The sequence below is a fragment of the Lampris incognitus genome, chromosome 8 (assembly GCF_029633865.1).
Source record: "Lampris incognitus isolate fLamInc1 chromosome 8, fLamInc1.hap2, whole genome shotgun sequence".
Taxonomy (NCBI): Eukaryota; Metazoa; Chordata; class Actinopteri; order Lampriformes; family Lampridae; genus Lampris; species Lampris incognitus.
In genome coordinates, this window is record NC_079218.1 from 10,064,342 (window position 1) to 10,174,206 (window position 109,865).

Sequence of the window (109,865 nt, forward strand, 5' to 3'; positions counted from 1 at the left end):
TTCGGGGGCAAAGCTAAAGCCAGCTTCAGGTTTTTTGAGAAAAAAAATATGGATAAAATTCTGGGTCAAAGACTTTTGGTTATGGCCCTCAACTCCCCAATCAACAGCTCAGGTAGTATGTTATTATCTAGTAGTACGTTAACTCATCTGTGATGGCCTGGCGTTCTGTCCAGGGTGTCGCCCTGCCCGCCGCCCAATGACTGCTGGGATAGGCTCCAGCATCCCCGTGACCCCCATTGGGATAAGCGGCTTGGATAATGGATGGATGGATGGATGTTATCTTGTTGCGCCTACTTCTTCTGCACCTGACTGGGGAATTAGCGCCACCTACTTCTTATCTTGATAAACCAACTCCTAATATTCGCATAACAGTATTAGATGGAAATCTGCATAAATTCCCATTTTCTTTTGCCTATTTTATGAAAATTTGGTTAAAATTTGTGATACATTTGGATGGAAACCTGACTAGAGACAGAGAGAGAGAGAGAGATAGTTAAAGGATATGAATGCTTGTTTCTAACAGGGGTTTAAACGAGCATCTGAGTTACAGTGATTGGCTGGAACTCTGCGAGTGGGTGTGGCTGGTCCCGGGGAAAGATTTTGATTGGCGGTGGCTCTGTGTGAGGGGGAGGAGTAATGAGCTGGGGTGCCAGGCTGGGGGCAGCTATAGCAGTGAGTGGGGGAGTCGCAGCCTGCCAAAGGTGAGGAGGAGAAGAGGGGGGAGGAAGGGACGGGGGAGGTGGAGAAGGAGCGGTGCAGCGGGGAGGAGCAGGGGGACATCAGAGGGCTGGTCTGCAGACGCCACAGCAGCTCGTCGTTGTTGCGGCTCAGACGTTTCTTTTCGGTGTTCTCCTTCTCCACGGACTCCTGGAGGTTGGCATTTTCCTCTGAGAGTTGCCTGCAAAGACACCCAGACCCACAAATAAAGAAACTGCAGAGCAAGAGAAAGATTTTTCTGGTGTAAACGAAAAGAAAAAACATGACAAACACAAAAAAAACTGTGAAAATATTCCCCCAGGTAGCTCTTTGACTGAAAAACATCATGGGGAGAAATCCTGCCATGCTGGTGATGATACTGTCTTAAATGTTGTGTAATATTTAAAGGTTGCAAAGAGCAATGACAAATCCCTGGCAATTAGGGTGACCGGATGCAAACAGTCCAAATGCAGGTAAAATTTAAAGATTTTGAAAGACAATGCAGGACTGACTTATTTATAATGTCCACTCTTTATTGGTTGGCAAAACTAAAAGTTGTAGAAATTTCCTGTAACGTGTGTTGGGCTTAATTAGACACGTTTATATCCTGACTGCAGTTACACTCTTGCCCACTAGTTAGCGTATGGCAGTAGATGATGTTCTTGAATAGCAAAGCAAATCGCTATTGGCATGACCAGTGATAAATTACGACGGCGGTTTTTGAATATGTGTCTGGTTGGTACTTACTGACAGAAGAGTATGTTAATTTATGATGAATAATTGAATCTTGAAATGGGGAAATGTGAACTTGTGTTATTTTGCTTCAATATGCAGGATGGCGGGACAAACCCCAGTCACTTTACTGGCAATGTGCAATCTAACTTGGCAATAAAATAGATAGCGATGATAATGGCGGTGATGAGATGTTGGTGATAAAGTTATGGATGTCAATTTTCTCAACATATTAAGGCCCTCAGTCTGTTTTGGGATCGTATCTCCTTTTTCAGAACTGACGGAGACCACCCAAACAGAATGGGTAGCCAGATGCTAGCAGCCAACCTGCAGCACACCGTACAGTCCTCGCCACGTGACTGACTGTTAACATCCCATGCTTCCCTTCTGGAGCCTCCGCTTCTGCCTGTGGTGGCACCCGACGGTACTGCTCTGCCCACTGGCTCCCTCCGCTGGCCTCATCTGACCCTTTCACTAGGAGTTTTCCCCATACAGACTATTACTAGGCACCATGCGATGTATCCAATAGTAGAAACAACAACAACAACCGGATATCTGGAGCAAAAATCTGCAATTTATGTCCTGTTTGCTGGTTGGTTTTAACTCCGCTTTGACACCAAACAATTAAGGCCTCTTGAATGTGAGATCTCTTGGTAAAATAAGTCCATTAGTCCTTCATCATTAATGATTTTATTGTTACTCATAACCTGGACATTTTTATGATTACGGAGACATGGCTGTCCCCAGGGGACACTATTCCCCTGATTGAGGCTGTTCCCCCTGATTTTGCATATTTTCATATTCCCAGGCCCTGTGGAAGAGGGGGTGGCCCAGCTGTTTTTTATGTTAGGTTTTAAGTGTCATCCTGTTACTTTTGGTAATTTTATCTCCTTTGAGGTTTTATGTTTTTTAATCACTGGCCCTCTACCTTCACTCTGCATCTTAATTTATAGGCCCCCTAATTCAGTTAGTTTTATTTCAAGGTTTTTTGGTCTTCTCTGTCTATTCTTATGCCAAAATATGACAGGGTGCTTATTCTTGGTGATTTTAATATTTATGTGTGTTGTCCTTCCCATTCCCTGAATTGACCATAAAGCTGTTGTTTTCAAAGTCCCATTACAGCTTGCTTTTCCTAGCTGCTATCCTAAAACATGCTCTCACATTCTCACTGCTGGCTCTGCAGTTAAATTCTGTGATGCTTTTAATGCATCATCCTTTAATCCCTCTATATCCTCTCTCAATCCAGATGCACTGTGAAATTCATTCAATGATCAGTGCCTATCCCTCCTTGACCAAACTGCACCATTTAAAACTAGGAAACAAAAATCAAATAACCTCCCCTGGCTGAACGATCACACTCATGCCATTAGAAGACTGTAGAAAATCAAAACGACAATGGAAGGTCAACAAGTCCGAATTATCACATAACACCCATAAAAACCAAATGTTAATTTACCAGAAGGCAGTTAAGGATGCGAGCTCAGCATACTTCTCTGAACTGATATCAAGAATTGATATCAAGAAATAACCACAAATCAGGATGTTGTGTTGCTGTAAAGCCCCCTGACGCAAATTTGTAATTTGTGATATTGGGCTATACAAATAAATTTGACTTGACAATCCTAAAGTTCTCTTTAGGATAACTGATTCTGTTATTAATGGTCACTCCACTTCTTTTTTTTTAACCTGATGTTGAACTGTCTGAAAAATGTCTCACTCATTTTGTAAATAAGGTGGCGAATATCAGGTCCTAAATCCAGCCTGTCCCTTGCATTCGTTCCATTCCCCATGTTAATTGTGCCTCTTTTACCCAGTTTCAACCAATTACAATTTCAGTGTTAGAGAGTTCAGTCTCCAATATGAACTCCTCCCCCTGCATCTTAGACATCATTCCCACTAAGCTGCTCAAGGAGGTATTTTCAACTGTTGGCCCCATTATTCTGCAAATTCTTAATAATTCTCTGGCCTCTGGTTCTTTTCCAGCCAGTTTTAAGCATACCATTGTCCACCCATTGCTGAAGAGACCTAATTTAGATCCCCTGTCCTTAAGTAACTACAGACTCATCTCCAAATTGTCTTTTTATCTAAGGTTCTGGAGACAGTAATTTCGTCTCAATTGATTTCTTTTATGAACACTAATGGTGTTTTTAACAGTTTCCAGTCTGGTTTTAGAGCACTTCATAATGCAGAGACAGCTCTAGTTAAGGTTACTGATGACCTACTGCTGACTACAGACAGAGGTTACTGCTCGATTTTAGTTCTTTTAGAATGAAGTGCTGCCTTTGACACAGTCGATCACAGCATCCTCTTACGTCACTTAGGGACTTCTAAATCATCACGTTTTACCATTTTTATGCTGATGACAATCAGTTATACATGCCACTAAAACCCACAGATCCTAGCGCCAAAGCAAATCTCAAATCTCACAGCTTGCCTCTTTGACTTAAATCCTGGATGTCCAAAAATGTTTTTTCTTTTCTCTGCTGACGTCCAAAAATGTTCTTAAATGGGATGGTGATAAGTCTGAGGTCATTCTGTTCAGTCCCCCCAAATTCCATCAGCCCTTTTGTTACTAATCTTGGTGATCTGTCAGGTAGTCTTAAGCAGGCTGCTAGGAATCTTGGGGTAATATTTGATGTTAACCTCGGTTTTGATAATCAAATCAAACATGCTGTTCAGTTATGCTTTCTCCAGCTCAAGGTAATCTCCAAAATGAGGTCATTTTTATCAACTGCTGATCTGCAAAAAGTTGTACATGCTTTTATCTATTCTCGGCTTAACTATTGCAACGCACATTACTTGGGTATCCGCAAGGGCTCCCTCCACCATCTGTAGTTGGTACAAAATGCCGCTGCTTGGCTCATTACTGGGACAAAGAGGCATGACCATATCACTCCTGTGCTTGCCTCCCTACACTGGCTCCCTGTTATATTTCGAAATGATTAAGGCCTTACTTTTAAGGCCTTAAACGGTCTTTCTCTTACATACATTTCTGATTTATTGACCTGGTATATGCCCTCTTTGACAATTAAGATCCACAGATGAAGCCCTTATTCCCAGGTCTCGGTTTGTCACAAAGGGTGATCAGGCTTTTGCTGTTAGAGCCCCCACACTATGGAACTCTCTTCTTATTGAACTATGACAAACCAAGTCTCTAGCTTCTTTTAAATCTTGTCTTAAAACTTTTCTTTTTGTGAAAGCTTTTACAAATGTTTGATAATTATTTGTATTTATTCATACTTTTTATTTTTACTCTTACTTATTTGGTCTCATTCTTATTTTTGCCATGTCTGGTTTTATTTCTTTGTAAAGCACTTTGTAACATTGTTTTAGGAAAATACTATATAAATAAAGTCTTTATTATTATTAAAGTTATAATGTCAATAAAAGATCAAATTGAAGTCTTTGCAATGTTCCTGTGATGTGCTGCTGCTGATTTGACTGTTCATGATGATGACGATGTATATTACCTGGACAGGACTAGGTTCATTTCAATACGAGCTTTCAGATCTTCATTCTGCTGCTGTAGAACCTGGACCTTCTCCTCCAGTAGCACGTTCTTATGAGCCTGCTCAAAGTAACATAGAACCACAGCGCCACCTTCAGTTCACCAAACATACAAAGTGACTATCATGGTGGTCAAGTGTGTGTGTGTGTGTATGTGTGTTAGATAGCTTATTGAGCCTACCACTTTCTCCAAGTCAGATATCTTCTTCTCCTGCTGGTGTATCTGCTGGTTCTTCATTTCAACAACTTCCTTCAAGCTCTTAAGGTCTTCCTCAATATGCTGGTACGGAGCCAGGGCATCCTGTTATAGACACACACACGTTTATATTCAGATGAGAGTGAGATGGAGACACAGAGGACTAGTGAAGTACTACTGTACCTTTTTCTATGCAGATGAGTGCTAGTGTGTACATTGGTTTACAATTTGTTTAAAAAATGTTTAGGTGGTGTCATACCAATTTACAAGGATAGGAATCTAACGAATTATTGTTTCGCATTCCTAAATCAGCAGTCCTTTTAAATGTCTGATAAATCCAGTCCCTAACTTTTTTGTTCCATATGATCCAGGTCTATTAACACAACCAAATGTCCACTTGTGAACACTAATGATTCTATAATTCAGAATGAGATTCTTTTTCTATAAGTTTCTACATGAATACTGAATTGCAATTAGGTAAAAGAAAAAAAAAATGCTAACAAACCTTAAAAACAATGATTAAACTGAAGATTTGATCTTATTCTTACAACATTTTAGTACATTTTGAACATTGTCTGATTGGTTTAGTGGATTGGTTCCTCTTTCTTCTGACATTGTATATATGTATAGCGTTTTTCCCTGGAAACCGTCACTCATCATGTAATAATGAGGGGCTTCTTTTTAGGCTCTCCAGTTGAAGTCTTGCGGACAGACGGTGCCTCTTCCTCTTCACAGGCTGCAGTGATTTCAGTTTTAACGCCGCCCACCTTGGCACGCCTTCTGTAGAGGAACTGTTGAGAGCGTTTCAAGAGACTGGCTTTCTTTTTGGACGCCTTTTCAGTCCTGGGAGACATTTCCAACAGCAGCTGCTTTTTCATAGCCCTCACGATGGCATCCTCAAAAGAATTACCCCCTTTTAACATGGCCGCCTGCATAATGTCTCTGCCGAGTTCTTCCAGGAGATCATGCAGCAGAGCCTTCTACCTTATATTCGCCTTGCAGTCTGAGGGGAGGACAGAGAAACGTTCCTCAACGGCGGCGTCATTCACCTCATCATTGTGAGACTCTTTATGAGCTTGCTGAAGGTGACACTGGACCTTTCACTTTTAGAGGCGGAAAACATTGACAGCTGATGAGTGTGCGACGCACAAAACAAGCTGGTACTGCTATGTATTAAAAGTTTTTTTCTACATATATAATATATATGGCATGAAACAGGCTTTTACTGTCTCAGAAAGAATTTACTTGACTCACTGGATTATTTTGCTCCTTTGTTGAGCACTTTCCCTACCGTTGAGTGTTTCTTTTTAACAAAGTTTATATATATACATACATAAAGCCTGACTTTAATTATTAATATTTTTTAAATTTAAAGTATTCATGTTATTTAAGTAACATGACTGCAATAAAAACTTGGAGTAAAATAAATAAATATTTTCGATGAAATGTACTGGAATAGGAGCTGAAAGTCTTACGTTTCATAGTCCATTTGACACAATAGCGCCATCTAGGTCAGAATTTTGCAACTGCAGTCTTGACAACTTGGCATTGGTGTCCACCAGACCTAACAGGATGTGACGTAAAATGCATCGCTTCACATGCGACGCTAACATTTCCCGCCATTGTCTTACCAGTACACCAGCAGTTAGAACAGGCGCTTAGCGACGGGTCGCAGGTTAAGCTGAATGTGTCGCTGCATCTTGAAACAACTCAATTACAGCGTTTAAAAGTTAATATTTTACCATAAAAAAAGTTACCACATGAAGTACAGTAACAAAGTACTTGCGTTTTGTTACTTTCCATGACTTCATGTGTGACCGCCACGAGTTATCTCACCACTATCTGTTCATCCGTACTCCTCCTCAGCGCCTCCTCAAAGCGCTTAGCTTTGTCCCGCAGGCTCTGGTTCTGAAACGTCAGGGTGTCCACTTGATCCTGCACAACACAACCGCACATTCATACACACACACACGTCCAAACATGGAAAGACACAGTCATACACGTACGCATCCACGTGCACGGACAAACACCAAGACGCACATGAGCTCAGCACAGGTCAACACTTTATCCAAACTCCAGTCCACAAATGAAAAGCTTCCCGAACCCGAGAGACATACCTGGAGACACAGCCTGTGTTTCTCAAAGTCCTCCTCCAACATGATCTTCTGCTGTTCATGAGCCTTCCGCAAGTCTACAGAAAGACAACTAGTTGGTCTACACAGTGCCTTTTTAAAACAAAGCTGACAATGTGCCTCACTTACAAGACCAACAACAGTTTCAGAGACATGTTGGACACTTTTTTTCATCCTTTCCTTATTTAAATTTGATCAGCCATACTTTTACTTTTATTCTTACTGTGCTGAGAAGACAAGTCTAAGCATTTCATTGCCAGAAACTATTAATGTTACTGTACATTTGATGGATGAACTGTCAAACAGCTGTAGACATGGACCCTGTTCACACATACAGCTTCTATCTGTAAGATTTCTAGACAGCAGACATGACAACATCTTCTGTCTCATTACACCCCGCTCACATAGGATGTCTTTTATTTTATGGTAAACTACAGCGTCTCTAACTGCACCACACAGCTGACTATTGATTTCATCCCCGGCATGGACTAAAAGGAGCTCTCTTATTTCTAGGTTGATCCAATTTGCAGATATCGCATCTCATCATCAGCCACTTCTCTGGGGTCGGGTCGCGGTGGCAGCAAGCTAAGTAGGACACTCCAGACATCCCTCTCCCCAGCAACACCCTCCAGCTCCTCCTGGGGGACCCCAAGGCGTTCCCATGTAGTTCCTCCAGCGAGTTCTGGGTCTACCCTGGGGTCTCCCCCCAGTTGCCTGTGCCCAGAAAATCTCCAAATGAAGGAGCCCAGGAGGCATCCTAATCAGATGCCCGAACCACCTCAACTGGCTCCTTACAACGCGAAGGAGCAGCAGCTCTACTCCGAGCTCCCTCCGGATGTCTGAGCTCCTCACCCTATCTCCAAGGCTGAGCCCAGACACCCTACTGAGGAAACTGAATTTGCAGACAATTTTTAAAAATATTTGCTTCCTTTTCCTGGTTTAAAAACAAAATTCCCGCTTCAGACAAAGGTCTGCCATGAACAGGTCATGGATGCCTTCCTTGTGATTGGCTGGCTTGATACGGTAAACGTGTCACAAGCAAGACTGGCGCAGTGCTTTGAGTCCTCAACCCGGCAATCTGATGGCTTTTGTGCAAACTATTGTCATCCAGGAACATTTCCACGCGTTACGAGGTTTTGAACTGGCAAATTGCTCGTACAACTTTTTCAGGAATATCAGTCCTGGTTTACGTTCACACACAGAGATTTTCGGGTAAGGCTGCATGTGTGAAAGGGGAGGGAGGAGAAGCGAACATGGCAGGGTGGGTTTGTAGCAGTTTGTTGTAGTTTTCTGACACTTACCCCTCATGGTGCGGGCGTGCTCTTCATGCATCGTTGCCATCGTTATGTTATGCATGTCTCGTAGCTCCTGGATCGCCGCCTGTTGGTTGATTGCCATTTCCTCCATCTAAATTAAGAGAGAGAGCGAGAGAGAGAGCGAGCAAGAGAGAGAGGGGTTCTCATCATTTATAAACCACTGGGTCAAAGCTATTGCCTCATTTTTTATCTGGCTAGGTTGTTAAGTTTATTATCTTGCTTGCCAGTCTCAGCTTTTTATTATACTGTACTGTTAGAAATTCTAGTCTGCCTGGGGCTCCATGTTGTCGTACTCTGAAAAACTAAAAACCCTTCTGTCTCTCCTCTTTCTAGTGCAATGTTTAGTAAAATCTGTAAGACATGATTGAAGTCTATAAGCTTGTTCACAAAATATATGATTTCACAGCTGAGGCTGTTGTCTATTTGTGGAATAATAGGGATGAGTTAGGAGGGAATTCCTTAAAACGATCCCCATTCAAGTGTCACTGAAAAGAGAAAAACTTCTTCACAATTCGTGCTGTGAGAGCGAGGAACAAACTTCCAGAGGATGTGGTGGTGCAGCTCCTTCAGTTAATTCTTTTAAAAATAGATTAGATACATTTTGGTCAACAAAGGACTTTTTACACGATTATAAAGCTGAGTTGTGATCATTGTGAGTATTGTGTGACTATGATTATTTGTGAGACTGATGTATATGAGAGACTATTGTATTTATGTGATTTGTGAGTAGTTGTGAGATTATTGTGATTTTAGTAATTGTGGTTCTTGTTTGTATGGTTGTTTGTTTTAAGTTGTCGAGTCTGGTGTAAAGGATTTGTATCCTGTGCCAGAAAAATGTTCATTAAATTTCATTAAATATTTCAGTAAATGTTTGTATATGTAGTTGACTGTTCCAGACCTGGAGACTGTTAGGCCGCGACATGTCAGCTTGTTTTTAATATCCACCCTGTTTATGTCTGCACCAGTGAAAGTTTCCACATGTAAATATTTTATCTATTTATTATTGTTGTTATTATTGCGTATTATCGAATTTTATTATTATATTACTTGTTTTAAAGACAGTGCAGAAGCACAGGAGTTAAAGGGTAAAGAAAAAGCGGACTGTGCATTGTGAATGTGTGCTCACGCTTTAGCTTTTTTCTTCTTCAATAAATTCATTCACTAAAAAAAATGTAGTCTTTCAAAAACTAATTATATTTTTACGACCCGCAGCTTCAAACAAACATAAAAACTGAATTTCCCACGATGCCCTGCTCTTGCACCTGCTCCTGCTGTTGAGTCCTCAGCTCCTCCACCTCGGAGCGGTGCTCCACCCTCAGATGTTCCGTCTCTGCTGAGTGACACTTCCTAAGCCCCTCCTCCACAGCCGCTAGCTCCGCCTCCTGCTGCAGCTGAAGCTCCTGCAGCTCTCGTTCGAAGGCCACCTCCAGCGCCATCTTCTCCTGCTGGAGTCTGTCCCATCGCAGCGAGTTAAACGCTGGGCATGAGGTGGAGAACATCTCACATTAGTTTTAACCTACATCTGTTTTCACTACTCATTTTTTACCATAGACTGAACCAGGGGTCCATTCACTTCAAAATGGAGAGAACATAAAACTAAAACAACTGTTCAGTGGGTCATAACAAGAATGAAGGCACCAATTCTCTCATTTTATTCAGTTTAGGGTGCATTATCCTCATTTTTTACCTTCGTCTTTAATCTAATCCAAACTGTTTCTATTTATTTCATCACCACCATGTTGGTTCCTGCTCACCCAGTTCATCTCGGAGCCTTTGCATTTCCATCAGCAGTTCTCTCTCCTTTTCTTCGGCATCCTCGTTCTGAAATACAACACAAGTGACTTTAGAGATAACACATCTGATGTCCCGCTTCCGGTTTGCCTTGACTACAGGACGGCTCACGGTAACGCGAGCCAGAGGGGTACCAAGGGAAAGGACCAAAGTGTGAGCCCATCTCCCAAATCCCCTCTGTAGATACCGGCTGGGATGAGAGGTAGAGTTGTTTCAAGGTAGAGTTGTTTCAAGAACAACATTAAACAGGCTGTCTGATGATAACAGATGATGTGCATGTGAAGCTTAATTCATCCACCTAAAGAGTTATCATGATTCATTTAACTTCCATCCATTATCCGAACCACTTATCCTGCTCTCAGGGTCGTGGGGATACTAAAGCCTATCCCCGCAGTCATTGGGCGGCAGGTGGGGAGACACCCTGGACAGGCCGCCAGACCACCACACAGGGCCCACACACACACACCTTCATACCAAGGGGCAATTTAGTATGGCCGATTCACCTGACCTACATGTCTTTGGACTGTGGGAGGAAACCAGAGCACCCGGAGGAAAACCACGCAGACACGGGGAGAACATGCAAACTCCATACAGAGGACGACCCGGGACGACCCCCAAGGCTGGACTACTCCGAGGCTCGAACCCAGAACCTTCTTGCTGTGAGGGGACCGCGCTAACCACTGCGCCATCCCATTTAACTTGTTGCTTTTCATTCATAATTGCTAGAAAAAAAATCCATTAAATTCGCTTGTTAATATCAAAACTGGGCAATGCACAATGTTATCAGTGCAAAGTTGGGACATGCATATTTTGGAAAACAGGATTAAAGAAGTGGGTTTGCTACATAATTTTGCGTTAATCAAAAGCGAAATTAGGCAAAATTGCTAATCAGTTAAGGAGATAAAATCTCTACAATATACAACTGCAGGTGTCCTACAGCTACAGGTCTGCAGGTCACCCCTGAATGAGACCAACACCCAAACTGAATGTCTGACACACAAAACAGGAACAGTGGATGGAAATTGTCCAAGACATTTTCATTATGGAAAAGTTGACACACCGTCTGAGAGTCCAAGAGAACATATTTAAAAAGAACTGGGAAAAATGGAACATTTATATTTATATGGGAAATGACACCGACTAAATTAATGCCTGATTAAAATATTTCGGTGAATACTGAAATATTTCCACACAGCTATTTATTGTTTTTTCAGTTTTATCTGTTTCTATACCTTGTATTCTTTTTTGTGTTGATGTTATGATACCGTTCTGTTTATATCCTTTTGAAAACTCAATAAAAACTTCAAGTGAGGAAAAGAAATGTTTGATGCACAGTTTTGGGCTGGATAATGGTTATTAATCGAGGTATTCACTCTTAAGCAGAATTACTGATAACACAACAGACTATCAACAGCCTGTGCATTAACAGGACAAAGCTATAGGAGAGGACCACCTTTGTCAGCGGAGGGCGCTGGACCCCTTTATAAGAAGCCCGTTTCAAATCAGCTGAACATCACACTCCTACCCATCCCAGCCCCAAAGCAGCGAAATAATCCCTGTCAGACCCAGACGGCCACACCAAACCAGTGACATGACACACTTAACTCTTGGCCCTTCACACAACACCACAACAACACATGCTGTCTGTCACAGGAGAGCTCATTGACCATTCTGTGAACCTCTCCTTGTGTATGTGTGAGAACCTCACCTCTGGAGTTATCGCTCTCTGCGTGTGAATGTGTTGTGTGTGTGTGTGTGTGTGTGCGCAGCGAACTATGGTTGTAGCTCTTAGTGTTTGAAAGAACTGAATAGAGAACTGTGGTTATTATTTAGAGGCTCCAGTGAAGGGGATAGGTGTTGTAACCATCCATCCATCCATTATCCGAACCGCTTATCCTGTTCAGGGTCGCGGGGATGCTGGGGCCTATCCCAGCAGTCATTGGTCGGCAGGCAGGGAGACACCCTGGACAGGCCACCACGCCATCACACAGGGCCACACACACATTCATACCTACAGACAATTTAGTAATGCCGATTCACCTGACCTACATGTCTTTGGACTGTGGGAGGAAACCAGAGCACCCGGAGGAAACCCACGCAGACAAGGGGAGAACATGCAAACTCCACACAGAGGACGACCCCCCAAGGTTGGACTACCCCGGGGCTCGAACCTAGGACCTTCTTGCTGTGAGGCGACCGCGCTAACCACTGCGCCACCATGCCGCCCGGTGCCGTAACCATGAACTCAAACAACAATTTACAGGAAACCCATTCAGTTTCCTTACCGCTGGTAAGATTAGAGTTCAATGCCAACTAAAACAGCTGTGTAGAATAATAAACAGACTAGACACCTGACCGCAGCAAGGCTGACATTTTCCTTACAATAAGATCAGACAAATATGAAAAATGATGCATGGATATGGGTTGCTTCTATTGTCGCAATTAATGATTCTGAAATAAATCCCGTGTTTGTGTCCACTGGAGCAGGACAACTAGCGAGCTATGCTAACGTCACATTCAGTCGGCGTAGAAAAGAGTTGTTGCAAGCAATGAGAAAAATGCAAATTTTGTGAACGTTTGCAAAGTTGCACAAAATGCTTACGGAGAAGCATCACAACTTAAGGTGTCGAGAAGCAGGATATTGTGTCAAATCACGATGGAGAATGACGACAAAGTGTTACGATGAAAAGTGCTAGAAGAACGATTAAGAACATAGGTCGGCTACCTTTAGACAGTAGCACTGGGTGGTGATGATGAAGGCTTCCAGACCCAACGTTGTCTTCCTCAGTTCCTCTCTCAGCGCTATAAGCTGCCGTTCCTGCTGCTCACAGCGTCCCTGGAGCCGCTGCACCTGAGTAGAGTAGAATAGAATAGAATAGAACAGGGGATCCTAAACGTTTTTAAATCGTAACACATCTGTGCAGATCCTTTTTGGCCCTGGGTTCACCGAATGTTTTTCTGCAGCAAAATATAACCACGATCAATTGAAACAGGCATGCTATGACAACATTAAACATTATTTCTGTGATAATTTGGGATACAATTAAAATGACTGACTCCAAAAAAAAAAGAAAAAATAAAAGTTTATTGTGGACATCCTGTGCCCTAGCTGGCCCTGTGCTGTGACCTACTTGTGGGCCACAACCCACAGTATGAAAACCACTAGAACAGAATAGAATACAATAAAATAGATCAACCTGCAAATGTTTTTCCAAGGCTGCCAAAGCTACTCACCTCCTCCCTTTGCGCCTCTTTCTCTCTCTCTTCCGCTTCTCTCTCTTTCTCCCTTCTCTGAGCGTCCTCTTTCTCCCTCTGCAGGCTCTCCTGCTGTTCCTGCTGCGGCCTGAAGGGGGCAACGCGGCGAGGGGAGCCGGGGGGGCCCGAGCCTCGGACCGCTGCTGCTGGGCGCTGCCGAGACTGGACTGGAAGAGGAAGTTAAAAAGGTGTCAGCTTCCGGAAGGAACCATACATCTGATGTTTGATCAAACCCGGTGTCCCTTCATAGCCCACTTTAACCAAAATAAGGGTAAAAATGGACCTCCCCACCCACACCCCACCTTGATTTACTGAGTTCTAAATGAACATATAGTAATTGGTGTCTTAATAAATAAGTGTCCCTCAAAATCCTCACCAACCACTGTTTGTGCTGTTTATGCTGTTTGGTTGTCTTTTGGGTACTTCTTTTTCAGTCTTTACCTTTAATACTGTACCGACTACTGATGTGTAGACTTGCTAGCCCGTTGGCTCACGGGTCGGACCCTTCAGTTGACTTGTTAACGCCTGTGGTGCAGGCGACCCGGGTTCGCTTCCCGGCTGCAGCAGATTCCCGGCTGCCCCCTGAATTTGCTACACTGGTGTTAGAAGTGGGACAGTGAGACCGTAAGGCCATCAGAAGCGCGTGAGACCAGAGGCGTGGGGGAGCTGGTATGCTGAAGCATGAGGACATGCTCCCCGAAGGGGGGAGGGGGGTAGTGTAACGACCAATGACGTGCAGACTTGCTAGCCCGTTGGCTAACGGGTCGGACCCTTTAGTTGATTGGTTAGCGCAGTCGTGCGGGCGACCCGGGTTCGCGTCCTGGCTGCGGCGGATTCCCAGCTGCCCCCCTGAATTGTGTGAATGCCTCATATTTTGACAATCTGACAGGGCGATAAAAAAGCGACTAAAATGTGAAAGTTTTAAGGAAAAAGGGGTACATGCATAATTTAATTTGTGCTGCACTTATAGTGGATGTTTGTGATGATATATTTAAATATTTACAAGAAATACAACGAGGAATGCACCAGTCCCTGACTCCATAACTGGGATGCATCCAGACTTAACGGCTAAACTGATGAGGATTAAACCAGAGGAGAGTTAACCTGACCTACAGCTAATGAATGTGTTCCCCTGATGGATGAGGGTAAAAGCTAATTGGATGGTGGCTGGAGAAGAGCGCCGTGGGCTAATTCCCTCTCCGCTGCTCTTTAAAATGAACCATCTAATTGTCTGATGCAGCTGATCAACGTCGTTTTTCATTTGGTGTGGCAGACGACGGGCGGAAATACACTGCAAAAAAAGACAAGCTCATTGTAGCGGTCTCAGGACCGTTTTTTATTTTATTTTATTGATCAATACGTTTTTGCATAAAACCAAATAAAATGTTTAGAAATAATATGTTGTTTAACATAACATGTGAACTTTTAATTTATTTTTGACTGGTTCCAGTTTGTGTGAATTCAATTTGTTGAGTTGGGGTCATGTGACCGGAAATGGCAGCTGAGCTTAGAAACGTAGACGGCAGAGGGCAGAGTAACTGGCACTGTGCAGAGGAAAGGTTGTAAAGAAAATAACTCTGCAATATTTTGATGAGAAGAAGGTCGTGGCTGCTGCCAGGTTCTTGGACAGAGGGCGAAATGGTATGGGAAAGTTTTGATTATTGTGTATTTACGTTCTAGGGTCTATAATACTGTATATTTAAGAGTAAATAAATGTTGTACCATAGCTAGCATGGTCAGTTCATGGCGTATACAGGAAACATGGCTGCCGAGAGAGTTGTTTCATGTTTGATTGTGATTTTGTATGTGGAGTTGAGAATAAGATCAATATAATTTCTATTGCAGTTTTCACAGTGTCAGTAAGTGTTTGGAGTAAGAAGAAGTGAATGAATAAATTGCTAAACATCAGTTGAAGCGTCAAGACCAGGGAGCAGTTACACTCATCGTGATATTTTACTTTCTCTTAATACTTGTTTCCAGATGTTCCAAGTAAAACTGTCCTGCCCCTACTGACAGATATTATTGATTATTTCAGGAACGTGTACTTGCTTCATGGAACCGGACTTGTTATAACCTTGCAGGAAAATAAATCTTAAAACAAACTTGGGGGCATCCAGGTACTGTAGCGGTCTATTCCATTGCCTATCAACATGGGGATCGCCAGTTCGAATCCCCCGTGTTACCTCCGGCTTGGTCGGGCGTCCCCACAGACACAATTGACTGTGTCTGCAGGTGGGAAGGCGGATGTGGGTATGTGTCCCGGTTGCTGCACTAGTGCCTCCTCTGGTCGGTCGGGGCGCCTGTTCAGGGGGGAGGGGGAACTGGGGAGAATAGCATGATCCTCCCAAGCGCTACAGCCCTCTGGTGAAACTCCTCACTGTCAGGTGAAAAGAAGCGGCTGGCGACTCCACATGTATCGGAAGAGGCATGTGGTAGTCTGCAGCCCTCCCCGGATCGGCAGAGGGGGTGGAGCAGTGACTGGAACGGCTCGGACGAGTGGGGTATTTGGCTGGGTACAATTGGGGAGAAAAAAAAAGGTGAGGGGGAGGAGCAAAAAAAACAAAACAAACTTGACTGGAGATAACCTATCTGTTTTTGAGTAAACGTCATGAAACAAGTGCCCTTCCTTGAGAAAAGCCAGATTATCTGTCATTGTTATTGGGGTAAAAACCGTCACCAGCAACATCATGAAATAAGACTTAAAACCAGACAGAATCTGGTCTTTCTTGCAGCGTATCAACAGCTTCACAACACAACCTGTTAAACGGGACGGACGCACAACTTGACTACGGTATTTGCACGTATATGTGCGTGTATCTGGAGGGCGTGCAAGTGTACGTGCACATACGTGAGTTGTGGTAGGGCTCATTTCTGAGGCATGTGTCAGGGCTGCTGTCTCTCTCCATAGTTATTTAAAGCTGTGATATTATCAGGAATTTTTCCACTAATTATTTGTCAGTCTCAGTTTAATTTTGATGCCTCTAAATGACCAACATAAGCACATGAGACCATCAATGACAAGATCAGATAATGCTATATCGTGATGCCAAATGCTCGTCTCCGGGTTGAATTCCAGCGAAATCTGCCGTAACGACTTACGGCACATAGACGGGATACACCACCTCCTGGCTGCATTTCTTACAAACAGCTGCTTGTTTTTTGCACATGAGAACATTATACAGTGAATAACAATTATATAAAAACACAGCAAAGATTTTCCACCCTGATTCCCCTCCCTTCGCCCCATCCCTATCAACTAATTATAGACAAAAAAACAAAACAAAAACCAAACATAAAATGATAATAATGCAATAAAATAAAAAGGGTGTTTCTAAAATCAACGCACAACATCATAATACCACCCTGCTCCCTCAAAGCTTGTTCCTGCTGAAGCAGCTTACCAACATGAACATCATGTCTTAAGAAACACATAGGTCTCCAGATATCACCAAAACCATTTTGCTTACGTCTAACAATATACGTTATCTTTTCCACTGACATGTTTGACGCCATTTCTTTCTTTCTTTTAAACCCCCCCCCCCTTTTTCTTCCCAATTATACCTGGCCAATAACCCTGCTCTTCCGAGCCGTCCTGGTCACTGCTCCACCCCCTCTGCCGATCCGGGGAGGGCTGCAGACTACCACATGTCTCCTCCGATACACGTGGAGTCGCCAGCCGCTTCTTTTCACCTGACAGCGAGGAGTTTTGCCAGGGGGACGTAGCACGTGGGAGGATCACACTATTCCCCCCAGTTCCCCCTCCCCCCCGAACAGGCGCCCTGACTGACCAGAGGAGGCACTAGTGCAGCGACCAGGACACATACCCACATCCGGCTTCCCTCCCGCAGACACGGCCAATTGTGTCTGTAGAGACGCCCGACCAAGTCGGAGGTAACATGGGGATTTGAACCGGCGATCTCCATGTTGGTAGGCAACGGAACAGACAACTACGCTACCCAGGCACCACTCTGGTCTTCTAGGGATGTTTCCTCATCGATACCTTCCTTCCATGGTCTCAATTTGGATTCTGAGGTGTCATCAGACCCAGATACAAACAATTCATACAAAGATGAAACTAAACCTTTATCGAAACCGTGTCCTAAGATTCTGTCCTGGGTATGACGTTAAACCGCAACCGTGGGGTCGTTGGCGACTAAACCGGCACCCCCCACTTCAACCTTTGGGTTGTTGTGAGGAGGGTGTGTGTACACCCACCCAGGTCCAAAACAAAACCTGTCAAAGGACGGATGAGTTCCTCTGTGAACCAACAGCCATCCATACCTGGAGAGGAGGTAGGGACCACCAGGTACTCCCCCTACTGAAACACAATGATGACTCAACCTATTGAGCCATCAGCTGTGCTCCTACGACCTCCATAGGTTACAGAACTGATGATGATGTCGTATGATTGCTACCTCCAGCTGTTTATTCCACAACACCAGCACACCTCTCACTCCTCTCTACAACACAACTGCACCAGCTACCAGAGGGTGAATGTCCATCTTTGGGACAAGATGCAATGCATTATGCGAAATGAAGTCATTCCTCTGCAAAACAGGACCACTTTTGTCCACAGGAGGGGCGTAAAGTCAACAAAAAAAATCCCAAACTCCTGGTAGCAGCTTTAAATAATCTGTTTGAGGACTTAAATAAAGGACAACATCTGATCCGCAGTTTCGCTTGAAGGAGGGGGACAGCCGCTCTGCTGTGGCTGACATGCAGCATTACATGACACGCATTAACCTCTCCCCGTCTCACTTTGTCCTGGGGCAACTGCATATTATCGCCGTGAGACACACAGCATCCGCACAGTGCCGTTGGTGTACTTAATGGTGCTTTGTGGTGCTTTGTGGTGTGGTGTGGTGTGGTGTGGTGTCCCCCCCCCCCAAGCCAGTAGAACTTAACGGGAACATTCACACAAAGGCCAATACACATTGATGGATGAAACTGTGTGGAGGCATGTGCATGCTGGAGCACAGGCGTGCACGAAAAAACAGACACACACACACACACACACACCGCACCATGACAAAAAAGCATCGCAGCACCCCCACCAGCAACTGTTATTCATGCCCATTGAACCATGTGGTGTGGTTTCCATGACGACGTGGGGCTCAGGTTGGGGAGGGAGGGGGTATGTGGGGTCCCAGGTAATGAAAGGGGGATCAGTTAGATGGAGGTAAGGGGTGGGTGGGGGAGTGCGCCAAGGGGGGTTGGATTATGGCGGGGTGAGACGGCCAGGGGAAGGAAGAACGGCTAAGAAAGATGGAGAGGAGTGGAAACAGAAGAGAAGAATGGAAATGGAGAAGAAAGGAGTGGAAATGGAGAAGAGAGGAGTGGAAATGGAGAAGAAAGGAGTGGAAATGGAGAAGAGAGGAGTGGAAAGAGAGAAGAGAGGAGTGGGAAGAGAGGAGAGAGGAATGGACACAGAGAATAGAGGAGTGGAACAGAGGAGAGAGGAATGGACACAGAAGAGAGGAGAGGAAACGGAGAAGACAGGAGTGGAAATGGAGGAGGGAGGAGTGGGAAGAGAGGAGTGGAAATGGAGGAGAGAGGAGTGGAAACGGAGGAGAGAGGAGCGGAAACGAAGGAGAGAGGGGTGGAAACGGAGAAGAGAGGAGAGGAAACGGAGAAGCGAGGAGTGGAAACAGAAGAGAGGAGTAGAAACAGAGGAGAGGAGTGGAAACGGAGGAGAGAGGAGTGGAAACAGAAGAGAGGAGTGGAAACGGAGGAGAGAGGAGTGGAAACAGAGGAGAGAGGAGCGGAAACAGAGAAGAGGAGTGGAAACGTATGAGAGAGGAGTGGAAACGGAGGAGAGAGGAGTGGAAATGGAGAAGAGAGGAGTGGAAACGGAGGGGAGAGGAGTGGAAATGGAGAAGAGAGGAGTGGAAACGGAGGGGAGAGGAGTGGAAATGGAGGGGAGAGGAGTGGAAATGGAGAAGAGAGGAGTGGAAACGTATGAGAGAGGAGTGGAAACGGAGGAGAGAGGAGTGGAAATGGAGAAGAGAGGAGTGGAAACGGAGGGGAGAGGAGAGGAGTGGAAATGGAGGGGAGAGGAGTGGAAACGGAGAAGAGAGGAGTGGAAATGGAGAGAGGAGTGGAAACAGAGGAGAGAGCAGAGGAAACGGAGAAGAGAGGAGTGGAAACAGAGAAGAGAGTGGAAACGGAGGAGAGAGGACCGGAAATGGAGAAGAGAGGAGTGGAAACGGAGGAGAGAGGACCGGAAATGGAGAAGAGAGGAGTGGAAACAGAGAAGAGAGGAGTGGAAACAGAGAAGAGAGGAGTGGAAACAGAGAAGAGAGGAGTGGAAACGGAAAAGAGAGGAGTGGAAACGGAGAAGGGAGGAGTGGAAAGAGAGAAGAGAGGAGTGGAAATGGAGAAGAGAGAAGTGGAGTGGAGAGGAGAGGAGTGGAAAGAGAGGAGAGAGGAGTGGAAACGGAGGAGAGAGGAGTGGAGTGGAGAGGAGAGGAGTGGAAAGAGAGGAGAGAGGAGTGGAAATGGAGGAGAGAGGAGTGGAGTGGAGTGGAGAGGAGAGGAGTGGAAAGAGAGGAGAGAGGAGTGGAAACGGAGGAGAGAGGAGTGGAGTGGAGAGGAGAGGAGAGAGGGATGCAGCAGTGAAGAAACGCTGATGGTGAGTGCAGGAATGGAGATAAAGCTGTAACAACGGTTTAGAGAGAAAAGCCCTATGGTTATATGAAAAAAATGAGACTGAAGAGCAGTAACACACACACACACACACACACACACACACACACACACACACACACACACACACACACTCATCCTTGTACATATTTTCCAACAGAAGTTTGAATATGTTAAATATTCCTTTTTTCAAGGAACAGCAGGATTCACCTTCCCTTCTTTGGCAAATGACTTTTGGAAGTCGTGTAAATGATCTCTCTCTCTCTCTCTCTCTCTCTCTCTCTCTCTCTCTCTCTCTCTCTCTCTCTCTCTCTCTCTCTCTCTCTCTCTCACACACACACACACACACACACACACACTCTGTACAGACACACACATGCACACAAACAGAAACTTACAGCGGGGCTGCTGAGCATGAGGGGAGCGTACGGATGACAGGAGAGGGGGAGGAGGTGACAGAGCTGCAGAGGTGTGGAGGGATAATGAGGGGGAGGGGGGTGATGTGGTGGGGAATGATAACAGAAGTTGCAGGCATGTGGGGGGGGGGGGGGAGCCAGAGTGAACCGAGAGACGGTCAGAGCCTGGGGGGGGGGGGGGGGTCTTGTCATGAGGTAGAGTCGAGGTTGTCCGGAGTCAACGCCGTGTTGGGACACCCGGCTACTTGCTGTCAACACCACACGTCTTCTTTTTTCATCACGGCGAGTCCTGAAATCCTGCTTTCCCTCACACAAGTAACGCAGATCTGATAACGGGTGACACAATTAGGTGACCATCTAATTGACATGTGTACACACATATATACTATATACGTATATATTTTTTTTGAGGGGGGGGGGTTTCCCCCTTTTCTCCCCAATTACCCCACTCTTCTGAGCCATCCCGGTTGCTGCTCCACCCCCTCCGCCAATCCGGGGAGGGCTCCAGACTACCACATGCCTCCTCCGCTTCCTTTTCACCTGACAGTGAGGAGTTTCGCCAGGGGAGCGTAGCGCGTGGGAGGATCACGCTATTCCCCCCCTCGTCCCCGAACAGGCTCCCCGACCGACCAGAGGAGGCGCTAGTGCAGCGACCAGGACACACACCCACATCCGGCTTCCCGCACGCAGACGCAGCTAATTGTGACTGTAGGGATGCCTGGCCAAGCCAGGGGTAACGCGGGGATTTGATCCAGCGATCCCCGTGTTGGTAGGCAACGGAATAGACCGCCACGCTACCCGGACGCTCCAACATATGTACACATATTAAAGCGGACGTGATGACAAGGTCATGAATCGTCCCTTCTCTGTCTCACTGGATTAAACGGACAGTGGCCTACTTAAACTAAATATCAAAAAGCAGTTATATAGACAATATACAGGAACACTGCATCTTCAACAGTACATTTGTCATAACAGTGAGCCAAGGCCTAAAAATGACAGTAAGTCCATGCCACTTTAGGCTATCTGGTGATTTTGAAGGCAGATTTTTGGATTTTCAGAGTGGAGGTGGGAGTAAATGAATCAATAATTAAATATTTTACCACCTGTGATGGCCTGGCAGCCTGTCCAGGGTGTCTCCCCAGCTGCCGCCCAATGACTGCTGGGATAGGCTCCAGTATCCCCGCGACCCTGAGAGCAGGATAAGCGGGTCAGCTAATGGATGGATGGGTGGATGGGAGGTGCCTTCAGATGGTGAGAAATCTGCTCTTCTCTCAGGTAGGGTGCAGAGCAGGGTGCACACACCTGGTGCAGAGGCTGAACGCAGTGCAGGAATAGGTAGTCAAAGCTAAGCTAGCTTTAGCATGGGATTTAGCCAAGTTCGTAAACTATATGGCTAGTCACAAACCTGGTAGCCCCATCTGACAGCTGACATTTTGGCCTGCACTACTTTTCCTGCCCAGATAGTAGTGTGCTTTCAATGTTGTGTTCCAGAGTTCAGGAAACTTTCTTCCATCATGTGTCACTTCTGGCTCCGTCACATACAGCTGTTATCTCATTGGTTGCCCTTTGAAAAGTCAGCAGCAACCGAGGTCAAAGTTGAAACAATTTGAAATTTTAGCACAGCGCTCAGTGGCAATTTTGAGCGGTGCGCCATGCCAAGGGTAGCGCTTCCGCCTAGTTGGGCACCAACCACGCTAAACATGTGTGAGCACCTTTAGGATAGAAAGGATCTTATTCCTGGTGACTTTTAATGAATGGAAGTGGTTTCTACTGTAGTGGGAGATCTTACCCAAGTCATGTCAAATTTGTTTGTATCGTCCTAAATCACAGTTAAGTTTCAGTGGGATTTTATAATCTTATTACTTAAACATTACATTCTTGGGAGTCTGGGTGGCATGGCAGTCTATTCCGTTACCTACCAACACAGGGATCGCCGGTTCGAATCCCCCGTGTTACCTCCAGCTTGGTCGGGCGCCCCTACAGCCTCAATTAGCTATGTCTACGGGTGGGAAGCAGGATGTGGGTATGTGTCTTGGTCGCTGCACTAGTGCCTCCTCTGGTTGGTCGGGGCGGGGAACTGGGGGGAATAGCGTGATCCTCCCATGCACTACGTCCCCCTGGGGAAACTCCTCACTGTCAGGTGAAAAGAAGCAGCTGGCGACTCCACATGTATTGGAGGAGGCATGTGGTAGTCTGCAGCCCTCCCCGGATCGGCAGAGGGGGTGGAGCAGCGGCCGGGACGGCTCGGAAGAGTGGCGTAATTGGCCAAGTACAACTGGGGAGAAAAAAATGGGGGGGGGCATAAAAAACATTACATTCTCTTGCACTGGTAATTAGGTAAATGACATCGTAGGGTGCCCCCCATTCGTAAGACCCTTGATTCAAATAATGATGTCAAACCCCACAGGAGCAAAAACCTTTTTAGGTAAAAAAAAAAAGAAAAAGGGAAAAACCTCTGGCAGAGCACCGGAGGGCTTGACTTCATTTTCAGATATTTTCATGTTTCAAGAAGACTTTCAAACAGGCGACACTGCATTTGAGATGAGTGATATTTTCTCACTGCATCGGAGGACTCTTGCTGCTTTTCATCTTTTTCTGGGAAAACAGAATTAAAGACTCAATGCTCAAATAAATCAGTTGTTAAAGGCACAGCCTGTAACCTGTTGACCATAAAATTCAACGTGCATTCGTATACATAATTGAAAAAAAAATAAGTTATTGACGGAAAATAAGATTTTTGGTGTCATTTTCAGTGTCATTGAAAATATAGGCCTGTTTTATTCCAATCTTCACAAAACACTACTGATGTAAACAAACCTTTTAAAGCACCAGAACACACGAAGTGTGGTTGCAGTCTTGTGTTAGTCCGCATATTAGGAGACTTGTCAACCAATTCTGGACAGATGGCTAGTTCCAATCCTGTGTTTCACATTTTCACAGCTGCAGAGGTCTCATTTGAATTGCAGAATTGTACCTGTAAGGTGGGCTTTTTGTACCGGGACCACCTGTGAATTTTGTTGTATAACTGTAAGAATCTGAGTTGAGACCCATTCTCAGGGGCTATGCTAGTGGATAAGCATCAACACAGACCAGATTGTGTGTGTGTGTGTGTGCGTGGGAAGACATATGGAGCGGCAAAGAGGAGGTGAGCTACAACACTGCAAGTTCCAGTAATAAGCAACAGCAGCAGGAAGGAGGTGCAGAGACAGAGATGTAGCCTGAAGCAATGTGTTTCCCATCTATAAGAGGAGACAAGGAAGGACCCTGCAGTTGTGACTCATCTGTAAACACTGTTCACCCGCCGGCTGGGAGCTAAATGAACACTGTTTTAGTCTCTTTGGAGCAACGGTCATATCGAAGCGAGGGAAAAAGCAAAGAGAAAAGTCCAGGATTTGGCTTCTGCAGAACACAAAGCACTTGTCGTGATGAAGTGCCGCAACCTGTGTTGAAGCCAGACATCACTGAAACACTTCGGCATCATTTTGAATTTTAGAGTGGGGCGGCATGGCTCAGGAGGTAAAGCCAGTAATTGGAGGGTTCCTGGTTCAATCCCCTGCTCCTTCAGAGAGCATGTCGAAGTGTCCTTGAGCAAGACACTGAACCCCCAACTGTTCCTGATGAGCAGCTTGGCACCTTGCAACAGCAGGCTCTGCCATCAGAGTAAGAATGTGAGGCATACATTGTGAAGTGCTTTGAGTGGTCGGTAGTCTAGAAAAGCGCTATATAAGTGCAGTCTATTTACAGACAAATTACTGGGTCACAGACTGAAGATAGGGAGCGGGGGGGGGGTCTTCCCTTTGTAGCTATGTTCAAGTAGACCATTAAAAGGGACTGCAACTGCAAAAAGCGATATATCCTGTGGCGAATCCAAAGGGTGGCAGCTGCCACCCCTGAAAAAACCTTGCCACCCTATTTATAGGCAATTAATATTAAAAAAAAATGGTGTTGAAAGTTCATAATATTTCTCCGTAGTTGGTGTAAACTTATTTAACTCACCAGGTTAGAATTCACTTTGCCCCCCTGAATAAAAAAAAAATGGCTGCACCCACCACCCGACCCGGGGAAACCTATCAATCATGTCACCGCTACTCCATCTCAGCTCAACCCTTGCATGTCTACTGACCCTCCGCAGTCTGCCGCTGGCACTAAGTGACAGGTAAGCTAACTTTTTTTTTTTTGGGTAAATGCCATTTTCCTGCTTGAATTCAAGTTCTGACTGGACTGAGTCATTCCTACAATACCCAGAATTCATTGACAATTCAGCAGTTGGAGCTCCATTTCATGACTCTCCTCCTCAGTTTACTCCACTTTTATGCAAGTATGACTGTAGAGTTACACTCTGCCAAAACATCATGAAACATGTCTTCATCCATCATGTCCTCTACTCTTACACCTCGGCCGGCCATCTTGGATTTCCCTTTTTTAAAATGACCATGATCAAAATGTATGCATCTGTAAACAAGCAGCTCGCTGTGTCTCGCCCCCTCCCGTGGGGGGCGTGGCTAAGAATCAGGAAGATGATGGTGACATCACCGGTGGGTAAATTTTTGACCTATCCAGAGCACCACTGACACAGAATAAGTAGACACAAATACTGCAGTCCTTTAGTGATTACTCTTCATCCGTTTGTTGATTACTATTCATCCACTATTACTGAGGACCGATAATATGGAGAGAAAGTTGAACAAGTTTCCCCTTAAAGCGATGTTTACCATAAGTGCTAGAAGAGGAAAACTCGGGTAAAGTGTAGTGTCATCAGCATAGGAGGAAAAACTGTAGCTCGTAGATACCGGAGACGACACAGTTTTGTCATGAGAGGTAAAAGCAGATGGCCGGGGCTGAGATCTGAGCACTGTTCCCATTACAAACCGATAGGAACGATTTGTCAGGCTGGAGTGAGAGCCACAATGAGGAAGAGGCAGATGAGGAAGAGACAGCAGAGTGGTCTGAGGCAGTATCGGATAGCTCACCTGATGAAATATGACTGACAGGTTGATGAAAGACAAAAATCAGCTTTGACGGTGACATGTTTTACTGGAACCAGGCCGCCCTCAGACAGACAGATGTCCTGCATGAGGGCATTTATTGCCACAGTCTGTACATTAAAAACAAGTATGCCTCCGTGCATATAAACATATAGACATCTGTACTATCACACATCCGCACAGGTACCACTACATACCTACCTACACACTCTGATTCTATACACGCTCTGTGTCTCCTGTTTTAATTTGTCAATGAATGAGCCTACGTCAAAGGAAAATGTCTATCAACGCTGCAAGATGGACAGTAAAGTTTTTGCGTTGTCAAGCTGAGTCCAGCAGCAGTCTCGTGTCCAAGATCTCCACAGTTGAAATGACGGAATGATCCTTTAATGCTGATGGCGGCTGCAGGAACTACGGGTGAAAGTCAGAGTTGCAGGGGGCAAGGGCACTAAGGAGAATTTGAGGGGAGTGATTTGGGGGGAGTTGTGGGTTGATGGAAGAAGGAGACGGGGGATGGAGGGCAGGATAATAGAGGGAGTGAGGAGGGGGGGTCGGGAAGGATCAAAGACAAACTACTGAAGCAGTGCATGTGCTTTAATATTTATGTGGGTTTTGTTTGTGTGTGTGTGTGTGTGTGTGAGAGAGAGAGAGAGAAAGAGTGGAAAAGTGTGTTTGTAGTTATGCTGTGTGTGTGTGTGTGTGTGTGTGAGAGAGAGTGGAAGAGTGTGTTTATAGTTATGCTGTGTGTGTGTGTGTGTTTGTGTGTGTGTGTGAGTGAGAGAGCGTGTTAGTTATGTTGTGTGTGTGCATGTGTGTGTGAGAGAGAGTGTGTTTGTTGTGTGTGTGTGTGCGTGTGAGAGAGAGAGAGTGAGACAGCGAGCGTGTTAGTTATGTTGTGTGTGTCAGAGTTTGTTGTGTGCATGTGTGTTTGAGTGAGTGAGTGAGTGAGTGAGCGAGAGTGTTAGTTATGTTGTGTGTGTATATGTGTGTGTGAGATAGTTTGTAGTTATGTTATATTGTGTATGTGTGTGTGTGTTTGTAAGAGAGATAGTTTGTAGTTATGTTATATTGTGTGTGTGTGTGTGTGTGTGTGTGTGTCAGAAAGCGTAAGAGTGAGTGAGAGACACACACAGAAGGAAAAAAGAGAGAAGTAGAAGGAGAGCGAGAGCAACAAACTCACCCGGAGACTGGGGTTTGGGGGGAACCACTGCCAGCCTCTTGGGGGAGGAGGGGAGAGAACGGGAGACCTCTGAGCCGCGCTGGATGTCCTTCCTCCCAACTGTCAATCAACACAGACAAAAACCCATCAACACAGACACAACCAATCAACACAGACACAACAACACAGACACAACCAATCAACACAGACACAACCAATCAACACAGACACAACCAATCACTGACATGAGCAGCGGTTGATGGACGTTTGGAAAAAGAGAACACAACGCACTCCGCAGTCTTCTACAACATCACATCTTTATTCACCATCCTCTCTCACACCCTGCTGTCAGCCATCGCCGCTGGCTGTCCTCTCTCTCTCTCTCTCTCTCTCTCTCTCTCTCTCTCTCTCTCTCTCCATCTTTTCCGTTTCTTCGTCAGTTTTTCCTCCCTCCTCTCATTGTTATTCCGTCTCTCTGCTACCTTCTCTCCTCCCGCTACCTCGCTCCTCCCTGCTGCGAAGCGTAACTACGTCTCGCGGGACGCCAGGTCAAACAGAAGCGGAGCACGCCACGCAAGCCGTGCAGACCCCCCTCCCTCCCCTCCCCCGGTGTGTGACATCATATCCTTAATTTGCACCGTACGCATGATACCCGCTGCAGGGAGTTGGAAATCATCGCTTTCTGCGCTCGCCCACTTCTTCTGCACCCACCGGGACATACTGGGATTGCTGTCGCAGAGCAGTTCAGCACGGGGGCGCTAAGGAGCCGGGCCGGGCTTGAAAAATGACAGATCTGAAACGAACATGCCGGGGTCTCAGCGTCGAGGATGGGGAAAACAAAGTGGAGGGGGAAAAAAACTGAGCTGAGAAGGAGAACAGGGTTTCTGGGGGCTAAGAGGAAGGGAAGGAAGGAAGGAAGGAAGGAAGGAAGGAAGGAAGGAAGGAAGGAAGGAAGGAAGGAAGGAAGACGGGTTGTTGGTTATGGAGGAAAGAAGAGACAGAGGCCTTGAAAAGAAGCTAATTAGACTGGTACTGAAAAAAAAAACCTCTGATCTCAAACAAATTCTGATAGAAACCCGGAGAGATACTGCAGTCCCACAAGAGACACCATGTGTGTGTGTGCGTGTGTGTGTGTTGTGTGTGTGTGTGCTGTGTACATATACTGTCAGATGAATACCATGGAGAAGACTCCTCTCATCAACTGATGCCACCCGAGCGCACACACGCGCGCGCACACACACACACACACACACACACACACACACACGAGCCTCCTCAGTATCCAGAGCTACTCTTCGTGTGCTCCCCTGAGACCGACTGCCAGATGCCCCATTTAGATACAACCAGCCAGCCAGACCCCCCCCCTCCCTTATTTCACTGGTTTCCTTCCTTTCCCCCGTTTCCACTGCTCCTCCTCTTCCTCCCCAGCTCCTAGTGGCTTTTCACGGTGACGCTCACATTTCCACAACCACGGCTCACTGACCTCTCTTCCCGGCCCCGTCTTCCGGGCTTTCATTCCATTTCCGATTCCCTGGGGGCGGAAACCGCTGTTCTGTACCCCCTCCGCCATGATGGTGGCAGAGACCTCACCTCTCCTCTCCTCACCTCACCTCACCTCACCTCACCTCACCTCACCTCCCTCTGAAGCAGCTAGGCTAGAAATCATCTGAAAAGTTGGCAAATGGCCTCTGTGTGCTACTGGGTGGGCAGTGTGCAAAAGTGTGCGTCTGAATGAATAGTGCACACGCATGTCTGTGTGTGTGTGTGTGTGTGTGTGTGTGTGTGTGTGTGTGTCAGCATTACCGGCATGAACGGTAGCATATGTGAGAGTCTTCGTCCTATAACTCGTTCATTAACAGTGATTCTGGTATTTTTTCATTAATAATTGACAGTCAGGTTCATCAATAATTTGACGGTTCATTAAAGAGTCCGTCCCGGTGTGTGTATAATGTCAGAGCCAGACACACACAGAAACACAGCTAGCTGATGATACTCTGCACACGTGGCTTGGAAAACAAAATGAAATCTCAAAATCACTGCAGACAAGCCCTCCAGGCTTAGCTCCTGATGTCTCCAGGGCTGCTCAGGACAGTGGTGCGTGGATTTTTAATGTTTTGCAGACGTTTGCATTGGAAAACTGTTCCTTCTTTAGGCAAGTTGGTCAACAGCTCTGGTGCCAGCTGAACAGCTAGATGGCCACTCTCTGCTAACAGATCAGTATTTGTGAAGAAGCTCTATTAAACAACAGCCCAAAAAAGTTGAATCAATTCGTGTGGACACAACGGTTATTGACAGATATGTTTCAACACTCATCTAAGTGACCTCTTCAGTCTCAACTGACTGCAGGTATCCCCACCCTTATAAACAATACAGTGGCATAACGACCCAAACCAACGATCAGTTTCATATGCAAATATGGGTGTGACCATTAACTGGAGTTACAAAGGCCATGTCTGCTATTCACAGAGGATTTGGGAATGTTTGCAATCACAGCGGCGTAGTGGTTAGTGCAGTCGCCTCACAGCAAGAAGGTCCTGGGTTCGAGCCCCGGGGTAGTCCAACCTTGGGGGGTCATCCCTGGTCTGTGTGGAGTTTGCATGTTCTCCCCGTGTCTGCGTGGGGTTCCTCCCACAGTCCAAAGACATGTAGGTCAGGTGAATCGGCCGTACTAATTTGTCCCTAGGTATGAATGTGTGTGTGTGTGTATATAGGTCAGCCCTGTGTGATGGCCTGACAGTCTGTCCAGGGTGTCTCCCCACCTGCCGCCCAATGACTGCTGGGATAGGCTCCAGCATCCCCATGACCAGAAGTGGAAAAACCCGGTCCAGAAAGTAAATACCCTAACCGTGTCTTTACTCCCTCCATGTATTAAACCAGCTGATTTGGGAAACTAGTCAGTGCAATCTGATGGTTTAGTACATGGGTGGAGTAAAGACACAGTTAGGGTTTTTACTTTCTACCTCTGCCCATGACCCTGAGAGCAGGATAAGCAGTTTGGATAATGGATGGATGGATGCAATCACAGCATTGTAAGATGGTGACAGATGTACTCTTGCCCCCCCCCCCCCCCCGGTCGTTCTGTCTTAACATAGATGGCCTCTTTGACTCCCCATTCAATGGCTACTGGCCTGTAGATGGTGTAGACTGCAGAGTCCTGGCCTGACGTGGTAGCTCTCCTGTGTTGTGACATCCTCTTGGCCAGCATCTGTTTGGTTTCCCCAATGTACAAGTCACGGCAATCCTCCTGGCACTTAACAGCGTACACTATATTACACTATTTGTGCCAGGGGACCCCATCCTTGGGGTGGACCAACTTCTCGTGCAGAGTGTTTTGGGGTTTGAAAGCAGCTGAGATGCGGTGTTTGAAAAATACTCATCGCAACTTTTCCGACACTCCCGCCACATACATGCTCAGGCAGCTGTTGTCCTACATGTGTCCAGATGAACTGATCCAACTTCTTTGATTTTCTTACCTGGATTACTGAGCATGCATAAAGACTTCTATAAACCAACCTTTCTCTTACTGGACACTGTTGTCAGAAGTGTTCATTTTCTGACTAAGTTTATAAGACAGAAGTAAGTAACCGCTGGTGGTTGATTCTTCCTAGAGTTGCCTGTTCATAAATGCAGGTAGTTTATGGTGTTAAGTGGTACTCACATTAAAAATGCAAAGGTTCAGCCTAAATGAAATAAAGCTTCAAGCTGTATTAGTGCTACTTCCTGCCAAAAGACACACGAAGATAAAATCTTGAATGAGCTTGATTTGTAAACCAGATTGTGCTTGTTCGCGAACAGTGACGAGTCCTGAGCTGTCTCGTGACTCCCAGGACAGTTTCCAGATAACATCTGAGTCAATGGCCCGGTCTCATTGCTTTACTTAGTTAAGTTTATTTTCACAGGGACTATGAAGGACAATCAACACTTCTGTTAATGTGCCAGTGCTAGCTATCCAGATTTCCTACTGTCATCTCTGGGTGCGATGTTACAGTGGCCGTAAAAGGGAATGAAAACATAAATAACAACAAGTCGATAACAGAGACAAACACATACACCAAAGACTATTACATCTTAAAAGAAAACATTGGTCATTACACATTAAAGATGATTTACTGACAGGCTCATCTCCATTAACAGACTCTATATTAGGGACTGCATTTGGACCTGCGTGGTCCTTAGTTTAAGGGTATTTTCAAGATCTTCCACTGACCTCCAGGTGAGTTCCTCTGCTGGGCGGGCAGGTAGCGTCTGGGCAGGGCCGGTGTGGAGGGGGGCTGCAGGCTGGTGCCACGGCCGGGCCCCCCCCTCTGCTGGTCCCCAGAAGAGGGGGCGGTGGTCACCCTGTGAAGGGGCGGGTCCTCGCTCACGCTCAGACCTGGAAAACAGGAAGCACAGAAAATTAGATAGACAATTCATCTGGACACTTCTTAATTTCATCATCATCATCATCACCAGTTCCGTAAGCTATGGAGATCGTGGGAGCACAGCTGATGCCTCAACAAGTCTCGGTTGAGTCATCATTGTGTTTCAGTAGGGGAGTACCTGGTGGTCCCTATCTCCTCTCCAGGTATGGATGGCCGTTGGTTCACAGAGGAACTCATCCGTCCTTTGACAGGGTTTTGTTTTTAGTCCTGCTGGGTGTCCACACACCCTCCTCACAACAACCCAAGGGTTGAAGTGGGGTGCCGGTTTAGTCACCGACGACCTGACGGTTGCAGTTTAACGTCGTACCCAGGACCACTTTTTAGTTTAGCACTTTGAAAAACAAAGCGTCTACTCTTCACTCTTAATACAGAGCTGGATAATGTAAAGTGCCTGGTTTGTTGAATATATTGACAACAACGACCACCTTACTGAGCCTTTGTGAAGGGAGACGCCTTTTTGAATTTCCTCTTTTCTCTATCCCTCACATGGACACGCACAGATTAAAATAAAGACAGATCATTGTTTATAAAGTCCTATGCTCAGTTGTGAGCTAACACTTCTTAATACAGTGCAGTGTGGAGTGTCTTACAGACACACAAAACACACACACGTGTGATGTAGCTCCTCTCCCCTCCAATCAATAAAGACACAACCAATCACAACAAATAGCTCAATCAGTATGTGTGAACAGCAGAGATAAACAATCCAATATACAAACCGCCAGTAAGTCCAGGACAAGATGGGGATTAAGCCGTGCTGTATTTTCCCTGACAGTTTCTCTACCTTCCCCATCCACTTGGGGAATTTTGATGAGATGTAAACCGAATAAAAGTGTGACGTGCGAACTGAGATGTCAATAGTTTGGCTTGAAATCGTCTGGCGTTTAGTGCTAGCTCCCCTCAGGCACTCCGCGGAGTGCAGGGATCCCCTACAGGAGGCCATGTTTGATAGGCTGAGAGTCAACAGAGCGTCTCCTCCATTGGAGGAGGTCCGGACTGTTTCTGTGAGCAGCGGGCGCCATGATCATGTGAAATTGGGTTAGCAGCTAGGAGACAATCCACCCCCCCAACCCAACACCCCATCACTCACCCCTCATTACCACGAGACAGGAAGAGCTCCTGGCAAACACACTCCCTCATTTGAATGGAGCTGCTGTCAGATATCTGTAGCCCAACCTCACTGCATTGTGCGTGTACACTACAGTCAGCTCACTACAAAGTGGTAGGATGCGAGACGTTATTATAATTATTTTCCAATATTTTTTCAGTTATTAATGATCAGAAAACACCAGAATCGAAGCACAGAGCGTAGCGGTCTATTTCGTTGGGATCGCCAGTTCGAATCCCCGTGTTACCTCCGGCTTGGTCGGGCGTCCCTACAGACACAATTGGCCGTGTCTGCGGGTGGGAAGCCGGATGTGGGTATGTGTCCTGGTCCCTGCACTAGCGCCTCATCTGGTCGGTCGGTGTGCCTGTTGGGGGGGGGGGGACTGGGGGGAATAGCGTGATCCACCCATGTGCTACGTCCCCCTGGCGAAACTCCTCACTGTCAGGTGAAAAGAAGTGGCTGGTGACTCCACATGTATTGGAGGAGACATGTGGTAGTCTGCAGCTCTCCCCGGATTGGCAGAGGAGATGGAGCAGCAACCGGGACGGCTCGGAAGAGTGGGGTAACTGCCAGATACAATTGGGGAGAAACAAAACCCCAGAATCATTGTTAATGAATGAGTGACAGGATGAAGACTCTCCCATATGACACAGTTCATACTGGTCTTCTGATGATTTATGCCACCTTGTCGTAAAATGCTATCGTAGCACAAGTCTAACCCAGACCTCTCCTAACCATGTGCACAACTGCAAAGCAGCAAATCTTGGTAGGTAGCACATATCAATAGAACACCAACAATGCTGACTCTCTCTCGCTCTCTCTCCATCTCTCTCTCTTTCTCGCTCTCCATCTCTCTTTCTCTCTCCGTCTCTCACTCTCTTTCTCTCTCCGTCTCTCTTTCTCTCTGTCTCTCTCTCTTTGCGTCTCTCTCCGTCTCTCTGTCTCTCTCTCTTCAGGAAATGACCTGGTGGACACCTGTTCCGTCACATCATTCAATATCAATTAAATTTTCAACATCAGTTTATGATTCAGTGTAGTGTGAGCCTGTGGTCTGTCATGCGGTGCAGTGTTGTTGTTGACTTGGGGCTGGAAATGAGAGGAGTGGGAGGACTATGGTGGAGATGGAGAGAGAGAGCGAAAACAGTGGCGAGAGAAAACAGTGGAGAGAGAGAAAGAGCGAGGCATTGTCAGGATGTGGTCCATCCTGAAATACACTGCTATTCTGCTTCAAACAATAAAGACAGATTGGTTCATAATAAGTCTCAAAACAATGAATAAAATGAACAAAAAACAAAACAAATGAAACAAAAAACCCCTCAGTGACGGTAAGACGCCAGTGTTAATTATGACACACTTTAGCATATTCAAGTAAGAAAATACTTGAAACTGACAGTAAAGTAAGATATTTCAACCAGGAAAGATTTATTGAAACGACGTAAACATCTTTAACTCGTAATAACCTTACATGGTAAGTTCTTGATAAGTAAATGATTTTTGACTCAATAATCACGTATTAATTAATTAATATTTAATAAACGATAGTTAATAAATTAATAATAATAATATTGTATTTTATCATCAGTCGTATTATTAATATTCTTATTAATATATTATGATCAGTTATTAATTAATTAATTAATAATCATCAATAATACTGACGATGAGAGATATTTCTGTGGCCCCTGTTTAAGGCTGTGGAATGAAAATTCCCAACTGCTCCAATTTGGATGGCAGTGAAAACACATATCACCGGGCTTTACACACGGTAAGCTAAAGACATGTGTGTATGTGTATTCCTATGCATATATGTGTGATATGTCTTGAATATGAGATATATTTCCAAACCATGTGGCTACACAAGCATCTGAGCAGCCCACTGGTGGTAACAGAGGCCCGCTAGCAGCTGATTGGTGGAGCGATTTACTGCAGTTCACCCTCGTTAACCAGTCAAGGGTGCACGGGTGTGTGGGTCCAGATATGATCCTGAATACAACATTAACCTGCCGCTGTCTGTCGGCACACTGACAACTACAGTCGCACTGCTCAACGTTACCCATTTAAAAACCCAATTTAAATTATCTCTGGTCCTTTGAATTGAAAGGTGGAAATAATGCTTCACTCCATGGTCTGTCAAAGCCAATAAAATCTCTGTCTGTCTGTCTCTCTGCATGTCTGACTGTCTCTCTGTATGTATGCCTGTCTGTCTGTCTGCATGTCTCTCTGAATGCCTGTCTGTCTGTCTCTCTGCATCTGTCTGTCTTTCTGACAGCTTGTCTGCATGTCTGTCTGTCTTTCTGTCTGACTCTGCATGTCTGTATGTCTATCATTCTGTCTGTGTCTGTCTTACTCTGCATGTCTGTCTGTCTGTCTGTCTGTCTGTCTGTCTGTCTGTCTGTCTGTCTGTCTGTCTGTCAGACTGTCTGTCTCTCTGCATGTCTGACTGTCTCTCTGCATGTCTGTCTGTCTGTTTTTCTGCATGTGTCTGACTGTCTCTCTGCATATATGCCTGTCTGTCTCTTTGCATGTCTGTCTGTCCGTCTGTCTGCCTGTCTCTGCCTGTCTCTCTGCATGTCTGACTGTCTGTCTGACGGTCTCTCTGTATATTTGTCTGTCTGTCTTTCTGCATGTCTGTCTGTCCGTCTGTCTGACTGTCTCTGCATGCTTGTCTGCCTGTCTCTCTGCATGTCTGACTGTCTCTCTGCATATTTGTCTGTCTGTCTCTCTGCATGTGTCTGTCTGTCTCTCTGCATGTCTGTCTGACTGTCTCTTTGCATGTCTGTCTGTCTGTCTGACTGTCTCTCTGTATATTTGTCTGTCTGTCTTTCTGCATGTCTGTCTGTCCATCTGTCTGCATATCTGTCGGTCTGTCTGTCTGTCTGCATGTTTGTCTGTCTTCTGGATTTCAGCATTTCCACAGCCTCAAGTGGAAACCTCTGATCTGATCTTGGTCTCACCACCTGAGACCAGCGGTTGGGCCAGTACACATCAGGTCCATGTACATGTACAGCAGTGTGTTTGTAAATTCCTGATGCGGAGAGCAGGGAGGAACAGAAGGAGGGGTGAGAGGAGGTGGCTGGGGAAATATCAGACCGGCAGAGGAAGGGATTCAGAGGATGATGAAAGTGGGCTGTGGTTAAGGGGTTTCGAGGAGGAGGGAAAAAAAAAGAAAAAAGGTGAAGCCAAGATGATGCGCTTCACCAATTGGTGGAGATCCAGCTCATGATAGAGAGAGAGAGAGAGAGAGCGGAGGGTGAGGATGACAGGAAGGAAAGAAAGAGAAGATAGCCGGTATGGGCAGGGCTGGGTAATAATTCAATATTATTGTGTCTGGACCAAATCTGGATATTGTCAAGTCAAGTCTATTCGTATCGCCCAAAATCACAAGGTCGTCCCGAAGGGCTTTTTGTCATATTGTGATAAAGAATTTTGTAGTCTAAACTGAGGATAATGAAAATCTGTTGCCTAATATTTCTCACAAAATGAGGTCTGAGTGTGTTTTGCACTGCAGATATCCCGCAGAGGGAAGTGCGTTGGAGAACTAGTTTGGGTTTGATGTTACACTTGACATGACCAGACAGTTTAACGTGATGAACCTCATTTGCATTCTTAAACATGATATTTCTGCATACTATGTAAGCAGATATTGTGATGTGTGTTAATATTGTGTAACATTCCCTATGATTATTGTGGTGATAATATTTTCTGTATCACCCGGCGCTGCTGTGTGTGGGGTAATCTGTTGGGGAGGAAGCGGTCCAGGAGGAGGTAAATACTGCAGAGCAGCGCAGTAGGTAGTTAAATCCACAGACATGTGAAATATCCAGTTAGATTCATCAAAGCAGTGTTAAAAAAAAACCCACAAGGCCAAAAGAAGTCCACTTTCCGGTTTTACTGGGACGGCGAGAAAACACCAAAAACACTGCGGTTTCCTACCATGAAAAGGAAGTGACGGATAAAACACCACCACCAACAACAGCAACAACAACAACAACACCACCACCATCAACACCAACAACCATCAACACCACCAACAACCATCAACAACAACAACACCATCAACACCACCAACAACAACACCACCACCAACACCACCATCACCACCTCCAACAAAAACAACAACACCACCATCAACACCACCACCACCAACAACACCAACAACAAAAACACCAACACCACCAACAACAGCAACAACCACCACCACCACCAACAACAAAAACACCAACAGCAACAACCACCACCACCATCAACAACAAACAACAACAACCAACAACAACAATGCCAACAACCACCATCAACAAACAACATCAACAACCACCATCAACAGCAACAACAACAGAACATCAAATAACTCTGGTCATCATCCACGGTGTGTATTTGGAGGTGTGTTTCAGGGAGGGTGTTGAGGTCGACCTGACAACACCAGCACAAGTCTGGCTTGGTGGTGGGTGAACTCCGTTTAGAGTTTTACATTCAATAGACGTCTCTGGTCTAATGTAAACCAGTAGGTCCAAGTAGAAGAAACCTCCTCCTGCTGCTGAGACGTTAACTTGTTTGCATGCTGCCGTCTGCTGAATCAGCACACTGACCATGTGGGAAGACACTTCTTACCGCCAAAAAGGAATTTATCACCTCATATCTCACCATGCAAACTATCACCTCATTTCTCACCATGCAAACTATCACCTCATTTCTCACCATGCAAACTTCAAGATATAATAATGCTGGTTTCAAGGAAGTTTACTTGTATTGTGCTTGTAAGACTTGGTTAAAATGAATTTTCACTGAAGGGGAAAAAGAAAGTTGACTTGAGATGATCTTCCTTTTGTAGAATAAACATGTCTTGAAACAAGAACTGTGATCTGCAGGTGGGGTTTGAACATTTTACATGCATATCTTGAAATAAGCAAAATAAAATACCTTGATGAGCTTGTGCGCACACACACGCATGCACACTCACACATGTCCGTATGATGCAAAAATAGCTCCTCAAAAACCTTAGTAAAGGAGCTGTTACTTGAATTTAATATCTGCTATGAAAAGAGAAAAATTAATTAAATGAATCAATGATTCAAATAATCAATCAATCAATCAATCAAACACATTGGCTTCCTCTCTACACTGCAACCTACTTTTTTTTTTGGATCCCCCCCTCCATTTTTTTCTCCAATTCTATCCGGCCAATTACCCCACTCTTCCGAGCCGTTCCGGTCGCTGCTCCACCCCCTCTGTCGATCCGGGGAGGGCTGCAGACTACCACATGCCTCCTCCGATACATGTGGAGTCGCCGGCCGCTTCTCTTCACCTGACAGTGAGGAGTTTCGCCAGGGGGATGTAGCGCGTGGGAGGTTCACGCTATTCCTCCCAGTTCCCCCTCCCAACCGAACCGGGCACCCCGACCGACCAGAGGAGGCGCTAGTGCAGCGACCAGGACACACATCCCACATCCAGCTTCCGACCCGCGGACACGGCCAATTTTGTCTGTAGGGGCTCCCAACCAACCCGGCGGTAACACAGGGATTCGAACCAGCGATCCCCGTGTTGGTGGGCAATGGAATAGCCCACTATGCTACCTGGACGCCCAACTGTAACCTACTTTAACAAGTAATTTCATACCATACCTGGTTCTGAAATTTTATTTTTCATAATATAAAAGTGAAAAAAATCTGCCAACAGCGAGAGAGAGAATCGAGAAAAATGTCAAATCAGGTGATATTTTTTTTCTGGTTCTGGTTGGTGTGATCAGTCTTGTCTTGATCTTCACAGTTTCTGGATGTGAATTAGTTCTGGAAAAAAAACTGTTGCAACGAGCGAAACTGAATTTGAAATAAATTATATGATTACACCCAAGTGGCACAACTGTTTTTTTCATGCAATAAAAAAATGTTTTAGCCGTAAACCATATTTTGCACAACAGACATATTGGCTCTTATTAAGATCTAACCCTCGTTCTGCTCCTCTAATTAGACTGTGATGTGCAATAACAAAAGACTGTCTGTATATTTTAGCCCGAGGACTGTGATTTGCCAGCCCCATCGATTTATTCTTCTTATTATTCATTGTTTCCTGAGACTGTCAGTCCTTTGAGGTCTGTTATTAATGACCACCACTCTTCTGTCTACAGAATACTGCCCCAAGTCACTGACCTTCCCACCCCCACCCCCACCCCCAACCTCTCAGACCTCAACGAAATGTCAAGTCAAACAAGGTAAAAGCACAATGACGACAACAAAAACAGAGACAAAACCAAGCATTAAACGGCCATGATGGACAAAGGAGTTTAGGTCAAGTCTTGGACTGATGGAGTGTGCATTGTATGCTGCACAAAAATGAACCGTGCAAAGCACCCGTTCCTCTACCTATTCCCATCTAGTTGCAGGTACGGGTTGATAGCCTGGAAAAACCTCGCTTTGGCAGCAGCTTTATCTCTCCTGCCATAGCAACTGTAAACAAAATACCTCGCTGAATATTTTTGTCCATATCTGTGTACCCATGTCCCCCACGTCCCACTGAATATCAAATATCCATCCATCCGTTATCCAAACTGCTTATCCTGCTCTCAGGGTTGCGGGGATGCTGGAGCCTATACCAGCAGTCACTGGGCGGCTGGCGGGGAGACACCCTGGACAGGCCGCCACATATATTTGCAGTATGTAGTTGTACCAGTGCCCATGTGTAAGTGCATGGATATGCTGTATGAGTGTATGTAAACATGTATGGAAATAAACTTGTATTCAGTGTACAGGTTATGGCAACAAATTTTCTCAAGAAGCCATAATGGCACGTTCGCCTCTCCTTTTCGACTGTTAGTGAGTCTCGTGTCTCATTTAGTGTGCACTCAAGCAAAACTCATAAATTACTTTTAAGGAAAAAAAAATGAAAGCACAGAAGGTAAAGTAACTGCTCTTACATAGACGTCGTAGAAGTAACAGCAGAGCAGTCTCTTCCACCTGCTGCAACCACACACACAGGAGGAAACCAGACTTTCATTTGCCTTCCAGGTTGAAAATAGTTTTTTTTTTGGGGGGGGGGGCCCTTCAGAAGCGCAAGCTGACTCGCACAGTTCACCTGAAAGAGTCGGCCCTAAGAGCTGACTCATCAGTGGCACAACACAATGAGTCAGGGGAGAAGAAACATCTGCTGATGCACAATCCTCCCACCTGCACACGCCTGACCTGGAAGACTGTGCACAACAACATCCTCTTGCATACGACAGCAGAACAAGTCTAAAATAAGTGGTAAAGAGGTAAAAATGGGAGGCTTCATAGAATTACTGAGGCAGCCCTGTCCCATTTACCACTGAAGACCTCCTCCCATAGCCGAGTGGACTAACACAGACCTGGTCTGATGAGCAATTCTTATACACGCACTTTTGTTTTGTCCCTCAGATTGAATTTAAACCCTCACATTCCATTATTCATTTCTCATTTTTGTGTTAAGTTGTTTTGATTTCTGGCTATTGCATTCATACTGCGTTGCGCACATTGATTTTCGTCCTTCTGCTCGACTGGATAAATTTTTAATCCTGTAATTAAAATTGCCTTCCACTGACTGATTCCTCTCCTCCTGAGCGGGTAGCTCTCCGCATGGAGGCTCTTGTTTCTCCTAAAAGAGGTAAAATGATCAGGCACCCTGTATCAGTAAATCAGGTCCAGTAGATGAAAGCTCCTACTCATTATTCTGGACTCGTAAATTAAAGATATAATGCTGCAAAACATAAAAAGTGGCCTCTAAGCAAATGAGCCCATTTGGTCATAGACCTCAAGTAAATTTCATGTCCAAGCTAGAGGAGTGTGCTCAGTGGCACACAGATCTCTGCCAGGCATATCTCCTCTTCTCCGGTGTTTGAACTTGGCAACAAACCACCCCTTTTTTCGCCCGCCGGGAGAAGGGAATTACATGCACACGGACAGAAAAAACAGTGTTTTTCCTGCCATTATAAGACTTGTGCGCAGTGCCCAAGTCGATTGAATAGGAAATATGGAGAAAAAAAGTTGTTAATATGCAGCGCTCAAGCTAAAAAAGGAGAAAAAATATATTTAGTCCGAGAGCCCTGACTTGACAACACTATAGCACTTTGCTGTGATGTGTGTTAAATGTGTGTTTGATGTGTGTTACATGTGTGTTTGATGTGTGTTTGATGTGTGTTACATGTGTGTTAAATGTGTGTTTGATGTGTGTTAATGTGTTTGATGTGTGTGTTATATGTGTGTTTGATGTGTGTTACATTTGTGTTTGATGTGTGTTACATGTTTGTTTGAGCTGAGTGGGAACAGAGGAGAGGCTGTGTGGTAGGACATCTTTTACAATCACAGACAGAGGAAAGCTTCCCTGTCTGGAAAACGTATGAGCCTGCGTCGCCTCTCGCCATCCTATGAATACCGGATACGCTTCCCTGAAATGGGAATATTTCAAACGAAAAGAGGATTCACGATGATGCTGCATTTGCAGCCTTTTTACCGTGCGATAAGTTTTGACTTGATTTTCCCCCTAATGTTAGTGGTAGCTAACAGAGGGAGCTCCACCCTGGTTTCACCCAGCAATAAAAGATGGTTTTGCAGTCACCATGAACTACCTTAGAGGCGGCTGTTTCACATTATACCTCTGAATATCCCCGGAGAAGAAAACACATGTTTATGCCTTAAAAAAGGATTCTAGCAAAACCAGTTAGAGAGAAGCTGCTGTTGACGGGTGTCACCTCATCCTGAGTTCTCCACACAGGTCGGGGGGGGGTTGCGGGGGAAAGCAATGGGATGTGGCCTGTTAGCGGCCAAAATAATTCTCTTTAGCTTCAGATCATCATTTAGAATATCTCATTCTCTCTGCAGGTGGGTAAGACAGTGTATGTTGAAGGTGAGAGTTGGTCCAAGGTTTTGTATGGAGCCAAGGAGCCAAGGAGACACCGAGAGAGAGAGAGAGAGAGAGAGAGAGAGAGAGAGAGAGAGAGAGAGAGAGAGAGAGAGCACAAATCCAACAGTTCAAAGTCTTTCGCTTTGAAACTTGACTGTGCACTAAGAATCACTGCTTTGCGACACTGTATTTAGCATAATGTGCTGCAGACGGCGGCGCAGTGGTTAGCGCGGTCGCCTCACAGCAAGAAGGTCCTGGGTTCGAGCCCCGGGGTAGTCCAACCTTGGGGGTCGTCCTGTGTGGAGTTTGCATGTTCTCCCCATGTCTGTGTGGGTTTCCTTCGGGGGCTCCGGTTTCCTTCCACAGTCCAAAGACATGTAGGTCTGGTGAATCGGCCATACTAAATTGTCCCTCGTTGTGAATGTGTGTGGGTATGTGTGTGTGGGCCCTGTGTGATGGCCTGGCGGCATGTCCAGGGTGTCTCTCTGCTTGCCACCCAGTGACTTTTGGGCTAGGCTCCAGCATCCCCACGACCCTGAGAGCAGGATAAGAGGTTGGGATAATGGATGGATGGCTGTGCTGGAGACCAGAGTGGAGAAAATCCGTTGGTTGTTAAACACCACAGCAGTTCAGAAAACTTCACAAGAGCTGACATGTCGTGAACATTTTGCATGGATGTGACCTAATGCGTCTTCCTCTGGCAACATGAGGCGGTCTGCACGTGTGGATCAGAGGTCGCGAATTTAATGCAGACACAGACGCACACCCACATGGTGCGTCCTTCCCTATATACACAGGGGATGACAGGTAGAAAATGAGAACCAGTTCTTTATGCATTTCAAAGTCAAGGTTGAAGCTGCAGGAAAAGCAGAAAGTAAGAGCCGGGGCTAGACTGTGACAGCAAAAAATAGCGAGGGACAGATTAGATGACAATGCAGAAGCTAACGACGGCAGCCACAAAGTTCTTCTGTCATCTGTCAGAACCTCAATGGTCAGGAGATTAAAGGGAAAAATCACGATAACCTCTGTATATATATTGTTTTGTACAAATAGACATGATATTGAGCAGTCTTCTTTTTTTGGGGGGGGATTTTTTTCTCTCACTTTTTCTCCCCAATTGTATCTGGCCAATTACCCCACTCTTCCGAGCTGTCCCGGTCACTGCTCCACCCCCTCTGCCAATCAGGGGAGGGCTGCGGACTACCACATGCCTCCGTTGATACATGTGGCGTTGCCAGCCGCCTCATTTCACCTGACAGTGAGGAGTTTCGCCAGGGGGACATAGCGCGTGGGAGGATCACCCCCCCCCCCCCCAGTTCCTCCTCCCCCCTCAACAGTCGCCCCGGCTGACCAGAGGAGGCGCTAGTGCAGCGACCGGGACACATACCCACATCCGGCCCTCCACCCACAGACACGGCCAATTGTGTCTGTAGGGACGCCCGACCAAGGCGGCGGTAACACGGGGATTCGAACCGGAGATCCCCGTGTTGGTAGGCACCTTCCTGGTTTGCGGATAGGCTGCATTGTGTGATAAAATGTGAATAACAGAACTACATCATACAGCTGCATGTAGTGCTGCTGTTCTTATTTTGGCATACCATGCAGGATTTTCTCTTTTCACAGTCACATCACCTGTGGAAACAACTTTGGCTGCTTTTCAGACACTCATATTATGGCTGCTTTCTGGGTATCATCCCTACAACGTCTATTATAATGTTGAAAATTGTGATTGTGTCCCTTTAAAGTCACACTTCAACCAAAATAACATGTGATGTGTTTTTCCTCCTCCAGTCCAGTGGGGACCAAACCTCTAGCCCAGTTGAACAACACAAAGAGGATGGTCTTACTCCATCTATAATGAATTCAGAGGAATACCTGCACTTCTAGCTGGAGTGAATTGGACCCTTCGCCAATCTTATTTTACAAGCTTCATTCTGACCAGCGCACAATAATCTCGCTAGCAGGCTTGGAGATAATGTCTTTCAGGCGGCAGGAGATGCTGCAAATGCCTTCGACTGCTGAGGTGGTAGAATCTGCCGGGCAAAGCTGAAGTAAAATACCCTGACAAGAAAGGGCTTAGGACGTGGGGAGGGGAAACCGTTGAGAGGATTAAGCCCGATCACCGCCAAAGCTCTGAATGAAAGCAGGAGAAGAACGAGGGGGAAGTACAATCAAGCTGAGATTTGGGAAGCGGAGTGAAATCACAGGGCTGTCTTCACGGAGAAGAGGCAACGACAAGCCCGCCGAGGAACTAGAGCGACTTCTACCTGCTGAGGTGTCATTGAGCAAGGCACACACTTTCTGTAGCACTCTTTGCAAAGTAGGAAGAGAACTTCTGCTGCAAGGATCACTGCAGTATCGCAAAAAGGACGGCTGAGATGTCAGGCAGAATTAAATCACAATGGTGTATATGTGGTCCTGCCTGGTATTCAGAGAGACACACACACACAAACACAGACACTGGAGCACAGCTCATATGGGAATACAGCACATTTCTGAACGTTAAGGCCTTTACACACCACGTCCGAATTTTTCATCCAAAAATTTTGCACGTCAACGAAAATGAAAATACAACCTCCGATTTTGTCCATTAAGTTTAAATGCCAACTTTGAAGAAGTTGTCTGTCATAAATGTTGTCAGAAGAGTTTTAATTTTTTGTGTATTTTTCGCATCCATGAATAAGCTCTTAGAGATTGTTTTGTTTAGGGATGACAGATTTATAATAAAAAAAAAAAAGCACATACGAAAGATTTGGACCCTCCAAGTTCCCAAAGAAATTAGAAAAATGGATTTTGATTTTTGCCACCTATTTTATCTACACTTTATTTACATTAACTTTACGCTATGTTCTAGAGATTCACATCAAAAAGTTTAATTTTTGTGTAAATATTCTCTTTTTGACAAATACAATACATTTACAATATCGTCATCCTGCACTTACGGGCACACACTTACAAAAATGTCCAACGAGTCAAAATGGGAGAGAGACAGAGAACACCAGCGATCTTCTACCACAAAATTGAAACCAGCCAAAAGCACACTGATGTCCACGTTCTGCTAAAAAAGCCCGGCCGTGATTGGCTGTCAGTCAAATCAATCTCCGCCCCCTCAACTGAGTGTTGTTTCATTTGAATATATGTAAACTCACAGAAGTTCATAGTGTTCCAATTGCCATTTGGAACCCCCCCCCCCCCAATTTTTCTCCCCATTTTTATCTGGGCAGTTACCCCACTCGGACTGCAGACTACCAGATGCCTCCTCCGATACATGTGGAGTCAACAGCTGCTTCTTTTCACCTGACAGTGAGGAGTTTCACCAGGGAGATGTAGCACGTGGGAGGATCACACTATTCCCCCCAGTTCCCCCCCCCCCGAACAGGCGCCCCGACCGACCCAAGGAGGCGCTAATGCAACGACCAGGACACATACCCACATCCGGCTTCCCACCCGCAGACATGGCCAATTGTGTCTGTAGGGACGCCCGACCAAGCTGAAGGTAACACGGGGATTCGAACCGGCGAGCCCTGTGTTGGTAGGCAACAGAATAGACCGCTATACTACCCGGACGCCATGGGACCTTTAATTCAACTTCCATTTTGTAGAAATGTTCAACTTTTGAAGTATGTTAGATTGCAGAACAGCTTATCTGCCATACCTGAAAAGTGTCAGAAACTTATCAGTTTGTTTGTTTCTGTGTTTCTATTTACAGCTGACAAAAGAAAACTAAAGCTAACAAAATAAAACACACACACTGCCACAGACAAAGACAAACAGATATGTGCACATAGCCACAACACGTGCAAGTGCATACACACATGCACACACAAGCACATGCATGCATACCACCTGTTTACTTGCAGTAGTTAACAGATCTCATTCATTTCTAACCGTTTGAAAAAATAAACAAATTAACAAACTGACAATAAACATCAAGATGACTTGAAAAGTACAACAAAGGGAATTTGTCACCAGCCACCCCAGCACAGGCTGATGACGAATCACTTGGAAGACAAAGGAAGACCAACGCTAACACAAAATGTGAGACATAATACAAGACATCAAATGTCTATCCGAGCTCTGAATAATTCAGCTTTCCGACGAACGCCGTGCGCCGACATAATGGATTTGTTTAAGATTCATTTTGTATCAAAGCAGCGGTTAACCGTTGCGTCACACACGGCGTCGCTGATCAGACTCTCTCATGGCGCTCCCATGAGGAGGATGTTTAGATGTTCGCTTGTTCTGAAGCAGAAGGCAGGGCTGTGAGACAAACCCCAAATTGGAACAAAGGGAAGAAGAACTGAAGACAAAGGGAGAAGAAAGGAAACTAGCTAGCTGTCAACTGGAATGAAAAACAAGATCTTAGTGCTCTGGTAGGAAAACTGTGGACCAAAAGAAAATTCTGCACAGAGAAAAGGTTGAGGGGAGCAAGTGCGAGCCTCCTTGGGAGAGACAAGCGAATCATTTCCAATGAAGGCAGTTAATTAGGCTTTGTTAATGGGAGAGAGGGAGGAGATGAACAGAGGAGAATGAGGAGGAATGGAGATTCAGCCATTGGGAGTGGGGTTGGGGGGGGGGCTTAAGGTGGATTGAGTGAGGGAATTAAGTGTTTTCTTATATTTTATGATAAAGTAAAGCTGAAATCCATGATTTCTCTCACTAATTAGTCCATATTTTATCCATCTGAATCGTGATGACAATCTGGTGATCCTGTTAAGACAGACAACCAATATTACAATAGAGAGAGGTGGTCCACAAAGTAAAAGTCCTGAGTGTAGAACAGTGCTGTGATATAGTGGATGTAGGAGGCAGAGAGAAACAGACCTGTTGATTCTGATGTTCTGGGACTACAAACAAGGTGTAGCAGCCATTGTGGCTGGTGTGCTGTCAGCTCAGCAGTAAACAGTTCTCACCTCACCTCACCTCACCTCATCTCATCTCATCCCATCATCAGCTGCTTCTCCGGGGTTGGGTCAGGGTGGCAGCAAGCTAAGTAGGGCACTCCAGACGTCCCTCTCCCCAGCAATGCCCTCCAGCTCCTCCTGGGGGATCCCTAGACGTTGCCAGGCCAGATAGAACAAGTAGTCCCTTCAGCACATTCTGGGTCTACCTCAGGGTCTCCTCCCAGTTGGACGTGCCCAGAAAACCTCCAAAGGAGGGCACCCAGGAGGCATCCTAATCAGATGTCCGAACCACCTCAACTGGCTCCTTTCGACGCAAAGGAGCAGCGGCTCTACTCCAAGCTCCCTCCGGATGTCAGAGCTCCTCACCTTATCTCTAAGGCTGAGCCCAGACACCCTACGGAGGAAACTCATTTAAGCCGCTTGTATCCGCGATCTCACCCTTTCGGTCACTACCCAAAGCTCGTGACCATAGGTGAGGGCTGGAATGAAGATTGACTGGTAAATTGAGAGCTTTGCCTTCCGGCTCAGCTCCCTCTTCACCACAACACACCACCAACAAGCCACCATGTACAACATCCAAATTATTGCTGATGCTGTACCAATCCGCCTGTCAATCTCCCGCTCCATCCTACCCTCAATTGTGAATAAGACCCCGAGATACTTGAACTCCTTCACTTGATGCAACAATCAATCCTCAACCTGGACGGAGCAATCCACCATTTTCTGGTAGAGACCCATGGTCTCAGACTTGGAGGTGCTGACTCTCATACCAGCCACTTCACACTCAGCTGCAAACCGCCCCAGTGCCCGCTGGAGGTCACGTTCTGATGAAGCCAACAAAACCACATCATCTGCGAAGAGCAGAGATGCAACTCTGAGGTTCCCAAAATGGACACACTCATCACCTTGGCTGTGCCTTGAGACCCTGTCCATGAATATCACAAACAGAATCGGAGACAAGGGACAACCTTGGTGGAGTCCAACATCCACCGAAAACGTGTTTGACTTTGTGCCAAGAATGCGAACACAGCTCTCACTTTGGTTATACAAGGACCGGATGGCTTGTAGCAACCGCCCTGGTACCGCATACTTCCGCAGTACCCCTCACAGAGTGCCCCGGGGTACACGGTCGTAAGCTTTCTCCAAATCCACAAAACACATGTAGACTGGCTGGTCAAACTCCCATGCCTCCATCAGCACTTCCAAAAAGGTAAAGAGTTGGTTCAGTGTCCCACGGCCAGGACAGACTCAGCATTGTTCCTCCTGGATTCGAGGTTCGACAATCGGTTGGAGCCTCCTTTCCAGCACCCTAGAGTAGACTTTCCCAGGGAGGCTGAGCAGTGTGATGCCCCGATAATTGGAGCACACCCACCCTTGTAAAAATGGATCTTGGGACCAAAGCTAACCCAGTCTAATGCAATACAAACTAGCCCCCCCCAAAAAAAACCCCAACAGAAAACAAAACTCAACTCCACTTAAACTGATCAACTGCTTATAGTGATCGTATCAGCGTAGACGGATGTGATCACTATAAGTGGTTTCCACTGTATACTAAAACTTCTAATTTAATGGAAGGATCACAAAATAATGGCTATTTCAGGCTTTTAAACATGATATTGCAGGTAACTAAGGCCTCTGCTGCTCGGTTTCATTGAATACACTTAAGTTTCATTTCTTGGACCATTTTGGAATTTTTGGACATTTCATTTTTTTGGGTTAGGTCCAACAAGCCCCCCACCCCGAGCCTCCTTCTTGCTTGGCTACACCAATGTACACCGATCACCACAGTACCTTTGATTTTACCCCGTTTCACTTTCTGGATCAGTTGACTTTAGTGACTGACTCTGGGAAAGCCTTTTAGTCTCATGTTTCTTCATACAAATGAACGTCAACTTTCAGGTCAGCATGTAGCGTCAATATAATGTCCCAAGCAGTGTCCCCCACACCATGGAATTTGAGGGGTAATGGACTACACAGCATAGTAACATATTAGTAATTGTAGTCAATAACTCGCCCCTTACTGCATTTGAAATCATCTCACAGAACAGCCCAGAAGCTCTATTGTAGCTTTCCATAGTCCCACCCTCTCTCTGGGTTATCTGTCTGGTGCATCAGTTGAGCCCATAAAACAGGAGTGACCATGCATATGGATGAAATGCGATTGACAGGCCTGCTCAGCCAATCCACACTGTCACAGCTCAAACATTTAGTAGGGCTGCCTGCCATGTTTTTTTCCCCCACCTCCCTCATTTGAGAAACTGTAGCCCCATCTAACTGGCCCATCTAATTTGGTGCTCAACCAGTCTCTGCATGTGTGTGCACAAGTGTGCATTTGCATACACCATGGAAACCATCTGTTCCCAGTGAGCTTGCATGAGTCACAGGACCAGATTTGAGCCATGGCATCTGGGGTATGACATCCATCCGCCCGCTTCTCCATGCCTCCCTCTGTCTCTCTCTGTTATTCTGTCCTCCTTTCACAGTCAACACCAACCCTCTCCAATCTCTCCCCCTTTCCTCTCTCGGCTGTGTCTTGTCCCTTTTCCAAATGCTGTCTGATTCAATTTGATTTTATCACCGGATCTCCTTGCTGTCATCTGTTTGGTTGTCCCGTTCATTTTCCAGCTGCCTCCATTATTTCATTATCACCCAGGGAGAGAGAGCAAGAGTGAGAGCGACAGAGAGCGAGAACGAGAGAGGGAGCGAGAGAGATGGAGAGGGATGGCGAGAGGAGATAATGCTCTGTTTGGTTTGCGGATTGAATTTCTATCACTGGGCAGAAGTGGTTCAAACAGTCTTCATCAGCCCCCATTCTCTCTGGATTCACCTCCCAGTGATATTATGGAGTCCGTCAATCATCGTGGAATTAACAGCGTATCCATGTGTATCTTGCATGCACTGATGGTGGCATGCACACAGCTACACACACACACACACACACACACACACACGCACACACACACACACACACAGCAACATATATACACATCCTTGAGAAATATTTCCCCCTGTGGAGCGCCGTTATGGATGTTTGGGACTAAGCTAGAGGGAAGATTGGGTTAATGGATAATCAATGTCATGTTGAGTGACCTTAGGTACCCCCAAGACAGCACATGTACAAACACACACACACACACACACACACACACACACACACACACACACACACACACAAGTAGACCGATTACAACAGGAATCAATTAAAGACATACAGGTTTGCCTCAAGGTCACCTACGTTGTGTTTGTGTGTGTGTGTGTGTGGGGTGTGTGTGTGTGTCTGTGTGTGTGTCTGTGTGTTACTCCCTCTCATCCTGTCCTTGATCCTGACATCACTTGTGTATGTAACTTAATTCTTCTGATATACAGTGTAAGCTGTTGTATGCCGGTGCTGCTGGCGCGGCTCCAAGGCAAAAGACCAGTGACAGCGTGGCTATCGAACCCTGCTCTGTACATCACAACTGACCACGCGTGCGACTTAAAGCCCCTGAGAATGTGCCGTCAATTATCAAAAAATGCCTATATTTTACCATGTTTTTCTCTCAACTCTCTTTAGTTGGCCCCCATTTTTTTTCTCCTCCTTCCCCTCTCCCTTGAAATGAATGTGTGTGTATGAATGTGACCCCAGGGGAACGGGCGGGATAGTGGGCGGGGGGGGGGGGACTGGAGTGGAGGGTGGGGAAGGGGGTTCATGGGATGGGTGGTGGGGAGGAGGGTTCATGGGATGGGTGGTGGGGAGGGGGGTTCATGGGATGGGTGGTGGGGTGGGGGGTTTCGAGAATTGGGTGGGCTTGCTTTGAGGGATGGGTTTTTGTATCACTAGCAGGACAATTATAACACTGTTGTCTTTATTGTTCCACTGCTAACACAATCATTCTTAATTCTACTGTATAACTGTATAAATGCACTTGCCTTCCTGTGTGAAAAGCAATAACATTATTTTGAAAAAAAAAAATGCCTATATTGTATTAAAGATGTCTGATTTGAAAAGCATTAAACAACATTTCAACGAATAAATCGTAATTTACAAGAATGAAACACGCTGAAAAAACTCTGCTGCCGGGATCAGACCGCAGGAATTCAGCCCAATCCTGACAGGAGTTCGTCAGGACACGGGGATTCAAACTGCCGACCCCCCCGTGTTGGTAAGCAACGGAATAGACCGCTATGCTACCCGGGCGCCCAACATGTCAGATTTTTTTTGTGTCTTCCTGCCGAGTCTGACGTCTCTGATGGCGTGTTCCTGGACGGTGACCACTGCGTGTTCCCAAGTTTACCGAAGACTTCCTTTGCAAAAAGCGAAGGTGCGAGCACCGACAACAGACTGTCTCACTGGAGCGTGGTAATGACGTAGCTGACGAAGGTGTCTGTAATGTCTGACCGGCACATTAGATGGCGCGGAAATATCTGACGTCTCCGACAAAATCCTGCCCGACTCAAACCAGTGGGAGGACAACAGAGGAAAAGAAACCATCAAGCAGATTCACACAACTCTATCATCCGGGATAACCAGAACCGTTCTCTTCTTGGGCGGCACGGTGGCGCAGTGGTTAGCGCGGTCGCCTCACAGCAAGAAGGTCCTGGGTTCGACACCCGGGGTAGTCCAACTTGGGGGGAGGGCTGGTCCCGGGTCGTCCTCTGTGTGGAGTTTGCATGTTCTCCCCGTGTCTGCGTGGGTTTCCTCCGGGGGCTCCGGTTTCCTCCCACGGTCCAAAGACATGTAGGTCAGGTGAATCTGCCGTACTAAATTGTCCCTAGGTGTGAATGTGTGTGTGTGGGCCCTGTGATGGCCTGGCAAGGGTGTCTCCCCGCCTGCCGCCCAATGGCTGCTGGGATAGGCTCCAGCATCCCCGCGACCCTGAGAGCAGGATAAGCGGTTGGGATAATGGATGGATGGATGTTCTCTTCTTGTAGTCAGTGGTGTGTCCACAGAGATCGGAGTTGATGAGAGAAGCTGATGAAGGAAACAAGTTTTCAGGTTTCTGGTGTCTGGGCTCTTTCTCTTGACTTGTCCCCTTTGACACGCACGCACACACACACACACACACACACACACACACACACACACACACACACACACACACACACACACAACACACACACATTTGTTGAGGTCGACAAACTATGACAGCAGGGAGCACAAACGGTAGAGCTCTTCTCTAACCCCCTGTGCTCCTCTCCTCCTCTCACTTGTACTCCTTAATGGGTTCTTCAGGATCCACTTCGCCGTGAGCCCTTAACGGCGCCTGCTTTCCTTCTTTTCTGCTGATCAATGGGGAAAAGGCGCCACAGAGCCTGGCCTTTCTTCTCTCTCCCCCCTTTTTTTTCTTCTCCTTCTTGGTTACCGACGGAGGTTTCTGGTTGCGTCGTCTCCCCCGACAAGCCTGACGGGAGGCGGTGCGAGAGCTCATCTGTCAATCTGCTGCGTCTTTGATCCGAGCCGGAGCGCCGTGAGACGGGGCCGCGCTCCCCACAGCAGGGGAAGAAAGACGGCTACGAAGGGAGGAAGACGGAGAGGTAGAAATGTGCAAAACCCACCCCTGCTCTTGTTGCGTGCATGCATGTATGCACACGGACTTACAGGAGAAGGAGAATATCAAAGGGTCTTGAACATTTGCCTGTCATGTCGAGACGCCAGGCTGGACTCGGTTTGGACCGCAACGCGCTCCCGAGATGCCAGGACTCGGCAGCAGTGAGGAGAACATCCTGCTCCGGGTGATACTTTGGAAAAGAGAGGGGTTATTTTAGGCCTCGATGACAGTATGTATCTGCTGCCCAGCGTGAAATACAATATTTAACAATCTAGCGGGTCCATTTCACTCCGGCGGGACAAACGGCTGTCAAGACGGCGAGGATGCACGAGGCTGTCCCCCACGCTGTTTGTTATATGACATTTATTTATTTATCCGTCTATCCATCTATACTTCTATCTATCTAGCTAGTCTTATATATTATTCATATGTCTGTCTGTCTGTCTGTTGATCTGCCCATCTTTCTAACCATCTGTCCGTCTATCTGTTTGTCTGTCCATCAAGACAAATACATCTTTACTTATTTGCTGTAGATGGACACACACAACTGTGGGTGAGACTGGCCTCTTCCCTTTTTTTGCCCCCAATTGTATCCGGCCAATTGCCCCACTCTTCCGAGCTGTCCTGGTCGTCCGGGGAGGGCTGCAGACTACCACACGCCTCCTCCCATACATGCGGAGTCGCCAGCCGCTTCTTTTCACCTGACAGCGAGGAGTTTCACCAGGGGGACGCAGCGCGTGGGAGGACCACGCTACCCCCCCCCCCACCACCCGAAGAGGCGCCCCGACCGACCAGAGGAGGCGCACATACCCATGTTCGACTTCCCACCCACGGACACGGCCAGCTGTGTCTGTAGGGGCGCCCGACCAAGCCGGAGGTAACACGGGGGATTCGAACCGGCGATCCCCGTGTTGATAGGCAACGGAATAGACCACTACACTACCCGGACGCCCCCGAGACTGGCATCTTTGTAACCAGGGAGACCTGACGGCAGGCTGACTCTCCGCGGTGCCCGCTGGCTCAGGAGGCTCCCTCGTTCAGCAGGACTGATGGTGTTGTCAGGTAGGAATGCCTTCAGAGGAGAGGTGGCTGTCATCCACATGAAGGAATTCACCACTGTACGGCTGGAACACTGCAACTCAAGACAACGTTTTCCTGTCTGGCCTAAATGACGGAATAATGGAGGAGTATTGACGAGTTAATATTTCAGCCTTCATCCGCTCAAATGACGATGTGGCGAGAACGAGCTTATGAAATTTGAATTTCAGTTACATCAGGAAAAAAAGCATCGAAAACCATCGACTTTCTGACCACGTTTCCCACTTTCTGATGGGTTTTAAACTCAGTGCATAAACCTCATGAACCCCGTGATAACTCATCAGCCGATCCTTTAAAGAGTCAAGATTTTCGTTCTGGCGGTCAAAATTCACGGGCCGACCCGTTCACCGAACACATCTCCAGCTCTCCGTCTCACTGTGTCTCTCTCCGTATTCACCTCATTTGTCGAAGAAATCCCTGTCGGCGGGTCGATTCCAATATGGCTCAGCCTCTCACCATGCCACCCGCCCACCTACACACACACACACACACACACACACACACACACACACACAGACACAAACGTACGCACATACACCCACACCAACCACCGACCCCCCCCATACACACCGACCCACCCACACACACACCCATACACAGACAAACGTATGCACATACATCCACACACACCCACCCACACACACACACACACACACACACACAGATGTACGCATACACACCCACACACACACACAGACGTACGCATACACACCCACACACACACCCACACAAACAGTCGAACTCATGCAGACATGCCAATAGCCTTGCTCAATAGGCGTAACACAACTGGACCACTGCTCATTGATTAAGCTCCAATAAAGGCTTTTCTGAGCACTAAGCCTCTTTCTGTGTAAACAAAGAGATTTTTTTTCACCGCCACTAAGCATTAATATAAATCACTATAATATATGTATGTATGTATGTATGTATGTATGTATGTATGTATGTGTGTGTGTGTGTGTGTGTGTGTGTGTGTATATGTGTGTATATATGTATGTGTATGTGTGTGTTTATACACACACACACACACACACACACACACACACATATATATACATATATACACACACACACACACACACACACACACACACACACATATATATATATATATATATATATATATCCATCCGTCCATTATCCGAACCGCTTATCCTGCTCTCAGGGTCGTGGGGATGCTGGAGCCTATCTCAGCAGTCATTCGGCAGCAGGCGAGGAGACATGTTTTTTTTTCTTCTGGAAACCATCAATGGTGTAGATAAAAGTGCTCAACAAATGAGGAACAGAATATTAAGATAGATGTAGGGGGGAAAAAAACTTTAATGCATTTCAGTACAAGCCTGTTTTGTGCGTCACACATTCAGCTGCCAATGTGATTCATGTAACTACACTATATGGACAAAAGTATTGGGACACACCTCTTAATCATTGAATTCAGGTGTTTCATTCAGACCCATTGGGGTCAACGAGTGCTGAGGCGCATAGTGCGTAAAAGTCGCCAGCGCTCTGTTGACTCAATAACAGCAGAGTCCAAAACTTCCTCTGGCATTAACATCAGCACAAAAACTGTGCGCCGGGAGCTTCATGGAATGGGTTTCCATGGCCGAGCAACTGCATGCAAACCTTACATCACCAAGCACAATGCCAAGCGTCGGATGGAGTGGTGTAAAGCACACTGCCACTGGACTCTGGAGCAGTGGAAACGTGTTCTGTGGAGTGACGAATCACGCTTCTCTGTCTGGCAGTCTGATGGATGAGTCTGGGTTTGGCAGATGCCAGGAGAACGTTACCTGCCTGACTGCATTGTGCCGGCCGTACAGTTTGGTGGAGGAGGGATAATGGTATGGGGTTGTTTTTCAGGGCTTGGGCTAGGCCCCTTAGTTCTAGTGAAGGGAAATCTTAATGTTTCAGCATACCAAGACATTTTGGACAATTCTATGCTTCCAACTTTGTGGGAACAGTTTGGGGAGGGCCCTTTTCTGTTCCAGCATGACTGTGCCCCAGTGCACAAAGCAAGGTCCATTAAGACATGGTTGGGTGAGTTTGGTGTGGAAGAACTTGACTGGCGCGCACAGAGCCCTGACCTCAACCCCATCGAACACCTTTGGGATGAACTAGAACGGAGATTGCGAGCCAGGTCTTCTCGCCCAACATCAGTGCCTGACCTCACAAATGCTCTTCTGGATGAATGGGCAAAAATTCCCACAGACACACTCCAAAAACTTCTGGAAAGCCTTCCCAGAAGAGTGGAAGCTGTTATAGCTGCAAAGGGGGGACCAACTCCATGTTAATGCCTATGGATTTAGAATAGGATGTCATCAAAGCTCCTGTAGGTGTAATGGCCAGGTGTCCCAATACTTTTGTACATATAGTGTGTGTGTGTGTGTGTGTGTGTGTGTGTATATGTATAGATAGCTTGCTGCCACTGCGACCTGACCCCGGAAAAGCGGCTGAAGATGAGATGAGATGAGATGCATAGATAGATAGATAGATAGATAGATAGATAGATAGATAGATATATATAAATCCCTGCCACTGTCTTTATTTAGTTGGTTTATATATTACATATATATTATAGAGAGAGAGAGAGAGAGAGAGAGAGAGAGAGAGAGAGAGGGAGAGTGAGCATTTATATATATATATATATATACACACATACATACACACACACACACACACACACACATATAATACATATACACACACACCACACACACACACATATATATAGCGTTTTTTTCCGGAAATGTAGGAAAAAAACTTTAATGCATTTCAGATATATAACAACTTAAGAGGGGAAAAACATCAAAACAACGACGCTGCATCTCAGATCTACCACTTTCTTGTTTTTTTTTCTTGCTCCTTCCTCATCCTGCGATAAACTCTGTTCCTGACACCCCTGCAGGGACCATCTCTCCCTTTCTCCCATAGCACCCCCACATCCTCGTAATAGCAAAGGAAAAAAGAGGGATGAATACAGATGAGTGGGACGGTGGAAAAGAGGGAAAATGGGGGAACGGGGAGATGACATAACAGGGATGCTGACGTGCATCAGAGATGAGGTGTCTACGTCAACTGTAACCGGGAGGGGAAGAGCAAGCATTACTTATGTAGGTCACATTAAAAACGCATGCAGCTACCACAGATGAAGCTAGGCAACAAACCAGCGAGCCGGTCTGCAGCCTTCAAAGCACAGCGCAAGTGCTGCTTGCACAGCTCCAAGACTGGAAAAATAAAACTCCACAGGATTTCATCAACACCATTAAAAAGTCAAACGCATCTCCGCTCACACAGGCCACGGCAGCACGCAGCACACGCCTGGATGAGAGCCCCAATAAATTACCGATTAGATTCATTTGGGAAACGACACAAGAAAAAACAATTATTCTGCAATGCTTTTTAGGAGAAAATGGCCGCGTTACAAGGTGAGATCTTCGAGGGGAACGCCACGGAGCTGCATAGCTTCCTGTGCCTTGGCACATTCCAGTATGTTTTGGTGAATACTGAATGAATCCGTGAGTCATTTGGTCGAAGTAAAAACTGTAACACAGGCACTTGCTCGACTGCCCAATGGCTGGGAATGTTGGCCTTGCCGCCTTTTCCGTGATGTCATGCCTATTAAACAGCGTCAACCAGGGGAGAAAGGTGACTGGAACAGCAATAAAAAGGATTCTTTTTTAATTTTCAGGTTACGACTGCTTTCGATAGCTAAGACACAAAATTCATATCAGCTTAAAGCTCAAACAAATGCTTGAAGCATTAGGCGCCCAGGTAGTGTAGTGGTCTATTCTGTTGCCTACCAAAATGGGGATCGCCGGTTCGAATCCCTGTGTTACCGCCAGTTTGGTCGGCATCCCTACAAGACACAATTGGCCGTGACTGCGGGTAGGTGGCTGGATGTGGGTATGTGTCCTGGTCGCTGCACTAGCGCCTCGTCTGGTTGGTCGGGGCGCCTGTTCAGGGGGGAAGGGGGACAGCGTGATCCTCCCACGCGCTATGTCCCCCTGGCGAAACCCCTCACTGTCAGGTGAAAAGAAAACTCCTCATTGTCAGGTGAAAAGAAGCGGCTGGTGACTCCGCATGTATCGGAGGAGGCATGTGGTAGTCTGCAGCCCTCCCCGGATCGGCAGAGTGGGTGGAGCAGTGACCAGGACGGCTCGCAAGAGTGGGGTAGTTGGCAAAGTACAATTGGGGAGAAAAAAGGGGGGGGGCATGTTTGAAAACTCCCCAAAGTTATTTATTCATTCACTTTCAGGGAAGCAGCTCCAGGTTGAACATCTCCATCATGTCGTGGATAAAACATTTAATTCTATTATTTTGAAATTACCGAGAGCGGTTCATGTTCCCAAATAGCAACTGATCTAAGCCGGGATGAATAATTACATATGCAATCGCCTGCGTTAGGTTTGCAAATCTAAAACTTGTATCCCTATCTTCCTGTGAATTGTTAAAACACCCAAGTAGTCCCCAACAAAAATCAAAACCCACTCCACTTCGATTTCGTTTGTAAACTACAGGAAATACATTTCTCAGCTTCAGACTGTGAAATTAGGCCGAGTTTATTTCCTGCCTGGCTCATGAGAGAAGTACCGCCTTATCCTGTGCGCCAGCGTGCTTCAGTGTTTCTGTAGAATACTAAATATAACACATCTGGGTAGACACGGACTCTGTGGAAGCTTGTATATGATGCCGTGGTGGGAAAAACAAGGCTTCAAGAGGGAGGAGCTGAAGAGACAACGCAAACCACACCATAATTAATGTGGGAAGCATGGGGTGGTGGCTGTTTATCCTTGCTATACTCATTAGGGGAATACATAAAAAAGATGTACAGCGTGTGTAAACTAGATAGGGATGATGATGGTGTATAGTTACATCATCATCATTATGAGGTAGCTGGGCGTGGAATTATCTTTCCACTTTGAAAAGAGATGGATCCAAACAGATACTGGCACATTACCGCCATCGCTGCATGTTACATATACAGCCATGACACAGGCCGGCAATGCACAGGTCCTGTTCATACCTGCCATTAGAATGCGTATCCGGCTGTTCGGGTCACAACCGGACTGCTAAAATACGGATGTGAATGCATCCGAGATGGATCAAGAATTTAGTCAGAGATGCACGTGACCACATTGGCAGTGTAGTGTGAATGCATAGGTGTTTCTTAACCACTTAGGATCGCATTCATCCTCTGCATAAATATGTATACATCCAAGCTTGACTATCTTCATTAAAACCACGAGCCTGCTCCCAATCAAAACATTTGCAGCAATATATATCTGTGAACAGAGCAATAGCGACATCAGGTGTCGTCTGAGTCGGTTCACTCTGACTTGACTTGAGGATTCCTAGCGAAATTGACTTGAGGATTCCTAGCCTCAATGACTTGAGGATTCCTAGCCAAACTGATGTATACACAAGGTAATTTATAAAGAAACGCTAGCTACATACCATAACTCCAAATTTTATGAATATAGGCACGGCCCACTAAGGCTATTGCTGGTGGGTTTATCCCCCATGTGCCCGCACAGCACCGAAATAATTTTAACCCACACCCACCTGTGGTGTGAGCCCCACTTAGAGGCTCACCTTGTGTATAAACTGAATTGAGACCGGACAATCGGCTCCCGTTTTTCTTCATCTACCACTGCAAGCACTTGAGAAAACAATTGGCCTATTGAGTCAGGAAGCGGAAATAAAGTTGGAAACGTAATAGTGGTATTTTGCGAAATAGCAGGCAAAAAAAATGAGCCCAATCATCCAGAGAGAGAGAGGTCAGAATGCCAAATAATCTTAGGAGTGCAATTTGGAAACACCTTGGTTTCAAGATGTGAAATAAAACAACTGAAATTAAGGACAAAGAAACATGCAAACTGTGCGGCCATGAACTACTACTACTACTTTTGGCTGCTCCTGTTAGAGGTCGCCACAGCGGATCATCCGTTTCCATTTCTTCCTGTCTTCTGCATCTTCCTCTGTCACACCAGCCACGTGCATGTCCTCCCTCACTACATCCATAAACCTCCTCTTTGGTTTTCCTCTTCCCTGGCAACTCCATATTCAGCATCCTTCTCCCAATATACCCAGCATCTCTCCTCCACACATGTCCAAGCCATCTCAACCTTGCCTCTCTTGCTTTGTCTCCAAACCGTCCAACCTGAGCTGTCCCTCTAATATACTTGTTCCTAATCCTGTCCTTCTTCATCACTCCCAATGCAAATCTTAGCATCTTCAACTCTGCCACCTCCAGCTCCACCTCCTGTCTTTTTGTCAGTGCCACTGTCTCCAAACCATACAACATAGCTGATCTCACAACCTTCTTGTAAACCTTCCCTTTAACTCTTGCTGGTACCCTTCTGTCACAAATCACTCCCGACACTCTTCTCCACCCACTCCATCCTGCCTGCACTCTCTTCTTCCCCTCTCTTCTGCACTCCCCGTTACTTTGGACAGTCGACCCCAAGTATTTAAACCCATACGCCTTCGTCACCTCTACTCCTTGCATCCTCACCATTCCACTGTCCTCCCTCTCATTCACGCATAGGTATTCTATCTGGCTCCTAATGACTTTCATTGCTCTTCTCTCCTGTACATACCTCCACCTCTCCAGGCTCTCCTCAACCTGCACCCTACTCTCACTACAGATCACAATGTCATGCGCAAACATCATAGTCCACGGAGACTCCTGCTGGATCTCGTCCGTTAACCTGTCCATCACCTCTGCAAAAAAGAAAGGGCTTCAGAGCCGATCCTTGATGTAATCCCACCTCCACCTTGGAACCCATCTGTCATTCCAACCGCACACCTCACCACTGTCCCACTTCCCTCATATATATCCTGCACCACTTCTACATGCTTCTCTGCAACTCCCGACTTCCTCATACAATACCACACTCGGAACCCTGTCATATGCTTTCGCTAAATCCACAAAGACACTCCCAAAGGCCATGAGCTAGCATACCATATCATCATCACAATGTTTCCGTTCTTGCTTGTCACCTTTCATGATAATTTCCTCTGAAAGATCTCTGTTTCTGCTTTTGCCCCGACAGCCAATACTCCATACAAACTGAACATCTTGTTCGACAACTCATTATTGGCCATTGGATAGGCTTGTAGTTAGTCTTGAACTCAGACATTTTTGACACGCAAATTCAAACACATCTTTAAACCTGCCAACATTTCTGTTTCAAATAACAGGATTTTTTTTTTTTGGTTTAAATGGCAGCTCTAGTATAAACAGGGCCAGGGAGACCTGTAACGTAGCGTGGGGACTCACGGTGAGTTGTCCTGCAGGGGTCGCTCTGCGTGCTGTCGACGGATTGGGCCGAGGAGACGGAGGACACACTGGAGCTCCTGACGAAGCCGAAAGCTGCCAGGCGCCCCGGTGGGAGACGGACGGAGCTGGAGCCGCAGCCTGGAGGGCGCAGGCCTGCCTGGCTGGCTTTGGGAAGCAGGGACCTGGAGGCTGGAGGCTGGGGCTGGGCTGTAGCTGTGGTTGTTGTTGTTGCAGGTGTAGTTGAGGGGGGCGGAGGGGTGAAAACCTGATCTTCTGTTGGAAAATCAGAAAGGGATAGTGGAGAGAAAGTGTGTCATTGTTACTTTATCATCATGATAAGTTACGCAACAAGGACACTCGATGTCATAGATGCAAAGCACAACTGCGGTGTGAGATCATTTTTGCACTACAACCGCTGTACAAAATAAGGTGGTTCTCTAATGTAATACATCATGGATCCCCTGAAATACAGTCGGACACTATAAACTCTAATCCGATGATCTATTTGTTTTCTGATGAAGAAATGAAAGATGGGGCTTACACCTGGTCCAAAATAATTTGTATTGGTCAAACTAAACTAACCAAAACATTATCTAGGGTGGTGGGTTTAATTTAAACAAGGACAGTGTCATAGACGTGAAGTACAAATGTTGTATGGCTGTTGAGAACAAAATGATACAGGATCATTGTCTTCAGTTTGGCATTGTTAGTAGGTCTAGTACTGACTGCATATTCACATTAAATTATCTACAAACCCCAATTCCAATGAAGTTGGGACGTTGTGTGTAAAACGTGAATAAAAACAGAATACAATGATTTGCAAATCCTTTTCGACCTATATTGAATATAATACAAAGACAAGATATTTAGAGTTCAAACTGATAAACTTTATTGTTTTTTGCAAATATTCACTCATTTTGAATTTGATGCCTGCAACACGTTCCAAAGAAGCTGGGACAGGGGCAACAAAAGACTGGGAAAGTTGAGGAATGCTCAAAAAACACTTGTTCGGAACATTCCTCAGGTGAACAGGTTAATTGGAAACAGGTGAGTGTCATGATTGGGTATAAAAGGAGCATCCTCAAAAAGCTCAGTCGTTCACAAGCAAGGATGGGGCGAGGTTCACTACTTTGTGAACAACTGCGTGAGCAAACAGTCCAACAGTTTCATCATCTACAGTCCATAATATCATCAAAAGATTCAGAGAATCCGGAGAAATCTCTGCACGTAAGCAGCAAGGCTGAAAACCAACATTGAATGCCCTTGACCTTCAATCCCTCAGGCGGCACTGCATTAAAAACCGACATCATTCTGTAAAGGATATTACCACGTGGGCTCAGGAGCACTTGGGAAAACCATTGTCAGTTAACACAGTTTGTCGCTACATCTACAAGTGCAAGTTAAAACTCTACCATGCAAAGCAAAAGCCAGATATCAACAACACCCAGAAACGCCGCGGGCTTCTCTGGGCCCGAGCTCATCTGAGATGGACTGACACAAAGTGGAAAAGTGTGCTGTGGTCTGACGAGTCCACATGTCAAATTGTTTTTGGAAATCATGGACGTCGTGTCCTCCGGGCTAAAGAGGAAAAGGATCATCCAGATTGTTATCAGTGCAAAGTTCAAAAGCCAGCATCTGTGATGGTATGGGGGTGTGTTAGTGCCCATGGCATCATGGGTAACTTGCACATCTGTGAAGGCACCATTAATACTGAAAGGTACATACAGGTTTTGGAGCAACATATGCTGCCATCCAAGCGACGCCATTTTCAGGGACGTCCCTGCTTATTTCAGCAAGACAACACCAAGCCACATTCTGCACGTGTTACAACAGCGTGGCTTCGTAGTAAAAGAGTGCGGGTACTGGACTGGCCTGCCTGCTGTCCAGACCTGTCTCTTGAAAATGTGTGGTGCATTATGAAGCAACGGCAGACCTCGGACTGTTGAGCAACTGAAGTCGTACATCAAGCAAGAATGGGAAAGAATTCCACCTACAAAGCTTCAACAATTAGTGTCCTCAGTTCACAAACGCTTATTGAGTGTTGTTAAAAGGAAAGGTGATGTAACACAGTGGTGAACATGCCCCTGTCCCAGCTTTTTTGGAACGTGTTGCAGGCATCAAATTCAAAATGAGTGAATATTTGCAAGAAAACAATAAAGTTTATCAGTTTGAAAATTAAATATCTTGTCTTTGTAGTGTATTCAATTGAATATAGGTCGAAAAGGATTAGCAAATCATTGTATTCTGTTTTTATTTACATTTTACACAACGTCCCAACTTCATTGGAATTGGGGTTTGTAACATTACATATTATTTACATATATCCTGACTGGACGCTTAACATTGAGATTAACCAGATGCTTTTGCAGCATTTCACAGCTAAAGTTAGCTTGTCTGAATCATGTTTTTAGCTAATCGACAACCCAGAAAAGCAAGCTGGTACATCAGAAACAGATATCGTTCATCAAAAGATTGATTTATTTGAGGTGATAGAGAACATCTTAGTTGCAGCATCTCTGTTGATGGTGTTTCTGTGAAATCCTACCTAGAATGAAACCACATGGACAACACCAAGTGATAGAATAATATGAAGGAGAAGCTAAGGGGATAGTGGTGTGTGTGTGTGTGTGGGGGGGTGGGGGTATATTTTAAATATACTTAGAAACTTTTTGGAGTGGTCCCACCTGAATCCACACACATGCTACAGCTAAACGTGAGACTAAATGTCAGTTTGTGAGTGAGGTAGAAACCCGATTAATGAGGTGCTTCACATCTACAAAGAACCTTATCGCTGAGAACAGAGGGGTACTCATAGCAGCACGGCTGGGGATTAAATGCAATTCATGTAATGTGCCATTCTTTTGTCTTTCTCGCTTCAGAGGCTGCTTTTGGTTGTCCTGAAATGAACCAACAGAGCCAGGAGCCAGACTGACACGTTTAGCAGTATACAGATGACGCCAACGGCAAAGAGAAGCAGTGATTTCCTGTCGGTTCTCTTTTGTCGTAATCAGCAGCATTCGTGTTTAATTTAGTTGGAGAGCCTCTTATGCTTTAGCAGGGTGCTGCAGGACACAACACTAAGTGGAGGAAAAAAGGGGTCAGTGGATACTAGTGTGAGTAGGTATGTCTGAATATGTTTGTATGTGTGTAGGTGTGTGTGTTGGGGTGGGGGGGCACAGACAATAGTTGTGTGACTGCAGTAAACTTATCACCCACAGCTAACACAGAAGAGGAGTGTAGGAGGTTCCAGTAGAGCCATTATGGTTATTTCCTTCGTGAGTCATTTAACACCCTGTCTCAACTAAGCTTCTCAGTGGGCTGCTGAAAACTCTTTGTGTTATTATAACACAGATCTGATTGCCACAGAAATCAACAACACCGTCTATGCAACAGCTTCCAAACAACAAATTAGTTTTGGTTTAGTCCCGCCATGGGTGAAAGCCGGGTAGGCGAGCCGCCACTTCGACTGCTGCCAAATGTTCGAATCCAACAGAACTACTATGACAGTGATGGCATAAGGACAGATATGGCACCTGTAATTTATGTAAAGACATTACTGCAGTATGCACAGATTGTTATTCATTTGAAATTTGGTGTAGACATATTTTCCATCTTGGTTAGCACGACAAATAGACTTTCAGACTGTCTTCGTCTTTGTTGAAGGTTAATTCTATTTTTCATAATCTTGGTCTAATTTTTGTAGATTTTCCCCATTGCGCACATGGTTAGGATATCATTTAGCTCATTGGCATCATTTTGAAGGTTTCGGACACAGTTTTACAAAACCTAATGTTTTGGAGACCCCAGACTTAAAGAAAGAGGGCAACAAAAGAGACTGATGCAGTGAGAGAGTGGGAGAGAAGAAGCGGGCGATTATGTGTGTGTGTGAGAAAGAGAGGGAGAGAGAGAGAGAGAGAGAGAGAGAGACCTTGACCTTTAACCAAGTCTTTAATGGTCCAATTTTTAATTTACATTAAAAAAAAAACCAGCAAAATTAACACAGATACCCTTATACATATTGAAAAACAAGCCCCATACACAGCGAAAACAAAGATAGACCTTCCTTTTTCAGAAATTAAGAATAACCCTGAGAGCAGGATAAGCGGTTCGGATAATGGATGGATGGATAGTTGGTTTTCTACATTGCACAAAACATCTCTATGTCCCCAAACAGAAACAAATTCTTCCAAGTTTGAAATCATTGGATATATGTGAACTCAATTTTTAGCTGAGCAGCTACTAGACCACTGAACATCAGTGTAGCATCTGTGCACCTTGTGCCTTTCATTTTGTTTCTTCTGCTAAGCCAAATGCTCATTTTTGCCTAACCTATCAGAAAATTAACCAAGGTGACACATCTGCACTGTGCTGCCATGTACCTAGGACCAAAGACAACAGTCTCTTGGCTCAAAATGTCAGCCGTTTTCCACTGTCCTCCTGATCTGAGACATGCTTTCTTAGTAAGTCCAGCTCTTGTGAGGGATCTCCGTACACTGATGGAGCTGAGCATCCTGCAGTGTATCAGCGGGTTATAGAACAGGGGTTCCTCCCCTACACTGCCATAGATCTGGCAGCAGTCTCTCTTGGTGTTTAAGACTGTTCCCCAAGTCCGGAGGACAGCCTGATAGATAGGTGTCATAGTGAACTCCATGCCAGCTAGTTCCAGAAGGAACAAGTGCTTGTCATAATTCAGGTTCATAATCCTATGAAGCGACACAGATGCTGTTTCACTCCAAAGCTGTTGTTTATAATATAATAGCCGCTGCACGGTTTGAAGGCGAAAAGCTTTGATACGACTGAAGAGCTCAACCAGGCCCTGGCCACCTTCTAACACTGGTAGGAACAATACAGCAGATTTGGTCCAGTGAAAGCCTCCCCAGAAGAAGTTCACCAGCCTCTTCTGTACTTCCCTTATGAGCATGTCTGGAGGTTCTACAACTGTAAACCAGTGCCAGAACATCGAGACAATCATGTTATTAACAATCAAGACTCTTCCCCTATGAGACAACTGAGGATGGATCCAAGTCCATCTAGACAATTGGGCAATGATCTTTTCAACTAAACCCTCCCAGCTTTTGTTCGGAAAGTGGTCACTGCCCAGAAAGACACCTAAGCATTTCATCCCCTCTGTGTTCCACTGCAGCCCAGCTGGTAATGTTGGCTTCTCTTTATTGTTTTACTCCCCCAGTAATAAACCCTCAGATTTTGACCAACTGACTTTTGCAGAAGAAGCTTGTTCATATAAGGCCAATTTCTGCTTGAAAATTTTAACATCATTCTGACTCATTATGAAAACTGTGACATCATCAACATATGTTGACAAACTAACTGAATCAGTGATGTGCTCTGAAAAGGTTATTTCTGAGAGACCCTGCCTGAGCTGAATTAAAAGAAACTCGATGGCTAGGGAATACAGCATTCCAGATAAGGGACAACCTTGTCTTACACCACTCTGAACAGAGACAGGTGGGCTGAGTCCACTGCCTACCTTTAACAGAATACTGGCTCAAGAATACAACAACTTGATCCATGAAATACATTTTTCTCTAAAACCAAAACCTTCATGTGTTTTGGACAAATAACAATGATCAACCCACTCAAAATACTTCTCTCGATCTATAGAAAGAAGGCCAATGTCCAGCTCCTGGATCTGGACATCAAAAACAGGTTATCCTTGATTGTACGGTCAGGAACACAGTACGTCTGGCTATAATGTACAACAGTATCCATACACTCTTTGAGTCTATTTGAAAGACATTTTGCAATTATTTCATAGTCTATACATAACAATGAAACTGTCTCCAGTTTTTCAGTAAGCCAAGATCTCCCTTTTTGGGTAACAATGTTAGGACAGCCTATCTACAACTCAAAGGTAAAGTCCCAGAATCCAAACAGTCTTTAAATACTTCATTTGAGTTTTGTCCAATTAGAGTCCAGAACCTCTTGTAAAACTCAGAAGGAAGTCCATCAACTCCAGAGGTTTTGTCACAGCTGAGCTGCTGAACCGCTACAGACATCTCATTAAAGGAGATGGGGGACTCCAGCGAAGCTACTTGTGTTTCATCCAGCTGAGGCAGTCTCTCCTGTATCTCCTCCACACAGTCAGTCACAATTCTCCGCACTGAACAGGCCACCGTATTTTATTGTCCGTATGTTATTGCCCCATTTGGAAGCTTGAGATTCATCATCATGTTATTTTTTATAATTTTTCTCTCAAGCTTAAAGAAAAAAAGAAGTCGGAGCATTTATATCTTTGATAGTAGAGATACGAATTTTGATTAAAGCACTCTTTGCTTTCTCATGTAAAAACCTACCTAAAGTCTTTCTCCTACTCTCCCAGGTCCTGCTATTGCCATCATTTCCAATAATCACTTCATCTTCTAATATCTTAATTTCTTTCTCTAATTCTTCAAAGCAGATTTTCTCTATAGCTAATGTGTTTTTTGTATTGCTGACATAAAATCCTAATTTGTGTTTTTCCTACCTCTCACCACCGAGCTGTTCTCAAAATCTTTCTTTCTCAGCCTCCACTGACTCCAAAAGTCAGAGAAGAACTGACAGAAAGCTTTATATCATGTGTTAACCGTACAACAGGGCCAGTGTTGAAATTGTACAAGTAAGGAAAAATCTGCTACTACTAAATGGTGATCTCAAAATCCAACAGGTGATATTGTGGACTTAATTAACCTGTTTTTATATGTTTGATTTAGATAAATCCTATCCAGCCTGGCTGCCCTCACACTACCCTCGACAGCTTTCACCCATGTGTACTGCCTAACTGCTGAGTTAAATTTCCTCCAAACATCCATGAGGTCATTTTCAGCGATCATACAGGGCAGAAATGAGGCTGACGGTGAATGAGGTTCTCCTGAGTTTCTATCAACTGTAGGATGTGTAGTGCAATTCCAGGCTCCTCCCACTACTATTATTGAGCTACTATTGAACTGTTTAAGTTTGTCATTCAGTTTGTTAAACAATCTCAACTGATCAGTGCCAGAATTATAAGGATATACGTTTATGAAAACGAAAGGTATTTCTCGGATTGTTGCCGAAACTACTTGGATTCTGCCCTGCTCCACTTCACATGCCAAAACATTTGTTAAAATGAGGTGTTAGATGACAACAGCTACAGCTGCACTAAAGTTGGTACCATGGTTAAAAAAAAAAAAAAAAAAAAACTGGCCTGTCCAACTCATTCCCCACTCTACCTCACTGTTTACTGAGCTGTGTCTCCTGTAAGAAGAGCACATCTATGTTTTTATCTCTACTCAGCTCAGTTGCCATACCTTGTTTATCCCTATCCCGTCCTCCATTTATATTTAAACTTCCTACCCTCAAACTTTCCATAAAAAAGAATGAAAATGAAGGAAAAGCAGACAGTGAAACCTTTCCAAGAAGAAATCACATTTTGTGCATCACCCATCTTTTTTATTTTGTGCATTTAAAGGGCCTTTCCTCATTTTTCTTTCCTATATTTAGTTAGAATCTTCTTTAGATAAAATCTCCTCTGTTTACTAAGCTCTTCATTCACCATTCACCATTTCTCTAATCTCTATAACCGAATTAACAACACTGTCCACATTAGAGAAGAAATCTGTTATCTCCACAGACTGTCTGCCATAGGTTTCATCAAGGAAATCATTTATCTTTATTAATCATTGGGGCGGCATGGATCAGGAGGTAGAGCGGGCCATCTAGTAATCAGAAGGTCACTGGGTCGATCTCTGGCTCCTGCGGAGAGCATGTCGAAGTATCCTTGAGCAAGGCACTGAACCCTTAACTGCTCCTGGTGAGCAGGTTGGCACCTTGCATGGGAGTGCATGAATGTGTGTGTGAATGGGTGAATGTGAGGCATACACTGTAAAGCACTCTGAGTGGTCGGTATACTAGAAAAGCACTGTATAAAATGCAGTCCAGTTACCATTCACCTCCTTTCATGAATATGCCTGCTGATCATCCTGTGACACAATATCAGTAAACTGTGATAGACTATCATCCTCTAACATTTCCTCATCTACATTTTCAGCATTTTCATAGTGTGACTCATCTGTTGCAGAGACCTGACTCTCAGCCTCAGCTGTCTGACTGTCTCTCATTGGTTCTGTCCGTCTGTCCTCCGTCTCTGCATACATCCATAGCCTGAGCTTCAGTATCACTTGGATTACCAGTTTTTTCATTATTGCTATCCTGCTCAGTTTCATTTCCCATTACACCAGATCGCTGATCACCGGTTGCGGTATCTCCCGCTGCCCGCTGCGCTGTTTGCGGGCTACCGCTCTCAGCAGCGCCTCCAGGCTGTGGCTCACCTGAACTGCTGCCCGCTGTGGGCTCCCTGTGTGGGCAGGGTGAAGGTTTGTGGCCGACATCGCCGCACTCAAAACATTTCATACTGCCAGAACTTGCACACAAAGTGTTGAAACAGTTTTGATATTTGACTTTAAATGAAACTTCTAGATGTTGCGAAGAATCATGTAAATACACATGAAGGCCTGTCTCCGCAGGGAGTCAACATGCTGCAGTCTTGCGTCACAACCCAGACAAACTGCTCTGAGCCCATCAGCAAACTTTCTGAAACGACTCGGTTCTCTTTCAAGGAGCTCGTTCGCAATATACGGGGGTACGCCTGACATACGTGTCGATGGCACAAACAACAGCGAGGTGGCTACAAACAGACCGTCCAGCACCAGGCCTTCCTCAACCAACAGGTGGACCAAACGCTCCTTTCAGACAAAAGCCACCACGGCTTTATTCATCCGAGAGCCGTATGTGATGTTCTCATGGCCAACCTGTTCTCCTGTTCGACCGTGGACCGCGAGTCAGCCACGACCCTAACCAGTGTCCGGTAGGCAGGGGAGGCGAACCCTCACCAGGGAGGGGTGCCATACTGCACACCACCACACTCCGACCAGCTACTCCAGTCACTTTCCAACAACCAGCAACGAAGTAAAAGTAAACTCCTCTTACTTTACCATGTACAGAAGAAAAGTGAAAAACAGTGAACTATCCCAAAAAACACTCTAGCACTCTAGCTCATTCAACACCCTCCCTCACGTTCACACACCCAAACTCCCAACATGCAGTACACAGAGAGAGAGAGAGAGAAAGAGTCACATCCTCCCCGACATTCTGTTTCATGCACTGGGTGAAATAAGTAGTTGTGTGTGTAGTTTTTTTTCCCATTATCAAAATGTTATTAAAGCTGACTATATCCACATTTTCACGTTCTGGTTCGCAAATAAATGCGTTGCTGAATTGAACTGATTTGGCACTGCAAATGTCAATTTTGTCTCACCAATAAAGCACAACGAAATTAAAATGAAGTGAAAGAGCGAGAGAGTGAGCGAAGCAGCATGAGAGAGAGAGAGCGAGGGAGAGAGAGAGAGAGAGAGCGAGCAATAAAGATAGGAGAAAGAGAGCGAGAGAGCTCACTGGGGTAGAAACTGAATAAAAGCTCCACAGCCACAGCCAACGAGCAGCAGCCAGAAAATCTTTATCTCACTAATCTAATATCTCCGACAGCAAAACAGTTAAATGTGGAAATATGAGCAACCAATGTGACACACACACACACACACACACACTCACACACACACACACACTGGCAAAATCCTCAGGCCTTGGGTAGACCCCCATCTGGGCTATCAAAGCCTCCGGCACAAGGCCTTGATCCTGGGCAGAGGAGGAACATTATCCCCTGCTGGCTGCAGAGATAAGGTAGGCAGCCCTCCTTCCCTTTCCTCGCCAGTTGGCATAGCTATGTGCTCCAATGCATAGGGCAATAGGGCAACCACGGCACCCAAACTGGTGGATAATGTGGAAAAAGGATAATTTTTAGGAAGAAGAAAAATGGCTGTGGGGGAGAGAGAGAGAGAGAGAGAGAGAGAGAGAGAGAGAGAGAGAAAGAGAGAGAGAGAGAGAGATGGAGCTCCAGTGAAACACCACTCCAGAATCACAGGCACTCCTGTCCATGCTCATTATCCCCCTCCTTCAACCCTATGTCCACGCTACGTGGTCTGCTTATTAGTTTGTTAAACTGGAGCTAATTCCTCTTGAGTGAGAGGGTAGGATCATTAAAGACAAGACGAGGTTAAAACCTACTACATGGCTGGACTGCGACTACATTTATTAAATGGGTATTTTTGCACGACTGCGTTTAAAAAGCGGTTATTTTGACATCAGTTCCGTTGACATCATAGAAAACTGTTCGCGCGGCCAATGGGGAAACTCCGTCTTGGCCGTCCGACCAATGGTGAAACCCCATCACTCAGTCACTCACTCACGGATAACTGCATGTGTAGGGCTGGCCCCGCTGTTGTAGTCCAGCCAATAAAGTATCCTCTCAGATCCCCCCCCCCCCATCCACCCACCCCACCTCTGCCTCCCCTTTTATCAATCAGCCCATCCAAAACACAATGGATGGGCACAGGCCTGACATATATGTCCACTCAGAAGACAGATGCCACACATCAACACCTCTGTGAAACAGAACTATACATCATTTATGACAGGCCATGAAATCCAGCAAGGTGGGATAAAATAAGAAAATACACAATGACATTCTTGGAAGATTAGCCCTTAAGCTGAGAGAAGCAAAATAAAAAAAAACCCCAAAACTCAAATAACAGTCAATGTTTAAAGCCGAAACGTACAACCTTTCTCCACTAATAAACAGTAATTTTGTCCATCTGGACCATGGAGTCAGGTTACATCAGTGGTTCCCAAATGGTGTGACAAGGAATTTTGTGACAACCACACATTATTATTGCAACACACAACTATACAAACAGTTATGAAATTTTCGTTTGCTATATCAGCACTTTGCAAACGAACATGTCATAACTGTTTGCAAAGTGGTGATACAGCAAATGACATTTTCATCAGCACTTCGGGGGCGGCACGATGGCGCAGTGGTTAGCGCAGATGCCTCACAGCAAGAAGGTCCTGGGTTCAAGCCCCGGGGTAGTCCAACCTTGGTGGGTTGTCCCGGGTCGTCCTCTGTGTGGAGTTTGCATGTTCTCCCCGTGTCTGCGTGGGTTTCCTCTGGGGGCTCCGGTTTCCTCCCACAGTCCAAAGACATGTAGGTCAGGTGAATCGGACATACTATGCCCCTAGGTATGAATGTGTGTGTTTGTGTGTATGTTGGCCCTGTGTGATGGCCTGTACAGGGTGTCTCCCCGCCTGTCACCCAATGTCTTCTGGGATAGGCCCCAGCATCACCGTGACCCTGAGAGCAGGATAAGCGGTTCAGATAATTGATGGATGGATGGATATCAGTACTTTGTACGCACTAATTTTCCAATCCAGAGGCAAATTCTATACCCTAATTAAGTCAAGTCAATTTTATTTGTATAGCCCAATATCACAAAATACAAATTTGTCTCAGCCGGCATTACAGCAACACACCATCCTGTCCTTAGACCCTCAGATCGGATAAGGAACAACTCCCTAAAAAACCCTTTAACAGGGAGAAAAAATAGGAAGAAACCTCAGGGAGAGCAACAGAGGAGGGATCTCTCTCCCAAGACACACAACATGCAATGATGTTGTGTTTACACAATACAACATTGAAAGAGGACAACAGAATTATAATGGAATTATAAAATATATGAAGCATTTGATGAGGAAGCCAAGCAGTGTCCAGACGCCACCGGGACAGCCTAGTGCCACAGCCACGCCCTCCCAGGACTCACCCTCTCTCTCACTCACACTCACTCACTTACACACACACACACACACTTCTGTATTTCCCTCTTTTCAGTTACATTACCTCATTTTAAATTTCGCATCCTGTCTGGTTTAAATGGGTGTTTTTCTGTTTTGATGTAATTTTGCAAAGTTTCAAACAAATTCTTGAATTATTTTATCAATAAATATTTCATGAGTAATATAGTTTTGTCAAAATTATTTATTTATTTATTTTACCCCCCCCCTTTTCTCCCAGTTGTACTTGGCCAGTTACCCCATTCTTCCGAGCCGTCCCGGTCTCTGCTCCACCCCCTCGCTGATCCGAGGAGGGCTGCAGACTACCACATGCCTCCTCCCATACAGTGAGGAGGTTAACTAGGGGGACGTAGCGAGTGGGAGGATCACGCTATCCCCTCCCAGTTCTAACTCCCCCCCGAACAGGCGCCCCGACCGACCAGAGGAGGTGCTAGTGCGATGACCAGGACACATACCCACATCCAGCTTCCCACCCGCAGACACGCAGACACGGCCAACTGTGTCTGTAGGGGACACCCGACCAAGCCGGAGGTAAGACAGGGATTCGAACCGGTGATCCCCGTGTTGGTAGGCAAAGGAATAGACAGCTACGGCACCTGGACGCCTAGTTTTGTCAAATTTTATTTGGCATTTGTAAATATAGATGTTTACAGACTGATAAAAGTGATAACAGGTATGCCTTGAGATTTTGGTTTGCCCTTCAGTGTGCCTAGGGCACAAAAGGTTTGAAAACCACTGGGTTACCTTATACCTTCATTTCTATGGTGGTAGGAGACACACTCCATATATATCGCTTTTGAAAATTTTGACCGGGTAGGACAAATACTGGTGCAGCGGCAAACACGTTCCTACTCAAACAGAAAATAATTGAAATGTGATGCTGATGTACTGATGCTTCTGCTGGACTGTCCATCCATCCATCCAAACTGCTTATCCTGCTCTCAGTGTCGCGGGGATGCTGGAGCCTATCCCTGCAGTCACTGGGCGGCAGGCGGGCAGACACCCTGGACAGGCCTCTAGGCCATCACAGGGCTCTGCTGGACTACTAATCTACCAGTGTACAGTCAATATTACTGGACAACAGTGTTCCCATATGGTTTGATGTAGTTTGTAATATATTAGACGGCGTTAGCTTTGGTCCCAGGATCCATTTTTACAAGGGGGGGGAACTGTTTACTGCTGAGCTGACGGCACACCAGCCACAATGGCTGCTACACCTGGTTTGTAGACCTCACTGCCAGAGGGAGGGAGAGCTCAGGGAAATCACCGATTTTAGCTTTCATGGTTTCTCTCTCTCCTCATATCTTTTTTTAATCTTGTCTCCTCTCTCTCTTTCCAAATGTAGATTTGTCAAAATTCAATCCAATTCTTCTGCCAACTACCCTCTATTTTAAAACATGACACACAAAGGGGACTTAAAAAGAAAACCAAATAAATGTACCAGATTGGGATATCGTAGATGCACCGCTAAAGAAATCTATATGGATCTTCTCTTTGGGTTGCTGTTTCTTCCTCCATCTGCTGACGTCAACTGCTCTGTCTGAACCTCGACAGCCTGCGAGAGCTGATATCCTCCTCTACTGCTTTCCAATGAAACTTAGAAGAATCCTGGTTTTTAGAGGTGCATCAGGGATATCAAGCCCCCCCCCTTTTTCTTTTACTGGAGAAAAAAAACCCAGACAGAACAATTTTGATTATTGACTGAGGTAACTGGCAACAACCTGCACTGAGCCCCCTCTTAAAGCTCTAAACTGTGAGTTATTAAATCCACTACTTCAGTGGACGGTGCTCCCAAAAGAGCCACTGCAACGAGGATAAAACACACATCACTGCAGTAAATATCTAGAGAATCAACTAGAAGTATTTATAGATACCAACACGGAGATCACCGGTTCGAATACCCGTGTTACCTCCAGCTTGGTCGGGCATCCCTACAGACACAATTGGCCGTGTCTGCGGGCGGGAAGCCGGATGTGGGTATGTGTCCTGGTTGCTGCACTAGCGCCTCCTCTGGTTGGTCAGGCGCGCCTGTTCAGGGGGAGGGGGAACTGGGGGGAAAAGTGTGACCCTCCCACACGCTATGTCCCCCTGGTGAAACTCCTCACTGTCAGGTGAAAAGAAGCAGCTGGCGACTCCACATGTATGGGAGGAGGCATGTGGTAGTCTGCAGCCCTCCCCGGATCAGCAGAAGTGGTGGAGCAGAGACTGGGACGGGTCGGAAGAGTGGGGTAATTGGCTAGGTACAATCGAGAAAAAAAAGGAAGAAAAATCCCCAAAAAAAGAAGAAGCATTTCTAGATGAGGTAGGTAGCTTTAAGCTAAATGTGCATCAGGCCTGCTTCTAGACAAACACTGATAGGGGGCAATGTCAGATGTTTTTATTTTTGGGGGGCTTGAGGCTCTTTAGCAAAAAAAAAAAGACCTTCAAGTTCACATAGATAAGGTCTCCTATTTGACTTTGAAACACTATGTATCCAGTCATTGGTAATTAAACATGCTAATTACCAGTGACTCACTGTAAGATTGCCACAGCATAATTCGCACCCAGCACAGGGAACATTAAATAACACAGGGAGGTCCGCGGTGGTGTAGCGGTCTAAGCATCGGCTTTTTGTTGATGCAGTTGCCCACTGGGGACCGGGGTTCGCGCCTCGGTCTCGTCAGATCCGACTATGGCCCGACTCGATGAAGTAGCAATAATTGGCAACGCTGTCTTCGGGAGGGGGGCGGAGTCGGCTTGTGTTCGTCGCATGAATGCGTCTGTGTGTGTGTCGGAAAAAGCAGTGGTTCGGCCTGGAGTCGCCTTGTCACGAAAGTGGCGAGGCGTCTCCTTCGAGACTGCCGGGAGGAGAGATGCAGTTGGCGAATGCCATATTGCCATATTGTGAGGTCTACACGCTTGGTCCCTCCTCCACTCATCTTAAGCCAAGGGCTCGGTCCAACTGCAGACACGGCAGCTCTACCACAGTTGGCCATCGATCCGCTTCCTCGTCCCCCACATGCAGGGGTGCAGTTTATTTTTGCCGAATGTTCAGAGACGAAGGATTCTGACACGTGAGGGTCTGCTCCTTCTTTCTGCAGAGCGGGGGACGTCCGTGATTACCCGGCGCCAGTCTTTTGTGAAGCACACAACGTTACACGTGCACGCTTCGTACACAGAACACCAACACACGCAGTTGTGCGCGTGCACGGATTCAAGAGCAAATGTTGCACCTGCGGTCACGTGCACACGCAACATGCACATTCAACCAGACACACAATCACCCGTAACCCAGTGTGTTCGTGTGTGTGTGTGTGTGAGTCTGTGTGAGACAGTGCTCTACCTTTTGATTCCCTTCTCTTTCTTTATTGTTATTGTTGTTTTACTGTTTCTTTATTGATCGTTATAATGTTGTGTTAATGTTCATTATTAGTGTTATTGTGTACTGTCCAAATTGCACTTTGATGCTTTGGCAACATTGTTTTTAAAATTTTCATGCCAATAAAGCCCTTTGAACTGAATTTGAATTGAATTGAGAGAGACAGAGACAGACAGACAGAGAGAGAGCGAGGCAGCGAGAGAGCGAGAGAGAGAAAGAGAGGGACAGAGCAAGCGTGAGAAAGAGTGGGAAAGAGAGAGAGAGAGAGCGAGGGACAGAGAGAGAGTGAACGAGAGAGAGTGGGAAAGAGAGAGAGAGTGAGCGAGAGAGTGGGAAAGAGAGAGAGACTGAGGGACAGAGAGTGAGCGAGAGAGCGAGAGAGCAACAGAGTGAGAAAGAGAGAGCGAGGGACAGAGAGAGAGAGTGAGCGAGAGAGCGAGAGTGGGAAAGAGACAGAGACTGAGGGACAGAGAGAGAGTGAGCGAGAGAGAGTGGGAAAGAGAGAGCGAGAGAGAGAGACAGAGAGAGAGTGAGAAAGAGAGAGCAAGCGAGAGAGTGAATGAGTTCCTTTCCAGGTCCATGAGTTGTTTGGCGTCTAAAAAAAGAAACAAAAAAAACAGGAACAACCAAACAAAAACAAACATTCATCGGACACACCCACCCACACAGAAAACACACATGCACACTCACCACGGATGACCCAGGAACGCCGCATGACATGTGCGTTACGCTCACGCTGCTGATGACTGGGTGTGTTTATCCCTGCGACGGGTGCAAGGCGGGCCGGAGCCCAGATGAGAGGAGATGCCAGCAGGAGGATACCGACATTACTTAAGCGTTAATTGCTTCGCACTTCAAAGGCTGGAGCTTCCCAAGGGGCCAAGCAGCGGTGAGACCCCATACATATTTATTAATAGGGATTATGATAAGGAAGGTTGGCACATAATAACACTATGCTGATCAGTTCTGTATGCGTATTTGGGGTTTTTGCGTGTGTGTGTGTGTGTGTGTGTGTGTGTGTGTGTGTGTGTACTTTTTGTGTCCGGGTTATCACATCCTGGGAGAGTGCACAGATCAAATATGCAGGGAAAGGATTAATGGCATTGCCTCCCAGCCATGTAGAGAATGATGAGTAAAGTTTGCACTTCAATCTTCCACTGATGGCTGAGCTGTAATATAAAATTGACTTCTGCAGTCAGCAATGGCATCTGCCTGATCTGCATTATGTGCTTCTTTTTTTTCTCTTCCCAGCAGGCCCCAGGAGATATGACGTGTGAATGGAATAATGGGTTCTGAAGAGAAGGAGGAAACATCACTCTGCTCTCGCTCACCCTAGCATCCTCCTCCATCTCAATCCGTCATATTGCTTTCTCTCTGTCACTTTCTGTTAGATGTAGTTTTGCTGGAGCTGGATCAGGAGAGCCCCCCCCCCCCCCTTTGGAGCCTTCCTTCAAGTCTTGCAATCAGATCAGCCAAAATTAATTTCAGAGACGTGCATTTCAATGAGCTGCCTTCATCTCGGGCCAATATGAACGGGAAAACAGTCCCTTAACAGCTCGCTACTGTGAAGGAGAACAGAGATAAGATGGTTCTCTAACGAACTACATATTGGGTCCCCTGAAATAAAATCTGACACTATGAGCCCTAATCTGGCCATCAATTTGTGTTCTGATGAAGGACTTAAAGATAGGACTTACACCTGCTCCATAGTAATCTCCATCCATCCAGCCATTATCCGAACCGCTTATCCTGCTCTCAGGGTCGCAAGGATGCTGGAGGCTATCCCAGCAGTCATTGGGTGGCAGGTGGGGAGACACCCTGGACAGGCCACCAGTCCATGACAGGACCCCCCCCACACACCCCACACACACACACACACCTAGGGACGATTTAGTACGGCCGATTCACCTGACCTACATGTCTTTGGACTGTGGGAGGAAACCGGAGCCCCCGGAGGAAACCCACGCAGACACGGGGAGAACATGTAAACTCCACACAGAGGACGACCCCCTAAGGTTGGACTACCCCGGGGCTCGAACCCAGGACCTTCTTGCTGTGAAGCGACCGTGCTAACCACTGCGCCACCATCCATAGTATTTGTATGGATCAAGCTAAACGTACCAAACCGTTATCTAGGGCTGGATGGTGGGTTTAATCTGAATAAGGACACATTAAGTGTGATGGAGGTGCGGAAAAAGTATTTTGCCAATATTAACACCAATTAAGATTTTATTGCTAATTTACCAAGAAAAATATCTACATACCAACATTCTCCTGACTTCTCAGACTGGTTGCTGGGCTGACAGCCTGAACCGGCTGGCTGAAGACGAGGGTTGTTTTCTGACCCGGGCCCAGTCCTCTGCCCTTGCTGGCACCCGATGTCGTCCTGGTCACAGCTCCTAAGCCCAGTCGGAGTCCCCTGCCTGAACGCAGCAGGCTGCCGCTGCCTCCGGTCTGGGCCGCCATCTTGGGACGCGTGGGGTCCTCTGCAGAGTTCCCTCCGAGGCTGGAGGGTCGGCCCATCTAGAATTAAAATAATCACCCAAATGAACAATTTCATGGGAGTGGGGGCAGCCAAATTCACATTCCCCACTGCAACCCCCCCCCCTTACATGCTAACATGCTAACAGATCAGATGAATAAAATCTGGCTACCATCAGATTTTGATTTGTGAATTTACAAAAACTCATAATAAATTGTCACCCTGTCTCCAATGTTTGCTGATCCTAATTCTACCCAAATGCATCCTGCAAAGCATACCCAGAATAAACAATTAAACTGTATTTTAAAAGTAAAAACAAAAACATTACATTGCAGTTTTGTGGCATCAGGTGTTTAACACAATAAAAACATGCAAGGCAAACGGTGAAACTTAATCAGCTGGTTAGGATGTGTTAACATTTACATTTTCTAATTTTGCTCATGCTTTTACTGAAAATGACTTACAAAGACAGTCGGCAACTAGCAGACTGCAACCTACGGGCATCTCAGAGCACTGAATAGTAATGATAACATTGCCAAGAGGGCATGCCATTCCAGGGGCAATTACTGTGGGTGCAAAAGGGGTAGATCACCAACACTGACACAGATAATGGGAGACTCCAAATGAGCTGGGCAGTAAGAAATGTGTACTGAAGTCATGTTTAGATACTGTCTATAGATTAAAATAAGTTTAGAAAAGGAAAGCCAAGAGGATTTTATCTACTGAAGAACTTCAGTTCCCTTTAAAATAGGCAGAGACTGTAGCCTTCCATTGGAAAGCAATGAAGAGCAGCTCATGCTAGAGTTAAAAGAGAGAGGATGGAGAGGATGTTTAATTAATTACACATAATTCAAATGGGAGAAATATGTTGAAATTCAGAGCCAATTAATTAAGCAATGAGAAATTGATATGCAAAGTCACCTAAATTAACAGAGATCAACCGTTCTTGAGGGAACACATAGCATCGAAATTGCCTTGTCGTCCATCTTGGTGTTCATCATATGAAGCTGTAGTATGTTGAAATCGCAATTTTTTAAAATTATACAGGGACAGGGATTGACTTATTTAATTCATCTAATTTTTGGCCTCTGTATGAATGTACCGTAACCATGTATAGTACTGTATCTCAGAATGAAATCTGATCGTTTGCTCTTCATAAGAATCCCCCAAAGACAGAGCTGACTGTGCGCAAAACATGTTCAAGTCCCGTGTCCATTCAATCCATGTTCAACAAACTTTCAAGATGAGCTCCACTACTATCCATCCATCCATTATCCAAACCGCTTATCCTGCTCTCAGGGTCACGGGGATGCTGGAGCCTATCCCAGCAGTCATTGGGCAGCAGGCGGGGAGACACCCTGGACAGGCTGCCAGTCCATCACAGGGCCCACACACACACACACACACACACACACACACACACACACACACACATTCACACTTAGGGACAATTCAGCATGGCCGGTTCACCTGACCTACATGTCTTTGGACTGTGGGAGGAAACCGGAGCACCCGGAGGAAACCCACGCAGACACGGGGAGAACATGCAAACTCCACACAGAGGACGACCTGGGATGACCCCCAAGGTTGGACAAACTCGGGGTTCAGAAGCAACTAGAAAGCAAGTTACCTCTCTGCAAAGTTGAAGCATATAATCTAAACATCCTATTTTTAATCATCTTTATCATAAATAGTAGTAGTCACAGTAGTTTGTAATGAAGTAATGAAGATAGTGTCATACATTATACTAACCTCTGATTGCATGTACTTATCATTAAGTGTTCCGTAGAAGTTGTCTGCCTTGCTGCCCAGTTTCGGGGGTGCTGTGTGGCTGTGTGAGTGTGTGTGCAGAGGAGTGTGTGTGTATGCCGGCGGAAGGGTGTGTGTCTGTCCGGGAGGCCTAACACTCCTGGTCAGCATTCCTGGCGGGAATATACTCGTCTGTGCCTCCTGGCGGTATTTCCCGTAAAGCATGTCGGTGGCTCCTCTGGGCTCCACCCCAGGTCTGGAGGGGTCTTTAGGTCCATCTCTGAGGGAGCCGGGTGAATTTGTTTGGTTGTGTGCATACGCTGAAAGCCTGGATGGCAGAGAGGACACCTGATATGGCCCATCTGCAGCTTGGAGCCTGACTTGAGGATTTTTCCTCACGTAGGTGATGATTTTGGGACGCACTCCTTTAGGCTTTGCCATGCATTTGGGAGAAGGTGACCTCTCTTTGGGGCTGGAGCTAAGGTTAGAATTGAGTGGGCTTTGCTGGTTGTTAAGAGGCGCTTTGGGGATTCCAGTTGTGCTTATGTTGTTTTTCACTGGTTGTCTCAGGCCGCTGTTGTAGCCCTGAAAGGATGTGTCTACGGCAGGACTGCATCCAGGCACAGGATGTCTCATCAGCCCGCCGACATTCCTGGAAGTGAGGTACACAGGGGGCTGTCTGCGTGGGGAGCCCTGAGGTGTTCTGAGAGGAGAATGGGGAGGGGAAGAAGCCCTGGACCCCATCCCGGTCCTGTTGGGACTGGAGCAGTTCCTGCGGTACGTGACCTGGCTCTGGGGTCTCCTCTCTAAATCGGAAGGACTGGATGGGCTGGAATTACGTTGTGCAGCTGCTGGCTGCTTATCTGGCGGTCGAGTTTCTTTCTGCGCTGCCAGGCTGACCTGTCTGATCTGGGAGACTCCAGAGATGCTGTATAGGTGGGAGACGTCGGAGGGCTCGCGTAGGGACGATCTTGTATACCTTCTGTTAGTCCCAAAACTCTGAGGATCCAGAGAGGGGGAGGAGGAGGCAGAGGGTAGGTGTCCGGTCTCCATCTGTTGAGCTTGGGTCACCGGCTCTTCTAAACCCCTCCCTCTCCCTGTCTCAGTCTGGCAGAGGGGTCTGACTAATTGTTGCAGTCGAGGTGGCAGTACCCTCTCTTCAAATCCCCCCTTTCTCCTTTGGCCCAGACCACCTTCGGAGGAGGACACCCCGTTTCTATGATGGCCTCCATCTTCCTGTCTCTGACCCTGGTTGCAGAAGTGTTGATGCTCCTGAGGATGCAAAGGTGCAGTGTTCTGGCTGACGGGCGGTGCCCTTCTCATGGCCTGGGCTGAGGTAGTGGTGTTAGAGTTTGGGTAAGTGGTGGTCTTGAGACTGGGGGGAGAGAAGAGGGTCTGGGCCTCTCCACTACTGTCCAAAGCGCTGGCCAGGCTTCCACTCAGGGAAATGGCTGACAGACTGGAGACAAATACATTTGTTTCAGACTTTGACTCCTTCAGACCTCCCTTCGGTCTCTCCCTGTCCTTTCCTCTGCCTGACCGGGTGTCACTCCTTCCTCCTGGACTTGCTGTACATGTGTCCAGGTCTTCAGAGCTGTGACAGCCGATCCTTCTCTGCATTTCTTTGCCCCTTTGCATCCCACTTTCTACTTTGTTGCTGTCATTGTCGTTTCTCCTCATGCTGACAGACACAGAGCTGGCAGTTGAGCTGGAGGATATAGACATGGGACCCTCATCCTTTCCATCTCTCACACTCCCTCCATCATCATCATCATCCTCCTCCTCTTCCTCCCCCTGTTCTGGGCCCATTTCTCTCAGGAAGGGTTGTGTCTCCTGGCACTCCATCAGCTCGAACTCCCGGAGCTCCGGATCAGCACATTCCCGTTCGGAGCCCCAAATCAGTATCTTATGCTCGGTAATGCTCTGAGACACCAACGGTGATCGAGAAGTGTTGCTGTACCCAGCGTCCCCCACCAGCAGTCGCCCTTCTCCCTCATCAGCTGCAGGTGCGAGCTGATTGGCATTATCATCGCCAGGTGCGACGAAATGGATCGGAGTTTGGTTCTTCATCATCTCGCCCCCGGTAACGTTAGCCCCCAGTTCCTGGAAGCTAGTTGGGATACTCATGTTGGAAAGAGTCCTCTGGCACTCTTAATACTTTCTGCGGAACCGTGAGGCCATTTATGAGGTTACGGCTGTCTAGTGCTCTTTTCCTGCTTCTTCTCTACCTGCCACTCAATTGTAGGACCTCTGTGATGATGGTGTTTCACCTGACGAGTAACAGACTGATATGTCATCTCATGTAATCCGGATCTCGTGTTGATTTGGAAGCGTCCACACTCGAATGGGTCCTCTGACCAATACTGACAGGTCACGCCAACCTGAAATAGCAAAAAGAAAGCAAAAAGGCATGTAAGACAACAGGTAGTACAACAAGAAAGTCCATGTTCAGTCTCAGTTTTCTCACTTTTCCACTTTCAGGACTTTTTTTTTTCATCGAAATGGCTCAAGAGGACTCAATGTGAGATGGGCCGCCAAAACCAAGGCCCGCTCAAAATGGATTATTACACTGATTTCATAAAACAAAAAATAAAAATTACATAATTTCGTCTTTTTTTTTTGTGGATCCCCCCCCCATTGTTTCCCAGCCAATTACCCCACCCTTCCGAGTCATTACGGTCACTGCTCCACCCCCTCTGCCGATTCGGGGAGGGCTGCAGACTACCACATGCCTCCTCCCATACATGTGGAGTCACCAGCCGCATCTTTTCACCTGACAGTGAGGAGTTTCACCAGGGGGGCGTAGCGCGTGGGAGGATCATGCTATTCCCCGCAGTTTCTCCTCCCCCCCCGAACAGGCGCCCCAACCGACCAGAGGAGGCGCTAGTGAGCGCAGCGACCAGGACACATACCCACATCCGGCTTCCCACCCGCACACACGGCCAATTGTGTCTGTTTCCTCCGACCAAGCCGGAGGAAACACAGGGATTCGAACCGGCGATCCGTGTTGGTAGGCAACGGAATAGACTGCTGTGCTACCTGGACGGCCAACGATTTTGTCTTTGGTGTTTTTTTATTCAAAATAACTTATTTTAGTGGCCCAAAACATTTTATATCAGTCTTCAAGGCTGCGGCTGGGCTGTGGTCTTTTCGTGTTTTGGTGAAACTTGTATTATTATTTACTTGGATGAACGCACCTTTAATTTACTAGCGGACCATATCAAGTCATAGAACCATTCAATGCATATTTGCCGCGTGCTAGCTGCGTATGTGTTCTGCATACCAGTTTCTGTACTCTAGCCAGTTTATATGGTTTTTATCTCAAGCTCGCTGGGGCCATTATTTCTTTATTCCATCTTTCGCTGAACATCGTCGTATTGCAGCTGGTATTAGACTGCAGTTTTCCAGCTGCTGGGTGTTTAGAGAAACTCAGCGGGTGCCAGTGTTTAAGTCATGAGCACCCAGAGCGGTCCAGCAGCAGGAAGTGGAGCGGCATTACCAAATGATGATGAATGTTCATCACGGGGCAGAGAAAGACATGCGATAAGTGAAGAGAGGAGGCAACAGAATGTTTACCGCCCCCCCGGGGATGTTTGACAAAGACAGGTTGAGAGGAAGGGAAAAAAGGATGAGAGGTGTTTTGTGATAGGCTTCCCCCTTTCAAGAGATGTTACAGAATATAACAAAGGAAGAATGAATACACCTGAGATCAAAAAGTGCTTCCAAGCCGTCTCTGGTGTAGTAAAACATGCGGTATGTAGGTGAATGGGTGTACGAGTGTGTGTGTACCAGGTTTTTCTATCCTAATGGGGACATTTGGTCCCCATTAGGATAGAAAAACCTGAAACCACCTACCTTGTGGGGACATTTTATGGGTCCCTATGAGGAAGAGGGTCTATTTTAGGGTTAGGACTTGGGTTTAGGGTTAAGGTTAGAATTAGGATTAGGTTAAAGTTAGGGTAAGGGTTAGGGTTAGGCATGTAATTATGATGGTTAAAGTTAAGGGCTAGGGAATGAATGTAGTTAAAGAGAGGTCGCCACAAGTATAGGGTGACATGGTATGTGTGTGTGTCTGTGTTTTTGCATGTATGAGCATGTATGAGCATGTAAATATGTATATCCAGAAAGGGTTGGAGACTACCAGCGGCTGCAACAACTGTTCCTCTCCTGTGTAGGACAGAAGAAGGAACACGAGCCCACGAGGGGGAATCCATGGACAGATCTGGTGGCTTCACGAGGGTTAACGCCGCTCTCCCAACATGCCTCCTCTCTCACGCCTCACACAGCCGATAACACAACTGCCTTGAATCGACTCCACACAACAGCAGTTTACCTCACATGTGGACAACATACATCTCAACAAGCCACATGGTATATGAATTAATATCAAAATAATGTTTATCTCAAATGCAGTAAAAATACATAACACTGCTGCACATTCGAGGGACCCGAGGATGCAAAAAGGTGACGTTTTAGCAGGAAAAGCAGTAAAACATAGTCAACACAATTTGTTTAGTTCATAGAGAACGCTGCATGTGAAGGGCTCTGCTAGTAAGATAGGTTACTACACACATTTTTTCCATTTTTCTATCTGGAAGAAAGGCAAATGGAATTTTTTAAATTATTTTATAGTTCATTTTGTAGTAGGAGTAGATTATTTCATTTATTATTATTAATTCATTGTGTATTTAATTTATTATTGTTGATTTTTATTATTATTATTTATTTTATTTATTTTTTACCCCCCCCCCATTTTCCTATCTGGAAGAAGGTGGCATGGTGGCGCAGTGGTTAGTGCAGTCGCCTCACAGCAAGAAGGTCCTGGGTTCGAACCCTGGGGTAGTCCAATCTTGGGGGTTCGTCCCGGGTCGTCCTCTGTGTGGAGTTTGCATGTTCTCCCTGTGTCTGTGGGGGTTTCCTCCGGGGGTTGCGGTTTCCTCCCACAGTACAAAGACATGTAGGTCAGGTGAATCGGCCATACTAAATCGTCCCTAGGTGTGAATGTGTGGGCCTTGTGATGGACTGGCAGCCTGTCCAGGGTGTCTCCCCGCCTGCCGCCCAATGACTGCTGGGATAGGCTCCAGCATCCCACAACCCCAATTGGGATAAAGGGCTTAGATAATGGATAATGTCTGTTGTTAGTTATTGTCCTGGCCACCAGCATGCTACCCCGTCAAATCCGACAATGAAGGATGTCACGGAGGCTGAAATGCATGAACCATGACCTCAACGCCATTTATCAGACCTGCACTGGACCAGCAGTACTAGGATGTGAAAACGGCTTTACAAATGTCATAGCTATTGACAGCCACTCACACATGACTGTACTTTATGCAAATTACTTTCCGAACTAATCACACAATGTTCTTAATTCAGATCTGAACATTCATTCACTCATTTATTTGTCCGGTTTGCACTGAATCCAATCCAGCACTGCATGGGGCTGGAGCCCATCCCAGGAGGTGCTGGGTGCAAGGCGGGCAGCATGACAGTATATAAAGAGGTTATAAATAATAAAATGTGCTGGGTTCAGACCATCGCACTGGATTTTAGAGCCTCTCCAGACCGTCAGGTCAAACAGGACTACCCATCCCTCACTGTGTGTACAGCTGCGGCCCGTGCTCTCGTTAGCAGGTGTGCTCTACAAGTTGCCCCTGGGGCTGATCCCAGCGAACTGAGAGCAAATGGCTGCTCCCATTGCCCGGGGGCCATCTGAACCTGCCCCGTTACGTTTAAAGCCTGATGCTAACCGATTGTGTTAGGTCAACACAATTTAAGATTACAATCCGGAGGGTTATACGGGCTATATATATGTATATTATTGGTTCATTACTGAGGAGTGTGTACTGTGTACTGTGTGTACTGCATATCTTGGATTGTGTGGTCATGTCTGGTGTTGGGTCATGAAGTTCCCCCCCCCCTTTTCTCCCCAGTTATATCCAGCCATTTACCCCACTCTTCCGCGCCGTCCCGGTCGCTGCTCCACCCCCTCTGCCGATCCAGGGAGGGCTGCAGACTACCACATGTGGAGTCGCAAGCCGCTTCTTTTCACCTGACGGTGAGGAGTTTCGCCAGGGGATGTAACACGTGAGAAGATCACGCTATTCCCCCCCGCCCCCAGGTGCCCGGACCGACCAGAGGTGGCGCTATTGCAGCGGCCAGGACACATACCCACATCCGGCTTCCCACCCACAGACACGGCCAATTGTGTCTGTAGGGACGCCCGACCAAAGCGGAGGGAACACGGGGATTCGAACCGGCGATCCCCGTGTTAATAAGCATCGGAATAGACCGCCACGCCACCCAGACGCCCATGAAGTTTCTTATTGAGTTGTGTCTTGTGGTGTGCAGCATAAACTAGCGTACTGCGTTGTATTTGGGTGTAGTACAGATTTTGTTGTATAGTGTGTTGACTTAATTGTGGTATTCCTACAATATAAGGCTGTTAATTGCCCCTCAGGGACAAATACATTTTCTAACTGAATTGTATTGACCTGAATGTATGAATGGAAATCAAACGTTTCCAGATTTTTCTGAATCCACAAATTTCCAAAAGGTGATCTGTTCCCATTCAGGTTTCTCAGACATACAGTAGGCAATGAGTCACAAGGGAAAAAAAGCAACTTAACTACACAACAACAAAAATCATTCCCACTCCCACTCTCTCATCCCACTAGTTTTCCCGCTTTCTTTGTTTATCCATCCATCCCGTACTCCTTTCCATCTCTCTCTTAATCTGTATGTTGATGGATCTGTTAGTGTTAGACAGATGGCGAAGTGTGGGAGACTGTGTGTAAGTGAGAGAGAGAGAGAAAGTGAGGGGGGAGAGAGCGAGAGAGAGAGAATTCATGCTTGTAGCAGACAGACACAGCCAGTCATGATGGGATGGGCAGATCCTTTTCTGTTTGGTTTATTCTACACAGTCATTGTAAAGACAGACAATATTTACCCACAATATGCGAACACGCTAAAAAAAAAATCGCTGATCCGAAAACAGAGCTGAAAGAGAGAGAGAGGGAGAGAGGGAGAGAGAGAGAGAGCAAGATAGAGAAAAGCCGATGAGGGGAAAACAGAGAAATAGAGAGTGGGGGGGGGGGGGAGAGGGAGGGAGGGGGCGCTGACAGGGAGGACAGGGTGGCATATTGGCGGAGGCAGTGATGGAGCGGGGGAGGTTGTGCTGATGAAAGCAGTCTTTGGAGGCTGAGCGGTCAGTGGAGCCAAACCATGAAATACAGCTCACCTCACAATGAGGCAGACAAAACCAACCCCAGCCGGACTTAAATCAAAACTGGCTTAGCAAGACGGAGGGGAAGAGCCGGCGTTAGTCGCCCACACTGATCTGATCTGAGACGCCTCAGAACAGCGCTTACGAAGAGAAACCTGAGCTGTTTCAACAGCGCGTTTCTGATACGAACCGCTTTTTATGGCGAGGATGCTTGAAAAAAAAAACTGCTGTCATTAATATCGATTCTGAGTGCAAGTTTTCATTTTTTCATCCGGTTTTAAATTAGTATTCATGGTATGAGGGGATTTGGAAGTAAATGATTTAGACAGATGGCGAGGAAGCTGCATATACAGCAGCTGTGTCCAGGTTCGAAACGCAGCCCAGGAAGCCGAAAATCAATAAAGTCTATAAAAGTAGAAATCATTTATTTTTCGTGTACCCAGTTTCACAAGGCGATACCTACATACAGAGCGGATGGATTAAAAAGAAGTGTGTGTGAATTTAATATTGCTCTGGAAATCAACTCTGCATTTTTTTGGACCCCCCCCCCTTTTCTCCCAACTGTGTCCGGCCAATTACCCCAGGCTTCCTCCCATACATGTGGAGTCGCCAGGCGCTTCTTTTCACCTGACAGTGAGGAGTTTCACCAGGGGGATGTAGCGTGTGAGAGGATCACCCTATTCCCCCCCGAACAGGCACCCCGACTGACCACAAGAGGCGCTAGTGCAGCGACCAGGACACACACCCATATCCGGCTTCCCACCCGCAGACACGGCCAATTGTGTCTGTAGGGACACCCGACCAAGCCGGAGGTAACACGAGGATTCGAACCGGCGATCCCCTTGTTGGTAGGCAACGGAATAGACAGCCACGCTACCCGGATGCCATCGACTTGTCATGTGACGTTCGCTAGGCCTGGGAAAGGCAAAACGTAACTGGTTTTGTGAGAATAACCTGTTTGACTTGTTACAGAGCCCGTTGGGTGTAAGTAAAACACAAGCACATGTTGGCATAGGTCCCCGGGAGACCTCGAATGTGAGTTTCATGGTTTCAAACCTCCGCATGGAACGCATGCCCTAATTTGGTTATGATCAAAATTTTAACTGGCATGTGGACACATTAAGAAGCTAGGGTTTCAACCGCTAAGTTCCCTTCTTCTAATGCATGTTTTGTCGGAGGGTTTTGGAAATGATTATTCCATTAAGAGGACATAAAGGCTTAGACATGGCTGTGTATGGGGGTGGGGGGGGGGGGCTGGTTGCTTTGACTGACAGGTCTCTCTCTCTGGAGTGACTGACAGGTTGACAGTGTGTCTGAAGTGGGTACCTCCTGCCTGGGATCTACCTCGTTGCCCAAATTCTGGCTCCAAAATGTGAAAAGATGATGGCGAGTGTATATGCAGCCTCTTGACTTTAAATAAAGAGACCTATGGGTGATGTCGCAGATGCTACGCCCAGATTTTTCACAGTCTATGATCCCACCTCACCTTACCCCGGGAAAACCTGCAGGTGCCGGGTAAAAGGAAGTGGATGATGACTGCACGTGCATTACAGGATGTGCGTGGTGGTCTTCACCTTAAACACCACGTACCTTCAGATTCGATATTACATCCATAATTTAGTACCGATTCAGAACATACTGTGATTCGATTTTACGTTTTTTTGAGTCTATGCCCTTTCATTTACAACAAAACATGAAAACTGCACGCTTCCCTGAGTAAAACATTCAAACAATTCAAATTCAGACATTCAGAGATGTTCAGATCATTGCGTCAATCCTCTCGACAGCATCAGTTCATTGTGCTTAACCTTGTGATTCAGGAGAAATGCTGCGATATTAAAATCGTCATTGCTTATCACGACTTTGCACTAAATTAATTCATGCAATGGCGGTTCCTTAGCAGGAGAGAGACGTGCAGATGCCAAATAGTGAGAAAAGGAGGAGAAAATCCAATAATAGACACAACATATCCCTGAAAAAGGGTTCAGCTGTGCATACTATATGTTTAAATCTCTCCATTAAGTTATACAATTTAAATGAGGTGCTGAGATATATTTAAAGACGCTTAGGAAGCCATACAAACAAATGTCAAACAAACTCTCCCTTCTGCTGTAAATTACTCCCCCTGGCTGCAGTGACGTCATCTCATAAACGATCACAGAAGGAAAGGATGGAGGGAGCAGGAATAAAGTCGGTAAATGAAGCTGGGGTGATATTTGGCTTTCATTATAATCTCAATTATGCAAATGAAGTCTGCAAACTAATTATGCAAACTAAGACTCAGTGTGGAGAAAGGTGACACTGAGCTATTGAGCTAATGTTGGCATACATTAGCACGTCAGTACATCCTGTTTGACTGCTGACGGAGTCGTACTTGTGGATGCTGCCGACTTTAGTAACTCGGTTACAGACAACTGCTTTGCAATGATTGCATTTCTTTGTTATAAAATATCAAGCTGCCAAATTTCCAACCCCTTACCTTGTGGTTAAAAACACAGTAGCCTATTTCTCGGACTATAAGTCGCTCTTTTTGTACTTGTGTGGCTGGTCCTGCGACTTATATTCCAAAGCCACTTATACAATGTAATTTTGTGGGACAAATATGTTGCATTTCAACTCAGGCCACTAGATGGCAATGTTTAATCTTGTGACGCAATTGAAAAAACTGCACCGCTATATAAATGCGACTTATACACCGAAGCGACTTACATATGTCCCCCCCCCCCCCCCGCAACAACACATTTTTTGCTGAGTATGACTTATCCTCCAGTGCGACTTATAGTTCGGGAAATACACTATATTCAGGATCATAAAAAGGACGGGGACAGAGTTTGGTTTTGGCGAGATGGGTTTTGACTTAAAAAAAAGTGATTTGTAAGCATAACTTTTGAAATTGTTTCCAATTAAAAGCTGTTGTGCAACCAGCAGTTTGGCATGAAAACATGCAACTCTGTTGGTTTGGCAAACTGACACAATGCCGGCTTTAAAAAGGTTGAGGAAGAATGTCAACCAGATGTGTCTCTCTGGTTTCTTTTACGTATAATTTTAGAAAGTTATTCTACTCTGCAGTGTTTCCCAACCCAGTCCTCAAGGACCCCCTGTCCTGCAGATTTTCTTTGCAACCCTGAATAGGTACCCGTTTGTAGTTATTCAACCAATCAGCAATGAATTATGTCAGATGTTGCACCCCCTTGCATAATTAAGTGCTATGAGATGATTGGCTGAGTAAGTACAAGCAGGGCTACCTATTCAGGGTTACAAAGGAAATCTGCAGGATAGGGGGTCCTTGAGGACTGGGTTGGGGAATACTGCTCTAAGGTGTAAAGATGAAAGCTTGTCTTTCCCCCTTCATGTCCAACCTACTTGGGCATAGTGCTCTGCATTCAATTTATCGTGGACAAAATGTGTTGTATAAATAGAGTTTGACTGATTAATTAATTGATTGACTGATTGATCAATTGATTGAAGTATTGATTGAATGATCGATTGATTTAAAAACATGTCAGCGCTAAATGTCTTGAAACTTGGTGTTGGTAGTGTTGATGTGATTCAGCTGGTACATTAAAAGCACATCCTCTTATTATTCAGACATACCAATTCCAGTGAGCATCGCCTATAGCAGACAAGGTCACCGCTTGTCACACACAATGGAGTAATATCAGCTACCAAAAGCCTCGACCAATATATGTAATGGTGATTTGTTTCAACTCTGGATTCAGCGACCCTTAGTAGTGGTGAGCGCTCGACTGTGAACTGAGGAGGGATGAAACGAGAAAAAAAAAAGAAAAGAAAAGGGATTCGTCATGGCAACGCTGTATCTTCTGACAGCTAGTGGGACGGCTCTGCTCCCCCAGTTCTTTCTGCTGGGAAAAAAAGGTCAACATCGGAAAGAGAGGGGATGCTCTGAAGGTCAGCCATGAGCATCTGCACTCCCACACCCATGCCATAGTGCAAAGACATGCAGAAATGCAGGCGCCGACCTTTACACACAAACAGGCACACGTGTGTGTATGTGCATTTGTGCATGTAAGCGTTGGTGCACATACACACGCTATCTACCCTCGTGGTGACTCCAACCTTAACTCTTTCTTTAAACCAAACCCCAACCATAACCCTAGCGTTAACTGTAAACTGAACCCCAAAAATACACAGAAATACACCAAATTTGAACCCAACCTCAACCACTAACCTTAGCCCCGACCCGAATTCTAAGGCCAAACTTTAATAATAGAGCTAAGCCTAAACATAACCCCAATTGTAACCCTAGATGTAAACCCAACCCCTAGCCCAGAAACAACTCTTGTTCTTGGGGTTCAATTCAATTCAATTCAACTGTTATTTCAGAGTCATCTTAGTAGAGGTCCATATCAAAAAGAAAAGAAAATGAACAGTACAAGACAAGGACATATGTACAGAACATAATAATATTACAGCGGCAAAAACATTTGTCCATCTAATAGTTTACATAGAGGCTCTTGTGCATATGTCGCCACATATTTGATGAGAAATGGAAATAACTCTTTACAGGGTTGGTTAAAACCACAATAACATTATTCTCTGACTTGTCTAGACAACACATAAAGTCATACATGATGTTTCGTAACGGTGCTTGAGAGGTAGGTATACCAATATTAACAAACATCTGGCAAGCCCTGTGATATCTTGGTACATGAAGCAATAACCGCAAAGCATCATTATGTGTGTCACTTTAAGTCTTTGCATACTACCTCTTCTGTATCTGCCCCACATGGAAGCAGTATTCAGAAGTGTAAAAAAAGCTGTGAACAGTGAGGCTTGGACATGGATGGTGCACATATAAAACTTAAGTATCAACATGTTAGCCTGGATATACAATCTGCAACATTGTCTATGGATATCACTTGTCATTTGTTAGAGCTTCAGTAATATAGTGACCAAGGTATTTCATCTCATTACACACCGTAAGAGCATTATTACCCACATAAAATCAGGAAAAATTAATTTTCTATCCCCTTTAAATCTTACAATCATAATATTGGTCTTTTTGGCATTGTATTGTGATGCCAAATTCTGCACCATACTGGGAACGTATCTTTGATTAACTGCTGTAACCCAGCACTATATGGAGAGAAAAAGACCGAATCATCGGCATGCATAATATGGTTAACAACAGAGATGGGCAGGATTTCAATTAAATGTATATAAAATATGTATTTAATTACTTTTGAGCATTTTGTAATATGTCTTTTGCTGGACAGAAACAAAATAAGATGTAATTTGTAACAAAATACTTAAAGAGCTTGTATTTGTGTATTTCATCCATCCAACCATTATCCAAGCCGGTTATCCCAATTGGGGTTGCGGGATACTGGAGCCTGTCCCAGCAGTCACTGGGCCCTAGGTGTGAATATGTCAGCCCTGTGATGGACTGGCAGCCTGTCCAGGGTGTCTTCTTGCCTGCCGCCCAATGACTGCTGAGATTTGTGTATTTGAAATACTTAAAATATATTATTTGATGTAATGTTATTTTCAAATAAGACACATTTTTATCCTGAGGTTTAAACTGCAGGGGAAAAAACTGTACAACAATTAGCCCAATCACAGTCTTCGGCGAAATCCAAGTGAATCGCATGACACATCCTGTCAGGTCCAGCAACGTGCTCATTGTGAACTACCGTATTTTATTTGTGCTCCTTGTGACCAGTAGTTTGAGGAAAGAAGCTGCTTTGGTGTTTGGTGCAAATTTCCCCTACGGTAAAGCTATGTAATCAACATATGATCAGATATTGCATGCTAAGGAAAGCTTTCTGAATGACTCCAAAATACAACAGAAGAGAAGCGCAATTAGCAACCACGTGTGCTCTAGAACTGGCAAATATACTCACTAGCTAGTAATGTTAGCATACCAGTTAACATCACAGACACGCTCAGGCGGCCTGAAACAGTGGCATCCTGTGGTTAGTCATCATATGGGGAGCTCCATTAGCGAGATTAATTGTTAGCAACTTCTGTAACTCAGGGCAAAATTAATTTCTAGCATAGCTACATTTAGGGGTTTTATAGTGGCCATTCTTAATAGTTGACAGGGAAATAGTTTGTGCAGTCCTCTTGAGGATTAGGATAACATTTTAAAGTGTTTGCTACGCCAGGGGACGGTCAGGTTAATATATATTCAGGTAAAAAACAAACAAACAAACAAACAAACTCATAGATTTTAAGAAAGCAAGTCATGTATCAATTAAAAATCTTTCATTCTGGTCTATTCCGTTGCCTACTAATACAGGGACTGCTTGTTCGAATCCCCGTGTTACCTCCGGCTTGGTCAGGCATCCCTACAGATACAATTGGCCGTGTCTGCGGGTGGGTGGGAGGCCGGATGTGGGTATGTGTCCTGGTCGCTGCACTAGTGTCTCCTCTGGTCGGTCGGGGCACCTGTTCGGGGAGGGGAACTGGGGGGGGAATAGCGTGATCCTCCCACGTGCTACTTCCCCCTGGTGAAACTCCTCACTGCCAGGTGAAAAGAAGCAGCTGGTGACTCCACATGTATGGGAGGAGGCATGTGGTAGTCTGCAGCCCTCCCCGGATTGGCAGAGGGGATGGAGCAGTGACCAGGATGGCTCGGAAGAGTGGGGTAATTGGCCAAGTACAATTGGGGAGAAAAGGGGGTGGGGACAAAAAAAAAGTTCATTCTGATCTTTACTCTAAAAGCTAAATGTTGTTCATCTTTAATTTGGATACATTTAATGAGCAAGTATTTGTAATAAGATACTTTTTGATGCATTTGTGCCCATCTTTGGTTAACAACAGTATTTCTGATAACACAGCCAGTTTTATACCCATTCAGCTGCTAAGACAAGTCATCCATGTACACACTGAACCATAAAGGAGATAACGTCCTACCCTGTCTGACCCCACTGCTAACATAAAAAAGAGCAGATACAGCGTTACCCCATTTTACCTGCATAGTCCGATGAGCATACCAGAAAACTAAAATTCTGAGTATAACCTTAGGTACAACTCTTTGACACATTTTATCAAATAATTTGTTATGATTAATTCTATCAAATGCCTTAGAGGCATCTATTTTCTTCTCCCTTCGGCTTGTTCCCTGTTTCTCAGGGGTTGCCACCGCGGATTTTACAGTTTCCATCGGTACCATGTGAGGGCACAGCACCAATGGCAGCCATTGTTAACCCAGGTCTCCACCGATCCAGTATGGTCTTGTCAATCAGCGTACTGATTTGGCAAAATTTTACGTCGGATGCCCTTCCTGACAACCACAGGTAAAGTGCTGGATGCCATCTCAGTATTCATGGACTTGTGCCCATGCCTGTCGCCTTCCTTAGAGGCATCTATAAAACACATAAAATGGTAGAGATTTGGCTTTTGTATTTATTTAATATTTTCTTATTTCTGGGCTAGGGGTAATAACCCTTGTCTCTCCGACGATGGCAAAGTTGGTATTAATGCAGGCTGACTCCATGGTCCAGATGGATAGAATAAACGTTTATTAATGTAGAATTAACCCACATTTCAGTTATAACTCTCTGAAGGAAAACGGATGCTGGGTAACACTTGGTCAGATCAACCACTTCGATGACAGTAACAGACCCACTGTTGAAGCACTTAACATGGTATTGCCAGCCATGAAATAATCTTGTGTATGTCTCACGATTGGGCTAAGCCTGCCCGCTACAAGATTCTAATGGCTCTTAAGTGGACTATCCTTGACAACATGCAATTGATGCTCCAGTAGATCTGTATCCCCATGAGCTTTCCCTCGTGAATCAAGGGGACGGAGGGACCTGTAGGGATGAGGGGGTTCCGAATCTGATTTCCATAGAGCCACCCTCAGTGCTTGCTGGATTTCTGAGAAACTGCCACAGCTCTTTTAAAGGAGGATGTTCTCAACGTGACAAAATGTCCAGGGCTCTCTCTGTCTCTTCTTGGGATTGTGAAGGTTTAAAGCAGTGGTGCCCAACCCTGCTCCTGGAGAGCTACCCTCCTGCTGGTTTTCACTCCAACCCTGATTTAACCCACCCGATTCATTTAATCAAGGTCTTGGTCAGCAGGTAATTAGTAGAATCAGGTGTGTTAAATTAGGGTTGGAGTGAAAACCGGCAGGATGGTAGCTCTCCAGGAGCAGGGTTGGACACCACTGGTTTAAAGCAATGTAAGAAAGGTAACAGTGGGCTGTTTTTTTCATGTTTTTGGAGCCACCCTGGTACGCTCCTGCTCACACACATACATATGCAATATGCATTTTGTGTATGCAAGAAGGTAGACGGTATATAAAACCTTACATAGATGTGCACACGCACATTTATGTGCCTCTCCTTGGTGTCTTTGTTGTCAGTCCAGCTACACATGTGGTTATTGCAGAAGCCATTTGTCTCTGGCACTTTCCTTTATTCCTCTCCTCCCCCACTGGAGAGCAGACAGGTTTTATAGCCTAGTGATCCCGGGCCCAGGGGACCCCTCCGCCCCCCCCCCCTCCCGAACACACACACACAACACACACACACACACACACACACACACACACACACACACACACACACACACACACCTAACAGAGAAGTGCATTCCACCACATAGCAACTGAAACAAGAGGGATAGACGACACACACACACACACACACACACACACACACACGCTAGTAACGATAATTTATGACTCTCGAGTGAGTAACAAGTGACATAATTAAATTTACGGTGAGGTTTACATCATCATGCAGTGCAGCAGAGATCCTCGAGATGACACTCGGTGGTTCTAGTGAAGTGTTCTCTGTCTGCGTATGCCTTTCAGTTCATCTCTAATGATGTCACCCCTCGTGTCCTTGTGCGCTTTCTTAGGCAGGACTGGCGTTTGTGTGCGTTTGTGTGTGTATGCGTGCTTGTGTGTGAGATAGAGAACGTGTGAATTAGTGGTCTGTCCTCACACTTCCCCCCACCTCTCCTCACACATGCTGATATAATCAGTGTTTTCACACGTTCAAAAATAAACCAAGAAAGGATGGTCTCACACACACAGAGACACAGACACAGACACAGACACACACACACACACACACACACACACACACACAGACACACCGCCTCTTCTCATCCACCTGTCTGTTTAATCAAAAATAGAAATCCTTTATCTTTGTATTTTATTCACGTAGTTACAACCAGCCAGGCTGAAGCAGGATCAAGCTTATTTAGGAAGTGTGTTCAGAGATACCAGTAAGCCAGGCTTCAACACCCCGTCCTCCTCCTCCTCCTCCCATCCCAGCCGACATGAAACACCAAACCAGCAGAGATACCAGTAAGCCAGGCTTCAACACCCCGTCCTCCTCTTCCTCCTCCTCCCATCCCAGCCGACATGAAACACCAAACCAGCAGAAATACCAGTAAGCTAGGCTTCAACACCCCGTCCTCCTGCTCCTCCCGTCTCAGCTGACATGAAACACCAAACCAGCAGAAATAGCAGCGAGACAAGCTGTACACTCCTGCTCGCACAATGGACACAATAGGCACCCTGTGGACACTGTGTGTTAATGGACGATTCAATATGCTGCGCTGCAACATTTGTGTACAAATGTGTGTGTGTGTGTGTGTGTGTGTGTGTGTGTGTGTGTGTGTGTGTGCGTGCGTGTGTGTGTGAGAACCAGGAGATAAGCCAGCACGCACCGTTAAGGGATTTCCATCACACCAGGAAGTGTGGCAAAACTGGGAATAATCCAGAAATAACCTCTGGTGCTTGGTTGTTATCATGCGGCAGTTCTCTGCAAAAGTGTGTGTGTGTGTGTGTGTGTGTGTGTGTGTGTGTGTGTGTGTGTGTGTGTGTGCGCATTACACAACAATGCTGAACCCAATCCTAATCAGCAGTCTCTACCTCCGGGCACGATGAAACACAATGGAGCTCATGGGTTGTGTTCCAGCTAAGTTTTCAACCTTTCCTTTCTGCCTTATCTGTTATTTTTTCTCTCTCTCTCCCACTCTGTCTGTCTTCAAACACACACATTTCTTTCTCTCGCTGTCTCTCTCACACACACACACACACACACACACACACACACACCTGCGTGGTCCTGGAGGATTTACCATAAGCGGCAGACAGAGCTTTAACAGGATCTCTACAGGATCCCATGTCATCCTCCACAGAATAAAGATGATGGGACAATCAGATCATCTTCCATCAATATGGATGATGACCCCCCCCCCCATCTTCCCTTCCGTTCCACTTCCTATGAAAAAAAAGTCGAGGAATCACAACATGCCACTAACGGGATTTATCAGCCTGCTCTAAATTGATAACAAACACACACACACACACACACACACACACACAAACACGCAGACAGACAAACATGTAAACATGCAGATGGATGAGCGTACTGATATAAGGCAGGGTCCTCCATTCCCACCAAGTATATTCAGATGTAACAGCGCCCACACAGGAAATGGGCCGAGTCTGCCACACATGCAGATAGACAAACATGCAAACATGCAGATGGACGGACAGACAGAAAGACAGGCAGACATGTAGACAGGCAGACATGCAGACTGACAAACATGCAAACATGCAGACAGACAGACATGTAGACAGACAGACATGCAGACAGACAGACATGCAGACTGACAGACATGTAGACAGACAGACATGCAGACAGACAAACATGCAGACCAACAGACAAGTAGGCAGACAGACATGCAGACAGACAGACATGTAGACAGACAGACATGCAGACAGACAGACATGCAGACTGACAGACATGTAGACAGACAGACAAACATGCAGACTGACAGACATGTAGACAGACAAACATGCAGACCAACAGACAAGTAGGCAGACAGACATGCAGACAGACAGACATGCAGACTGACAGACATGTAGACAGACAGACAAACATGCAGACTGACAGACATGTAGACAGACAAACATGTAGACCGACAGACATGTAGACAGACAGACAAACAGACAGACAGAGACAAGTTTTACGCAGGTATCCTGACCTCAGATTCAGTTCTTTTTAATACCCTTTTAACACAATTTCAAATGAAATTCAACAAAAAATCTGCAGCGAAGCTATATCCAAAACCATGCCCTCAAATCTAATCTAACAGGGAAAAATCATTTAACTGTTTGTTCAGCCATACAGGGGAAATAACAACACAATGATTCTACTACCTACAATAATACCACCGTCTCTCCTACACAAGTCTGACAAGAGCGCGCCTTCCCTTTAACCCGAGACTTTCCAAACTACCACTGATCCAGCCACATCCACACAAAGCAGTTTCTACATTGTTGATGTGTAGTGGCGCACATATTCAACACATATTCAACACATAGTCAACACTGCAAAATTGCATTTAAGACGTTTTAATACGTATTGCGGCCTTTTATTTGTTGATACTGAATTAATGTGAAAACAAATGAAGACTGTCTTGAGGACCTGCGGACGCCCTGGACAGAAAGCGTGAGTGAGTGAGTGTTTGTGTATGTGTGTGTGTGTGTGTGTGTGTGTGTGAGGGGGGGGGGGTTAAAAACCAGAGATGATGGAGTGGTGTGGAGGTATGGATGGAGGAGGATGAACGAGTGTCTGTGAGGTGGTCGCTGGTAGCGCCACATTATTAGCTAAGCCCCTCCACCCACCGTCGCCCCCTCCCCTCCCCCCACCGTCGCCCCCTCCCCTCCCCCTCTCGCTCGCTCGCTCCTGTCGCAGAGAAAATTGTTAACTCTTTAATGGCCGGTAAGGGAAACCACACGAGGGGACAAAGAGCGAGAGAGAGAGACAGAGACAGAGAGACAGAGAGAGAAGTGGTAAAAGTGAAATAAAAAAATAAAACACACTCACACACACACACGCTGGTCAAACAAAGGAGACGTGAGTTCAGCAGACTGAGTCCATTGTGAAAAGGTGAAATCAGGGCTGGGAAATATTATTTACTGTCTTTCATCAGTGCTGTACTGGGACAAAATGTGGCTATTATCATATTGTGATACACAATTTTGTCATCTGAATGAACAACAATGAGAATCTGTTGCCTAAAATTTCTGAAATACTGGAGGGAGTATTACGTGGAAGCTGGTTTTGGTTTGATATTATACTGTACGTTACCTCACAGCTCAATGTGATGCACCTCAGATGTGGTATTTTATGCATACGTGAGCAGACATGGTGATGCATGTGCCAATACTGTGATGACGATATTTCCCACACTGCCCAGCACCAGTGTGACAGTAACGGAGGAGAGAGGTGTGTATACGTTAAAAGACGAGGATGTGGGAAGCTCATTAGCGGTTTCATATTGAGGTATGTCGAACCGTTGTATGATGCGAGTCAGGTCAGAGGTTTTGGTGGGGGTGTGTGTGTGTGTGTGTGTGAAAGGATGATAAATCCAGATGGGTCTGGAAGTCGGTGTGTTTTAAAGCAGATTTCACAGAGGATAGGACCGACCTTTTGTTTTCTGAGAGCAGTGGTAAAAAAAGGCACCTCGTCCCGGCTGCTGTGAAACGGCTGCAGGTTTAATTAGCGGGACTGATTCAGTATGCAAGGGGGGGGTGTGTGAAGCAGGGCTGTGCGTTCCCACCACTGTACTTTGTGTGTGTGTGTGTGTGGAGTGTTTAGATATGCATTGCAAAGGAGGAGGAGCAGAGAGGTAGGGGGTAGAGACCTCCTTTGGGAAATGAAAGGGGGATGATGCACGGTTTAAGAATTGGCATACACTATACTTGTTGAAAACGTGTGTCTCCAGACCCGGGGAGATCCACGGACATAATCTGTGACAAAACACATTGAAACGTACCGTCTCGGTTGAATGCGGAGCGTCGCGCGTTCGGGCCTTAACAACCAAACAAGCTGTGGCGTGTACACGGATGTGAGCCAGAGACGGGTCCTGAGGACAGCTTTCACACACGTTCTGATCAAAGTCCCATCAGTCACCTCTGGATTTAGCCTTCAAGACAGGAAAACCCATTTCAGGACAGAAATTCAGCACATTTTCCTTATCTAGGAACAATAACCGCACACACACACACGCACGCACACACACACACACATGCAGATGTATAGAGGTTGTTCATGATGTCTCCTCATAGGACAGGGGGGAGAGAGAGAGAGAGAATGTGTGTGTGTGTGTGTGTGTGTGTGTGTGTGTGTGTGTGTGTGTGTGTGTGTGAGATCAGTGGAGGCGTGCCTCTGTGCTCTCTCTATGATGTCCTGTCTCAGACTGCAGGGGGAGGAGCTAAGAGCCGTCCAAACAAAGAAGGTGTATATGTGTGTGTGTGTGTGTGTGTGTGAGCGCGAGTGTGTGTCTGATGGTAAACCCTCAACGTGAAGGGAGATCTCTCTCTCTCTGTGTGAAATAGATTCACAATCACACGGTCAACGCACTCGCTGTCCTCACTTCCTCCTGTTCCCGCCACACACACACACACACACACACACACAGCTCTCTCCATTTAGCCATTAGTGTGAAGAGCAGAGAGACACTGGACCAAAATAGTACACAGAGATGGGGGGAGAAGGAGAGACAGCGAGAGAGGCGGGGGGGAGGGAGAGAGACAGAGAGAGAGGCGAGAGAGAGGGAGTGAGAGGAGGGGGGAGACAGAGAAGGAGGGAGCAAGAGAGGGGGGGGGAGAAGGAGACAGAGATGGAGGAGGGGGAGAGAGAGAGAGCGAGGGAGCAAGAGAGAGAGAGAGGGGGAGGAAAAAGAGAGAGAGAAAGAGGGAGCGAGAGAAAGAGAGAGAGAGAGTCAAGGTTAAGGACACTGAGATGACCATGAGGGACCATGGGATAAGTGTCGCACACCTGCACCGCTGGACAAACGCATGAATCGAGACACGGTACGAAAGGCACGTTAACGCGCCAATTTTCATTCACTACGTTTGCATCTTTGGCCGCCGGCGTCCACCGGGGACATCTCAGTCCTCCTCCTTAGTCCCCCTTCGTTTTTAACCCTCCCTGCCCCTGCAAATCTCTTCTTCGCTTCCCTGCCGTCTGGCCTGCCCTACATAATGACCTTGAAGGTAGCACAGAAACACGGCGCTCACACGCTTTGCTGCACCCTCGCTTACCTGCGGGAACTCATTCTCATTTAAACACACACACACACACACACACACACACACACACACACACACACACACACACACACCATACTGCTGAGATTGGTTCCTCCGGTTGGCTGGCAGAGGTCTGCTGAATTGATCTCCACTGTGATGTATTGAATATCATATTCCAGCACCTTTCAAGGACATTTTCCATGACGTCTACTTTTGATATACACTACAGGCGCTGCTTACAGAAGGTCATATTATTCGCCAGCGGAGGCCTCAACAGTCTAAATGGACTGCGCAACTTTCAGCTGGTCACTGAACACACCGACCAAACTTACGGCTAAAACAGAGGTGGAAATATGCCGTCTTCGAGGGTTGAACCTAACATCAGAGTTTTCCACGACCTCAGTCATATCTTCTGGACAGTGTATCAATTTGATCATTTTTCAAGGTGTTTTCCAGGACCAGTTTGTTGGTCCTAGAAAACACCTTGAAAAATGATCAAATTGATACACTGTCCAGAATAAATGTCCAGGTTTTCCAGGAAGCTTGGGGACCGCGGAGTCGACCAAAACACACGTCGGCATCCCAAACAGCGGCGACCTCACAGCGGACCACATGTGACGCAAACTGCCAAAGGCCAAAGACTGTTAATCTGCCCTCCGAACAGGCTGGCTTCATGAGAAGTGTGTGTGTGTGTTTGACAGTATCAACAGACGGTTAGGCTAAACACACTACAGACACTATGAGGCCAGCTGGGCATCAAATCAATATCATCTCAAAAATGCCGATATGAGAAAATATGTGCTGTGGGATTTTTGTCATGGTAATATGGTGACATAACTTCAACGTTGTCCGATATATATATTCTCTGCACCATTGCACTTCATCACCTCTTATTCACCTGTATATATCTGTATATATGTATATCTGAAGATTGATGTGTTGTTATTCTATGTTAAGCACACCGAGAGAGCAACGAAACTGCAGTCAAATTCCATGTAGGTGCAAACCTACATGGGCAATAAACATGATTCTGGTTTCCTGATCTCAAAGGCTGCATTTACACTCAAGTGAGACAATTTACTGAACCTATTAAACTGTTTCAGCTTAGTGAAATGAATAATGAATGTCTCATCATATCCACATTACTAATCTTCTCCTGGATCGGCACCTTGCCATGGTGGAGAAGCTTGCGTGTACCAATGATCCCAAGAGCTATGCCGTCCGGAGCTTGGCTCCTGGTAGGGTCACCCAAGGCGGATAGGTCAAGGGGGAGGTTCCAGATGTAGTGCGATCCAACAAAGACCTCAACGGCAGAACTGGTGGAAGATGTCTCCAGGTCATAACGGCAGTGAAGGTGGATGAAGGCTGCAACAGAAGGTGGTCCTCAATCGTCTTGGTTCTCCGTGCCATTGGACTCTGGCCACCACCTGCCAAGGACTGTGTGGTGGCTGCAGCCACTCCACGCAAAAAGCTGTCACGCACACGCATCCTCCCAATATGCGGCTCCAGGATCAGCCTCTACGCCCACCTGAAGACCCAGAGGGACTCAGAGAGAGGACGGCCATACTCGACCCCGAGTGACCGCCGATGATGATGACGACATTACTAATGATAATTTCTCAGCATTTACTGGTGGGAGAATAGCTTATGAAAGCACCGATAGTCATCCCCGAAATAGCGTCACATGATCGATATTGAGGTATTCTGCCAAAACTATTGTGAGATTTGATTCTTGTCAGTATCAGCCAGCCTGCGGCCCACTAAGACGGGGTGCTGAGCTGCACCCATATATTCAACAACACCCAAACCAGAGGACACACGACAATCAGGTGACGAGACCTTCCCCGACCATCTCCCCTCCACCTGCTCCATCTGCCCATCCGATCCATCTCTTCCTGCCTTTCCTGGCAGGTGGAAGACACTGACTTGGGGCAGATTCACAAGACTTTTAAGCATTCAACAGAAACCTTTCACCCTCAGCTAACCCATTTTACGTACTGGCTCTGAAACCTGCTGCTGATCAGATACGGATCCTGTCAGTTTTAATTCAATCAGTTCCATTTTCAATCATGTCACTCTTTTTTTATGAGAGTTTTATAAACATACTCTCCACTCTATTTCATTAAGGGTTAATTTTTTTTTATTTCACTCATCTACTTTTTATGTATTCTGACATGTGCACCCATTTAATGTAAAGCGCACTGCATTTCAGTGTATTAAATGTGCTATAAAGTTTGATTTGATGTGACTGATCTGAATGGTTTAACTGAACAGAGATGGAGAGAGAGAGAGATAGAGAGTGAGCTAGAGAGTTAGAGATAGAGAGATAGAGACAGAGGACAGAGACAGAGCGATAGAGAAAGCTAGAGAGTGATCGACAGACAGAGAGCGAGATAGAAAGAGAGAGATAGAGAGGCTAGAGAGATAGAGACAGAGATAGACAGACAGAGAGAGAGCGGGCTAGATAGAGAGATCGAGAGAGATAGAGAAAGAGCGATAAAGAAAGCTAGAGAGTGATAGACAGATAGACAGAGAAGGAGATAGAAAGAGAGAGATAGAGATAGAGATAGATAGGCTAGAGAGAGATAGAGACAGAGATAGACAGACAGCGAGAGAGCGGGCTAGATAGAGAGACGGGGAGAGAGGAGAGAGAGAGAGATAGAGCGAGATAGAGAGCTAGAGAGAGTTAGAGATAAAGATAGACAGAGAGAGATACTAGATAAGAGATAGCGAAAGCGAGAGAGACAGACAGAGAGAGAAAGAGAGAGACGGATATAGAGAGCACGAGAGAGACGGAGAGACAGAGAGAGAGAGCAGCAGCTTTGAAGTTATCGAGGAAGACCTAACGGCTGAAGCGTCATCAGTTCAAACCTCCAGGTGAGCAGAGATGAGGAGAGAAACAGCCTCTGTATCACACATTTAACTACAGGAATACAACAACTAGCCCCACCGTGCCTGCCGATGTCCCTCTCACAGGCTGGTGAAGACGGCTCGTCTGCCCTCCAGAAGCCCCCGAACATCACAGAGCGGCACACCGGTTAAAGAGCATAAGGCCCCTGTACTCAGCAGCACAGTGTGGGTTTGCCCGCCTGTATAAACCCTGTACCGCGGATGTCATGCCAACCTGAATACACCGACTCACACCCGACAAACACACAGTTAGAGGTATAATAGGATGTCATTTTCTCAAGACAGCCTCTATCTGAGCTAAATGATGCTCATGGAAGAGAACTGCAAAACACCAAATTTGTTAACCGACTCTTTGAGATTGGGGGAAAATTTCACTTAACAGCTGTAATTCTGGCAAATCTCTCCGGGGAAAAGAGTGCATGCATATTTGTTTAAATTATTGAACTTTGCACTGCCCGGCGTGTAAGCACCCAACACCTTACCAGGTAATTGGGTAATTGTCTATTGACTGATTCCAGTCTACAGCTGCACGAGTACTGCTGAATGGATTTCTGGATTACACACACACACACACACATACACACAGACACACACACACTATGAAAGGAATGGGTTCTCCGGTTGCTTCAACCAACGAAAAGAAAAACTTTAAGGCTCTAGCATTATCTTTCAAAAAATGTAGCAATACATGCAGTGGTCCTGTTGTACTTTATCGCAGCTGATCAGGTTTTGTCAGCGATCCCATTTGACCGCCTCACCGAGATATTTACAAAAACCCGACAAGACGGAAACAAAACGGCCGTTTCATCCCAAGGAAAACAACTTACATGTCGACTCCACACATCTTCACCGATACATCTAGGAGACACAACTGATGTCACCCTACCAGACATTTTAGGACAAAAAATAAATAAAAAAGATCCTATATTCTGCATTAGACTTGCTGGATTTCCCTAACTATATTCTTAGACCACTGTGACCCCGGCCTGGTCTCATCGCTGAAGGTTCGACGTCTCAGAGCAGTGGATCACGGCTGGGGTTAGATTTAAAACCCGTATAATCTATCTCCGATCATTAGCATCGCCCACAGAGACCCGACCTGCTCCATTCATCACACTGTCCATCATCCCGCGTTGACCCCACAGTCCAGTCCTGCTGCCCTCCCGTCTACCGTTCTCACCCTGGTTTTAGTCAGCTCTAATCAGGTCAGGTTCTACGCTAAGATCATATTTTTGCTGTACATGTGGCAAAAAAAAAAATATTACAAAGAATATTTTTTTAACATAGTCAGATCATCTCGCTCACCACTCGCATCCTATCCTATCTCAACATATCGACCCAAAAATGATTTAAGCAAACCCCGTCAACATCAGAAACCCAACATTGACCTAATATTACCTCATGCGCCATCAACATTTGCAACCAAATATTCATGTGACACTTCTCTGTAACATGCCAATGATCCTGGCACCTGCTGAGCACTGCTGCAAAACCAGCCAGAGGATGTGTTTAAATTAATATGACCTACCGTCTGTTAACGCATTGAAGGGATTTCTCGTCCCGGCTCTCCCGGAGTTGGAAAACGAATCACAAGCCGCCTCTCTATCTCCCTCCCTTTCCTCTCTCCGCGCTGGGATGAAATGAGAGCGAGAGATGCGGAGAGGGAGGAGAAAGAGGCAGCCTGCAATTGGCAGAGCATCCTTCACCTCAGTCTGCTTCCCTCTCTTTCGTTCTCTCTCTCTCTCTCTCGACAGGTTAGTGCCCTCTGCTGGACATGAAGAGTAGTACACGAGACTCAGCCGCTCCCTCACCACTTGGCTCTCTCTCCAACATAGAAGAATGAATGACTGAGGATTTATTTGGAATATGTAAATAAGCAGGATATAACATACAGATAAGCCATTGCCAATAATCTGAAGTGATCAACAAATCCACACATCAAACTCAGCGAACAAATCTCAGTATGCAGAAACTTCAGGACATGTTACGCTTTGCTGTCCAAAACATGATGCTGAGAGAAGGTAACTGACACCCAACCTAAAAGAAATAAAGCTAAAATTTGACTTATGAGGGCGTCCACGTAGCATAGCGGTCTATTCCGTTGCCTACCAACATGGGGATCGCCTGTTCGAATCCCTGTGTTACCTCCGGCTTGGTCAGGCCCCCCTACAGACACAATTGGCCGTGTCTGTAGGGGGGCCTGATTGGGACGCCGGATGTGGGTATGTGTCCTGGTCGCTGCACCAGTGCCTCCTCTGGTCGGTCGGGGCACCTGTTCGGGAGGGAGGGGGACCTGGGGGGGAATAGCGTGATCCTCCCATGCGCTAAGGTCCCCCTGGCGAAACCCCTCACTGTCAGGTGAAAAGAAGCGGCTGGCGACTCCACATGTATCAGAGGAGGCATGTGGTAGTCTGCAGCCCTCCCCGGATCGACAGAGCGGTTAGAGCAGAGACCAGGACGGCTCAGAACAGTGGGGTAATTGGCCAGGTACAATTGGGGAGAAAAAAAGGGGGGGGGGTTTGACTTACTTGATCTTTAACAAGACGTTGTAAGGATAAGAGTTATCTACTTATTTTTCAATATCTTAGGAGAACGAACTTGCTAGAGGGAATATAACTTCATTTCCTTAACTTCATCCATCCATCCATCCATCCATCCATTATCCAAACCGCTCAGGGTCACAGGGATGCTGGAGTCTGTCCCAGCAGTCATTGGGCGGTAGGCGGGGAGACACCCTGGACAGGCCGCCAGGCCATCACAGGGCCGACACACACACACACACACACACACACACACACACACTTTTTCAGGTGTGTATAAACGCCCGCCAGTTGCTGTGTCTAAGCATAGCCACCAGCCTTTCAGACTATCAATAGTGCACTCCACCAATGAGTGAGTGCGCATCAAGGCCAACTCATACTTTCTGCATCTGCGTGTCCCTAACCCTAACCCGCACTGACATCCAAGCACATCCCAAAACCTGCAACCGCGTGGACTCCACCAATAGCAAGCGCGCTGACCGTGCACGCTCCCGAACAAGATGGATGCCTGCCCCGAAGAGAGGCCGTGCGAGGAGATCCGCCGCCATCCACCTTAACTTCATATGTATAAATGTTTCTTTCGTTTTGTTTTCTATTCTCACCATCTACTGTAGTTAATACACTGACTGTGGATAGGCACCCCTAACGGGAGCAGCCGAAAGTAGTAGTACGGTAAATAGTAGTACGGTAAATTCCACTGAAGAAAACACCAATAACAAAAGCCGATAAAGTCTGGCGTTAAGGAATAAATATACAAATCTTACTTCTCCCGAGCTTGTGCAGCCATTATTAAAGCAGTTAAGCAAAAAAGGTGAGCAATAAAATGCGACAAACGCAGGAACAGTGTGCAACACAGGGGGGTGGGAATGAATCTGCCTCCTGTATTCATAACGAAACATTTGCTAAACTCCCCCATAGTGACGTCATCACACCTGTACTTGGACTGAACCAATCACCTTCATCAAAAGCCACTAAGCAACCAAAGATGTGGCCAGCCAGATTAGCATGTCCATAGTGCTGTTGGGATGGGGGATGAGCTGCTGACCTCTGACCTATATGTTGGGCATTTTTGTTAATTTCAAACATTTTCTTGCAAATATACAAAGATCAGCACCGATTTATTATTCAGCTGCAATTTGGGGAATCATTTCCTCTTTAACAGGCGTATGTGTTTCACGCTGGTAAACAAGACGGAGACGGGGAGTAACTTATGCAGGTGAAAGTCACGATAATACTTTATCACGTGTTTTAAACATGGACAAAAATGTAAGACAACAAAAGAGGTACAAAAATAAAAACAAGAATAAATGCAACTACAAACATATGAAATTGTTAACAACAGAAAACAAACAACATTTAGGGACATACAGGTACATAAAGTTTATTTTCCAAGAAAATACCGATATAAATGAATGACATACGTACAATACAGGCCTTAATTCACGTGGGTGAAATTCATGATGATACATAAAAAAGTTAAACAATGAAGAAAAAATGAAATGGAGCCATTTAAAAAGCCTTGTGATGAACAAAGAATTCAAGGTGAACTATAAACAGAAATCACAAACAACACTGCGGCGTCTCCATATGCCATTAGTAACCAAATCAGAGTTTTAACTGATCCATACGGTGAGCAGTTATCCAGCATTCTGAGGTCGTGTCCAGTGTTCACAGAGAGGCAGACCATTATTTTGCTCTGCTTCTGTGTCAGTTACACAAGGACGCACACGAAGGTGTGATTTAAGAAACAAAGGCAGCTTTGTGTTGGTGGTGGTTACGCTCCAAACTCAGAGCGCTAGACTGACATCTAGTGGACACTACTGGGAATTGCATCTGTTCCCATTTGGCCTCTAAGATCTGCAGTGAAGTGGGCACTGTTAATGTGAACACAATGACTCAAACTTGGCAGTGACTATATCCAGACAAATACAGTGACACACAATGAAACAGCACTGGTGATTCACTACGCCAGTGTTGACTGCTATCAGTGTGCATGTATAGAGTACGTGTGTGTGTGTGTGTGTGTGTGTGTGTGTATGTATGTATGTATGTATGATATATATCAGACATGCACAGTGAAATAAACCATGAATAATTGGGAAGACGTGCTTGGCATGCTGCACAATGATGCAGATGTTCATATATGTTCGGCTGAATCTTAAAACGGTAAAAAAGCTAATTAAATTCAGCAAATCATGCTGAATAAAGGAAATTCCCCAATTATGGTGAAAGTCACGGGGGGGGGGGTGATGGTATAAAATGCAGATATATGATTGCATGTGATTCAATTTTAAGGTTAAACAGTCATAAAGCCAAACCATGACAAACTTCATATTTAACCCCCGGCAGTTGAATGGAACCCACACCAGTACACCGCAGTCGGTGAGAAGTTTGTGATTTCATGAAAGCGCATCAAACGAAACGTTAAGACACTAATATTCAGGTTAAAGGGTTACAATTTAAAAAGAACCGCGCCATTTATTACTCTATAAAAAAAAATTTTCTGGGACTTAGAAATGTTTTGGCATTATGCAAAATAAATGCATTTTTGCAAAAATGCACTTATGATCCTCTTTTTTTTTTTGGAGGTGGTAGGTATTGTTCCAGGGAGGACCAGAAAAATAGCAGGTAAATAAAATAATTATAATAATTATGCATAATTGTGCAAAATATGCATTTTCTAAAAATGGCTAAAAAACCACTTTTCTCGGCATTTCAGATGATTCTGAGCATTTGGGGGGAGGGAGTTGGAGTGGGGGGGGGTTAGGGGCAGGGGGAAGGCGGTTAGCTGGCAGGATGAAGAGGAGGGAGATTTAGACGGGTGGATAACCAAACCGCTACATTGTAGCGGGGTTCTTCTAGTTTATTACTCATAAAGTCAAAAAAGTGGCCAAAGACTATAACACCAACTTCAGACCATAAATACTTTGCGGGGCGGACGCTGGTTCCAGCTCCTGAATTTATATTAACTAGGTATAATAACTACTATATTAGTGAATAGACGGTACATACCTGCAAACATACCAGCCAGCAGCCCACATAACGCCGCAATACGTTTCAAAGACGAACAGGCTGACCTTTAACCCGAGCGTAAGCGACCAACCCCCCCCCCACGATAAACTAAAGCAATGTCTAAAAACAGCTTACTGTGGTGACCCACATCTATATATCGAGAGACATTCACCTAAGAGGACGGTGTACCTTTAAGGGAAGAGGCGAGGGGTCAGATAATGCACTTCCGCTTCCGGTTCACAGTCAGTTCAGTGTCGTTGTCAGATGTATGACACGCTAAGTTGGAGCTAGTAAACTACCTCGACTACGTCTACTCTCACGTCTCCTGTCTCGTTGTTTTCTAACTCCACATTACTCCAATTTTTGTCAAAATTATGAGGAGGACATGACAGTTGCATTACGTCTAGCATGCCATCGAGCAGCTGGTTCCGGATACTTTTGGACGTACCACGGAAAACCGCTGCCTTTTCTAGCGGCTCCTTCCTGCAGCGCAGCCTCCAGCGACGCGGCTGAACCCACAAGGCCGCGGAGGACGCCAGGGTTACCGGATGACTCGCTCTCGTCGTGCCCTCTAAGGGCTGGTTCAAATGCTCCGCAGAATGGTATGCAGTCTATGAGCTTTGACAGCATGTGCCGGTTTTTGTCCAACCCCTCATTGTGATTATTATTATTATCGTGACACTCACATGGCAGCGCTCGTCAAGCTGTGCTATGTTAGCTTGACCAAGCATGGCTAGTTTCATAGCACAACGTACATGTGCTCTGCCTGACTCGTGTTTCTCAGCCCCTTCTGAAAGGTGCTTCAAATCACT

At 45.9% G+C, this 109,865-nt stretch overlaps 1 protein-coding gene across 1 annotated transcript; it reads right to left on the reverse strand.

The window, feature by feature from the left end:
• Positions 1-516: 516 nt before the first annotated feature.
• On the reverse strand, positions 517-81,458 carry mtus2a (microtubule associated tumor suppressor candidate 2a). The gene is made up of 15 exons (XM_056285225.1): positions 79,335-81,458; positions 77,365-77,623; positions 60,032-60,294; positions 31,041-31,209; positions 26,855-26,953; positions 13,605-13,792; positions 13,096-13,221; positions 10,334-10,400; positions 9,842-10,056; positions 8,565-8,670; positions 7,249-7,322; positions 6,968-7,066; positions 5,117-5,236; positions 4,899-4,999; positions 517-898 (listed from the first exon to the last, which is right to left on the reverse strand). Exons 1-15 carry the CDS (start codon positions 81,456-81,458, stop codon positions 517-519), a joined length of 4,392 nt encoding a protein of 1,463 aa, XP_056141200.1.
• Between the last annotated feature and the right edge of the window lie 28,407 nt (positions 81,459-109,865).

What these genes read in the sequence shown, in the direction of transcription:
- mtus2a (XM_056285225.1), bottom strand. Translation starts at nt 81,458, where the DNA reads ATGAGTATCCCAACTAGCTTCCAGGAACTGGGGGCTAACGTTACCGGG. An exon ending in CCCCAAACCCCAGTCTCCGG is followed by an intron (nt 13,793 to 26,854) that starts GTGAGTTTGTTG and finishes TTCCTCTTCCAG; the next exon opens with TCCAGTCTCGGCAGCGCCCA. An exon ending in AAGAGGCGCAAAGGGAGGAG is followed by an intron (nt 13,222 to 13,604) that starts GTGAGTAGCTTT and finishes TACTCTACTCAG; the next exon opens with GTGCAGCGGCTCCAGGGACG.